Here is a 144,179-nt window from a genome sequence, read left to right as displayed (position 1 = left end):
CTATTTTCCAGGTCAGTTGTTTTTCCAATGAGATATTTCAAATTGTCTTCTATTTTTTTCATTCTTTTGGCTTTGTTTTATAATTTCTTAATTTCTCATATTGTCCTTAGCTTCTCTTTGCTCCATTCTAATTTTTAAGGAATTATTTTTTTCAGTGAGCTTTTGGGCTTCCTTTTCCATTTGGCCAGTTCTGCTTTTTAAGACATTCTCACCATTCTGGAAAGCAATTTGGAACTATGCCCAAAGGGTTATTAAAAAAGTGCATACCCTTTGACCCAGTAATACCACTTTTTGGACTGTTTCCCAAAGAAATCACATAAGTGGGAAAAGGACCCATATGTACAAAAATATTTATAGCAGCTCTTTTTATAGTGGCAAAGAATTGGAAATGAAGGGGCTCAAGCAATTATGGAACTGAATGTTGTAAACTGTAAGTAAATAAATAAATAAAATTCTTAGGACAGCAACAAAAAGAAAAATATATAAATAAGCTCTGTGGATATCAGATTTGAGTGGGGCAGTGGTTTGGGGATGGCATAAATAAATGGCAAAGATATGACAGCAGCTGGGGATCCTTGAAATAAAGAGGTCAAGTAAGGAAAAAAAAAAGACATTCTTCTCCTTGTTGGCTTTTTGGATTTCTTTTTCCATTTTGGGTTAGTCTATTTTGTAAGATGTTATTTTCTTCACTATATTTCTGGTTCTCTTTTAACAAACTGTTAACTAATTTTTCATGATTTTCTTGGGTCACTCATTTCTCTTCCCAATTTTTCCTCTAGTTGTATTATTTGATTTCCGAAATCCTTTTTGAGCTTTCTCATGGCCAGAGACCTGTTCATATTTTTCTTGGAAATTTTGGATATAGGAACTTTGACTTTGTTGTCTTCTTCCAGTTGTATATTTTTATATTCTTTGTCACCAAAAGTAGTATGAGTTTTTTTCAGCTGTTTGCTCATTTTCCCAGACAATTATTTGACTTTTTAACTCTTTGTTAAGGTAGGGCTCTGCTTCTGGTATGGAAGGTGCACTGTCCCAAGTTTCAGGGGTTTTGTGCAGCTGTTTTCAGAGATACTTCCAGGCACCTGTAAGTTTTCAGTTTTTCCAAGGTGGTTTGATCAAAGAGAGGTGTTAACTCCTCCCCTGGCCTGTGCTCTTGCCTGTGAGTGACCAGAAGCATTATTTTCTGCCTTGGAACTGTGAGGAGGATTCCCTCTCCCCTACCACCACAAGCTCTGCCTTGCCAGTGTTCCTCCTCAACCCAGGACCACCACCCATGACTGCAACCCGGATCCAAGCATGGGCAAAGCAAGAGAATCCTGCCTCAGAACCAACAAAGAGATCCCTACAAGCCTCTGATCAGCTACTTGATCTGTCTGTGCCCTGAGAGCTCCGGAAGCAGATACTGCCATCACTGCTACTGCCTTGGGACCAGGATCAGACTGTACTCCTCTCTCACCTAGGTCTTACAGACCTTTCCTACTGATCTTCTGAGTTGTCTTTGGCGTTTGTGGGTTAAGAAGTTTGAAAACCAGCACAGCTGCCAGTGATTCAGCCCCCTGAGGCCTGCTCCAGGCTTGCTGAGGCCAGTCTATGTTGGGGTATTTTGTGCTGGACTATGCTCCTCTCCCAGTCCAGTGCAATAGACCTTACCTAGTGACCTTCTGGTTGTTTTGGACTGGAAATTTGTTTCACTCTGTCATTTTGTGGGTTATGCTGCTCTAGAATTTGTTTAGAGTAATTTTTACAGGTAGTTGGAGGGTTTGGGGGGAGATCTCTAGCAAGTCCTTGCTTTTATTCCACCATCTTGGCTCTGCCCCCATATTTTTTCATATAGTTATAGATAACTTTGATTCATATAAAAACTGCCTGTTCATACTTCTTGATCATTTATTAATTGGAGAATGACTCTTAGTCTGATAAATTTGTCTCAGTTCTCTATATATTTGAGAAATGAGACTTTCATCAGAGAAACTTCCTGCAAAAATTCTCCTCCACCCCCAGTTTCCTGCTTTTATTTTCTTATTTTAGCTGTATTGTTGGTTTATGCAAAACATTTTTAATTTTATATAATCAAAATTGTTCATCTTTCCATGATCCTCTCTATTGCTTGCTTGTCCATGAACTTTCTCCCTGTCAATAGATCTGACAGGTAATTTCTTCTATGTTCCATTAATTTGCTTATGATTGTTGTTGTTCAGTTGTTTTAGTTGGGTCCAAATCTTCCTGACTCCACTTTTTGGAGTTATCTCGGCAAAGATACTAGAGTGGTTTGCCTTTTCTTCTCTAGCTCATTTTACAGATAATGAAACCAAGGCAAACAGGATTAAGTGACTTCCCCAGTCACACAGCTAATAAGTGTCTAAGACTGGATTTGAATTCATGAATGTGAGTCTTCCTGATTCCAGGCCCAGTATTCTATCTACTACATCATCTAGCTGTCCCATTTGCTTATGATATAATTTTTTTTTCTTTTTTGGAGGGGGGAAGGTAGGGCAATTGGGGTTAAGTGACTTGCCCAAGGTCACACGGCTAGTTTTTGTGTATGTGTGTGTGTGTTAAGTGTGTGTGTGTGTTAAGTGCCTGAGGCCAGATTTGAACTCAGGTTCTCCTGACTCCAGGGCCTGTGCTCTATTCACTGCACCACCTAGCTGCCCTATGATATAATTTTTTATGTTCAAATCATGTATAACCACTTTAAGCTTATCTTAGTATATGGTATGAAATACTGGTTGATGCCTAGTTTCTTCCAGACTACTTTCCAGTTTCTTCAGCAGTTTTTGTTGCATAGTGAATTCTTGCCACTTAAAAGCTGGAATTTGGGGATTTATTAAATACTCAGTTACTGTGCTCATTTACTTCTTTATATTGTGTACTTAATCTGTTCCTTTGAGCAACCATTCTGTTTCTTATCCAGTACCAAATTCTTTTGATGATTATGATTTTGTAGTATACTTTGAGATCTGCTACTAGATACCCTTCCTTCACCTTCTCTTTTTTTCATTGAAAAACTTGATATTCTTTTCCTTTTACTCCTCTAGATGAATGTTGTTACTATTTTTTTCTAGTTCCATAAAATAATTTTTTGGTAGTTTGATTGCTATGGCACTACATAAATAATTTAATTTAGTTAGTGTTGTAATTTTTATTATACTGGCTTAGATCATTGCCCAGGGTGTTTTAAACTATTCTTTTGTGTCATGGAGCCCTTTGGTAGTATAATGAAGTCTATGGACCACTTCTCAGAATGTTTGTTGTTTTTTATATTTTTTTATATATGTTATTTATTTATTTTTCATTTTTATCAGAATTTTTACGTATTTTTATGTGTTATTTTTATATATGTTATTTTTTATTTTTAGTTTTTATCAGAATGTTTGTAAATGCATAAACATTTTATATATGTTATTTTTTATTTTCAGTTTTTATCAGAATGTTTTTTAAATGCATAAAATAAAAAAATATGACTACAAAAAAACCCAATTATAATGCAATAAAATCACAACAATTTATATACATTTTAAGTCCATGGACCCTGTAATGCCAAGCAAAGGCAACTTCCCAAGGTTCAAAATACCAGCATAGGTGCTCTCCATTTTATTCAGTGAAAAATTAAGAACAGAGAAGATCAAAATATGACATCATTCAAAATACAGCATTTACTAAGTGTGATTAAATAATCTCCAAGTACTACCTGATTTAATCAAGTACTACCCCACCCCAGGACATTACATTCATTTAATCAATTACAAAGTCCCTCTTCTAAATACTACTCCACCCCTAGGCAGTACATTCATTTAGTCAATCACAAAGCCCATCTTCTCAAATGGAGATTAATTTCCAATCATTAGTAAAGTACAGTCATTTGTTCAATCACAGAGCACAAAAAAGTCAAAAGTTCCCCACCCTTGGATCACAACTGAATCTACCCCAGAGTTATAACAAGCTTAAACACAGCATTTAATACACAAAGAGAGGTCTTTTCTTCATCTTGACCCCAGGCAAGTTCTCAGCAATCTTTGTTCCTGGGGAGACAAAGCTTAGCAAGGCTACAAAATATATTGCCAGTCTCTTCATTAATTCATCCTCTGTCTTCAGAACAGTCCTAGGACCCCTGAAAACATTAGCAAAACCCTCTTCCAGGATTTCTGTAAACATACAACAAGAAAATCCTTCTTCAGGGCTTCTGAACCAACAGCAAGGTTCCAGAACCTCTGCAACAACAGCACTGTCCTTCACCAGTGGACAGAATTCACTCTCTGTCTGCAGAACAGTCTTAGGAGCTCTGAACCAACAGCAAGGTTCCAAAACTTCTGCAACAACAGGACTGTTTTTCACCAGGGGACAAATCTGGCAAAACAACATCAAAACAGACAGACAAAGTACCAGCATAACAGCCATGTCTCCTCAGTCCTTGGCAGCTCTGGGTGGCAACTCTCAAAAGTCCTGGGCAATTCAAAGTGGCCCTCAGCAATCCTCTCAGTCTGTCTCTGCCTCCAAAGGTGCTGCTTCCAAAAAGTTCTTCTGCCTCTCTCTTTTCTTGTGTCTCTCCAAATTTATGTCACCAGCTCCTCCCAGTTCAGCCCTCTCTTTTCACATCAACAAGTTGAAGCAGCAAGCACCCCAAGTGTCCTCAGGGTTTGCTGCCAATACAGGTTCTTGGATCTGCTTTGTTAAAGGAAAGCAACTCAAAATGGGTTGACAAGCTTACTTTAATCAGTCAAATATGTATCATTTACCTAGTTCAGGGGAAAGAGGTCAGCACCCCGAACTTCAGAATATACAGACAGAATTATCAAGACAGAAACAGTTCAAGTAGACAGATTTCAAGCTGTCTGACCATTACATCCATACCCAATCAACATCTGGGTTTCAAAGCTGGGGGGCTCTGGACAATGGCTTCCCAGAATTTCTTCTGACCAAATCACAGAACACTTCTCAAAGTGAGCCCCAAAACAAAGCCTCACATCAGGGCTCATATAGCCTTCTCCTGGCTCAGAGAATGTAACAACTTTATTGACCCACTGACCAATCAAAAAGTATCTACTGAAAAACAAGCCTCCCACCCCTGGCTCCACTTTAGCCTAGGGACAGGGAAGATCTTTAAAATTTACATTCCCATTACACAAGTCCATCCCACAAGTGGGATTAACAAACTCTGGGTTTTAACACAATCAAACCAAAAACCAAGCCAATACAGGGGGATCTTTAAATTACATTACTATTACAGACCCAAGGTAAGATTCCCTACTTTAGGCAAAGAAAAATCATTCTATGAGGAATACAGAGTATAAAAAGATTATCATTTAGTAGCTCATGGATATTCCAGTGACATATTGAGATTTTGTCTTGTTTTTCCCACAGTGGTCTCATTGTAGATTCAAGACAGAACGCTAGATCTGGAATTAGAAGAGCTAGACTTGCATCCTCTCTAGTTAGGTGACTTTAGGTAAGTCTCTTTAACCTAAGCTTCCTTATTGATAAAATAAGGGGATTGTACTGGATGATCTCCCAGGAGCTATTCAGCTCCAAATTCTTTGTTCTTATAACACTCAGATGTTTTTGTTTAGATAATAAATAATATTATATTACCATTGAAAGAGACCATGAAGACCATCTGTTATAAGCACTTTGTTTTACAAATAAGGAAACAGACTTCAGAGAGAGATTAAGTAACTTGTCAAGCTCACAGAGCTAGATCTTGCAATTGTAATACTGGCCTACATTTTATAATGTTTTGTAGTTTTCAAAGCACTTCCCACAAACATTATCTCATTTGAATATCATAGCAATGTGTTATAGCCAGGGAAGACATTATTATCCCCATTTAATTACTGAGGAAACCGTCCCAAAGATTTTGTGTCTTATCTAATGTTACATTGTTAATGAATGGCAGAACTTGGACCAAAATCCAGGCCTCCTGACCCCTGGGGAAGTGTATTTTCTTCTACTTCATATTCTCCCTCCATGATCTAAATAGAGGAATGGATTGGAAGATAGGGAGATGAGAGGGAGAGAGAGAGCAGCTGGAAAGCTATTACAATGTTCTGAGTCAGGTTAGTGGCAATGGGAATGGAAATGAAGAGACAGATGTACGAGACATCACAGAAAGAAGAATCTACGGGATTTGGTTACTAATTAAATGGGGGAAGGGAACAAGAAAAAGAAAAACAAGGTATTGGAGAATGATGGTGCTATTAACAAAAATGTGGAAATTCAGAAAGAGGAGGGTTGGGTGTGTGTGAGGAAGGCAGGGAAGATAATGAATAGCTTCATACATGTTTCATTTGAGGTTTCAGAAGTATATGCTAACAAGGTACCTCCTGTAGGTCATAGGAAATATGTTTCTGCAGCTAAGAGGTTTGGACTGGGAACATAAATCTGTGAAAAATCTGCAATAGACTTTGTTCTCGATTGCATTTTCCTTGGCTGCTCTGTCTCTGTTTTTGGCAAGGATACTAAGCGTTTACAGGCTACAGTGGTTTTTAAGCCCTTTTGGCCTTCTCACTATGGTAACCCTTTTATATTAGTTAAACTTATATAGGAAGTAATAGTTACAGCTGGCATCCATAGCATTTTAAGGTTTAGCAAATTATTTCCATACCTATATTCAGTCTTTCAGTAGTGTCTGACTCTTCATGACCTCATTTGGAGTTTTCTTGGCAGATCCTGGAGTGATTTGCCATTTTCTTCTCCAGTTTATTTTACAGACAAGAAAACTGAGGCAAACCAGGTTAAATGACTTGCCCAGGGTCACACAGCTAGTAAATATGTGAGGCCAAATCTGAACTCAGGTCTTTCTGACTCCAGGTCCAACCCTGTATCCATTTCGACACAACCTGTCTTCCATACATTATCTCCTAATGATTTTCACAACTACTCTGTAATTACAGGTAAGCATGACATGTATTATTATCCTCATTCTATAGATGAGGAAACTGAGACTTGGAAAGTTTAAATGACTTCTCTCTGGCTACAAAACTATAAATATGGAAATTCCCAGGAGAGAAGACCTCAGTTGGGCTTTACTAGACCCCCACCCCACCACCACTCCATGCCGATATTCTCTAAGCAAGAAGACCCCTGCCCTTTAATCACTCTGTACTTCTGATCCTCTTTCCACTCCACAGGAACCCACTCCTATTATCACAGGGCTAGGTGAGTTAGCTAGCTGTCTTCTTATTTGTAGTGTGTGTGTGCAAATTTTGTGAGTGGGGGAGATAAAGGTTGGAGTAGTGGTTAGATCAGAACTCTGAGGAGAAGGGAGAGATAGAATCCCCATAGTCAAAATTTGAAACGGAGGCCTAGCTGGTTGGTCATACCCTTTAGATTGGGTAGCAATAAAGGGGTGAGTTTTTCATTCAGATTTACTCTGTTATTTCAGAAGGTTTCATATTGTGTCATGATATCTTCTTTCCTTGCTGATGTTGATTCTTGCCTCCATACTGAAAGGATAGCATAAAATGTCTAACCCCAAATAAGTGAGGAGATAACCTGGCATAGTCAAGCTATGTTTCAGGGTATGTAAAAAATCTTTTGATTTTCACCAATATAACTTTTTACAAAAAGTCCTTTATGTTATCCTTACCATTTCTCATGTGCTTCAGCTTGCAATGGGCATTAGGCTTCCTAATATTCTTCCTGGGTGAGGCCACTACTCTGTCCTTAGTCACTTGCACTCAAATCTCTCTTCTATATAGTCATTTAAAATCTAAATTGTTGCTTCTCTTCCATCATTCCATTCAATGCACCTATATGAAGAGCTGTCAAACCCCATTAGGCACTGGAACTACAAAGATGTCATATTTTTTGCCCTGAAGGAACTTACAATCTATTTCAAATGGTATAATATGTAAACAAATAAGCATTATGCAAGTTGGAATGTAATGGGGGCAAACAAGAGAGTCAGAAAAAGTGTAGTCACTCAATAAATAAACATTTAGTAAATATCTACTAGATGCCAGGCCCTGTGTTAAGCACTAGGGATTTAAGAAGAAGAAAAAGACAGTCCCTGCCCTCAAGAAGCTCACAATCCAATAAGGGAACAGCAAGCAAACACAGATGTGAAGCAAGCTCTACACAAGGTACGTAATAATTTACAGATGAAAAGCATGAGAATTAAGAGGGATTGGGAAAGTCTTCCTGAAGAACACTGGATTTTTAACTGGGACTTCAAGAAACAAGGGAGTCCACGAGGCAGAGATGAGGAAGGAGAATATTCCAGGCATGGAGAGAGTCAATGAAAATGCCTAGATTCGAGAGATAGAGGGTTTGTTTGAGGAAGAGGAAGGAGATCAGTGTCACTGGATCAAAGAGTACATGTAAAAGAGTAAGGTATAAGAAACTTAGAAAGGTAGGAAGGGGCTAGAGTATGAAGGGCTTTGAATGCCAAACAGGATTTTGTAAGTGATAGGAGCCACTGGAGTTTACTGAGTAGGGAGGAGGAAGGGATGATATGATCAGACCTGTGCTTTAGAAAATTTTACTTTGGGAAGCTGAATAGAGGATGGATCGGAGGGGAGAAAAACTTGAGGCAAGCAGACTCACCAGCTGGGCAGTGTAATGCTTCAAGCATAAAGTGAAAAGGGCCTGCAACAGAGTAGTGGCAATATCTTTTTTTTTTTTTTTTGCTTTTTGGAGGGGGAAGGGCAGGGCAATTGGGGTTAAGTGACTTGCCCAAGGTCACACAGCTAGTAAGTGTTAAGTGTCTCAAATCCAGAGGCTGGATTTGAACTCAGGCCCTCCTGATTCCAGGGCCAATGTTCTACTCACTGCACCACCTAGCCATCCCACTAGTGGCAATATCAGAGGAGAAAAGGGAACACATTTAAGAAATATCGCAAAGGTGAAACTGATAGACCTTGGCAACAATATGGGCTGGAAAAAGTGAGAATAGTGAGGGGCTGATGATGACCCCGAAGTTATGAGCCTGGGGGACTGGGAAGATGGTGACAATTTTGACAGTAATAGGGAAAGTAGGGGAGAATTTTAGCAGAAAGATAACAAAATCAATTTTGGACATGTTGAGCTTAAGATGTCTACTGTCAAATAGGCATGAGCTGGATGAAGATCCAACAAAGGGAACTGAAAAAAAAAATTGGTCTGAGAGGTAGAAGAGAAGCAGGAGAGAATGATGTCCTGAAAACCTAGAAAGAAGACAGTATCAAAGAGAGAATAGTGATGATCAGTATCAAAGGCTCCAGAGAGGTCAAGAAGAATGAGGATGAGAAAAGGCCATTGGATTTGGCAATTAAAAGATCCTTGAAAACTTTGGAGAGAGCAATTTCAGTGGAATGATGAGGTTGGAAGTCTGATTTTAAGGGTTTAAGAAGAGTGAGAAGAAAATGGGGGAAACTATTGCAGAAAGCATTTTCAAGCAGTTCTGTCACAAAGGGTTAAAGAAAGGCTGAAGAAGAAATATAGAACAGTAGTCAAGGAGATGGAAGGATCAAGTGAGAGGTTTTCAAGGGTGAAGGAGGTATGGGCATGTTTATTGGAAAGGAGCCAGTAGACAGAGAGAAATTAAAGATGTAATAGAATGGGGATGACCAAGGGAGCAATCTGTTGGAGGAGATGGGACAGAATGGGGTTAGGTTACTTGTACAGGTAGAGGGCTGATATTTGTAGTAATAAAATTCAAGGAGAAATAGATCACTTCTTCAGTTTGTTGTATTATGTATGATAATTCATATTTATATAACATCTTTAGATTTACAAAGTGTTTTCCTTGTAATAATCTTGTGAAGAAAAGAGTGTCCATTTTTATTATGCTAATTTTGCAGATGAGGAAACTGAGGCTTAGAGAGTGATTTGTCCAAGGCAACATAGCTAATGACTATCAGATCCAAGATAAAAATTCAGGTCTTAGACTGCCTCTGTGTGTGTCATATATTTATGTGTATATATGTGGGTGTTTATGTGCATGTGTATATGTGTATTTTTATATAGTTGTAGGCACATTTAGATATGTATATATGTTTACATATACACATGTGTGTTTCCTATGTGGTGACATACAATACATGCATGTGTACTGTATACATGTGTGCATATGTGTGTACATTTATTCTGTTACTGGAATTGTGTAGCAGCAAGCACCCCAGCATCCCCAGGGTCGCTGCCAACACAGGTTCTTGGATCTGCTTTGTTAAAGGAAAGCAACTCAAAATGGGTTAACAAGCTTACTTTAATCAGTCAAATGTGTATCATTTATCTAGTTCATGGGAAAAAGGTCAGCACCCCGAACTTCAGAGTATACAGACAGAATTATCAAGACAGAGAAACAGATCAAGTAGACATTTTCAAACGGTCCAACCATTACATCCATACCAAATCAACATCTGGGTTTTTCAAAGCCAGGGGGCTCTCAACAACGGCTTCCCAGAGTCTCATCTGATCAAATCAAAGAACACTTCTCAAAGTGAGCCCCAAAACAAAGCCTCAAATCAGGGTTTATATAGCCTTCTCCTGGCTCAGAGAATGTAACAACCTTCTGGACCCACTGGCCAATCAAAAAGTATCTACTGAAAAACAAGCCTCCCACCCCAGGCTCCAGGTGCACTTTAGCCTAGGGGCAGGGAAGATCTTAAAAATTTACATTCCCGTTACAAATTGCTAGAACTATAAGAAGATTTCTTATAATGGTATAAGGCATGGGTCAGCAAACTACATCCCCAAAGGTCAAATCCAGTCTTTAATCTCTTTTCATATAGCCTCTGAACTACCATTCTTAACTCTTGAGCCTACAGGATCCCCATGGACAGTAGTTTGCCTGGCCCTGGTAAAGGTCATCTATTAGCTAATTTAGAAACTTTTAACTTCCTCCACAACTCTTTTTTAAGAGGTCTCTGCTATTTTTTCCCCTACTGAATATTTTAAGCACAACTTTAAAATGATAGAACAGTTTTCAGAGATATTTATGTCCTGGTTTCCTTACATTTCTAACATTAAGAAAAAAAGTAAAGATAATGATTAATGAGTCAAAATTATATCAAGCACCAAAATTTCAATAAATTACAATTCCAGAACAACAATAAAAAAATCAACACTGACACATAAATTCTTTTTCCAATAATTCTACACATTAATATTCCATTTGGAACATTTTTTTCCCCTGAGGTGCTTACCGTTACTATGGCAACTCAATATTGGTTCCACAGTCTCTTGCATCAAGGGCAACACTGATATTGAAAGCTCTACGCAAGCCAGGATTCTAAAACTACACTTAACAATGCAAACATGCAGTTTTAGATGACACTTCTATTGCAAAACTATGATTAAAACCAAATAGTTACTTTAGAACACAGTATTTATGTCATTTGCTGATATATAAATTAATTTATTGATAATTCTTAGCTACCAGGTTTCATTCATGGGAGATTGGGGAGTGGAACCAAATAGTGCCTTCTCAAATTTTTTACTTCAGTGAACTCAGAATAATCTGAAGACTGTTTTCTCAGTTGAGAAAGATCCCTTCTGAATAATTCAGGTTTTTCCCCCTAAAATTTAAGCATTTCTCCTACTAAGAGAAAATGTCCTAGAATGTCCTAGAAGCCATTCATCTGCATCCTCCCTCTTTTCAAGCTTCTACCTTTCGGTTCATGGTCAAGAACTTCACCTCTTACTTTACTAAAGAGATAGATACTATTGGGAGAGATCACCCATTTTCCATTTTTTCCACCCCTAAAAATCTTTGTTGATTTACCCATTATCTCTTTCTTCCCCTTTGCCTCAGAGGAAGAAATGGATCTCTTGTCCAAAACTAACCAAATCTTTCACCAGTACTTTTTTTTGGGGGGTCTTTTATGGAGGGAGGAAAGTAGGGCAATTGGGGTTAAGTTACTTGCCCAAGGTCACACAGCTAGTAAGTACCAAGTGTCTGAGGCTGAATTGGAACTCAGGTCCTCTGGACACCAGGGCCAGTGCTCTATTCACTGCACCACCTAATTGCCCCCAATACTTTTGATCTCATCTCTTTTTGCCTTCTCTGGAGGCTTCCTCCTAGAGTCACACCTTTTATTTCCAGTATCTTTAATCTCTCCCACTTAACTGGTTCCTTTTCTTCTGCCTACTAAAGTACCTGAGCCTCCCTGTTAAACAACAATGGCAGATGAAGCAGCAGCAGTAGCAACAAAATAATCCTTTGCTTGGCTCCACTACTTCTTTTAACTAGCAACCTCTTTCTTCCCTCTTTTTCCTGCCAGTTTTCTTGGACTGGTTTATAACTACAGTAGTCTACAACTCTTCCTCCACTTTCTCTCATCCGTTCTTTCCTTTACGTCATGTAATGTGACTTCTGCCCAGAGGTATGCTGGTCAATGTTTAACAGCTGACTATCCTGAAAAAAAAAATAGAGAGAGGACATACTTTTAAATTTAATCTGAATTATTAACATTCTCTCAATTACTTTCTTAAGTCTAAACAATCAGCAGAACAATAAATCAATTCCTGATTTGTAGCATTTGCCAATTCCTAAGGTTAAAATGTTCACACTGAAAATGTAACAAATGGACTTTCACAAGCTGGTATGAGATGCTTCTGATCCACTTCACTCTACTGAAAATGGTCACCTATGACCACCTAATTGCTGAACACGCAGCTTTTATTCAGTCTTTGTTCTCCTTCACTGCTGTCTACCCTCCTTTTCTTGAAGCTCTATCTATGCTTGACTTTTACATTATGTTATACTGATTCTCCTTATACCTCATACCACTTTATCTGATAATGACTTTCTTATCTTCTTTTGTCTCAGGTTCCCCCCCCCCCCCCAAGGATCATACTTTCTACCTAATTCTTTAATGGTATCATTCATTGGTTGGTTGGCAGTTTTCCTTTGTTCTCAAAGAAGACCAAAATGACATCACTATGTTAGGTGTCCAACTATGGCTGATCAGACCAATATGAGCTTGGAATGTTCTACCACAAGTCAGGCACAAATAATCCGTGTGAACATTTTTGGGTGGATTCTCCAAATTTGCACATCCTGCATTTCCTTTGAGCTATTTGAATTCTGTTTTTCTTCTCTGATGTGGGCAGACCATCTGAGTAGTCCTATGCCATTATCTCCCATGTCATAGAATCAATTCCAAAGTTCTTAAGAGAGACTTTGAAAGTGTCTTTGTATCGCTTCTTCTCACCACCATGTGAGCACTTGCCCTGTGTGAGTTCTCCATAAAATAGTCTTTTTGGCAAGCGTATGTTTTCACCCATATCATTCATTACAGCTACTTCAAATATGCATATGAATCCCATACATTATCTCCAACCATGTCCTCTCTTCTGAACTTCAGTCCTGCATTTCCAACTACCTAAAAGACATTTCCATTTTTTGTTCTGCTGTTAACTCAAACTCATCATGTCTAAAACTGAACTTAATCTTTCCCCACAAACTGAATCACATTTCTGAATGCCTTGTTTCTCTCAATGGGACAACCATTTCCAATACTAAAAATACAGAATCATGGATTTAGACCTGGGAAGGACCATGTGGTCCAAACATATTTGACTCCTTTCTTCTTCTGACCAAGCAGGCAGTAAGTTGTGTTGATTTTTCTTGCAGTGTCTCTTGAATATTTCCCTTCCTTTTCATTCCCTGACTGCCTTTTTTTCATACTGTACTATGATTTTTTCAACCAGATTCTCTGCTTTCAATCTCTCACCATCTTAATTTACTCTGCCAAATTAATTTTCCAAAGACACTTCTTCAGATATGCTACTCAGCTGGCAAAGATCTGATATTTGAGATATGTAGGGAATCAATACAAGTATAGAAAAGTAAAAACCATTCCTCAGTAAATAAATGGTCAAACTATTTGAAATTCTCAAAATAAACCAAAAAAGCAAGCTATCAACAACTATATGAAAAAATGTTCCAAATAACTAATTCAAAGAGAAATGTAAGCTAAAACAATTTATACCCATCAAATTGGCAAAGATAAACAAAAAGGGAAAACGACAATTGTTGGAAAGACCACAGAAAGGCAGGTATACTAATTCACTGTTGGTGGAATTGTGAAGTGATTAAAACATTCTGGAAAATAATTTAGAACTGTACCCCAAAAGTTACTAAATTATACATACCCTTTGTCTCAGCAATATCACAACTAGAGCAAAGACAAGAAAAAAGGAGCCATATGAAAAAAAAAAATCATAGTAGAACAAATCACGGTATATAAATATAATGGAATATTTCTGAACTGTAAGAAATTATGAAAGGACTGGTTTCAGAGAAAACTAGGACCACTTATATGAACTGATACATAATGAAATGAGCAAAATAAGGAGAATTATTTATGCAATGACTACAATATTATAAAGGAAAATAACCTGGAAAGAACTTTGGTCAATCCAAGGACTGGTTTAGACTCCAGAAGAATGATGATGAAGTATGCTTCTATCTCTTGGCAGGTTGTTGGTAGATTAGGTGTAGGGTGAGATACACATTTTCAGAAGGGATAAATATGTGAATTTGTTATGTTTGACTATACTTATTTGTTAAAAGAGGGACTTTTACTTGGTGGGGGAGAGTTGTACATGTATGGGTAGTGATAGTGATGCAAAAAAAGAAGAAAAGAAAAATAAGCATTAATGAAACATTTAGAAAATATACAGAAGAGGGCAGAAGGAAGTTCATAAGGATAGGAAGAACAGGATCAGTTATGTAGAAGGCCAGGAAAGAATCCAGACCCAAGCTTGGCAATCCAAGCCCCAGTTTGTGCTTTGTGTACCTCTTACCCCCTACCCCCAAGCATTCCTTCACTAGCCAGCCTGGAGACCTAACTCAGTATCAGTCACTCACTATTACCATATGGCTTCTTTCATTTCTCTCTCTATCCCTTTAATAATCAATTACCAGATATTTAGAAGAAAATTAACCCCAGTCCTCTCCTAGCATTCTCTCATCCCCACCCATGTATGTTCCAGTCCTGACCATTCTTTCTGCAGTGCCCTATGAAATTTCCATTCCATAGTGAACAAACTCCCTTTCATCCTGGACCTTGCTCTCACACTTCTTGATCTATTAAGTATCACTTGACTTGATAGTTTTGACTTGATAGGCTTGACTCACAGTTATCATCCCAGAATTGGTTATACCTTCTTTCACCTCCTGATACACTAGATCTAGAGGAGGAATCAGAATGCTCCTGTTCTCTGCTGTCACTTCTAAACTCTTCCTTTGCTTCTTTCTCTTACCAACCTTTCATCCTTTGAAGAACACTCGATCAGAAATCTCCACTCAATTCCAATTATAATGGCTGTAGGATATTGAACCCTAGATCATTCTCCCACCTTTTTCAAGGTATTCAGCACCTGGACCACCATCTTCCTTTCCTCCCCAACTCCTACCCTTATATTAAAGGAATTTAATATCTGCCTAGATGCTCCTTCACAAACCCTAACTTTCTACTTCTTTAGCCTCTTTTAAATACAGTTATTTATTCCTTTACTCCATCTCTGAAATAGAGACTAAATCTCAGCATATTCACCAGTGTTCTACTTTCCTAATGAGCAATTCTATCTGACCATAACTTCCTGTCATTCCATCTGTCCTTATGACTCCTTCTTCCTAAACTTATTCTTTGCCCTCATTAAGACCTCTAATCTCTACTCCATATGGTACTTCTCAGGCCATTGTCCTAGCTTCACTTTGTTTATGCTTCCCAACTTCAACTCAGTTGCTAGCCATTTCAATTCTGAATCATCCTCTGCTCTTAATCCCTTGTCCCTTTTTTCTATTGCCTCTCATCTATGACGAAACCTCAATCCTGGATTACTATCACCATCTGCTTTCTCCTCTCTGATGCACAAACTAGCTATTGAACATAACTGAGAGAAGTCCCATAATCATGCTGACTAAACAGACTATGAATCAATGTTATCTAAGCTCAACTGGGCACTGTGTGCAGTGAAGCAGTTATTTTTATTCCTCCCTAATTGATTTCCTCTCTCACTCCTCATAGATGCTATCCTAGATCTTTTCTCTCCTCAAGCTTCCATAAATCCTCTTCTCCCCTCTCTCTCAGATGGGGTCATTGCCTATTTACTAAATGAGGTCATTCTTCTTGAGTTCCATAAGCTCCCATCCTCTTCATCTCAAAACTCCTTGACACATATCCCACTCCTTTTATTCATCCAGTCTCTGACACAGAGGTGGCCCTTCTCCTTGTCAACCCCTGTTCATATGCCCTTGATATCATCCCCTTCCATCTTCTCCAGAAAACTACACCCTCAATTATCTCTTCTCTCAAATGTTCCTCCTCTCCCTTTCAACTGGTTCTTTCTCCATTGCCTTCATATATATCAGTCACCCCCCCCACTCCCATTCTTAAAAAATCTTCATTAGATCTTGCTATCTTCTCAAGTTATTGTTGTATCTCCTTTCATTCCCCCTTCCACATTTTGCAATATGACTTCTGTCCTCATCATTCAACTGAAACTAATCTCTCCCAAGTTTCCAATAATCTCTTTTAAAAAGGTCTTTTTTGTTGTTGTTGTTCTGGATTTAATTAAAATCAATGGATATTTCCTCATACATAGCAGTGCAGAATTAGAGAACTGTTCATGGAACTGCAAATCTCTACTCTGGATAGCTTGCTTTTCCTTTAAGTATGTAAGTTCAACTTTGGCTTTCAAAGCTGTCTTGCTTGTCTGTGATCCCTTTTGTTCTCTGATTGTTTTTTTAAAGATGCATTGATGACCATCTTTTCATTCCTTTTGAAAAATTTCTTTGTGGTTTTTTTTTCACTTTTTTTTAACTTATTTGCTACCATATCCCTCAGCCACCACCCTTCCCTTTTTGGAAAAAAAAAAAAAAGAAAAGCACTGGCAACAACTATGCATCAGGAAGCAAAATAAATCCCCATGTTGTCTGAAAAGGTATGTCTTATTCTTCTTTTACATCTTTTCTTATGAAACAATTGTATTTCAGAACATTCATTGGGGCGGCCAGGTAGCACAGCGAGTAAGAGCTCTGGCTCCAGTGTCAGAACGACCTGGAGATCGAATCCCGGGCTCAGACACTTAGCACCCACCCAGAAACACCTGGCCGTGTAACCTTGAGCAAGTTACTTAACCCCGATTGCTTTAAAAAAAAAAAAAAAGAACATTCATATACTGTCATTTACCCTTCCATTCTCTGCTTCATGGGTATTTCCTTAATTTTCAGTTCTTTGCTACTATGTATGTATTTGTACTAGGCTGTCTTCTCTTCTTCCTCTTTAGAGGTGCTTAATTTGAGGTGCATGAACTTTAAAAAAAATTGGTATTTTATTTTCTCCCAGTTACATTTAAAAAGCAAGTACAGTAACCTTGGAAAAAGCAAAGAGATTGGAAATAGCATTTCAGGACTGGAAGTGGGAAAATATCTCAATTAAAAATCAAAGAGAACATTTCTTTAAAATGGTGAATTTAGGGGGCGGCTAGGTGGTGCAGTGAATAAACTAGCCATGTAACCTTGGTCAAGTTACTTAACCCCAAATGCCCTCCAAAAAAAAAGGCAAAAAAAAAAAAAGAAAAAATGAGGTAATAGTTGTAAAATGCTTGGCCGGCTAGGTGGCACAGTGAGTAAAGCACCAGTCCCAGAGTCAGGAGGACCGGAGTTTGGTTCTGGCCTCAGACACTTAACATCCACACAAAAAAAACTAGCCGTGTAACCTTGGGCAAGTTTCTTAACCCCATTGCCCTCCAAAAGGCCAAAAAAAAAATGAATGAATAAAATAAAAGAAAATGGTGAATTTACCTTGGATTCTTATCTGCATACAATAGTATGGATATTGATATTGATATTAATGTATATATATTTTAAAATTCTTTTCAAATACTAAATAAGTGCTTGTAGAATTGAACATAAACATTTTATTTCTATCACTGTCATTTCTTAGTGACTCCTTCCCATCTTCACCCCAGCAGAATTTTCTCTGGTAACAAATAAGTATTGTCAAGTAAAACAAAGAAGCACATTGGCAATATCTGAAAATGACTCATTCTGCTCTTATAGTTCATTACTATTCTATCAAAAGGCAGGAAGCATATTTCATCTTCAGTTCTGAGTCATGATTGGTCATGGAACTAGTCAGAATTCTGAAGTCTTTTAATAATCTTTTCCTTTACGTTATTATAATCATTATGTAAATTTTTCTCTTAGTTCTGTTTACTTTTTTCTGCATCAGTTCATGTAATTCTTCCCAAGTTTCTCGGAATTCTTCATATTCTTATTTCTTATAGTACAATAATATTCAATTATAGTAATATACTACCATTTATTCAGTCATTACCCTAATCAATGGAACCCACTTTTCTCCTAGTTTTTTTTTCTTCAAAAGATGATGCTATAAATATTTCATATCCGTAAGACCTTTCCCTTTGTCTCTATTTGAAGAAGTGCCTACTAGTAGTATTACTAGTCAAAGGGTATATATATTTAATGACTTTCTAATATAACATATGATTAAAAGAATAGATTTTGCACATTTAGAAAACTGTTGATTATTATAAGATAGCTTGGCTTTATTAAAAAGAGGTCATTCCAGGTTAACTACATTTCCTTTCTTGACAGCCTTACTGAACTAGTACATTAGAGAAATGTTATAGACAAATACTCCTTTTAAAAAAAAAGCTCTCTATAGTCTTTGTCTCTACCTCTTCTTGTCTCCCTTCATTCTTGACCCTTTATAATCTGGTTTCTGATTTTAACACTCAACTGAAACTGATCCCTCCAAAGTTACCAGTAAATTGTCAAATCTGATGGCCTTTCCTCAACTCACATACTTCTCTATCTGACATCACTTACCACCTATTCTTTCTAGATAAACTCACTTCTCTGAATTTTGATAGTACTGCTTTCTCTTGGATTTTGAACCGCCTACCTTTCTGACCAGTTTTTTTTTCTAGTCCTTGATAGTTAATCATTCATATAACATCTCCTAATGGTGGGTGCACCCCCAGGCTCTATCCTAGACCCTCTTCTTTATATTTCTTCACTTGGTGATCTCACCAGCTCTCATGGGTTCAGTGATCATCTCTTTGCAGATGACTTTACAAAAATATGGGTCCCAGCAGTTGTCTTTCTCTGGAGCGTGAGTCATGTAACTCCGCTCATCTTCCAAACATTTCAATCTGAGCATTTCCAAAATGGAGCTCATTACCTTTTTCCCTAAAACTCATCTGTCTTCCAAACTTCTTTATTTGAAACTTCCCTCTGTGATTATTTCCAATTTATCCTGCATATACCTATTTATACTGTCAAACCCTGAAAATAAATGACCAAGGAATCATGGAGGTCATGCAACCTCTGTTAACTCTGAAAAATACTGAAGGGCTCACAGAAGTGTCTGAAGTTGGATTTGAACTCAAGTCCTTCTGACTCCAGGGCAGTTGCTCTATTCATTGTGCCACCTAGCCACCCCTCTTATCATGTTTTTGCACTACAACATTTCACACCTGTCCCCTTCTTGGTAATCAGAAAACCACTAGTCTGGATCAAGTCCTCATTGCCTCTCTCTTGAACTACTGTAATAGCTTTTTAATTGAAAGCTAGAAAGGATGACAAGATGGAGTAAGGTGGTTTGTTTGAGTTTTTGTTTTACTTTTTGTATTTTTAGATGGGGAGATATGGGCATGTTTGTATGCAGCAGGGAAGGAACTAGTAGATAAAAACTAATGACAGGAGAGAGAGTAAGGATAAAAGTTGGGGGCAATTTGATATAAAAAATGGGAGAGGGGGTTCACTTTGAGAAGTGTTGTGTGATTTGACCAGACGAGACTCTGGGCAGCAGTTGAGAGACCTCAGCTTTGAAAAACCCAGATGTTGACATTTCCCTCTCTGGTAACTGACTAGATATGGATGTAAAGGTCAAGACAGTTGGAGGCCTGTCTGATTGATATCTTTTTCTGTTTTCTTGTAACTTCTGCTTTGTATCTTCTGTTTGTATACTCTGAAGTTTGGGGTGCTGACTTTTTCCCCTGAACAAGGTAAATGATATATTTGATTGATTAAAGCAAGATTGTTAACCCATTTTGAGTTGCTTTCCTTTAGAAAAGCAGATCTAGGGAGTCAAGATGGTGGACTAGAAGCATGACCTCTGAGCAGCTCCAGCTTCCACATTCCCCAATGTAAAAAGGGGTCTCTGAACAAACTTTGGAGCTGCAGAACCCACAAAATGACCCAGAGAAGCTAACCTCCCACTGAGGACAGCCTGGCAGGCCAGCAAGAATCAGCCAGTGCAGTTCTCTGGGAGTTGAGACAAGCTCCACACCAGAGGCTTTAGCCCCAGGGCAGGCCTGACCAGCCACCAGCTGGAGGGACTCGATATCAGCAGTAGCTGTGGCCATTTCCAGAATTATCAACACATAGATTTGAAGGACAAAGTGAAAGATCAGTGCAGTCTGGACTTTGGGACCCAGTAAGTGTGTGGCTTTTGCCCCTGGGGTGAGAAGTTGTTGAGATGCCTGGCGCAGCCAGCCAGCACCACGTGGCAGCTTCAGCTCCTGGCCTGCCGAGTATAGGGGGACCAAGCACCAGTCTGAGGGGTAATCGCTCTTGCTTTAACCTGCTTGGATCTGGATTGCAGTATAGGGTCGAGGTCCTGGGGTGTGTGACCAGTTTGCCATGTGGAAGCCTCAGAGAGGGCACCCATCTAATACCTCCGGCAGCTGAGAGAACCCCAGCATTTGGGACGAAAGCTCCCCTGTCTGGTGGCAGAGTCCTCCTGTGCCAAAAAGCCCAGAGGTCAAGTGATTGAGGGGGCAACATGACCAGGCAAAGGAAACAAAGCAAACAGAAGATTCCAACATTAGACTCCTATTTGGGGGACAAAGAGGAGCAAAGCATGGAACGAGAGGAAAACAGTGAAGTCAGAACGCCTGCACCAAAAGCTTCAAAGGAAAATATGAGCTGGTTACAGGCCATAGAGGACTTTAAGAAGCAGATAAGAGAAGTGGAGGAAAAATTGGGAAGAGAAATGAGAACAATGCAAGAAAATTACAAAATGAGAGTCAACAGCCTGACTGAGGAAAATCATACCTTAAAAAACATACTAACTCAAATGGCAAAGGAGACTCAAAAAGGCAATGAGGAGAAGAATGCCTTAAAAAGCCAAATTTGCCAGATGGAAAAAGAATATCAAAAGCTCACTGAGGAGAATCATTGCTTCAGAATTAGATTGGAGCAAATGGAAGCTAATGACTTTATGAGAAATCAAGATGCTGTTAAACAGATCCAAACAAATGAAAGAATAGAAGGCAATGTGAAATATCTCATGGGAAAAACCACTGACCTGGAAAATAGATCCAGGAGAGATCATTTAAAAATTCTTGGACTACCTGAAAGCCATGATCAAAGTAAGAACCTAGAAATCATCCTCGAGGAAGTTCTCAAAGAAAACTGCCCTGATGTTTTAGAACCAGAGGGCAAAATAGAGGTTGAAAGAATCCACCGATCACTTCCTGAAAAAGATCCCCAAAAGAAAACTCCTAGAAATATTATAGCCAGGTTCCAGAATTCCCAGATTAAGGAGAGAATATTACAAGCAGCCAGGAAGAAACAATTTGAATATTGTGGAAACACAATCAGGATAACCCAGGATCTGGCAGCTTCTACACTGAGGGATCAAAGGGCTTGGAATTAGATATTCCAGAGGTCAAAGGAGCTGGGGTTAAAACCAAGAATCACATATCCAGCAAAACTGAGTATCATCTTTCAGGGGAAAATATGGTCATTCAGTGGAATAGAGGACTTTCAAGCATTCTTGATGAAAAAACCAGAGTTGAATAGAAAATTTGACATTCAGATACAAGAAGCAAGAGAAGCATGAGAAGGTAAAAGAAATCATAAGGAACTTATCAATTTGAACTATTAACATTCCTACATAGAAAAACAGTAATTGTAACTGATGAAACTTTTCTCGGTATGAAAATAGCTGAAGGGAACAGAAATATATATATATATATATATATATATATGTCTATATATGAGGGTATATGGGCATATGAATACATATGTGAATGTGTGTATATATGTTTACAGGTATACATAGATAGAGGGCACAGGACCAATTTAACAGGAAGGGATGATACTTAAAAGGTGAAATTAAGAGGTGAGAGAGGAAATAATGAGAGGAGATGGGCAGAGACAGAATGGGGTAAACTATCTCACATAGAAGAGGCAAGGGAAAATGGTTACAATGGAGGGGAAGAATAGGAAGGCAAAAAGGAATCTGTAAACCCTATTCCCATTTGGCTTGGGGAAGGAATGAAATACACACTAAATAGGGTATCTCACCCTATAGGAGAGTAGGGGGAAGGGGATGAGAGAGGGGATGATGGAAGGGAGGGCAGGCTGGGGGGGAGGGAAGTTGGAAGCACCCACTTTTGAAACGGGATGGGATCAAAGTAGAGAATAGAACAAGTGGGAGGTGGGATAGGAGGGAGGGAAATGTAGTCAGTCTTTCACAATATATCTACTATGTTATTGTTTTGCATTAGTTACACATGTACAACCTATACTGAACTGCTTATCTTCCCAGTAAGAGTGGGTGACAAGGGAGGAAGGGAATGAATCTGGAATTCAAAGTTTTAAAATCAAATGTTTAAATGAATGATGTAAATCAGAAAATAAATTTAAAAAAAAAAGATGAAACAGCCTATTAGAACACAAAACTTACATGAACATGTAATGATCACTTTGTTGGGGATAGAAGTCCCCTCCACATTTTTCAGGTTCAGTAAGCCAGATCCAGAATCCCAGATCTAGAGTTAGGAGGGTACCTTAAAGCTTATTTGATCCCAAACTCATTACACTGTTGAGAAGATGAAAGCAAATAAGGGTTAAGTACCTTGATCAGAGTCATCCAGGTAGCTAATGGCAAAGCCCCATGGGATTTGACCCCATGTCTCAACTCCAATTCTAATACTATTTCCCTGGCAACTACCCTAGCTAGAAAGGAGTGATATATGTTTACTCCCTATATTTGTCTAATTGTTTTTATTCATCATATTTAACGTGGATATTTGGAAAGTGAAAAATCATGACCCAATCTATTTACTAAATTATCTGTTTAGTTAAAAATTAAATATGAACACTGAAAAAAAAAAGCAGATCTAAGAACCTGTGTTGGCAGTCACCCTGAGAATGCTGGGGTGTTTGCCGCTACAAAATGGCATCACGAACAGGATCTGCAGAGTAAAAGGAAAGTATGGAGGCTGGGATAATTGTTTGTTTCCCAGTTGTGGTAGCTGTGACTTTGTGGAGCCATGGAGCAGGAGAGAAGAATGGCCTTCATGCTGACCTTGCTGAGCTGAGAGCAGGAATGGTGAGCTGCCTGCATTGGGACTGGAGCAGAATCCAGGAGCACCTGCCTCCTGCAGGAGGAGAAGGAACCCAGGAGTTCCGAATTCAGGCACAGGACAAGATAAGAACTGAGCAGCAAAGCAGGGGCACTGAATGTGTTTTCTTGCTGCATCCTACAGTTTGGGTCCCAGGGGGAGGATGGACTTGTGTCTGTGGTGGGTGGGGTGAAGTGCTATGGACCCCCAAGGACCCCAAACTCTTATTAAACCTGCAAGGGCAGTGTGAGGGGAAGGACACTCCCTTCCCCCCAAGAGAACTTTATTTGGACATTTTCTGTTTTGGATTAAAGAGATGCACCAGAACTTTGTGTTTGTTTAAGGCCCTGTGGCTACTCTGGTAATGACTAGTTACCTCTTGTATCTCGCTAATTCAAATGTAAATTGCCTATGCTTTGGGCATGAAAGATCTGGGGCCTGAATGTTATAGGAATGTAAATTTTTAAGATCTTCCCTGCCCCTAGGTTAAGTGCACCTGGAGCCTTTGGTGGGAGGCTTGTTTTTCAGGAATGCCCACACCTTGGTGCTTTGTGATTGAGCAGTGGGTCAAGAGGGTTGTTACATTCTCTGAGCCAGGAGAAGGCTATATAATCCCTGATGTGAGGTATTGTTTTGGGGCTCACTTTGAGAAGCACTGTGTGATTTGACCAGATGAGACTCTGGGCAGCAGTTGAGAGACCGCTGGCTTTGAAAAACCCAGATGTTGATGCTTCCCTTTCTGGTAACTGACTAGATATGGATGTAATGATCAAGACAGTTGGAGGCCTGTCTGCTTGATATCTTTTTCTGTTTTCTTGTAACTTCTGACTGTATACTCTGAAGTTCGGGGTGCTGACTTTTTCCTCTGAACAAGGTAAATTATATATTTGATTGATTAAAGCAAGATTGTTAGCCCCCTCCCCCCCCCAGATGGGAGAGAATGTGATCAAAGGTCCAAGTAGAGGAGTTTTCCTCTTTATCTGACAGAAGAGGGAAGGATGAAATACTAGGGAAAGATGTCAGAGAGGTGAAATGAAGAGGAGAGAAGAAGTTCTTGGTGAATGGCTTCCATTATTTCACTGAAGCATTAGGTGAGGTCTTCAGCAGAAAAAGTGTGGGGAGTAGTGCTATGGGAGGCTTAAGGAGATATGACACAGTTTGGGATAGTTGTTATGGAGAATAAAATAATGAATTGATTGGGAAAGAGCAGAATTATTGTCTTGCTTCAGTGACACAGTAGTGATTAGATAACAAATTTGTAGTGGACCCAATTAGTATGGTTTCACAATTTCTTTCAGCTCCATTCAACAGCATGTAAACAAGATCAAAGGAAAAAGATAGTAAGTGTAATTCAATATTGGAGTTTGGCAAGGAACAATCAGCAGTAGTACAAGGGAGAAAAGATTTAAGAGTAAAGAATAAATTGATTCGCTAAGGGGTTATGATAGGCCTGACAGGGCAAGAAGTAATCAGAGCAGGGGAAAAGTTCTGTCAAAAAACTGAGGGGTGGGGGAGATGTTCCTCACACACAACACCTCATCTCTCAGCTCTGTCCGTGGTCCCCCAACCTGAAGCCTGGATGTTTTTTCTCCTCACATCTATTTCTTAATTTCCTTGGCCTTCTTCAAGACTCAACTCAAATTGTAGCTTCTACAGGAGGCCTTCCTTTAGTCTCCTTATCTACTAGTGCCTTCCCCTCTAAGTTTACCTTTCATCTACTCTGCATGTATCTTCTATGTACCTAGTTTTTCACATGTTGCCTCCTGCATTAGCAAGTGAGGTCCTTAAGAAGAGAGGTGACCTTTGCCTTTCTCTTTATCCCCAGAACCTAGTACTTAGAACTCAGAACTGGTACTTAATAAATGCTTGTTGATTGATTGATCATGAAAATAGATATTTCCTTCAAAGATAAAGCTTGCAACCCATTTACATCTGTCCATGCTATGAGAATCTTATTCATGTCCTCCCAAATGATTACCACAGGGGATCTTCCAAATGTTCTGGCTACCTTTCTCACAATAATGTAAGGGTACCAATGAAGTATTCTCATCATTCACCTTCATCACTTATGCTTATCAATTGATTCACCCCTCTTTTCTTTCTGCTAATTCCTTTACTTTTGTGACATCCTTTACTTGTGTTCTTCAGATTTCCTCAATAGTTATGTGTTACAGCTTGTTCACATCATCCCTAAACCTATCTATCCATTGTCATTTTTCTGATACTCATCTTTACATCTTTGGAGGTAGTCGTATTTCATGTGGAACTGCCACAGAGTAATATTTGTAAAAATGATAGTATAAAAATATGGACCTTTGTGTTCATAGGAAGACTTGGTGTCAGTAAAAGAGCTTTGCACTTTTCTTAAAACATTCCAGCCCGCTCACCTCTTCCTTTTTAACTCTGGGTCCAACTCATAGTCCATATGTACTTGTCTTGGATACACATATTGTTGGACAGTCTCTTTAAGTTGTCTGTCCCAATGCATGTTGAATTCCCAGCAAAAAAAAAAAAAGTATCCATTTTTCTTTCCTGTGTGGAAGGGCAAACCAAACTCCTTTGAGTGATCACATGTCTTTTCCAGAAACTTCTGCAGTGGCCTAGAGCTTGATAAAATCAATAAAATGTCATCTACAAATAGAAGAATCTGGAGGACCTTACCATCCATAGAAGGTCTCTCCTTGACCATTACAGTGGAGAGTACCTTTGGTGAGCATACATCTCCATGTTTTATGCTTCATCTGATATTTATTATTGGAGAATTAGTAAACAGGGCTAATTCTGTTATATTTCATAAAGCAAGGAATCTTGGATGATCCTGAAGCATGAAAGGGAGACACTTTGCTGTAAAAGAGATTGCAAGAATTTTGTTCTATTAAATCAAATGCTGTTTTGTAATCAGCAAACAATGAGCATAATGGGATCTTATATTTTCTACATCTTTCCATTAATTGTGAGATGATAAAGATGTGGTCTGTTGTTAAACAACACTTACTAAATCCAGCTTGTGTCATGCTAATATCCTCCAAAAGGACAGCCTTGATTTGTGTAGGAGAGTAGGAACACAAATCACTGGTTTTTTGATGTTTTCTTAGTCACCTTTTCCAGTATTAATAGAGACCAAGATTTTTTCCATGCCTTTTGCATATTATTCTCCTTCAGATATCTTGAATATTACTTTTTCAATGACCTCACAATTATATCTCCTCTAGTATGACTCCTCTTTATATAGTTGGCCCAATCTAGTTGCTTTTGTTCTCTTTACTACCATTTCTATGTCTTTTATAAACACCTCAGGAACTGACTTTATATTAGTTTCCAAATGTGATGTTTCCATGAACCTTGATGGAGAAAACAATTTGTCTAAAATGGCTTTGCAATTTTTTTTTATTTTTCTACTGTTTATAGCTCCCCTTCCTTTTTCCTTCTTGGATGACCTTGGGATGACTTTATTTGTTGGATATTTTGCTAAACTCTCTTTAGATTAGTTTTGTCCTCCCTTTTCTTCTCTCTGCTTTGTGAAATGATATTGCTCATCATTATTCATCATTCTTTGTAAGATTTACAAAAGAGTTCACATTCTAACCTGGTGTTGCCTTTAAGCAGCCATCTTTCTCCATTTGGCAAAAAATCAGAAAACTGCTGACTAAGATATTCTGGGCACTTTTTGTCTGCCTGTGGTAATAAATTTGCATTGCACAAAACTTTTAGATGAAATTATTATATTCAGTGTCAGTGTCCCTTTTGACTTTCAATTACAATCAGTTTTGTTATAACGCTTATTTTGAAAACATGAATTTGTTCCAATATGATTGATATTTAGGAATAAATTGAGGATAAGATGAATTTTAATTTTCTTTATGTTCAATTTAATCTACAAGAAACAGCAAGGACGCACAAAGCTGCACCAAGCTTAACCAAGTCATTTAGGAAATACACAAACCACATGTACTCATAGACACCTCAAACATTTACCAGTTTATTTCACATATGTTATCCTACAAGGTTATGTTTTACTGTTACTTTGCATTTGTGAACTTTTCTATATTAAAAAAAACCCCACTCATATAACCATGCAAGTTATTGAACGAGTCCTATAGTTGTGACTGCTAAGGCTGCCCTCTCCCCTAAGCCACTGACATTGCCAGCCTGAGCGCTGTGAGACCTGGGATGCAGCTGAGTGCAGATGTTGCCATTATTTATTATGGTATTTATTTGTTAACCATCTAAAATGGATAAATGTAGAGGACCTCAGGCCAGTGGGACTCTGACCCTGACGGCTGAACAAGCCCTCTGAGGTAAAGAACCTGCTGATGGGCCTGTGTCAAGTCCCCATCCCCCAGGAAAGAGCTCAAACACACAGGGGTGAGGATTATCTCCTCGAGATTAGTGAGATAAGGGGTGGCATATATACCCACAGCCTGGGAATCAAGAAGTGTGCAATGTCCTCAGGGGAAAACAATGAGGGAGGAGCTTCATGGCTCCGTAAAGCTTGTGCCTGGAAGAATAAACATGGCTCTCTACTTTCACCATTCTGGGAGTCCCTTCTCTTTTTACGTACCCACTTGCAACCTCTAGGTAGTGACTCTTTCTCAGCCCTGCTTGGGGCCGGCAGGGCTCTCACACTTTCTCAGCCCTGCTGCGGGATGGCAGGGCTCCCCACAACTGGTGCCCAACATGGGGCCAACACAAGGCACAGAAGCGATAGGCACAGAAACAACAGGCCTAGTGAGGTGTTGCAAGCCCAAGTGGTTCCGCCCAGGAGGTCCCCCTTGAGTAATGCAGGATCCTATGACAAGGTAAGGGGAAGGCTCAGATGAACCACTCTTGGTGCCCCCAAGCAAACAAACACACAAATGGTCATGGAACAATTGCAGATTAAGCAGCCCAGCCGAGAGACATATGAGAAAGTCCTCCTACATATAATGAAGGAAAGAGGACTCCATGGTCATGCAGAATCAGAGAAAAGAATTTTTGGATCTACTAGAGCTCACTTCTCCGTGGCTACCTAGACCCTGAAAAATGGAAAATAGTGGGTGAACAATTAGCAGAATATTACTCCACAGCAGAGCCAGAGGATTTCCCAGCACATGGCTTTCAGTTACATAATGTTCTTAAATTGTGTCTAGTCGAGCCAGATTACTGCTGAGAGGCGTGGAAGTTTGATGCAGGGACTCAGGTGGAGGGAGAGGAGGAATTAAAACGAGAGCGTGGGAATATATAGGGAGAAAAGGGCAGTTACCCAATTAGGGCAGAGAGCCCTGTATGCCGTCTGCCCCCCGACTGTCTCGATGCCCCTCTTATCAGAGCATGCGCACCCTGCTGGGGACATGGCAGAGTGAAAAGAGCGCAGTAGGCTCTCCCACCTTGAGAAAGCTATCCAGAAAATCAGAGAGCAGGGAGCTTGGAGAAAGGAGGATCGAACGTGTTTTAATTGCAGAAAACCAGGTCATTTGCAAGCCCAGTGTAGGCAAAAAGGGAAAGACAAAAAGGAGCCAGTTAGAACGAGGCCCTCTAGGCCTAACACCCTATGCCCAAAGTGTGGGAAAGGTTTTCATTGGTCTTCAGAATGTAGGTTGGGAAACTGCTCACGGAGCTCTCACCCCAGGCCCCATCAACAACAATAGGGAATGGCTGCAGTCTTGAGCAGGCCCCCACGTTTACAGCAGTGGTTCATTCAATAGTAAGTTCCACGGGACAGAGCCACTGGGGATCGCAAGCCTTCCTTCATGTGGTAACTACTCCTATTTTTGCTGATCAGGAAGTCATGGTACCTCAGTTTGGTCACATCATTGTCCCAGTGCAGAGCATACCACCTTTGCTGCCTGGTACCATGAGCATCCTCATAGCACCCCCTGAGGCCGCATTATTCTTCTGCCTTGCTACATCAAGGGCTTAGTGTCCTTGGGTGGTGCTTCTCTCCTGCAGAGCCCAAACAGTCTTTACTTCCTTATCCCATGGCAAAACTCCCCCTCTCCCTTCTTTCTTGCCAGAAAATGAACGAAGTATTTTATTATTTTAAGTTGAAGAGTGTAGGAGCAGTGTCAAGTCAGAATTAGAAAAAAATTCAAGCATGTAGTAAAGAGAGGAGCCGGATAGAAAATTTAAGATAGGAACAAATTATTTGCAGGAAAAGTGTGAACAGAAATTTCAAGATTGTTCAAAGCTTGAAAATCTCTTTTCTCACTCAACTCTGACCATGTTGGGTGCCGACAAGGAGATAGGATGGGGAACTTTTCCCCTCAGATCAAAGAGGGAAAAGGGAGGAGCATTTCACCATTTCTGACCCCTGTGAGAGAAAAATTTTGTGTATTCAGAACACAATTATAAGTCAATTAAATTCATGTGAAGGATAAGAGGTGTCACTCCTGATTTGATGCTGGAGATGGGTCAGAATTTGTTATGCTGCTTGGCATTTGGGCAGATTGGAATATTTTTTGGGGTCTGATAAAAAACAGGAAGTCTTGAGCTCTCTGGTACAGGGGAGAAGGAATACAGAGCCATTTCTGACTTCCTTTTTACTGGAGAATTCAGGGCTCTTGCTTTCAAGGAGGTTTATAGAGAGTGGACGAAAGGTTTTATCGGCTGAAAATGTTTTGCAGAGGTTCATTGAAGCCTCTCATCCCAGATTAGGGCAGTAGAGAAAGTACCAAAGATTAGTGGAGAGTTTCAGTTGCCCTTCCCAATCTGGAAAAAGGGAGGAAGCATACTAAATTTATCAAGGACCCCACTAGCAACAGCCCTGAGGCACCCTAAAACCCACACCTTTAAGCAAACAGATAGACCTCTCCAATTCAAACCCTTAAATCCACAATCAGGCTCTGTAGCTATGAGGAGAGGAGTAAAACCTCTGCACCAGACATTTATACTTTTACCTATAGTTAAAAAGGAGGCTACAGCTAAAACTATTTGGCTTTCACTTATGGAAATTATTACCTAAGTTGCTTTACTGTTTTAATGCTAAAATTTTTCATCAAGAATTAGTTACAACTTTTCCATTGATTTTCTTCATAGAGGTTTGGTGATCTTTTATGATTCTTAAAACTTTTGTTTACTGGGAATTTACTCTTAAAATTTCCTTTCAATCCTTACCGTGTTTCCCTGATAATAAGACCTATCCCGAAAATAAGCCCTTCCCTTACTGTGTAAGATTCCTCTAAAATAAGCCCTCCCCCGAAAATAAGCCCTATTGAGATTGCTACTGTAGTGAAGGTGATCCCCTGCGCTACACGCTACATTACGGTACCCTCTGTATGCACCGTCGCCCCCCCCCGCCGGGTGAAATGCACGCCACGCTCCAAGCTGCATCCAATCAGAGCTGCAGCAGTGAGCGCATCATCCTGTTCTTCCCCAGTGATTTGCTTATTGAATAAAGGTACATTTTTTTGTTCACATTTACCTGTTTATTAAAATTGCTGTCAATGTTCATTAAAATAAGCCCTCCCCTGAAAATAAGCCCTCTGGTGTTTTTCTGTCCAAAAAAAATTTAATAAGACAGTGTCTTATTATCGGGGAAACACGGTAGTATGCTTTTTAGGAGGCCTACTAAAGCCTTCATTTCCACAAAAATTTATAGCTAACATAAAGTGTAACAGATTTTGCTGTTTTGATCTCAATGTATGCTAATTCTGCAATATAAGCAACAGTTAAGTAATGTCTGAACTTATTATAGGTAAAAGACTCAATTTCTGAAGTATCTCTTTCTTCCAAAATGAATATGATTAGAGGATAAACAAACTTTATGAAACAGAGATGTATGCCTACTATTCAGTTGTAAGGTTCTAGTTAGGAAATTCTTTTGTCTACCAGCTTCCTGGAAATACAAGCTACTACATTAATTCTGATAATGATAAAGTTATTAATACTCACTCTACATCTGCTCAAACTGCAACCTTTGATATTGTATCAGACAGCAAATATTTACCGTACATATGCTGATATATTGATACTGCTAAGCTTAAACACGCACAGAATACAGAATTTTTTTAAAAATTACAAACACTAACTTGCAACCTCTGGGTACGTGATTCTTTCTCAGCCCTGCTTGAGGATGGCAGGACTCCCACACTTTCTTAGGCTCCCCACAGATAAAACTATGCTACCATCTGTAGAACCAATGCAACATTTACAGCACACATGATCATGATAAAGACGATGACTATAAGTATTGCACGATGTTCAATCGCAAAATATGCCAAACTCTCCAGATAGAGGACAAAACTGAAACATTTATTTAGATACCAGAAAAACGAATCCCAAAACCAGTAAACCAATTCCATCATATTACCAAAGATATTCAGAAGCCATAATGATGCTAAGAGCCACAGAATCCTTCAGCCTTCCCACAAACCAATACAAAATCAATATTTACTCACAAACCTCTCTGTCTCCTTGCCTGAGCTCCTCTGTCTGCCCACCATCTGGCTAGTTCTCACTACCAGCTTCCTGTGGGTTCTGCTGCACCCTTCAGCAAATTCTCTCCATCACAGGTTCCGTCTGATTATGATCAGCTTATTGGGGGCAGAGCTTACTTTCAAAGCAGGGGAGGTCTTCAAACTCCCCCCTAGGTCTATTAAGGGTCAGGGAAGATCTTCAAATTCCCATTCCCATTACACCATCTTTATAAGGTTCCTTTCTTTTTAAATGTGTCATTGGTGAAGTTTTAAAGTGTTTTTGCTCCATTTTCCCCATACAACTTGTGGTTTTTATTGTGTAATTTTGTCTAACAGTGATTTTTAGGAACACATGTCACTCTATAGCAAAACTGTCTGTGCTTGTTTAAGTAATTAAGGGTTCAATAAATTTAATTCCACACTATCTTTTAAAAATTTTTCATTTTAATGTTTTTTACAAAGTATGATTTTAACTCTGAGAAACTGACAGTTTGACTATACACATAGAACTGACTTGACAATGACTCCTACATCAGTACCAGATCTTTTCCTTTCTCTTAAAATAGAGCAAAATCCATTTCATTCTTTATAGTGTTATTTGGTTTCACCAAAATAGTGTTTGTAATACAGAGATGTGAGGCTTCCATGTAATCTATAGATCTAGGAACAATTTTTTTTCCTGAACCATACTTTCACATTTATTTATACCCATCTTTTCTTTATCTAGACTTTGTATTAAAGTCACCAAGTATCAGAGTATATGATGGTTTGATATGGAAGGCTTTTGTCAAGTTCTTTACAGAATTTCTCTACTACTTCATTCTTGGAAACTGATGTTGGTCCATAAACTAAAATTATTTTCATGGTGGCCTTTTTGCAAATACTTAGGATTGCAATAAGTGAAGACCAAATTTCCCATGAAATAATATTTCTTATCTGGGCATAAAATAAAATCCATTTCACCATTTACGTTCTCTGCCATTCTGCCTTTCCACAGAGTACCCATGAACCATCCTGCCATTTAACTACAACTTTCTTCTTTTGGCTTGATTCACTTATAGACAAGAATATTTAGGGTTGGTATGATTCTAGTAACATGTTTACTCATTGGTCATTGGACTCACATATTTAGAGTACCATCAGTCAAACTGAAGTTTGTTAAGGGTCTAAAAATCAAGGGATTTTTTTCATCTCTTTCTCCCTTTCCTGTCACGCTGCCACTGGTACTGCAGAAACAGAAGGAATTTACATAGTTCTGAGGTTCATTTGAGTTTGTGCTCCAAAGTTTGTCCACCATATCATGATGAGGCATTGGAGTAGGACTTTGTAAAGGGCATAAAAGATAGAATATTAATTGTCACAGGCTGTTGTTAAGTCTGTGCTTGGCTTAAAAAAAATTCAACTGCAGAAGTGAAAGATGGTAAAGTATGACATGACAGTAGTGCACATGAAAAAAATTCAGAGTTTTAAGGTTAATAAAGTTCAAATATGAATCAATAATGAGACAAGAGCAGCGCTAAAAGCTAATGTGATCTTAGACTGCATTAATAGAGTGATAATACCCAGAATGAGAGAAATGATAGTTCTTTTAGTACTCTTCCATGGTCAGACCATACTAGGAGTATTATGTTCATTTCTAAACACTACTTTTTACATTATTATTAAATATCTTTTATTCTTCTAGGTATCGGGTTTTGGTTTTATTTTTTTTTAAGTTTTTATTTGTTTTATTTTTAATTTATAGAATAAAACAACCATTTCTATAACATAATAAAAACTGATTACACATGAAACTGCAAATCTATTATGTATAACTTGCTATTCCTTTTAAACATATAGTAAAGTTGTCATGTGAATTTCTTTTTTCCCCCCCTTGGCTACCATTAGACACAAATATGTAGATAAACATAAAATTGTTCTATAAATTCTTCTATTTATCAGTTCTTTCTCTGGATGCAGATAGTGTCTTCTTTTATATGTCTCCCATAGTTAATTTGAATACATACAATAGTCAAAATGACTTAGTTGCTCAAAGTTGTTCTTTTTTTTAATTTTTTTTTTTTTAAGCAATCAGGGTTAAGTAACTTGCTCAAATTTACACGGCCAGTTATTTCTGGGTGTGGTGCTAAGTATCTGAGCCTGGATTTGATTCCCAGGTCATCCCGACACTGGAGCTGGTGCTCTTACTCACTGAGCCACCTGGCCGCCCCTAAGCAATTGGGGTTAAGTAACTTGCTCAAGGTTACACAGCTAGGTGTTTTTGGGTGGGTGCTAAGTGTCTGAGCCTGGATTCAATCCCTAGGTCATCCAGACACTGGAGCCAGTGTTCTTACTTGCTGTGCTACCTGGACGCCCCTCAAAGTTGTTCTTAAAACTGTATTGATGTTACTGTAAAATCTCTTGGTTCTGCTCATTTTGCTTATCATTATTTCATGTAAGTCAATACATGTTTTTCTAAGATCATCAATGTCATCATACCTTATAATAAGCACAGTAGTATTCCATTATAATCATATACTACAATTTGTGCAGCCATTCCCCAATTGATAGGCATCCCCTCAATTTCCAGTTCTTTGCCACCACAAAGAGAGCTGCAATAGTTTTCCCTAGTTATCTTTTGAAATACCATATTGGACCACATAATCCTTGCAGATTTTATGCTATTTTTGCAAAAAAAGTGGGACATGATCATTATTTGAAGCTTTTTAAAAAATTGTGCTAGTATTACTTGTCTTTTATTTTCCACCAGTCTCACACCAAGTTTTTACTCACTGAAAACTGTCTTTCTGCAGCTCTGTTTCCATGCTGTTCAGCAAACACTATCACTTTCAGCTTGAAGCCCACAGGATAGTTTTTATATTTATGCATAATCAGAAAGAAATGCTTTGTACATTAATGTATCGCTGGCAGACAAACTGTACAGTTTAGCTAGTGTGGGAAGATGCAAGTCTTTTTTTTTAAAAGCAATTGGGGTTAAGTAACTTGCTCAAGGTTACATGGCCAGTTATTTCTGGGTGTGGTGCTAAGTATCAGAGCCTGGATTTGATCCCCCAGGTCATCCTGACACTGGGGCCGGTGCTCTTACTCGCTGAGCCACCTGGTCACCCCTGGAAGATGCAAGTCTTAACCATATCATGTAATGTACGGCAGCTTTGCCTATCCCCCCCCACACACACACACACACTTCCCTTGTGTCTACAGTTCTTCATTGAGTTGAGTGACAATACCATTAGTACCAGGGTGCTCTAAACAAACCATGCAAGTTGGCTTTCATGCCCTGAAAATTCTAGGCTTGAGGCTCACAATGCATGACAGATAAATGTGTATCCATATAGCACTGGTGAATACATTGCTGCTTTTAAGCGGTTTGATGAACAGAATTATACCATGTAACAACTATGTAATGAAAGGTAATAAACTAATTTTTGGAATGAAAAACAAAACAAAACAGGGTGCAATGATTGCATGGTGGTGATGATTATGTGGTGAAATACAGTAGAACTAGAACTGGTATTATTGGGTTAAAGGGTTTAAACTGGGTCAGTTTAATAACTCTTTGGGCATAATTCCAGATTGCTCTCTAAAATGGTTGGATCAATTCACAATTCCACTAACAATGAATTAGTGTCCCAATTTTTACACATCCCCTCCAACATTTATCACTTTCTCCTTCAATTGTTTTTGCCAATCCGATAGGTATAAAATGATATCTCAAGATTGTTTTAATTTGCATTTCTCTAATCAATAATTATTTAGAGCATTTTTTCATATGACTGAAAATTGTGTTGATTTGGGCACTACTTTTTAGAAAGAATGCTGACAAGTTGGAGCACATCTGGTAGAGGGTGTTCAGGATAGTGATAGTACTGGAGACCATGACATAGGAAGATTAGATGAAGGAACTGGGGATGTTTTCCCTGAAGAAAAGAAATCATGAAAGTGACTGTCTCTAGGGGTCAGAAAAAAAGAGTTTAGAGATCAAAGAGATAGTTTTGGGCTTGACATAAATAAAATATCTCTAACAATTATCACCATCCAAAAATGAAATAAAATACAACTATCTCACATGAAGGACTGACTCATGTTAGTAATTAGGTAAATGCCCAGGTGGGGAAAAGACAATTCCTTTAGGAAAGGGACGAGAGATTATTGGAGATAGTCAAGTACAAACTAAAACCCAGATTGGACCAAGTGGGATTTATCACAAGAATGCAGGGATGGCTTAACATAAGAAAAACTAGCATAATTGATTACATCAATAATAAAAGTTTAAAAAACCATATGATTATATCAGTAGATGCAGAAAAAGTTTTTGATAAAGTACTACATATAACAAATATTATAAATACATAAGTATAGATAAAAATGGATTTTTCCTTAAATTGATTTTTTAAAAAGGCATTTATCTAAAACCATCAGCAAGCTTTATTTGTAATGGGGGTAATCATCTTTTAAAAAATTATACTATGCAAAAACAAAACAAAACAAAAAACACTGAAAGGGGCAGATAGGTGGTGCAGTGAATAGAGCACCAGCCCTGGAGTCAGGAGGACCTGGGTTCGAATCCGGCCTCAGATAGTTAACACAAAAAAATTAGCCGTGTGACCTCAGGTGAGTCACTTAACCTCAATTGCCCTCCAACAAGCAAAAAAACAAAAACAAAAAAAATTATACTATGTAATTGGGGTGCTTATTTTATTCCACAAATTAAAAATAAAATAAATTAAAAAAAACAGACTAGGTTGCAATCAGAGTTATTGTTGTTGTTTCAAGAGGGGCTGAAATCAGTGAGATCATTTCAGTATCAAGAGACAAGTTTCAGGGAATTCCAGGGGATTGATTCTCTGGAAGTCTTCAAGTAGAGCTCATCAGAAACATAGAAGAGATTCCTATTTGGGAAGAATAGAAGATTTTGGAAACTGTGATTAATTCCTCTGTGAAGTAATTTATGCTCTAGTGGACAGAGCCAAGATGGCAGAGGAGAAGCAGGAAATGCTGTGACCTCCTCCCACAACCACCTCAAAAAATCAAATGTTAAATATATATATATTACATGCAACTGGGAAATAAGATATATAGGCACTGGGGTATAGAAATCCATCTTGCCCTACTAGAAAGTCAGAGGGGTGATAGGGGAGGATATAAGAGAGAGCAGATTAGGGGAAGGGGTATTCAGTTGGATCACCATTTTGGGGTGGGGGAAAGATGGGGAGAAAATCTGTAACTCAAAATCTTGTGGAAATGAATGTTGAAAACTAAAACAAATTAAAAAGGAAAGAAATAATTTATGCTGTATTTACAACTCATTTAAGCAAAAATCATGGTGTTAAATGGGAGGCTAAGGACTAAGGGCTATAACAAATACTAATAGCAATGACTTTGAATGGCATATAAAATAAATTGTAGGGGCAGCCAGGTAGCACAGCAAGTAAGAGCACTGGCTCGAGTGTTGGGATGACCTGGAGATCGAATCCTGGGCTCAGACACTCAGCACCACACCCAGAAGTAGCTGGCCATGTAGCCTTGAGTAAATTACTTAACCCCTATTGCTTAAAAAAATAAAAATAAAAAAATGAATTGTATACATTCCACCAAAGGGTCAAGAACTATTTATCATAAACTGGTAATTTCACAAGTATCTTTGAGTTTTCAATCATGTATTTTATAGCCCAGTCAACACCTTTATATACTGAGCTTCAGGTCCAACATGATTGAATGTAGAGATGGCCATCATATCATCAACATGTGAAAATATGATTTGCAACATAATGGCGTGCTGGGAGGCAGGAAGACTGAACCAAGTACTTTTCTACCATGAACTTGTTACATGGTCTTGTATGACACTTTCATGGTTTTCTTAATGTTTTGCTCCCCTGAGATCTTTCTCTCTGGTTTGCTAGAGTGTCTGAAACTCTTCCCCAAGCTACTTATCTCTCCACAGTGCCCCCAACTTTGAAATTTTTTTGGTCTTTAGGAATCCTCATTCAAAAGCCTTCAAACAGAAGTGCTAACACCTTAGCAAGGAAGTGATGATCACTGTGTAATCTTGACAGCTGAGAGCAAATCTCTTAAGAATTGTATGCAAGTTTTGAGATAAAGAGGGTCATGATGATGGAGATAGTACATGCATGCATGTGTGTGTTTGTGTATGTTAGAGGTAGCAAAGTAAAACATGACATCAAGATGTTATATTTCACTTGGATTAATCAGTCACTAGAACTTTAAAATTTTCCTTCTTGTTGCAGCTATTTGGTGCTCTGTCTCATGATATGTACATATATGAATGCACATGATAATAGTTAACATTTTTATAGTGCTGCGATAGTATAATTTTATAGGGAGACAATATTCATTGCCTCATTTTATACTCCCCAATAACCTACTAAGGTAGGTCCTTCTACTTGTTAACCTATGATTTCATTTGCTATGGAGATTTGCTCATGAGGAAACTCCCAATACCAAAACAGATTATCAGCACCTACTCTGTAACTTATAATCTTAGGAATATTTCCTAGGAACACTGAGAGGTTAAGTGATCTGTCCATGGTCACACAGCCAGTATGTCTCAGAGATAGTACTTGAATCCAGTTCTCCTTGACTCTCAGGCAGTTTCTCTACCCTTTATATCAAGTAGTCTTTCCCTCTATAGTAGGCACTGCAAGTAATATTATTTCCATTTTATGAAAGAGAAAATAGGGTCAGAGAAGCGAAGTGGTCTGCCTATGATCACACAACTGCTGAGTCAGACAAGACTTTCCCCCTCCTGTAATGCCAAGCAAAGGCAACTTCCCAAGGTTCAAAATACCAGCATATTTGCTCTCCATTTTATTTAGTGACAAATTAAGAACAGAGAAAATAAAAATATAGCATAATTCAAAATACAGCATTCACCAAGTGTAATTCAATCAAGTACTACTCCACCCCTGGACATTACATTCATTTAATCAATCACAAAGTCCCTTTTCTAAATATTACTCCACCCCTAGGCAGTACATTCATTTAGTCAATCACAAAGCCCCTCTTTTCAAATGGAGATTAGTTTCCAATCATTAGTAAAGTACAGTCATTCGTTCAATCACAGAGCACAAAAAAGTCAAAAGTTCCCCAACCTTGGATCACAATTGAATCTATCCCAGAGTTATAACAAGCTTAAACACAGCATTTAATATGCAAAGAGAGGTCTTTTCTTCATCTTGACCCAAGGCAAGTTCTCAGCAATCTTTGTTCCTGGGGAGACAAAGCTTAGCAAGGCCACAAGATATATCGCCAATCTCTTCATTAATTCATCCTCTGTCTGCAGAACAGTCCTAAGACCCCTGAAAACATTAGCAAAACCCTCTTCCAGGATTTCTGTAAACATACAACAAGAAAATCCTTCTTCAGGGCTTCTGAACCAACAGAAAGGTTCCCAGACCCCTGCAACAACAGCACTGTCCTTCACCAGTGGACACAATTCACTCTCTGTCTGCAGAACACTCTCAGGAGCTCTGAACCAACAGTAAGGTTCCAGGACCTCTGCAACAACAGCACTGTCCTTCACCAGTGGACACAATTCACTCTCTGTCTGCAGAACAGTCTCAGGAGCTCTGAACCAACAGCAAGGTTACTGGACCTCTGCAACAACAGGACTGTCTTTCACCAGTGAACAAATCTGGCAAAACAACATCAAAACAAAGTACCAGCATAACAGCCATGTCTCCTCAGTCCTTGGCAGCTCTGGGTGGCAGCTCTCAAAAGTCCTGGGCACTTCAAATTGGCCCTCAGCAATCCTCTCCATCTCTCTCTGCCTCCAAGATGCTACTTCCAAAAAGTTCTTCTGCCTCTCTCTTTTCTTGTGTCTCTCTAAATTTACGTCACCAGCTCCTCCCAGTTCAGCACTCTCTTTTCACATCAACAAGTCCATCCCACAAGTGGAATTCACAAGCTCTGGGTTTTAACATAATCAATCCAAAAACCAAGCCAATACAGGGGGATCTTTAAATTCCATTACTATTACACCTCCCCATCTCCCTTGCCTAAAAAAATTCCAAATTTAACATACATCCACTAAAATGAGCATTTCCATATACACAGTAGGGCAGAAATAGAAAGTCGTACATGAAACAGAATTTCTATTACATACAACTTGCTTTTCTTTTTAAGTATATAACTTGTTACTTCCAGAACTGTTCTGTTTGGGATTCCTTCTGCTTTCTTCTGTGCATCTCAAAAACATGTTTCAATGATCCTCTTTCATTTCTTTTCTTTTTTTTTTGCGAGGGCAATTGGGGTTAAGTGACTTGCCCAAGGTCACACAACTAGGAAGTGTTAAGTGTCTGTGGCCGGATTTGAACTCAGGTCCTCCTGACTTCAGAGCCAGTGCTCTGTTCACTGTACCACCTAGCCACCCCCCTCTTTCATTTCTTTACTCTTTCTTTTTTTTTTTTTGCCTTTTTGGAGGGCAATTGGGGTTAAGTAACTTGCCCAAGGTTACACGGCTAGTTTTTTTGTGTGGGTGTTAAGTGTCTGAGGCCAGAACCTAACTCGGGTCCTCCTGACTCTGGGGCCAGCGCTTTACTCACTGTGCCACCTAGCCACCCCTCTTTACTCTTTCTTTCTTTTTTGATAACCATATCCCTAGTTTTCTTCTTCCTGCCACTTTCTAAGCCCTTGTTAGCAACTAAGAAAGAAAGAAAAACAAAATCTTTGTAACAAATAGAGTTAAGAAAAACAAATCCTGATATTAGTTGTGTTTCAGAACATGTCTCATTCTGCAACTTAAATTCATCATCTCTCTGTTAGGAGGAGGGTGTCATGCTTCATCATTACTACTCTAGAATTATGGTTGGTCATTGAATTGATCAGAGTTATTAAGTCTTTTAAAGCTGTTTTTATTTATGATGTTGTTACTATATACATTGTAGCTCCTTAACATTTCAATCCTTTCTTTCTGCCTTATAGTATTTTTTTAACCTGGAAGATCTGTATATTGGTTATGATATTCCAGAGTGGTTTTTTCCTAAGTTACTTTCAGGAGTTGGCTGGCATTTTTTTTCTATTTTAACTTCTCCTCTAATTTTAATGGATTTGGAATACTTTCTTCAATAATTTCTTAAAACAGGTATCCAGGTTCTTTGGTCATGGCTTTCAGTAAATTAAATTATTCTTAAATTATGCTTCTCAAGCTATTTTTCCAATTAAATTACTTTTGATTATAGAAACTTTACAGGTCCTTTTAATTTTTCAGGCTTTTGATTGTTTTAATACTTCTTGTCTCATGGAGTCAGTGAGTTCAGTTTACTCCATTCTGTTTTTAAGGGAACACACCAAATGGATAAAAATTTTCAATTTCTGTTCTAAGCTATTTGTTCTTCTAATTCCCCTCTGTGAATAGATCTGGTTTCACTTTTTAAAATGCACTGCTTCATTTTTTCCAGTTATTTTTAGAATTTTTGTGATTGTCATTCTTTTCTCTGAAGCTTGACTTTTACTTGATATAGAATTATTTTCTTCTTTAGGATTCACTTTTTGGGCTTCTCTTAATTCAAGGTATTCCTTCATTGTTTTCTTCTTTTTACTCATCTCTCCAGTCTCATCTCTTACAGTAGAACTTTGTGCCAGGGCTATCCTCTGCACCTTGAAACTCTTGGATAGGGCAGGCTCTGGTTGACCATGTTCCTCTGTAGTCTAGATGCTGCTACCAAGATAGTTCTGGATGAGGGGGTGTGGAAAGAGGCCTCATCTGCCACAATTCCTGGCTTCTGATGGTCAAAGGTACAATCCTTTACCCCTTTCTTTCTCTTTCTTCTTACATGACCCCCAATCCAGAGTTGTCTCCATCCCCTGCGCTGATAAGTTGATTGACTCTGACAGGCCCTAATCAGATATTAATGATTGTCCTAGTGCCTGGCTTTATGCAAAATTCACCACGTTTACTTGATTTTTGAGTTGGCTTTGTCTTATCTGTCATTGTCTGCTGTGGCTCTGAGTGTTCTGTGGCACACGCTCATCTGTCCTAGCTCCCATAGTGCTTCTTCCACAAGCTAGAAACAATATTCTGTTTCCAGGCCCCATTTATAGGAGCTCTTGATGCTTCATAACCTCTAGTGTATCTCTGCTCAGTGTTCCCTCCTGCTTCTGATTCATTTACCAAAATTCACTTTACCCTCCACCTTTTCTGAAGGGTCTCTCTCAGAAATGGATGAAGGAGCTTACTGGTATTTTTTTTTGGCCTTCTTTATCATTAGTTCATCTTATGCACTTTCATATATCTTTCAAGGTGTTTATAAGAGAGCTGGGCTCACCTAAGATCTGTTAGGTTCCTATTTCACTAGAAATGCCAATGGATAGCCTTCATCCATTTGGTCTTTCCTCTTGGGATAATCAGGCCAATTCTTTTGAGTAGTTACAGGTCTCTCATAAGAGGTTCACTAATGTTCTGGGATTTGATGCAACCAAGACATTGTCATCCACATACAAGAGCATCTGATGGACCTCCATCCATATAGAAACCCTTTCACCTTAGACCCTACATGGATTTCATTCAGTACCATAGCAATCAACTTTGCCAAGCATATATCTCCCTATTTTATGCCTCATTTATGATCAGAAGGATTTTGAACAAGGTCATCTCTGTTATCCTCAATGGGGGTTCAATGGAGTGTGGAATCAAGATGGCAGAGACAAGGCAGGGCTTGCCTGAACTCTTCTAAATTCCCTCCAAACAACTTTAAATAATGTCTCAAAACACACTCTGGAGTAGCAGAACACACAAAAGGAGGAGGTGAAACAATCTTCCAGCCCAAGACAATTTAAAAGGTTGGCAGGAAAGGTCTGTCACACTAAGGTGAGAGTGGAGCACAGGCTGTACCAGCCCACACCTTGCCCCAGAAAACCAGCAGCAGGCCTTGGGGGCAAGTGAATTGGTGGCAGCAGTGGCTGCTTCTAGAGCTCTCAGCCCACAGATGATAAGGGAATTAGACAACTGGTCAGAAGGATATTATATGGGTCCCTTTGCTGGCCCTGGGTGCAGGACTCTGTTGCATTACCCATACTCAATCTGGGTTGCAGTCCCAGGGTAAGGAGGAGCAGTAGCCCACCAGAGCTTGCAGCCACAGGGGAGTTGGGCCTGGTCACAGTTCCAGGGCAGAAAAGAGTGCTTGTGGTCACTCACAGACCCAAATAGTAAACGCACCACTCCATAGATCATACCACCTTGGAAGAACTGAAAGCTTACAAACCCTCCGAACTAGCTCTGAAAATAAAAGAACAAAAAAACCTGAAGCTGAGGATGATGCCCTCATTGAACTCATCACAGGAGCAGAGTTTGATTTTAATATAAAGCTAAAAGTCAAGAAATAGGTCAGAAAAATGAGCAAACAACAACAGAAAAGATCCTGACCATAGAAAGTGACTATGATAGGAAAGGTAAAAATACAAACTCAGAAGAAGACAACAAAGTCAAAACTGTTACATCCAGAGCCTCAAGGGAAAATGTGAATTGGTCTCAGGCCCAAAAAGAATTCTTGGAAGAACTCAAAAAGTATTTTAAAAATCAAATGAGAAAAGTAAAGAAAAATTGGGGAAAAAAATTTTTTTAAAAGCCAACCATTTGGTAAAGGACACACAAAAAATACTGAAGAAATTAACACTCTAAAAACAGAAGAGGCCAAATGGTAAAAGAGGCACAAAAATCCAATAAAGAGAAGAATACCTCAAAAAGGAGAATTTGACCAAATGGAAAAAAGATGTACAAAAATTCACTGAAGAAAAGAATTCATGAAAAAGTAGAATTGGTGGACAGGATTCTGGGAAGATGGCAGAGTAGATCAGAAAACTTTTGGCTTTCCAAATTTCTTCCACAGAAAAAGACAGAACTTTGCTTCAGAGGGAATGTAGAGCAGCATAAATAAACAAAAGTCAGGGTAAAGCAATTGTTCTCCTAAGACAATTTAAGAAGATCCCAGGAAAGACCTAACCTCCAAGCCAGAGGTTCAACCTGAGTAAAGTACAAACACCTCTAGGCCAACTCTGAGGAATCAACAAACAACAAGCCCTGGGGGCCACTGGGGTTGGGAGGCTGGCTCAGCCTTAGAAATTTTCATCATATGTGGGGGTCTGATGGCTAAATAGGAGAAGATTGAAGGGCCTTCCACTGTTGAGGAATGCCAAGCACAGCTGTGCTGACCAGATGCATCCTGGGTTGGATTGCTGCTGGGGAGGAGAAGGATCTAGCACACATGTGGGGAATGCAGTAGCAAAGGGGCAGGGGCCCTACTGGTTTGGGGCCCTTCCAGGAGAAGAGAGTCCCTGGTTTATCTGTTCCAGGGCAGAGAGGACAGCTATAGTTTGCAGCTACCCAAGGAGCTTCAGTGAGCAAGATCACTTGTGGAGCAGCATGACTTCTTCCAAATTCAGAAAGAAATAGGAGGGCAAGGGGAAAGGATAGGAAGAGAGGATAAAAGAGGAACTCTTGTAGGGGTGGGTAGGTTAAGAAATAGGGAGGCAAGGTAGTGAGTAGAAGTAAAGCAGAGGAATGAGGGGTGATAGGAATAGGATGAGAAGTATAGTGAAGAAAAGTAGCAAGGAGGAAAATATACAAGTAATTATAACTTAAAATGTGAATGGGGAGGGGGTACGGCTAGGTGGTACAGTAAATAGAGCACCAGCCCTGGAGACAGGAGGACCTGAGTTCAAGTCAGACCTCAGACACTTAACACAAAAACTAGCCATGTGATCTTGGACAAGTCACTTAACTCCAACTGCCCTCCAAAAAGCAAAAAAAAAAAAATGTGAATGGGATGAATTTCCTCATAAAATGGAAACTGAAAGCAGATTAAAAATTTGAATTCAACAATATGTTGCTTTTAGGAAGTGCTATAAAAATGAGAGACATACAGAAAGATAAAATAGAGCTCAGGAGTAGAATTTATTATGTAAAAAAAGCAGGGGTATTAATCATGATCTCAGACAAAGTTAAAGCTAAAATAGATTTAATCAAAAGAGAGAAACTATACTATGTGTCATTGGTATTATTCAATATTGTTTTAGACCATTTAAAATAATCAGATAGTATAAATTACCTGAGAGCATGCCTACCAAAACAGACACAGAACTATATGAACATAAACATAAAACACTTTATACACATAAAATCAGATCTAAATAATTGAAGTAACATGTATTGTTCATAGGTAGGTAAAGCCAATATAATTTTTAAAATGACAATTTTATGTAACTAATCTATTTATGTAATGCTATCCCAATTAAATTGCTAAAAAATTATCTTATTGAGTTAGAAAAAATAATAACAGCTCATTTGGAAGAACAAAAGGTCAGAAACTTCTAAGAAACCAGGGGGAGGGAGGGGGATGTAAAGGAAACAGTTTCAGTAGCATCATACTTTAAACCGTATTATGAAATGAGAGCATTGTTAAAGTGTAAAATGGATAATTTTGAGTATTTTAAATTAAAATTTTCTTCTATAAATAAAACCTATGCAGCCAAGAATAGAAAGAATGCAGAAAATTGGGGAAAAAATTTCCATAGACAATCTTGTAGATAAGATGGAATCATGTTAAAATATTGCTGTGGTATAGGAAATAATAAGCTGGTTGATATAGAAAAACATGGAAAGACTTGGACTTATGAAAGAAGATACATCTGCCTTCAGAGAAACAGATGACAATAATATGGTCTTACACATATGAGCATATATATGTGTATATGTTTATAGATGTATATGTATATACATGTGTGTGTATCTCCTTGTTTAAATGTAGCCTTTGGTGGGGGGAGGGGAAGAGGGAAAAATAAAGTAAAAAGTGCACAGCAGAGACCAAAAGGAAACCTATAAGGAAGCAAAGAAAAGCTGGACAGCTTAGAAAATAATGTGTAGTATTTTTTGTGTACGTTTTCTTGAAATGGAAATGTTTTGTTTTGTATTGAATCTTCTCTTATGTTCTGTTGTGTACATGGAAATTTTTTTCTTTTTTTATTTTGTATTTAAGTTTAAAATTAAAAACTTACCCCAAAACAGCAGAATTGGCCAAATGGGAAAGGAAATATAAACACTCATTGAAGAAAATCAGTCTTCAAAAATTAGAAACAGACAACTGGACGCTAATAACTCCACTGGAAATCAAGAAACAATAAAACAAAATAAAAAGACTAAAAAAAAGAAGACTATGTAAAAATATCTCATTGGAAAACAAGTGTCCTGGAAAATAGATCAAAGAGAGAGAATTTAAGAATGATTGCACTACCTGACAGCCATGATAAAAAAAAAAAGAGCATGGACATAATTTTTCAAGAAATTATCAAGGAAAACTGTCCTGATATTCTAGAACCAGAGAGCAAAATAGAAATGGAAAGAATCCACCAATCACCTCCTGAAAGAGTTACCAAAATGAAACTCCCAGGAATGTTATAGCTAAAATCCAGAACTCCCAGGTCAGAAAAAACATTGCAAGCAGCCAGACAGAAACAATTTAAGTATCATGGAATAACATCAGAATAACACAAGATTTAGCAACTTCTACATTAAAGAAACAGAGGGCTTAGACTATGATATTCTGGAAGGCAAAGGAGCTAGGATTACAAATAAGAATCCCGAACCTAGCAAAACTGAGCATAGTCCTTCAAATCAACATTAAATGAAACAGATGACTTTCAAGCATTCTTGATGATCAGAGTGGAATAGAAAATTTGATTTTCAAATAACAAAATTTAAGAAAAGCAAAAAAAAGGTAATAGTAAAGAAAAACAATGAAGAATTCAATAAGGTTAAACTACTTACATTCCTACATGGCAAGGTGATACTTATAACTCCTAAGAACTGTTTTTTTTTATTATTAGAACATTTAGAAGGAGTATACATAGTGTTAAAAGGATTTTTACTGAGCCAGTCTCTAACCTGAGAGTGCTTGGAGTCATACAAAGTAGGTCTAGAGATGGGAATGCCAGTAATCAAGTAGTGTAATTAATCAGCGTCAGAGTCAGGAATGTTCTCTTAGCTCAAGTGAAAGCATAGGTTATATACTTAAATCACAAGTGGGGAAGGAAGGGGGAAGGTGGATTACAAACAATCATTTAGTGGTTCCTTATGAGAAACTCACAAATCCCACAATACAATTCTGGAGTTAAGTCCTGGGGGGTTATGACCACTTCCCCTAGAGTATAGAACCAGAGTTCTGTGATGGGAACAAGTTGTACAATCTTTAATTTGCTTCACTTAAGGTCCAGTGATTGTGAGCGTTGTCAGAGTTTTGATTAATCAGTTTAAGCTGCATTGTGAGCTCTGACTCCTGAGTCAGAGAGGAAGCTCTTGAGAAAACTAAATTATTAGTATATTCATTACACATATGATATCAATTAATATGAAAATTATAAATTCCCTTCTCCTTTCTCAATATACAGAGGTCACAGGGATGAGTTGAATATGATGGGATAGTCTCTAAAAAAAATACAATGAAAGGGTGAGAAAAAAAGAATGTAGTGGAAAAATGATAGAAGGCAGCAAATTTTCTCACATAAAAGAGGCCCAAAAGAGCTTTTACAGTGAAGGGGGGAATGGGAAAAGTAGGCAGGAGCAACTTGAACCTTACCCTCATCAGAATTGGTTCAAAGAGGGAATAACTTGTACACTCAGTTGGGTATAGAAATCTATATTATGCTACAGGAAAGCAGGATTAGAAAATGAAAATTAAAACAACTCTGAGGTACCACCTCTCACCTATTAGATTGGCTAATATGACAAAAAGGGAAACTGACAAATGTCGGAGGGAATATAGGGAAATTGAGACACTAATGCACTGTTGGTGGATTTGTGAATTGACTCAACCATTCTGTACAGCAATTTGGGCCATAAAACGAGGCATCTCCTTTGACTCAGCAAAACCACTACTAGGTCTGTATCTTAAAGAGATAAAAGACAAAAAGGTAAAAGGAACTATATGTACAAAAATATTTATAGTACATCCTTTAGTGTTCACAAATAATTGGAAATTGAGGGGATACCTACCAATTGGGGAGTGACTGTCCAAGTTATCATATATGATTATGATGGAATAATACTATTATGTTATTATAAGAAATGATGAGCAGGAGGCTCTCAGAAAAACCTGGAAAGACTTATGAGAACTGATGCCAAGGGAAGTCAGCAGAATCAGGAGAATATTGTACATAGTAAAAGCAATATTGTAAAATGATCATCTGTGAATGACTTAGTTATTCTCAGCAAAACAATGATCCAAGACAATTCTGAAGGACTTATGATGAAAAATGCTCTCCATCTCCGGAGAAAGAACTGATGGAGTTTGAATGCTGATCAAAGTATATTAAAAAAAAAGAAAAAACAACCCTAGGTGGTGTTATGGGAATGGGAATCTGAAGATCTTCCCTGCCCCTTGGCCCTTTGATAGGCTTCAGTGACTCTGAGAACCTTCCCAGATTTGAAAATATACTCTGCCCCCTAATAGGTGGAATGTGGTCACATGGAGTCTGTGGTGGGAGGCTTGTTTTTCAGGAACGCACACATCTTGTTACTTTGTGATTGGACAGTGGGTCAAGAGGGCTGTGACATTCTCTGATCCAGGAGGCTATATGTACCCTGATGTGAGGTTTTGCTTTGGGGAAGAGTTTGTGTGATTTAACCAGACAACACTCTGGGCAGTCATTGAGCCCCCCAGCTTTGAAAACCCAGATGTTGGTGCTTCCCTCTCTGGTAACTGACTAGGTATGGATGTAATGGTCAGACAGCTGGAAGCCTATCTGCTGAAATGTTTCTCTATCTGCTTGTAATTTCTGTTTGTATTCTCTGAAGTTCAGGGTTCTGACTTTTCCCCCTGAACTAGGTAAATTATATATGTTTGATTGATTAAAGTAAGATTGTTAACCCATTTTGAGTTGCTTTCCTTTAAAAAAGCACATCTAGGAACTTGTGTTGGCAGCCACCCTGGGTATGCTAGGGTGCTTGCTGCTACAGGTGGCACAGTGAATAAAGTACTGGCCCTGGTGTCAGAAGGACCTGAGTTCAAATCAGGACTCAGATACTTAACACAAAAAAAATGACAGAAGTGACCTGGTCAGATCTGTGCATTAGGAAAAATCACTTTGGTGACAGAATGAATGAATAGATTGGAGTGAAGAGAGAATTAAGGCAGGCAGACTCATCAGCAGGTTATTGCAAATATTCCAGGAATGAAGTGATAAGGGCCTCCATCAAAGAAGAGGCAGTGTTAGAAAAGAGAAGGGGACATATTTAAGGGATGCTACAAAGGTAAAACTGACAGGCCATGGCAATATATTGGCTATGAGGGGATGAGAGATAGTGAGGACTCAAGTATGACACCTAGACTGGGAGCCTGGGGAACTGGAAAGATTCTGTTGACCTCAACAGTAATAGGGAAGGTAAGAGTGAGTGGAATTGTGGGATGGGGGACCTGTGGCCCCGAGGTCACATGTGGCCCTCTAGGTCCTCAAGTGCGACTCTTTGACCACATCCAAGCTTCACAGAACAAATCCCCTTAATGAAAGGGCTTGTTCTGTAAAACTTGGTCTCAGTCAAAACACTGTATCCAAGGGTCTAGAAAGTCACATCTGGCCTTGAGGTCCCAGATTCTCCATCCCTGGTAGGCAAAAAGATAATGAGTTTGGTTTTAGAAAGTTGAGATTAAGATGTCTATAGACATTCAATTTGGGATGTCTGAAAGTCAATTAGAGATGTGAGATTGGAGATCAACAGAAAGCTGTTAGGACAAAAGAGGTAGATTTGAGTATCATGAGCACAGATGATGCTGATAAAGTGTGTTTGGCAGATACTGTGTTCAAAGAGAGACTTTAAGGTAACATTTGCTCTACCAAATAAAATTCCTTTTCTTAACTAACAAACAGTGGGCATGATGAGAACTTGTCTTCTCTTTATCTTTCTGTCAGGGCCAGATTTGTGTGTGTATACATACATACATGTATGTATCTTTATATTTGTATATATACATATATAAATATATGTAAATGTTAGCATTACTTGTGATGACAAGGAACTGGAAATAACCTAAATGTCCAATAGTTTGTAAATAAATGAAAAAAAAATGACAAATCATTAAAAAAAATATATTGTGAACTGTATTGCTTCATAAAGCAGCCAGGAGTTCAGGGGTGGGGCATGGCAGAACAAATTTGCAGAAAGCTTGATGTGAGACCCAATTAAGTCAGATCATCCTAAGAGCATATAAAGTCGAAACTGAAAAGATAGTAAGCAGACAAAAAAATGCAAAGAATTTTCAACATTTCTCCAACAAACTGTTTTCTCCATCTGTGACAGTGGAGTCACCATATTTGAACCTAACATCACAGTCCCTAATATGCTTTCTACATGAAGAAGCAGAAATTGCACTGAAAAAAACAAAGATGGGAAATATAACAGAGACAGACCAAGAATACACAAAGAAGTCTGTGCTAGAGATAATACAATTTTGAGTGAACTGACGAATTGATTCTCAATGTGCCTGAAAAAATTAAAGATAATAGATTGACAACCCACCCCAACATAATATTATTCCTCCTGTAACAAGCAATCAAAGACAGCATTGCCCCTGACTGAATGCCTACTTTTCCATCTATATATACATTTTCTGAGATTAATCTATACATATATCAAGGGTATCTTTGGTGAAAATATTTTGTGATATTTTATTTTAGTCACACAATTTACTGAAAGGTTCAAAGAATACAAGATCACATTGTGCTTATTATTTGTTGACTAATTAATAACATTTTATTTGATAGAATGAATTGCATCCTTAAATGTTCTCCTCCAAAAAGATATCTCTCATAGACAGTAAGATCATACAAGATTCTTTGATAGATAATTATGACAGTATTATTCAACAATCCTTTGTTAATTAATATAAAGCAAGGCATAAAACAAGACAAAGTATATTCTCCATAATTGTTCACTAGTGACATGGAGTATGTCCAGTATACAATCCAAATAAAAGAGAGATTTTTCTATAGACTATGAGATCTTCCAATGAATTTTACAAAATGTAAAAGGATTCAGTGTAAATCCACACACAGGAAAAACAGATGGTAAAGAATGCCTGCTTTTCAGACTGTGATGTGTTTTCATAGACATCTGATAGATCTGGTCAAACAGTACAGGCATACTTCATTTTATTGTGCTTCACTTTATTTCACTTCACAGATACTGCATTTTTTATAAGCCGAAAGTCTGTGAAAACCCTGTCAAGTAAGTCTATTGCTGCCATTTTTCCAAAAGCATGTGCTCACAACATGTCTCTGCTACATTTTGATAATTCTCATATTTCAAACTTTTTCATTATTATTACATTTGTTGGGGCAGAGCCAAGATGATAGCATAGAAGCAGGAAAACTCCCTGAGCTCCCCACATAACCACCTCAAATACCTATATAATATGACTCTAGGGGCGGCTAAGTCGCACAGTGAGTAAGAGCGCCGGTCCTGGAGTTGGGAGGACCTGGGATCAGTTCCAGCCTCAGATACTTAACACCCACACAAAAAAAACTGGCCGTGTAACCTTGGGCAAGTTATTTAACCCCAATTGCTTTAAAGAATATATATATATATATATGAGACTCTAAGCAAACTTTAGAGTTGCAGAACACACAAAGTGTCAGAGAGAAACAAATTTTCCACTGCAGGCAGCCCAGCCTGTGGGCAGGAAGGCTCCATCACAGTGTGCTGGGAGCAGAGCCAAGCACGTGAGACCAAGGTTTTAGCCTCAGTGCAGCCCTGACCAGCCCAAGCTGGAGGGACTTCAGAGAATGGATCACCAGCAGCTGTGGTGGCTTCCAGAATTATCAACCCATAAATGCCAAAGGCAAAGTAAAAGATCAATGTGGACTTTGAGAACAGGGGGTCCAAGAGTGCAGTCCAGACTATGCACCTGGAGGGAGAAGCAACTGAGGCTCTATGGCTATGCAGCTGCCACCATGTGGCTGCTTCAGAGCTCCCGGCCTGCAGATTGTAGGGGGACCAAGAGAACATCCTGAGGGGTAATTTCTCTTCCTTTAACCTGCTTGGATCTGGATTGCTGTTGTGGGTGGAGGTCCTGGGGTGTGTGTGACCAGGTGCCAGAGCCTGTGGAGGCATTAGAGAGGGCACCCAACTAATAGCTCCAGCAGCTGTGAAAACCCCAGAGATTTGGGACAAAGCTCTCCTCTCTGGAAGCAGAGTTCTACTGTGGCAAAAAGCTCAAAAGTTAGGTTATTGAGTGGAAACATGAACAAGCAAAGGAAGCAAAGCAAGTACAAGATTCCAACTTTGGATTCCTTTTTTGAAGACAAAAAGGGTCAAAGCATGGAATGTCAGGAAGACAACAAAGTCAGAACTCCTGCACCAGAAGTTTCCAAGAAAAATATGAATTGGTTACAGGCCATAGAGGAACTTAAGAAGGATTTTGAAAACCAAGTAAGAGAAGTGGAGGAAAAATTGGGAAGAGAAATGAGAATGATGCAAGAAAATCATGAAAAGAGAGTCAACAATCTTACTGAAGAAAACAATACCTTAAAAATAGACTAATTCGAATGGCAAAAGAGGCTAAAAAAGCCAATGAGAAGAAGAATGCCTTAAAAAGCCGAATTTTCCTAATGGAAAAAAGAATATCAAAAGCTCACTGAACAGAACAATTCCTTTAGAATTAGACTGTAGAAAATGGAAGCTAGTGACTTTATGAGAAATCTAGATACTATTAAACAGATCCAAACAAATGAGAAAATAGAAGTCAATGTGAAATATCTCATTGGAAAAACCACTGACCTCGAAAATAGATCCAGGAGAGATCATTTAAAAATTATTGGACTACCTGAAAGCCATCATCAAAAAAAGAACCTAGAAATTATCCTTCAAGAAATTCTGAAGGAAAATTGCCCTGATGCTTTAGAACTGGAGGGTAAAATAGAGGTTGAAAGAATCCACCAATCACCTCTTGAAAAAGATCCCCAAAAGAAAACTCCTAGGAATATTATAGCCAAGTTCTGGAATTCCCAGATCAAGGAGAAAATATTATGAGCAGCCAAGAAGAAACAATTTGAATATTGTGGAAACAAAATCAGTATAACAAAAGACCTGGTAGCTTTTAAGTTGAAGGATCGAAAGTCTTGGAATATGATATTCTGGAGGTCAATGGAGCTGGGATTAAAACCAAGAATCACCTACCCAGCAAAACTGAGTATCATGTTTCAGGGAAAAATATGGTCATTCAGTGGAATAGAGGACTTTCAAGCATTCTTGATGAAAAAACCAGAGTTGAATAGAAAATTTGACATTCAAATACAAGAAGGTAAACAGGGAAAAGAAATTATAAGGAACTTATCAAAGTCGAACTATTTACATTCCTACATGGAAAAATGATAATTGTAACTTATAAAACTTTTCTCAGTATGAGGATAGGTGAAGGGAATATAAATGTGTATATACATATATTATGTATACATACATATATATTTCTATATAGGAGCGATGTATGAATACATATGTGAGTGTGTGTATATATGTGGACAGGTGTACATAGAGGACATGGAATCAATTGAATAGGAAGGCATGATACTTAAAAGTTAAAATTGAGAGGTGAGAGAGGAATACAAAGAGAGGAGATGGGGTGAGACAGAATGGGGTAAATTATCTTTATATATGTATTATAGAATAGGCAAGAAGAGGGAAGGGAAAACTGTTACAATGGAGGGGAAGAACAGGAGGGCAAAAGGTAATGGGACAACCTTATTATTGAATTTGGCTTAGAGAGGGAATGACATACACACTATAGGAGAGTAGGGTGGAAGGGGATGAGAGGGGAGATGATGGAGGGGAGGGCAGGTTGGGGGGGAGGGTAGTTAGAAGCACAGGCTTTTGAAAAGAGACAGAGTCAAAGTAGAGAATAGAACAATATAGGGGGGTGGGATAGGATGGAGGGAAATATAATTAGTCTTTCACAATATATCTACTATGGAAATGTTTTGCGTAGCTATACATGTACAACCTATACTGAATTGCTTATCTTCCCAGTAAGGGTGAGTGACAAGGAAGGAAGGGAACAAACCTGTTCAAAGTTTTAAAATTTTAAAAATTTAAAAAATTAAAAAGAATTATAAAATTTTAAGTCAAAGTTTTAAAATCAAATGCTTAAAAATATATTATTATTACTATTTTACATGCAACTGGGAAATAAGATATACAAGCACTGGGGGATGGAGATCCATCTTGCCCTACTGGAAAATCAGAGGGGGGGTTGGAGGAGGATATAGGAGAGAGCAGATTGGGGGAGGAGGTATACAGTGAGATCACTGTTTTGGGGTGATGGGTAGGGGAAAGACAGGGAGAAAATTTGTAACTCAAAATCTTGTGCAAATGAATGATGTAAGCTAAAAATAAACATAAAATTTAATTAAAAAAACGAACAAAAACAAAAACATTTCATATTTTTATAGTGATCTGTGATTAGTGATCTTTGATGTTAGTATTATCGTTTTGGGGTGCTACTAAACTTTCTTGCCTAAGATGCCGAACTTACTTGGTAAATGTTGTGTGTTCTCTAACTGTTCCATCACCCAGCGGTTCTCCCATCTCTCTCCCATTCCTCAGCCCTTCATCTTCTCTGAGACACAACAATATTGAAGAATATCACATAAACTTAGTTGATAATACAGAGCAGGGTTTGAAAGGATTGGCTCCAGTTTTGAAAGAAATTCTATTGTAAGTAAAATGCACACCTAACAGACTACACTATTGTGTAAACATAATTTTTATATGCAATGGGAAACAAAAAAATGTGTGTGACTCACTGTGTTGTGATACTTCCTTTTTATTGCAGTGGTCTGTAATATCTTCACAGCATGGCTGTACAAGTATCTCAAATAGTCGTTGCAGGTGGAAGACGAGCTAGGCCCCAAACTGAATAGCAGGAAGAGAGTTGGTTTGATTGCACTTGTACAGAACGCTCATACAGATGGTTATAAGGACATATATTTAGAGCTGGAAGATGTCTTCTTAAGCATATGTTATCCCTTGTAATAGAATGATGGCGTCAGAAGTTTTTGTAGATATTTGGTAATGCCTTCCCAGAAACACTGCTGGGCTTTTATACTTTTTTGCTCTGTAGTTTTCTTTCTTACATTCAGTTGTCACTTTTTAGCCAGTGTGATTATAATAACCTTCTCACCCTCTATTGTCTCTTGAAACCCAGGATTACTAAGGGAAATCAGGTATCTTATACACAATTCTAATGACTTCAGGCCTGCAGTGACTTCACTGATCTCTCTCTCTCTCTCTCTCTCTCTTTTTTTTTCCTTTTGGAGGGCGATTGGGGCTAAGTAACTTGCCCAAGGTTACACAGCTAGGTTTTGTGTGTGTGTGTGTGTTGAGTGTCTGAGGCCAGAGCCAAACAGGTCCTCCCAGCTCCGGGGCCAGCACTTTACTCACTGATCTCTTAAACAATTAAATATTAAAGTTTCAGAAAAACTGCTTTCTTTACTGCTATGAAGATTTTCCCCACTCCCTTACTTCTTTTACTGATATTTGATGTTCAGGTGGAAGGCTGATTATTGCTTATGTGAAGATGTTCATGCATGTTTGTGTATATGTAGAAGAAGCAGCTAGCAGTCTAGTTAGAGACACATACTTAGGAAATCAGTCTAAAGAGTAGAAAGTTGTAAATATACTCAGGTGAGCCAATGCCTGGTGCATTTTCACTGTCCATAGACTTTAAGTACCTATAATGTCTTTGTTACATTATATCCTTATTGCTGGGGGCAACTAGGTGGAGTGAACACTGTGCTTAGAATCAGGAAGATTTTTCTTCCTGAGTTCAAATCTGCCCTCAGACACTAGCTGGGTGACCCTAGGCAAGTCACTTAACCTTGTTAGCCTCAGTTTTTTCATCTGTAAAATGAGTTAGAGAAGGAAATGGCAAATTAGTATCGTTGCCAAGAAAACTCCAAATAGGGTCACAGAGTTGGACACAGCTGAACAACATCAATCCTTCTTGCTCCACTTGTTACTCTTAATAGATGATGTATTCACATCTTATGTGATATCAAGTTTCAACTCCTTTGAATTTCTGAATATTTAAAGACTTCCAGAGAGGCAGCTTGGCCTAGCAAAATGCCCGAATTGTAATGAAGAAGACCCAAGTTCAGGTACTTCCTGTAACAGTAGCTTCATGATCATGAACACATCACTTCATGTCGCTGAGCCTCCATTTTTTTCTTGGAAAAAATGGGAATAATTAAACATATGGTACCTACCACATAGGGTTGTTGAAAGGATGAAATAATAGTTAATAATACTTAACATTTTTATAATACTTTATTATGTTCCAGGCACTGTGCAAAGCCCTTTATAATTATTATCTCATTTGCTTTTCAAAACAACCCTGAGAGGTAGGTGCTATTATTATATCCATTTTACAGATAAGAGAATTGAGGCAAAAAAGAGATTAAGAAACTTTCTCAGGGTCACGTAGCTAGTAAGTATCTGAAGCTGGATTTGAACTCAGGTCTTCCCTCACTACATGCAGGTCTTCTATCTACTACACCACCTAGCTGCCCCAAATGAGATAATGAATATAAAGCAAGCTACAAATTCTGAAGTGCTGCATAAATGTCAATTATTATTTAACTATCCCTCATATGACTGTCTTTATATATACATATCCTTAGATGTTTTTTAACTTCAATTCTTTAAAAAAATTTTTTTTATCATTTATAGAACATCACATTTCACAAAACAATCTCTTCCCCTCCACCACCCAGAGGGCCATTCCTTATAACAAAGAGGGTAAAAAATAGTTCAGCAAAACAAATTATCATACACCAATCAAGCACAACGTTTTATGCAGAATTTCACATCCATATATAGTTTCCCTACTTCTGCAAAGAAGCAAGGGAGTTTTTGTATCTCTTCCCTCTGGCCAAGCTTGATCATTGTCCTTTTACATCATTCAATTTTGTTTACTTTGTTATTGTTCTTTCTATTTACATGGTTGTAGTCATTATTTATATTGTTTTACTGCTTCTTCTTACCTCACTTTGCATCAGTTCATCTAAGTCTTCCCAAGCTTTTCTGTATTCCTCATAATTATTTTTTTATACAGCACAGTAATACTCCATTATATTAATATACTACAACTTGTTTAACCATACCCCAAATTCTGATGCTCTCAGTTCTTAATAATAGCTTATATCTATATAGCATTTTAAGAATTGCAAAGCAATTTCCCCCTTGCAAACCTATGAGGTAGGCAGCTAGGTGGCTCAGAGCTCCAGGCCTGAAGTCAGAAAAATTCATCCTTCTGAATTCAAATCTAGCTTCTGACACAAGCTGTGTGACCCTGGACAAGTCACTTAACCCTGTTTGCCTCAATTTTCTCATCTGTAAAATGAACTGGAGAAGGAAATGGCAAACCACCCCACTATCTTTAAAAACCCCAAATAGGGTCATGAGAGTTGGATACAATGCCCTCATTTTATAGGTAAGAAAACTAAGATCCTGTAAAATCAAGTGATTTTTCCCATTTTTAGATTTCCAAAAATGTATTATACTTCTCTACTGATTCTATCTTAATTCTTTCTATTATTTTGAAAAAATTCCAGTTACACATAATAACAATTTTTAATATATTTTTTTAAAACTTTGTGTTCCAAATTCTCTTTTTCCCTCCCTTTCTTCTCTCCTCATTGAGGAGGCAAGCAGTTTGATATAGGTTGTATACATACAGTCATGCAAAACCTATTTCCATATCAGTCATGTTGTAAAAGAAAACACAGACCAAAAAAAAAGAGCATTAAAAAAAAGGTTAAAAATAGTAAGCTTCAATATGCACTCAGACTCCATCAATTCTTTCTCTGGAGGTGGATAGTATTTTTCAGCATAAATTCTTCAGAATTGCTTTAGATCCTTGTATTGCTGAGAATGGCTAAGTTATAAACAGTTGATCATTGTACTGTGCATTTCTGCTACTGTGTGCAATGTTCTCTTGGTTCAGTTCATTTCATGTAAGTCTTCCCAGCTTTTCCTGAAAGCATTCTGCTCATCCTTTCTTATAGCAGAATAGTTTTCCATTACAATCGTATACCACAACTAGTTCAGCAATTTCCCAATTGATTGGTATTTCCTCAGTTTCTTATTCTTTGCCACCATAAGAAGAGCTGCTATAAATATTTTTGTACATATATGGTCCCCCCCCCTTTTAAATCTCTTTGGGATACAGACCTAGCAATAGTATTGTTGGGTCAAAGGTTATGCACAGTTTTATAGCCCTTTGGCTATAGTTTCAAATTGCTGTCCAGAATGGTTAAATAAGTTCACAACTCCATCAACAATGCAGCAGTGTCCCAGTTTTCCTATATTCCTTCCAAAATTTGTCATTTTCCTTTTGTCATATTAGTGAATCTGATACTTATGAGGTGGTGCCTCAGAGTTGTTTTAATTTGCATTTCTCTAATCAATAGTGATTTAGAAGATTTTGTTATATGACTATAGATAGCTTTTATCCTTTGACCATTTATCAATTGTGGAGTGACTCATATTCTTCCAAATTTTATTCTTTTATTTATATTTGAGAAATGAGACCTTTATCCAGGAAACTAGTCAATTTCCTCCCTTAATTTTCTGCTTTCCTTTTAATCTTGCTTGTTTGTGCAAAACCTTATAAATTTAACAGACTAAAAATTATGCATTTTGCATCCTGTAATGCTCTCTACCTCTTGTTTGATCATAAATTATTCTCTTTTCCATAGACCTGACAGGTAAATTATTCCATATTCCTCAACTTTGCTTATGGTATCACCCTTTATGTCTAAACCACATACATATTTTGACCTTATCTTGGTGTACAGTGTGAGATGTTGGGCTATACCTAGTTTTTGCAAAACTGTTTTCTATTTTTCCCAGAAATTTTGGTCAAATAGTAAATTATTGTCCCAGAAGATGAGATCTTTTTGTTTATCAAACACTATGTTTATAAAAAAAAGTTTATCAGATAACTATGGTTATTACTTATTGTGACTTGTGTACCTAATCTATCCCAATGATCTATCACTCTATGTCTTAGCCAGTACAAATTATTTTCATGATTATCACTTTGTAATACAGTCGGAGATCTAGTACAGCAAGGTCACCTTCTTTTACCTTTTTTCATTAATTACCTTGATATTCTTGACCATTTCTTCTTCCAAATCAATTCTTTCTGACTCTATAAAATAATTTTTTGGTAGTTTGATTGGGATGGTGCTGAATAAGGGCCATAATTATTTAGGTCAAATTGTCATTTTCATTATATTGGTTTGGCCTACCCATGAGGACTTAACACTTTTCCAATTGTTCAGATATGACTTTGTTTGTGTAAAAAGTGTTTTGTAATTGTGTTCTTATAGTCTTGAGTTTGTCAGCAGGTAGACTCCCAAATATTTTATATTGTCTACTGTTATTTTGAATGGATTTTTTTTTCTATTTCTTGCTGTTGGACATTGTTGTGAACATATAGAAATGCTGATGATTTATGTGGGTTTATTTCATGCAACTTTTAAGACTTGAATTTTGGTCTCTTAATTCCAGTTCTAGCTTATCTCTAATTCCAGGAATTCTCAAACTTTTTGAGTCCCTGTACCCATTGGCTTTCAATAAATCCCTTTACCCTTTGTTCAACATGGATTTGCCATGCATATGCTTAGGAAAACTTTTTAAAATACACAAAGAGTAATAAAATAGAAATTAATTTTCACATAACCTTTATTTGATAAGTGATATTTAGTATGATAAAGATACTAAATTTTTATTTGAATAAGTCAAAGAACTTAATGAGAACTTTGTTTATGTTTCTTGTAAGCCAACAGATTTATTTTCAGTATAGTTTTTGAAAAAAACATATTCACATATCATATTCAGTCTGTTACTTTGTTTTTCCTTTAAATTTGATTAAGAACAGGACTGAGAATCCTGATTCACAGGAAGAAGTTGTTATAAACAGAAGAAAAGTATTATGAGCAAGTTTGGTTGGAATGGGAGAGGTTTCCTCAAGGGTACACTCAAATTTTTCTAACTTCCTTGATTAGCAATTAATTCAGTTTCTGATTATTGCAGAGATCAATATGAATGATCATTGGGTGGCCTTTAATGATTCTTTTGTAGTTCAATATGAAAAGGATTTAATAGCCAAACTCCAGTCTTTTGGTTTTGGTCAATTATTTATTCAACTACCTCATTCAAACGTTTAAGATGCATCATAGGGCTCCTTCCCTTTCTTCCTCTGACCTTGCCTTCTCATTCTCTCTCTAATTTACTTTTTCAAGAAAACTAAAACCATCACTTTTGGAATATTTCAATAGGATAATATGTTATTTATCAAATACTCCCTCAGTTTTTTGACAAGCTTCTCATACTTCAAGTTGGGAACCCTTGCCCCCATACAAAACTGACTCTTGGAATTACTCATATATTAGGGAAGGAGATACATTAGATTTGTCTCCCAACCCTCCAGCTGTTGTTGTTTAGTAGCTTCTGACTCTTTGTGACTGTATTTGGGGCTTTCTTTTTTTGTTTGTTTGTTTTTGTGAGGCAATTGTGGTTAAATGACTCACCCAAGGTCACACAGCTGGTAAGTGTCAAGTGTCTGAGAAAGGATGAACCAAGGTCCTCCTGACTTCAGGGCTGACATTCTATCCACTCCACCACCTAGCTGCCCCCTTTGGGATTCTCTTGACAAAGATACTGGAGTGGTTTGCCATTTCCTTTTCTAATTCATTTTACAGATGAGCAACTGAGGCAAACAGGGTTAAGTGACTTATTCAGGTCAGACAACTAGTAAATGTCTGGGGCCAGATTTTAACTCAGGAAGAATGCTCTATTCATTAAGCCACCTAGCTGTCTACCCTCCAGCTAGTTGATGTAATTATAGAATGGAAGGAACAGTTAAGAGAGACAAAGAAATATTCATATACTAATACTATGTGAAAAGGATTGCCTATTCCCTTGGCAGCCTTTAAAAAGCTAAGTCTGGCATTCCTTTAGACAGTCCAAAGAGTTGAGCAATCCAAGGCATGGAGCATCTTGATATTATGTGACATGTGCCCTCTACCAGAGGGAAGAAGGGAGGGAGGAGAAGAGAGGATTTTCTTTCTTTTATGCCCCCACTCTTCCTTATCAGCAATTAAAGAAACCGAATCAAGCAGGAAGTGGAGATGTCTACTCCTTTGAGAGTTCCAATCACAATTGAAACGAAGTTGAGTCATTGAAGAGTTGAATCCAACAAATTCGATTCGGAAGCAGTTCTGAGAGGAAAGACCTGGGCACAAAGAAGAGTGTTAACTAGGCTCCAAGGGAGACTTCCAGATTGCTCTTCCAGATTGGAGCTGACTTTTAGGGCAAAGCTGATCTAGTGAGCCCTGGTGAGCAATCCACCCAGTCAATAGCCAGTGTCCAAGGAGTAGCATCATGAAGACACTATGCAAAGAGAGAGGAGGTTCCTACATGAGGAATATTGCATAACTATTGTTCTTACTATGCAATTTTAGTCAATGCCTTTGCTGTGAGCTCATTAAGTCTACTAGATGATTATTAATTGTAGGTTCATAAAATATCATTTTGGGTTATCCAGAGTATATTCTAGAACCTTTAAGAGTAGACATACTTCTGTAATCTTACCTACCAATCTGTGAGCATAGAGTAGGAGAGATTTCCTAGAGGGGTTACTACGCATTCACAATATCACATACATTTTGTCTTTTTGTCTTTTCGTTCTCACTGCTTTAGGGAAGGGTTTTTTGTTTGTTTTTGTTTTTGTTGTTGTTGTTGTTGTTTTTAGAGGAGAGGTAATATATCACTTAAAGTACTTTGATTTTTAAAAATTTTGTTGTATTAGTAAATAATTCCTATCTATAATTAGACTGTTTCCTTTAAGGTGAAGAATCTGTAGGTTTTTATCAGGCTCAGAAAAATAACATATTTGCATAAAGTCTGTCTTCCTATAGAACCTCTGATCAAAATGTGCTCATAAAATAGTATGTGTATGTGTGTGTGTGTCTGTGAGCGCATGAGGAGGAATAACACATTTCTTTTAAGAAGTAAAAATATTTTGGGGGCAAAGGACTACATTTTGGGGGTAAACCCTTTGGTTGAAAATAATTACCATATGGTACCTAGGAGACCAATCTGGGGAAACTTAACAGTTTAGTACTTCAAGACATTAGTCCCTAGAATATGCCCTATTTTTATTTATTAATTCTGCTTACAAAGGGATACTCCAGCAGTTGCATTGTATCTATTTTGCCAAGCTTATCTCTAAATTACAGTCTTGTGGGGGAGGGGGAGATCTGATCAGATCAGCCTCTTTGTTTTAACAGGATTGAAAAATAAAGGTCAGTGACTGAAGATAAGGTTGAAACCCTGGATTTGGGGTTATTTTAATGATCACTAAGTCACCTACTCTATTATATTTATCCATTTCATAACATTGTTGGGTTGTTATTTAGAAATAGTCAGCAAATTGCTATTACCTTCCTCTTGAAAAGCAGCTCCTTACAAACCAAGTAGGTGATAATTTTAAATGTTATCACCTGTAATTGAGGGGACTGAACTATGGGTACTCTAAGGAGGCCCCTTTGGTTTTAAAATGATATAGGGGGGGGAGTATTTTAGGAAATGGAAAATCTTTTTAAACATTTGGAAACTGACTAAAATAGTCATAACAGAATACTGTGGTTGGGGGTGGGGAATATACAGTGCCTTAGAAGGACACTTTCAAAATAACCCAAAGCCACCCATCAGTCTGTATGCCTGAGACTACTCTCTTCAAAGGTGGACAAATTGACCTTCAGTGAAGGTGATTTTTTAAATAGAGCCAGAAAACAATTTCCTTCAGATATAAAACTTCCAAATAACTATAGAAACCCCTCCCCCCCAAAAGTCTAAAATAGTTCAAGCATTCAGGGGACCAGAGAAGGATTCGAAGCAATGCTTTACCCCTAACCTTAGATTCCCCCACCTCCCCAAAGCTCCTGTGTCTGTAGTATGCTGGATGCGCATGCTCCACTATTCCTCCTTTAATTCCCCACTCTGGTTGGGTTTTTTTTCACTGTGGCCTTCTCTCCTCGCCTTCCCCTGCCCCTCCCCCTTCGTCCTTTTCAGGCGTGACATCTGGGAAGTGAGGAGGAAGGAGCCTGTAGGGTTAGCGCCCCAGAGCGCTACGGTGGCAGCTTTCTTTTCTCTAGGATGCACTGAGCTGCTAGCGGCTGCCCAGCAGATTGTGAATCAGAAGGGATTCTCAGCTTCTGTTTATTTTCCTGTTGTTGTTTTTATCCCTCCCAGTCGGAGGGAAATGGAAACACTGGCAGACACCTTCACACAGACCTCCTGTCCTCAGTTCTGACACTACAGTTTTTCCCTACTGGTCCCGAAGGCAATAACTTCCAGACTTCAGCAAAGGAGCAGAAAGATCTATTCCTTTCCTCGCCAGAAGAGACAGGTAAAAGCTGTAGCTTCCTGTATTTCCACCTTTTAGACAGAGGAGCTGTCTTGTTCCTATTATCCTCTCATACCTGTGTTTGTTTCTGTGCCAGCCACTCTCTTCCTCTTTTCCTGTCCCCTCCTTCCCCAGCCCCTCCTGTGGGTATTTGGGAGGGCAAGAGAAACCTGGGCTGAAAACAGGTTGACATTTAAATCCTTTGCTTTTCAGTATTAGTGTCTGTGTAAGCTGGGGAAAGGATGAGAAAAAAATCCTTTCATTTATCCCAGGGAAGAGAATCTCTCCTCTACCCTTGTCATTAAAGACTTGACTAGGGCTATCTGAAGACTAAGTTGAATTAAATAATTGGGCAACCATTTTTTTTTTTTCTATGAAACTGGGACTTGGAGGCTGGTGGGGTTGAGGAGGGGGGAGTGTTAGCAACTCTTAACTCCTTCACAGGAGCTCAACAGACACAGATTCTGTTTCTTCTCAGTGGTGAGCAATGACCTGTGGCATCATGAATTTAAAGGCTTCCCTTCCAATTCTCCATCTCTTCACCTGCATCAAAATCTACCTTGGTTCTAGATTTTTTAAAAAAGCAAAACTGCTCAAATATTTTAGTGTCATCTTTTCCTTTTCACTTTCCTCCCCTATCATAAGCAAAGAGTTCAACAGTATGGCTGTTGTCTGCTTTTCTCCAGCATAAAGAAGGCAATATATTATAGCTCTTTCCTGAGCTCTAGTGCTAGATCCATACAGGGATTTCAGTATTTACAATTCATTTTTCTTGCTTGGAGAGGTAGTTAATGGGAGGGGGGAAAAGAGACAAAAGGAGGAAAGAGAAGGAAGGTCAAGGGGAAAGATAAGAAAATCTAAGAGAAGTCGGGAATCAGGATTATATTTTACTTAGGTCCAGGTGAATGGATCTCATTTTATGTCTTATAATCCCAATTAGACCACAGATTCACGTACAAATAAGTATATATGCATTTGCGTCATTTACTCAGTGGCCAGACAAAAATACTGAGAAGAGTCTGTCATCTTCCAATTGTTACTGAGGGTTTAATATCAATTTGGGTTTCAGCTTACATGCTGACCTCGAAGCTATATTTTTATTACCCCCCCATACTTCTCAAATAACATATGTAGGTCCTTACACAGGGATCTCCGTAGCCACAGAAGCAGAACTGGGTAAACTCAATAACAAGCAATTCTAAATAATCAGCACTCCACAGAATAGATCTTTGCCCACTACTCTATTGAAAGGGGTGGGGGGAGATTGTGTGTTAAATGTTATTTATTCTTGGGATTAAAAATTTGGTGGAATTAATTCATTCTTGTCCAGTCATTTTTCTTCCTCAAGCAGGGTTTGCATTACCTCTTCTTATAAGCTTTCATATTTATTTTTGGGAGCACTGGAGAACCCATGTCTGACTTTAAATTCACACTACAAGGTTAGGGATCAGTGGGATAGAGAGGTGGCTAAGATGTTCCTAGCTTCAAATCTAACCCTCTTGTCTTTGGGGATTGAGGCTTCTGTTCCTTTCTGTATTGTGAGAAAAGGCTTTGATGGATGTGTTTCTTGTGTCCATGGTGCTGAAATTATTCTAATTTGTAATCAGTGACTGACTTCATGAGCTACAGCATTTCCTCTCTATTCTCATCACCTTTTGCCACATATATTTCATTTCCATAGTAAATTTTAAAAAATGAATGCTAATATCATGCAGAAACATTCTCTATATGTGTTGATGCACCTATTTCCCGAAGAGATACTTTAAGAAGATGATAAGGTAAATGGTATTGATGTTAGGATTGTGAATAGTCTCTATAATGTAATAAAAATTTTCCCATGTCATATTAGGAAGACTTTTTAGGCTATAAGTTTCATGCTTCCCAGAACATTTTTATAGCACAGTTTAATTTTTATTTTATAACATTTTTTTTCACACTTGTGTTCATGAGCTATGCAAAGTAATTCATTTCATATTCAGCTGTCTCACAGTTTCAGAGCCTATGGATAGAAACGTCTGGTATTACTCTGAACCATCAGGCATTTCTACCAATTTTAACTTAATAAGAAATGAAGATACTAACTTGAAACTGATTTTTATCTCTCTGCATACCACTCCTCCCACCCTGAAAATTCCTAAAGTTGAGCAAAAAATGAAAGATTGATGTAAATTTTGACACAGGGCCAGATAATCTTAGAAAACCAATTACTAAAAAGAAAATTTGGCAATAACAGTAACATAATACTGGTGATTCTAAAACTCATCCCAGGAGCAGCTAGGTGGAAAGTGGAAAGATCACTGGCCCTGGAGTCAAGAGGACCTGAGTTTAAATCCAGCCTTAAATAATTAACGTGAACTAGCTGTGTGATCTGGGCAAGTCACTTAACCCTGATTGTCTTGCCAAAAACCAAAACCAAAACCAAAAAAGATAATCTGTTTATAGCACTATAAAATATTTTATAATAACTTCATTTTAATCTGTTTCCTTTTAATTCTGTTTGTTTATTCCTAAAAACTGCTTAAATGACTTTGTGTGCTCCTTAAAACCAATGTTATTTCAATGAATTCTAATGGACACAAATTTGTCCTCCACATGGAGCAGCATATGCTATTCCATATGAGCCACTCAATTTCATTTAGACCACTGTTGTGTAATATGGTTAATTTTTAAATAAGCAATGAAAACTTTAAGACCTTCCAATGCCTTCTATTTTATCTCATGACCATCAGAACCCTCTTATTTTGGAGTAGAGCTGTTTTCTAGAGTATGTCTTTACTTATTTTTATATTTATTCAAATGAAGCATTACACCAAAATCCATTTTGCAATCAACATGTGATTTCTTGTCATTGTCTTTGAAAAAGAGACCTAAGTGTAGAGTTGGATAAGAATGTGACTATATGGTGAGGGAGGAAGGATTGGGGGATGGATGCTACTGAATCACATGTTTGAGACAACTCTTTTTTGGCAACCATTTATGTGCCAGTAGAATAATAATTTTTCCAAAGTCAGATGTATGAGTTCATAGATGGATTGGTCTGCACATTGAAAATATTTTATTTTATATGGTTGATTTGATTTTCCCCAAATCTAAGAAAGTTGAGCAGCCTTGGGAAAGTATTTAAACTTGATTTTTGAGCATAAGTATTTTAGTTACGAGGGGCAAACCTGATGTAATGGAAAGAAATTTAGGATCAGAAATTTTGGATTTGAGGCCTTGCTCCACCACTTACTAGCCATATGACATAAGCAGGTCATTGTACCTCTCTAAGCCTCAGTTTTCTCCTCTATAATATTTTCTTATGTACTTTATAGCATGCTTGCAGGGAGTGTTTTACAAACCATGAAATCTATATACACATGAGACATTATTACAGAATCTAGTATAAGTATATTTATATGACCATCATTCCATTAATAAAATCAGAACTATTTTCATGCAGTTTGCATGCTGTCTTCCTTGCTTCATCAGTAAATCAATTTCAGTCAGCTTATGGAGTAAGCAAGCATTCAGGATTGGATTTGGGAACCAAAATGGATTAGGCCACTTTGGCCAACCTCTCCATTTTTTCTGGAGAGATAATAAATTTGGTCATCAGAAGTAGTCTATTTTAGGTATTCTGGAAGTAATTAAATCACTGAATCCATAATTTTAGCTTCCTTTTCAAACTATTTTCAGGCTACATAAATAGTATCAAGACCAGAGAAATATTACATTTATAGATATGGCTGCAATATTTTTCAGTACAGTAAATTAAAGTCTATTAGAACTGATGAAATTAATTTTTAGTTTCTCTGATAAAAATGTATTGCTAAATTCCTTGTTGCCTTTTATCTTGGGTAATAACTGCTTTCTTCCACACATCAAAACTTCCAGATAACAACATAGTTATTGGCTGGATTTTAAGGTGACAATTTATTGGGGTTTGCCCATATGATTTGTGGGAATTTGGCCCAAGATATAATGACTAATCTAGTTATTTCCAAGTGACTTCTAATTTAGGTCACCCACTTTTGGGTATTATTATTATTAGTTAGATACTGAAGAGAACTGCAAAGGAAAAGGGATATCTATACACCTTCTAGACATTAATTCCTTCCTTCTATGAGGTTTTTTATTTTATTTATTCTGCTTGACAATGGGAGCATCATTTTTCTTTTCTATCTGAAGCCATGCTGGAATCTGAATTGGATTTTTAAGCTCTCTGAAAAACTGTTCTTCTAGCAAGGTGGCTGGATACTACTAATCTGCTTACTTTTTTCTCCCCTTTTTCATCTGCTACATTTCACCATATACACAGCGATTAATTCCCAGTGCATCATAATCTCATTTTCTTTTTTAAAAGATCACATGTAGGGGCAGCTAGGTGGTGCAGTGAATAGAGTGCTGCCCCTGGAGTCAGGAGGACCTGAATTCAAATCCGACTTCAGACACTTAACACTTGCTAGTTGTGTGACCTCAGGCAAGTCAACCCCAATTTCCCTGCCTTCCCCCCTCCAAAAATAAAAAGATCATATGTAAATGGAAGATAATAGCATGCTTTAACTCTTCCAATTGTGAAGAGATGAAGCTCTTTTAGAATATACTATGAGTCAAGATAGATGAAATGGATTATATAAAAAAAGTTTTTGCACAATCAAAAGCAATGGAAATAGAATAAGAAGGTACAGGTTAGAGAAAGGATAATATTTGCAATGAACATTTTTTCCTAAAAGTCTGATATCCAAAATCTAGAAATAGTTGGTAAAAATTTGTAAGAGTAAGATCCATTTCCCAATATGTAAGTGGTCAAAGAATAGGAACAGGAGGAAGCTGGTGGAACAGTGGATAGATAACTAAGCCTGGAATCTTTCTAATGTCAGGTGCTATATAACTTTTAGTCATTATCACGCTTATTATCTGGCATCTATAATTGTAATAATATACTACAATGGCAGTAAAAATCTTTTTAAAGAAATAGACTTTATTGATTTTCTTTGGCTAAATTATCCTCTGTATCTTCCCCCCCCCCCCCCCTGCCCCAGAGAGTTATCCTTTGTAATAATCTTTTAAAAGAAAAATTTGAAAGAGAAACATATTTAATAAAACAATTAAGTACTTTAAAAATTGTAATTTTGCAATTCACTTTCAATTATTCTACATAATGCCTACAACACATCATAACACAAATATTATATCCCCTAATATTAACTATTCCTGTCTTTTGTCATCTTTTCCAGCTGCTAGCAAAATTTTTACTGTGAGGTAGAAAGGTGAGTTAAATCCTATTTCGATCTAAGATTACAGGATGGAAGATTCCACATATGATTCCACTGGGTTCTCATGAAGAACTCCCACCATCACCACCTCAGATACAGGGTACCTTCTGGGCATTTTGCTTGGCTTGGCTACTCATAGTCTGCTCCTTTCTGTAGCTTAACTCGTCATTGCCAGGGATCCCTCTCTTGCATTCATAGATGGCTCTTTTCTTCACGGCTAGAATCCTATTTCTTGAGTCACCTTGAATGCCACTTTTCAGCATCCATCTGTCTTTAGAGAGGGTATGTCTCTGCTCCGTGCTAGATGTAATGTTTCTTTTCTTTTTTTTTTTTTGCCTTTTGGAGGGCAATTGGGATTAGGTAACTTGCCCAAGGTTACACTGCTAGTTTTGTGTGTGTGTGTGTGTGTGTGTGTGTGTGTGTGTGTGTGTGTGTGTGTTAAGTGTCTGAGGCCAGAACCGAACTTGGGTCCTCCTGACTCCAGGGCTGGTGCTTTACTCACTGCGCCACCTAGCCACCCCAATATTTCTTTTCTTTTAACAGTACTTTTTTCCAATTACTTGTAAAGATAGTTTTCAACATTCACTTTTTTTTGGGGGGGGGGGTGTCTTTATTAATTTGTTTACTTTTAGTTTACAAGATTCATTACCACAATTCCTTGAGTTTCAAATTTTCTCTCCCTCTGCCCCCCCCCCCCGCCATGGCGGCATACAATCAAGTATAGTATCTGCAAATACGTTCATATTAGACATTAGTCAGGTTATAAGGAAGGATTGTAACAGATGGAATGAAGAATAGGAAAGAGGAAACAAAACCAAACAAGTAAACGAAAAAGGGCAAGTACCTTGCTTCAATCTGGGTTCAATCACAGTTCTTTCTCTGGATGTAAACATATCTTTCCATCATGAGTCTTTTGGGTTTGACTTAATGTCTCTGGATTGCTGAGAAGAGTCCAGTTTATCAAAGTTGGTTGTCACACATATGTTGTGTATGTAATTGTGTGCAAATTCCTCCTGGCTCTACTCTTCTCACTCAGCATCAGTTCGTATAAGCCTCTCCAGGTAAATATGAAATCCATCTGCTCCTCATTTCTTATTGCACAATAGAATTCCATAACATGCACACATACCACAACTTGTTCAGCCATTCCCCAATTATGGGCATTCCCTTAATTTCCAATTCTTTGCTACCATAAAAAGAGCTGTTATAAATATTTTTGTACATATGGGTCTTCCTCCCACTTCTATTGATCTCTTTGGGATACAACCCTAGAAGTGGTATTGCTGGGTCAAAGGGTATGAAATTATTTATAGCCCTTTGGGCATAATTCCAGATTGCTTTCCAGAATGGTTGGATCAATTCACAACTCCACCAGCAATGCATTAGTGTTCCAATTTGTCCACATGCTCTCCAGCATTTATCATTTTCCTCTTTTGTCATCTTAGCCAATCTGACTGGTGAGATGTGGTTCCTCAGAATTGTTTTGATTTGCATTTCTCTAATCAATTTAGAGCATTTCTTTTTTTTTTTTTTAAAGCAATTGGGGTTAAGTAACTTGCTCAAGGTTACACGGCCAGTTATTTCTGGGTGTGGTGCTGCGTATCTGAGCCTGGATTTGATCCAGGTCATCCCGACTCTGGAGCCAGTGCACTTACTAGCTGAGCCACCTGGCCACCCCTAAGCAATTGGGATTAAGTAACTTGCTCAAGGTTACACGGCCAGGTGTTTCTGGGTGGGTGCTAAGTGTCTGAGCCTGGGATTCGATCTCCAGGTCTTCTCAACACTGGAGCTGGTGCTCTTACTTGCTGTGCTACCTGGCCGCCCCAATTTAGAGCATTTCTTTATGTGCTTATAGATATCTTTAATTTCTTTCTTTGAAAACTGCCTGTTCATATCCTTTGACCATTTATCAATTGGGGAATGACTTGTATTCTTATAGATTTGGCTCAATTCTCTGTATATTTTAGAAATGAATCCTTTATCAGAGACATAGGTTGTAAAAATTCTTTCCCAATTTCCCACTTCCCTCTTAATCTTAGTTACATTGGCTTTGTTTGTACAGAAGCTTTTCAATTTAATGTAATCAAAATTATCCATTTTGCATTGTATAATGCTCTCTAATTCTTGTTTAGTCATAAAGTCTTTCCCTCTCCACCAATCTGACAGTTAAACTATTCCTTGTTTTCCGAGACTGCTTACAGTATCAACCTTTATACCTAGATCTTGCACCCATTTAGACTTGATTTTGGTATATGGTGTTAGGTAATGGTCTATGCCCAGTTTCTGCCATACTATATTCCAGTTTTCCCAGCAGTTTTTGTCAAATAGTGAGTTCTTATCCCAAAAACTGGGGTCTTTGGGTTTATCAAACAATAGATTACTATAGTCATTGACTATTGAATCTCGTGTGCCTAATCTATTCCATTGATCCACTACTCTATTCCTCAGTCAGTCCCAAGTAGTTTTGATGACTGCTGCTTTATAATACAGATTGAAATCTGGTATAGCTAATTCACCTTCCCTAGCATTTCTTTTCATTAATTCCTTTGATATTCTGGACTGTTTATTCTTCCAAATGAATTTTGTTACTATTTTTTCTAGCTCTATAAAGTAGTTTTTTGGTAAATTGATTGGTATGGCACTAAATATATAATTTAATTTAGGCAAAATTGTCATTTTTATAATATTAGCGTGACCCAGCCATGAGCAATTGATATTTTTCTAATTAGTTAGATCTGACTTAATTTTTGTGAAAAGTGTTTTGTAGTTGTGATCATATAGATCCTGGGTTTGTTTTGGCAGGTAGATTCCCAAATATTTTATAATGTCTACAGTAACTTCAAATGGGATTTCTCTTTGTATCTCTTGCTTCAACATTCACTTTTTGTAAGGTTTTGAGTTCCAATTTTTTTCTCCTTCCTTTCTGGCAAGTAATGTGATATAGGTTATACATGTGCAATTATGTCAAACATATTTCTACATTAGTCATCTTGTGAAAGAAGAATCAGAACAAAAGGGGAAAACCATGAAAAAGAAAATAGTATACTTTGATCTGCATTCAAACTCCATAGTTCTTTCTTTGAGTGTGGATGACATTTTCCATCATGAGTCTTTTGGAATTGTCTTGGATCATTGTATTGCTGAGAAGAGCTAAGTTTATCATAGTTGTAGATGCACTGTTTCTTAAAGAGCAGGTAGCTTCCCTGCAAGATATAATGGTCAGTGGGTGTGAGCACAAAAAAATGAAATTTCTCTCCCTCTTACCACTCTCTGACATAAATAAGTACAGAGGTTTCCTTCATAATATGGCTGCTAGGATAGACTGATCTGAACTGACTAAATGTATTGAATAGCCATAAGACTGCAAGTTAGCTTTTTAAAGGCCTAAAGGTACCTGACCAATTTTTGTTTTGCTGATGATGTCACCTCATTAATTTGATCAGAGAATTATATCCACATTTCATAAAGGAATCAATACTTTATTAACCCATTAAAATCTCATCATTTTGACTAAATCCTGGGAAGGGGAATAGGTAGAATAAATTAATCAAAGACCAACTCCCTTCTTACAAGTGTAACACAGTTTAATTGAATATATCAAAATAAATATAAACATTGCCTATAAAAAGAAAACAAACACTTATATACACTGTAGGGATAAGAAACATGAATCTCAGAGAAGTTGACTTGACTAAGGCCATACAACTAAAAAGATATAACTCATATTAGAACACATGCCTTGGGGCAGCTAGGTGGCACAGTGAATAGAGTGAATAGAGTAGTGGCCCTGGAGTCAGGAGAACACATGCCTTCTCTTTGAAAGTTCTGTGATTTTCTACATTATCCTGTAATGAGGAATTGTAGAAGAAAATGGGAATACTTAGAAATATCAGGAATGGTTAGCCCAGAAAAGAGAAGATATTGGAGACATGGGTAGTTTTCAAATATTTGAAGGGCTTTCATATGAAAAACAAATCTTTGGCCCTAAAGGGCAATTCTAGGAGCAATTGTTAAAGGTCATGGGGAAGTTAATTTCAACTCAACCTAAAGAAATTCCTAACAGAGAGAGATGTTCTCTATAGAATGAGCTACCCCAGGAAGTAGTAGGTTTTCTGCAGTTGGACATCCTCAAATAGAAGCTGAATTATAAGGAATGTTGTAGAGACTGAGTATTCTGGTTTGGATCGGAGGTGTCCCTTCAAATTCTTAGATGCTGCAATTCTGTGTCTAGATTATAACCCACTTTGTCTCACATTCCTATGTAGTTTAGGGTAACTCATTCTTATCTAGGAAAAGCAAATTAGAATCTCGAAGATTAATGAAGGTTGTCAAGTGTGGCAACAGACCAAAAGCCAGATGCTCATTATTTCCTGTACCTCACTGTTTGAGAAGAGGAGGATTATACAAACAGAGCATTGCTATGACTGAAAAAAACAGTGAGAGTCTGAGCCACCAAATATAATAACAATACCCTTGGACCAATTCGGCACAGAATTTGAGATAGTTTGAAATAAGAGCCATTTCTCCCAAAGTAGATAAAGAAAGGAAAAAAGTCACTGACACATTTTTTGTGGGACTTCTGAGTGTTAGAAACATTTTGGAAAGCAGTATAACAGTATACATTAAAAATCACAAAATTGATCATACCTTTCAACCCAGTGATTATATTCCTAGAACTTTATCCCTAAAACCTTTTTGTATCAATGAGTACAAAAATATTCATAGCTTTCCTTTTTGTTAAAGTCAAACCTTGTAGGGATAGCTAAACCACTAGGTAAAAGGATCCGAAAAAGATCTGATTATAATGAGGTTCCATCCATGCCCATCAGATTGATAAAGATGACATAGAAAGAAAGTGACAGTTGTTGGAATCTAGGCACATGATTGATGGAGGTACATAATCGATGAGGCTGTGAATTAGTCCAGCCAATATGGAAAGCAATTTGGAACCACACCTACAAAACCACTAACCTGTGTATACCCTTTGACCCAGTCATGCTATTCCTCTGCCTCAAAGAAATCAAAGAGAAAGGAAAAGTATCTATGAGTACAAAAACATTTATATCAGCTCTTTTTCTTATAATAAAGAACTAGAAACTAAGGGGGTGGCCATCAGTGGGGGAAAGGCTGAACAAATTGTAGAATGTAATAGAACTGTTGTGCTGTAAGGAATGACAGAAGTGGTTTCAAAGGAATCTGAGAAGAGATGACTGAACTGAAGCAGAGTAAAGTGAGAAGAACCAGGAGAGCTATCTATTTATTAACAATATTGTAAAGACATCTCAGAAAGACTTAAAAACTGTGATCAATGCAATGACCAACCAGGACTCCAGAGAACTGATAATGAAGCATTCTACCCACCTTCTGAAAAAGAAGTGACTAACTCAAGTTGCAGATTGACACATAAAATCTTAGACACAGTCAATGAGGAAATTTGTTTTGCATGACTATGCATATTTGTTTAAAAAAAGGGGGGCTTGTTTTTCTTTTTTTCCAGTTGGGATGGGAAAGGTGGGAAGGATTGGGGAAGAAGGTAGAAAAGGAGGAAAGATAAGGGCAAGGTTGCCAAAAGAAAGAAAAGAGGGGCATTAAAGCATTTTTTAAAGTTCACAGAAGAAAACAGAAGGCCAGAAGGAATCACAGATAGAAGAACATCTTTGAAGGTTACATGTTGAATCTAATATATACTTAAAAAGAAAAGCAAACTGTATTTAAGAGAGTCTGACAGTTTCATGTACAATCTTTCTTCTCCTACCCTTCTATATATACAGAACTGTTCATTTTAATTGGTGTTTTTAAAGTTCGGAATTCTTAAAAATTTAGAATATTGTGCATCTTCTAATAAAACAAAATTAAATAGGGATTAATGTAAAGTCTTACATGTGTTCACAAAATCTATTTCACAAATACAAATGAAGGAGAAATAATTAAATAGCATCATAAATTAAATTAAATTGTGTGTTATATGTTATTAAATGATAAATTAAATATCATTTGAAAAAGTTTCTGGGGTTTTAGTGGACTGCAAGCTCAGCCCAAGTCAAACAAAATAAAAACATACAAAAAATCTAGCACTATTTTCAACTATGTTAAGAGAAGAATAACTTTATGTATGCTTTTAAAATTTAGTGGATAGTCCTATTTTCGGGTCAGATCACATCTTGAGAATTTGTGTTCCATTTTGAATGCCACAGTTTAGGGAAGAAATCGATAAGATGGAAAGTGTCCAGAGGAAGAGCACCAGCATGGTAAAGAGCCTTGAAGCCTCTACAATTTTCACTTTGCTGAACTAGAATTGTACACTTGTTGACTAAAATTATATATATATATATATATATATCAGGACAAAGCAAGAAGTGGTAGAACTTCATACCCCAGAACAGTCATTTTCCTTGTTTGTTTATTAATTCATTCACTTTGTTAAAAGCTTTACACAGGATTTTCCCCTTTATATTGGATATGTATTTGTTTTTTATTAATGTTTTACAATAGTTTTTTTAATTAAATAGACCAAAATGTTAGAAGAAAATATTTATTGTATAATAACTGGGGGCTTGAGGTTCAAAAGGCATTTTTAGAGATCATTTAGTTTACTCCCCTGTTTCCACATACTTCTGCATATAAACAATTTTAGGCAAAAAAAAATTGTTCATCTTATTCTTAAGAGGAGACTTTGTAAACTAAAATCTTTTTTTGGTCCTGTTTAAGAGGTTCTCCTTTAATTCATTCTGAATCAATTTAAACCTCTCAAGGAATCAAAAGCACAGAATCTAATTCTCACATTATTCTAAAAGAAGTGTTGGAGTTAATGACTTCTTCATGTGCTCAGTGTTTCAGCCACATGGCAGTCCTAGATTTCAAGGACACATTAATTCTACTAATATTTTAGCCTTGTTTCCTTTTTTTTAAAATTAAATTTTATGTTTATTTTTAGTTTACATCATTCATTTATACAAGATTTTGAGTTACAGTTTTTCTCCCCATCTTTCCCCTACCCACCACCCTAAAAGAGTGATTCCACTGTATAACCCTTCCCCTAATCTGCTCTCTCCTATATCCTCCCTCACCCCCTCTCTGACTTTCCAGTAGGGCAAGATGGATCTCTATGCCCCAGTGCCTGTATATCTTATTTCCCAGTTGCATGTTAAAAAAAAACCATATATATATATATATACATATATATATATATATATATTTTTTTTAAACATTTGATTTTAAAACTTTGAATTCCAGATTCTTTCCCTTCCTCCCTCGCCACCCACCCTTACTGGGAAAATAAGCAATTCAATATATGTTGTACATGTGTAGCTACAAAAACATTTCCATAGTGCATATATTGTGAAAGACTGACTACATTTCCCTCCATCCTATCCTGCCCCACACTTGTTCTATTCTCTACTTTGACACTGTCCCTTTTCAAAAGTGTATGCTTCGGGGCAGTTAGGTGGCACAGTGAGTAGAGCACCGGCCCTGGAGTTAGGAGGACTGGAGTTCAAATCCAGCCTCAGATACTTAACACAAAAACTAGCCATGTGACCTAGGGCAAGTCACTTAACTGCAATTGCCCTCCAAAAAGCAAAAAATAAACAAAAGTGTACACTTCTAACTTCCCTCCCCCCCAACCTGCCCTCCCCTACATCATCCCCCCTCTTATCCCCTTCCTCCTTACTCTCCTGTAGGGTGTGATACCCTATTTAGTGTGTATGTCCTCCCTAAGCCAAATTCAATGAGAATAAAGTTGACCCATTCATTCCCTTTTGCCTTCTTGTTTTCCCCTCCATTGTAGCAGTTTTCCCTTGCCTCTTCTATATGAGATAATTTACCCCATTTTGTCTCTCCCCACCTCCTCTCATTATATTCCTGTCACCTCTCAATTTCACCTTTTAAGTATCATCCCTTCCTATTCAATTGGTCCTATACCCTATGTCTATGTATACCTGTATATATATATATGTATATATATATATATACACACTCACATATACATTCATACGCCCATATACCCTCCTATATGCACATATGTATGTATACATATATATGTACATTTATATTCCCCTCAAATATTTTCATACTGAGAAAAGTTTCATAAGTTACAATTATCATTTTTCCATGTAGGCATGTAAATAGTTCAACTTTGATAAGTTCCTTATGATTTCTTTTCCCTGTTTACCTTCTCATGCTTCTCTTGCTTCTTGTATCTGAATGTCATATTTTCTATTCAAGTTTGGTTTTTTCATCAAGAATGCTTGAAAGTCCTCTATTCCACTGACTGACCATATTTTCCCCTGAAACATGATACTCAGTTTTGCCGGGTAGGTGATTCTTGGTTTTAATCCCAGCTCCTTTGACCTCTGGAATATCATATTCCCAGCCCTTTGATCCTTCAGCGTAGAACCTGCCAGATCCTGTGTTATCCTGATTGTGTTTCCACAATATTCAAATTGTTTCTTCTTGGCTGCTTGTAATATTTTCTCCTTGATCTGGGAACTCCAGAACCTGGCTATAATATTCCTAGGAGTTTTTCTTTTTGTGATCTTTTTCAGGGGGTGATTGGTGAATTCTTTCAACCTCTATTTTGTCCTCTGGTTCTAAAACATCAGGGCAATTTTCCTTCAGAATTTCTTGAAGGATGATTTCTAGGTTCTTTTTTTGATAATAGCTTTCAGGTAGTCCAATAATTTTTAAATAATCTCTCCAGCTCAGTGGTTTTTCCAATGCAATTTTTCACATTGCCTTCTATTTTTTCATTTGTTTGGATTTATTTAATAGTATTTCGATATCTCATAAAGTCACTAGCTTCCATTTGCTCCAGTCTAATTCTGAAGGAATTATTCTGTTCAATGAGCTTTTGAGATTCTTTTTCCATCTGGCAAATTTGGCTTTTTAAGGCATTCTTCTCCTCATTGGCTTTTTGGGCCTCTTTTGCCATTTGAGTTAGTCTATTTTTTAAGGTATTATTTTCTTCAGTCAGGTTGTTGCTTCTCTTTTCATGATTTTCTTGCATCATTCTCATTTCTCTTCCCAATTTTTACTCTACTTCTCTTTTTTGGTTTTCAAAATCCTTCTTAAGTTCCTCTATGGCCTGTAACCAATTCATATTTTTCTTGGAAGCTTCTGGTGCAGGAGTTCTGACTTCGTTTTCTTCTTCCTGTTCCATGCTTTGACCCTTTTTGTCCCCAAGAAAGGAATCCAAAGTTGGATTGCTGTGCTTTCTTTTCTTCTGTTCCTTGCTCATGTTGCCACTCAATTACTTGACTTTTGAGCTTTTTGACACAGTAGAGCTCTGGTTCCAGGGAGGGGAGCTTTGTCCCAAATTGCTGGGGTTTTCTCAGCTGCCGGACCTATTAGTTAGGTGCCCTGTCTGAAGCCTCCATTGTCTCTAGCACCTGGCCACCTACCCCAGGACCTCCACCCTATAGAGCAATCCAGATCCAAGCAGGTTAAAGCAAGAGCAATTACCCCTCAGAATGGTTGCTTAGTTCCCCTACAATCTGCAGGCCAGGAGCTCTGAAGTAGCTATGTGGCTGCGGCCTCCAGGCCTCAGCTGCTTCTCCCTTCGGGGTCAGAGGCCGTGTTGCACTCCTGGACTCCCTGTTCCCACAGAGTCCATACTGACCTCTCACTTTGTCTTTGGCATCTATGAGTTGATAATTCTGGCAACTGCCACAGCTGTTGGTGATCCAGTCTCCCAACATCCCTCTAGCCTTGGATGGTCAAGTTGCCCTAAGGCTAAAACCGAGGGCACAAGTGGGGCTGGGCTCTGCTCCCAGGGCACTGAGATGAACCCTTTCTGTCTGCCGGCCGGTCTGTCTTCAGCGGGAAGTTTGTTTCTCTCTGTCATTTTGTGGGTTCTTTAGCCCTAAAGTTTGTGTAATTTTTTATAGGTATTGAGGTGATTACGGGGGGAGCACAAGGAGTTTTCCTGCTTCTACACTGCTCTCTTGGCTCTGCCCCCCTTGTTTCCTTTTTAATTCTGGATTTTTTTTTAAGCTATCTAATGATTAATATATGCCTTTATTAATAAAGGCTGGACCTTTTAAAAGGGAGTCTCACCATATCTGACCTAGTATTTGTAGCTTTAGAAAAGTACTGCTGCACTGCAGATCTCCCCAGAGATTCCTTTGTAAGTTTGTGTATTTTCTGTGTCTGTTGGGATGAGAGTCTGTATTTAGTTACACCCCAAACCCTGCTGGCAGAAAAAGCCTCTTTAGCAGATGTCAGAATAGGAAACCAGCCATAGCATGTACAACAGTATTTCATAATGGTGATACATAGCAAATTCCCAAATTATTCGTTTTGAATGAATGAATCACCAATCAAATTTTTTTCTGTTTTTTTTTTTTTCTAAATGAGGAAGATGACTTTTCAAGGTTTTTTCCTTGGTTATTGTTTTTTGTTTTTGAGACTGGCTCTCCTTATCACACTAAGGCTAGAAGTGCAGTGGAAGCTCAGGGGCCTGAGGCCACTGCTGAATGACTTGGAAGCTTTGACCTGTTCACTTTACAACCAGAGTTGGGGAGTAACCTTGTACCCCAATCCTGGGGTATCCCTATTTTGGTGTCAACCTTAGTGCAGTTGCTGGATCCACTTCCCATTATTACAGTTAAGAACTATTGAGCTCAAGCCATCCACAGCCATTTTCTAATGCTGTAGCAGGGATTATGGGAATGAGGTACCATGTCCAGCTTTTTTCTTGATTATTAAAAAAAAACTATTAGTATATCTTTTGCATATGTGCATCAATTATAAAGAATTATTCACATGAACAATTTACATTTGAACTACAAAATCACATTCTAAACTTGTTTTAGTGTGACTAAAACACAAACCTCAGGTTAAAACTAGGAAACAAGGGATGTGGTTAGAGTCCATATAGTCAATTGTATGGACTAGTGATAAATTCAATCAGTTTTGGGAATCCTTTATTCGGTCTTCAGGCCAAAAATAAACTTTTTGGGAAATTACTGTGGGTCACTCCCCAAAGCATTAAGTTTGAGGGGATAATCAGATACCTTAACAATTGCTAAAGGGATGGAGGTTAGACATAGTATTTTGTAGAAGAGATCTGATGTTGCTAAACTGCTTCTTGTTACCAGATCAATAGCATATCCCACAAAAGAGTGAGTATAGTAGTAAGAGGATCTTAGGTTTGGAATGGATCTAATACTGTATTACATCTCTGAAGAAACAACAGTTGTTATCAGTAGTCTTTCATTTAAATTTTGGAGAATAGGTGGAAGGAAGAAAGGAAGGAAGAAAGGGAAGAAGGAAAGAAAGAAAAGAAGGAAAGGAAGAAAGGAAATTTGCATTTATTAAGTATCTACTTTGTGCCAGGCACCATGAGAAAGAATATCTCTTTTGATCTTCACAACAATCTTGGAAGGAAGGGTTTTTTTTTTTTATGGTTGAGGAAACAGGCAAACAGAGCTTAAGTGACTTGCTTAGAATCCTACAGCTAGCTACTAACTCAGGTCTTCATGAATCCAGGGCCAATGTGTGCTAATCCATGCCACCACCTTGCTGCCTGTTAGGATTATTTCCTTGATACTGACTTCTGGTCTAAAAATTCAAATTTGGCTTTTTGGGGGCACAGTGTGAGGGCCATCTATTTAAGCAGGATTTTATTTTGAAGAATTGTGGAATATGACTCATGGAGATGAAAACCAGTGAAATTTACATGATCTTTTCCCAATTCCAAGCCTAGTGCTCAATCCATCATGGCATTTAGGTGCCCTAGTTTCAACAGGAAGTGCAGAAAGAACAAAGGTTGCATTTGACTTAGGGACCATCCTCAGGGAAACTGAATTGTTGCCAGCTCTTCACGAAACAGGTGTATTATAGAAGCATATTGATTTTTTTAGGTTATATATTAAAGAGAAATTATTTTCAGTGGGGGTCAGATCACAAGATCTCCATTTCTCAATGGTCTAAAAGGCTGTCAAATGGAAAAGGGAGTAGACTCATTTTGTTTAGAACAAAAAAGAGAGTTCTAATGCATGGATATCTTAGAAAGGCAGATTGCCAGTTCTATAAGGTGGAACTTTCCCCCCAAATAATTAGCTCTGTGTTGGTGGAATGGGCTACTTCAGGCACAGTACTAAATCTCCTCCCTTAGAGGAAAAGGAAGGGGTGAGGGAAGTGAGGAAAAACAGTAAGCATTTATTAAGCACCTACTATATGACAATCACTGTGCTAAGTACTTTAAAACTATTATTTCATTTGACCCTCACAACAACCCTACGAGATAGGGGCTATTATGATCCCCATTTTTTTTTTACAGTTGGGGAAACAGTGGCAGATGTTAAGTGACTTGCCCAGTATCACACAGCTAGAATGTATCTGAGGCTGGAGTTGAACTTAGGTCTTTCTGACTCCAGGCCCAGAAACCCATCCATGGTGCATTTATCTACCCACTTTCTTTTTCTGTTAAGCTGTACTTTCTTTACTGTACTATCATCCACATTCCACAGGACAGTATTTGACTTTTTTTGGGGGGGGCGAAATTTGGTACAGTAGTAAATGTACTCTTGCAAAATGATATTTAGTTGGTGTTTTTATGTTATCTATACTTTTTGATAGATTTCAACACAATTTAATATATGTTTAGAGATTACAGAATTGTGATTGCACTGAGTGATTTTGTTTATAGAACCACTATTTATGAACAGACCCAATACATAGATTTTGGATGAGTAAAATAAGCAAAATGAGGAACTAATTAATTTTACATTACATAATTTAAGAATTTTCAGATTGGAATATATCATGTTATACAATAGCACCAACTAACAAAGTAGGATATAATAAATTACTATGCAAAATGAGAAGTTAGTATGTCATGTTTTGGTAGTTTTCTTCAGACATGGGAGTAATTCTGAATGGTAGACAATAGGTTAGTAGTAGATAAGAGATGGTATAGACTATATTGAATTGCATGTCATCTTGGGGAGAGGAAAAGGGAAGGAGAGGGGGAAATCTAGAATTAAAAATCTTATAAAAGTGAGTGTTGAAAACTAAGAATTAATTAATTAATTAATTCTTAAAAAGAAAGAATGATGCTAGAGATAGGAAAGTACTACAAAAGAAAGTTGACCTGCTAGATGAGAATGACAACTCCTAGGATACAAGTATGATTGGAATATTATAATAACAAACATGTTGAAACCTACCTTCTTCACTAAAAGTTTTTATCTTAGTCAACTATATACAGTGTTCCCAAAGTCTTAGTGCAGTTTTAAGCTTTAATAGTTTAGTTTTGGGGGGTACCCTGCATATATTTTTCCCTCCCAGGAACTCTGCTGGAATGTCAAAAGCAGGATTTGTTGTATAGAGAACTTTGCTGTAGTGAAGTTACTCTAAAAAACTATCCTGATTGCAAGTTTTTATTGACATAACTAAGCTAAATCATACAGTTCATTTTTTTTTTTAAGCAATCGGGGTTAAGTAACTTGCTCCAGGTTATACAGCCAGGTGTTTCTGGGTGGATGCTAAGTGTCTGAGCCTGGGATTCGATCCCCAGGTCATCCTGACACTGGAGCCGGTACTCTTACTCGCTGTGCTACCTGGCCGCCCCTATGGTTCATTTTTTAAAAATGTACTTTTACTCTATTCCATGCTGCCTGAAACTCAGCAGGAGACTTTTAAAATCAAACCAAGGCAGCTCAATTTAGGCACATGCTTTGTGTTGAGAAATGATAGTGTCCCTCTTTGGCACAGCATGAGGACAAGGTTGAGAAACTGGGCGATTTTCCAGCTCCAACTGAAATCAAGTCTTCCTTATGTGATTTCCTAGCTTTTGTCTGTTTTTTTTTCAGGGCTTTTTTTTTTAATAACTACATTCTCATAATGTCAAGCATAGCTACATTCAACTCTAAGTATAGCCAAACAGTAAGTTTTTTTTTTTTTGTTTATGTTGTTAGACCTTGTCTTCACTTCTATGACTAATAGAGAGTTGGTTAAATTTATTGGTTTCTCCCATGGGGTTGCTTCACACAATAATAAAGTTCTGTAGTTGGGAAGGATTTAAAAAATATATTTACACTCCAGTTTCTCCCTTTGTTTCTAAGGGAACTAACTGAGATGTGTAGAGAATATGAAAAGATAAAGCTATCCAATATCAAGCAAGGCACAAAAAAGTGAAATGTATGCTTTCCTAAAGTGTTTTCCAGGGCCAAAGAGAAAAAAAGCTTCTTTATCCACAGGAGAATTCTGTAGATGCCCCTGGTCACAGGTGATACTGTGCTAATAATTGCATCTAGCCAAAGAACTCAACCAAATCTCTTCCCTGAAATCCACCGTCTCTGAAAAATTAATCTAAAATGGGAAAACAAAATGGATAAAAATGTATATAGCTCAGATAATAACATGTAGTTAGGCATCCCCCAAATCAAGATATTATAGCTTTAAAATATATGAAGATGTTTGGTATATCCTGTATATCTTAGACAGACTTTGCAGATAGACAGTGAATTGGTTGCATAATGGAAAAGGAGAAAAATACTGAAATGCACTGCATTTGGCAAACTGTGTAATATTTCTCAAGTTATCCAAGGTTTCTTATTGCCACAAAAGCTTACCTTTTTAACACAGGTGTTCTCCCAGGAATGCAATATGGGTAACAAAAATGTCTCTGAAAATTCAAAATTGCACAATTCAAATAACAATAGAAAGGCCCATGGTAGATGTAAGTACATTATGGCATTTTATCAGTGATACCTTCCGTATAAGAAAGAGTGTAATAAACATCATCAAGGATATGTATGACTAGAAAAGGAGAAAAATTCATCAGATCATTAGAATGATAGAAGACAGATGGATAGCCTTAGTACTGCACTTTTTTTTTGGTTGAATCATTTTTTTGTCATGACCAACTCTTCATTACCGTATTTCCAGTTTTCTTGGCAAAGATAATGGAGTGATTTGTCATTTCCTTCTCTAGCTCATTTGACAAATGAGGAAACTGAGGCAAACAGCATTAAGTGACTTACCTAGGATCACATAGCTAGTAAGTGTCTGAGACCACATTTAGATTCAGGAAGATGAGTCTTCCTCTCTCTAGGACTGGCACTTTATCCACTGTGCCACCTAGGAATCCCAAAATATTAAAACAATGAGAAAGTGGCCTCTCTCACATTGGCTGAATTTTATATGGAACATTTATGGAAAGACATGGATAAGAGTAGTACAGAATCAGAAGGCATGAATATGTTGTGATTAGCACTAGTGTAGAAATTACCCACAACAATGAGGTCATGCTTCCATATAAATATCCAAGTAATATGAGGACAAAGAGTCAGGGGAAAAATGTAAAACCAAAAATCTGTCTTCCTTTCTCAGAATATAGCTCTAAATGATATTCAGTATCTAAATGATAATGATTTTAAGTTCAGGGATGAAAAAGGATACCAGTAGAAATTACATATGTGTATTAAAGACAGACTCAAATCAACAACTACTAGTGGTCTAGTTATATTATGAGCTTTATTACACACAGTATTACATACATGAAGGAGTTTCTATCAACTTTGAATCAATGGAGAGAGAGACAACTGACTTACTTTCTTTAATTATTTTTTTCTGATATAACAGGAAACCGGTCAATAAACTCAATCCTTATAATCCTGAGCAAAGTGCTTAGCTAATGTGATCTCCACATAGATTTCTCTCATGTGAAGGTTGCCAGGCAGGAAAAAAAAATCAAACCAAGGGAAAGTTCTGGTTGATTAATGCTTTTTGAATGCCTCCAGTTCTGACTAAAGAGCCAATTAAAGAGGTTCTTCTTCACCATGAGTTGAAAAGACCAGATCTAGTTATAGAATATCTATATCTGCACCAAAGTACTTGTGAGAATTGTTTTGCAGGTTCATAAGAACTGGGGTTATTGACCAGTTTCCTGTTATACTGATACCTTTGGTTTTTACATAACCTTAAATTTCCAAATAAATCCCACATTTCCCCTCCACAGAGAGCATCACCTTCTAACAAATAATAAAAAAGAGGAAAAAGTTTCTACAAAACTAACACACTGACCAATTTTGAAAGTATACACCCATAACTTTCTACCTCTGCAAGAGATAGAGATAGGTACATTCCCATCTCTCCCTCAGGGTCAAACTTGGTTGTCATAATTACACAGAATTTAATTTCTTTTTGTTTTTGTTATCCTTTCCATTTGCATTGTTGTATTTTGTACGTATATTATTTCCTGGGGTCTGCTTACTTGTCTTTGTACCAATTCATATAAGTCTTCCCATGTTTCTCTGGATTCTTCATATTCATTGTTTATTATAGCACAGTAATGTTCCATTACATTCATGTACCATAACTTTTTTTTATCCAACACATTTTTTCACGTAGAAGTCAAATTCTAAAAGAAACAATAAATTGTTGATTATTAAAAGTGGCTTCATGAGGAAATTACCTATTCTCATGGAGCTGCTGTAGGGTGTCAATTTCCATTACCCAGGCCACAGCCATTTCTCATTGTGTAGTCTCTGTTGCAACTAATATTGTTACTGCTTTCATTGCTAAGAGAGTTACTGCCAATTTTTCTAAATATAGTAGAATTGAGGAGTCTCTAAGAGTTATAGTAGTGAGGGTAATCTCCCTACTCATCTTTCAGAAGATAAAGAAAACAGCCATAACAGATGTTCTTATGAACTTAATTTAGAATGATCATTACTAAATTTACTAACAAGCCTTACTTAGTATATATTATGTGCCAATCACTGTGCTATGTAGGAAATGAGGACACAAAAATATAAATGAAAAAGGTCTCTACCCTCAAAGGAGATTACATTTTCTAAAGGGAGACAGCTTGCACACCTATAAATATATATACAATATGTACTCAACTAATGAAGAAGAACTGTTTAGTGAGGTAGAAATATTAGAACCTTGGAAGAAAATAGCCATGTCATCTTGGAGTTAATAATAGTGAAGGTAGGAAAATAAAGAAATTGCCAGACATATACCTTAGACTTTAGAAAAGCAGATTTCAAAATATCCAGAGAAAAGTTAAACATTATTCATTGAACAAAGAGAATACAATTCCCCTTCCTTTGCTCTTTTTTAAAATACAATTTCTATTGAAATATTTCCCTCATGTTCATCCTCTTCCACCTCCCCAAAAAGGCATCTCTTATAACAAAGGGTTTTTTAAAGAATAAAAAGGAAGAAAAGGAAAACAAATTCAGTAAAACTCATCTATATGAATTAAATAAAAAATTTTTAGCATTATACATAATATTATATACCTGTGGACTGCCTGTTTACGTATCCCAATTCTACTCATCAATAAAATTCTGAATATGTAATGAGTATGGCCAATGCAGTTATGTGGTACATTGGACAGGATTCTGGGACTGGATTCAGGAAGATCTAAGTTCAAATCCAACTACCTATTTTTACTAGCTTTATGACCCTGGACAAGTTACTTAACCTTAATTTGGCTCAATTAACTCATCTGTAAAATGGAGACACAATGAAGAAGGAAATAGCAAACCACTCCATTATCTTTGCCAAGAAAACCCCATGGACAAGTCCATGGAGTCACAAAGAGACAGACACAACTGAATGACTGAACAACTGCAACACTGAGAAAGAAAAGAAAGGGTGAAATAGTTAAAGAAATAGAAATAATTATAGTTGTATAAATAGAAATAGGTAAAGAAATCAATCTAGTTGCATAGCTCCAAAAAGGATTCTCACTGTAATCTGTTAATTGTATCAGTAATCCTAACTACTGTAGAAAGCATAGTGAATGGCCGGCCAGGTGGTGCAGTAAGAGCGCGGCCCCAGAGTCGGGAGACCTGGGATCAAATCCAGGCTCAGATACTTAGCACCACACCCAGAAATAACTGGCCATATAACCTTGAGCAAGTCACTTAACCCCAATTGCTTAAAAAAAAAAAGCATAGTGAAATAGATTGCATTTCATCATTAGTGAATTGAGGTATAGCCAATGCTTGATTAAACAAATAGATTTCAGCACTATTTTGGTTTTTTAGGTTATGAGTTAAAGAATAGATTGTGTATTAATGAGGCAAAGAGGAGATTTAGCATATATATATATTTTATACAAACACACACATATATGTATATCATTTTCATTTTTTGTGATTTTATTTGGTGCTTGCCATGTCCAGTGTTTTCCAAACTTCTTTTTGAAAAGTATACTAGTGATATATGGGCATTGTATTATCTGTAAGTCTCTGGCTGTGTTATTCTTTACTCTTGAATCTTGTTTTTTAATATATCCTTCTTCACCATCCTTCCTTACTCTTATCTTTGCACTGAATCATTTATTAAATAGATATTAACTGGAATGATATTACTGAATTCTTCCCTTATTTCTCTACCTCATTATCTTCTGAAGCAAATGGTGGCACACAGGCTGTGACCATATCCATGGCCTTGTTTTTGCAAAAGTTCATCTTGAAAATTGCAAGATGAGATGACTGTTTCATAACATTTTATATTACTATGAACCAGTAAAATATTTGAATTCTCTCCCTGGGACCACTGGGCCCTGTGCAGTAATGGTGTGGTCCTTGTTGACTCAAAGAATGGGGACTAGCAACCAAGAAAAAGGAAAGAGGCAGATAGAGATAAACTGGTCATAAGGAGAAGTTGCCAATTAAAAAAATTATACATTTTTTGTCTTTATTAATTTGTTTGTTTACTTTTAGTTTACAAGATTCAGTTCCACAATTATGTGAGTTTATAATTTTCTCCCCCTCTCTCTCCTCCCCCCCCACCCCCATAGCAGCATGCAATCAAGTATAGGATCTGTAAATACTTTCACATTAGACATTCGTCAGGTTATAAAGAAGGATTATAACAGATGGAATCAACAATGGGAAAGAGGAAACAAAACCAAACAAGAAAAAGAAATAGAGCAATTAGTTTTCTTCAGTTTTCATTCAAACCCTCTTCTTTTTAGTTCTTTCTCCAAATGCAGACATCTCTCTCCATCATGAGTCTTTTGGAGTTGTCTTATAACCCTGCTTTGCCGAGAAGAGTCCAGTCTATTGGAGTTGGTCGTCACACATACATTGTGTCTGTAATTGTGTACAAATTTCTCCTGGTTCTTCCCTTCTCACTCAGCATCAGTTTGTATAAGTCTCTCCAGGTAAATATGAAGTCCATCTGCTCTTCATTTCTTATAGCACAATAGTATTCCATTACATTCATATACCACAACTTGTTTAGCCATTCCCCAATTGATGGGCATCCCCTTGATTTCCAATTCTTTGCCACCACAAAAAGAGCTGCTATAAACATTTTTGTACATATGGGTCTTCCTCCCACTTCTATTGATCTCTTTGGGATACAACCCTAGAAGTGGTATTGCTGGGTCAAAGGGTATGAAATTATTTATAGCCCTTTGGGCATAGTTCCAGATTGCTCTCCAGAATGGTTGGATCAGTTCGCAACTCCACCAACAATGCATTAGTGTTCCAATTTGTTCACATGCTCTCCAGCATTTATCATTTTCCTCTTTTGTCATCTTAGCAAATCTGACTGGTGAAATGTGGTACCTCAGAGTTGTTTTGATTTGCATTTCTCTAATCAATAGTGATTTAGAGCATTTTTTCATATGTTTATAGATATCTTTAATTTCTTCCTCTGAAAACTGCCTGTTCATATCCTTTAACCATTTATCTATTGGGGAATGACTTGTATTCTTATAGATTTGACTAAATTCTCTGTATATTTTAGAAATGAGGCCTTTATCAGAGACATTGGTTGTAAAAATTCTTTCCCAATTTCCCACCTCCCTCTTAATCTTGGTTACATTGTCTTTGTTTGTACAGAAGCTTTTCAATTTAATGTAATCAAAATTATCCATATTGCATTTTATAATGCTCTCTAATTCTTGTTTGATCATAAACTCTTCCCCTCTCCATAAATCTAACAGGTAAACTATTCCTTGCTTTCCCAGATTGCTTATAGTATCAACTTTTATACCTAGATCATGTACCCATTTAGACTTAATTTTGGTATGAGGTATTAGATAATGGTCTATGCCCAGTTCCTGCCATACTATATTCCAGTTTTCCCAGCACTTATTGTTAAATAGTGAATTCTTATCCCCAAAACTGGGGTCTTTGGGTTTATCAAATAGTAGATTACTATAGTCATTGACTTCTGAGTCTCATGAACCCAATCTGTTCCATTGATCCACTACTCTATTCCTCAGCCAGTGCCAAGTAGCTTTGAAGACTGCTGCTTTATAGTACAGATTAAAATCTGGTATAGCTAGGCCACCTCCCCTAGCATTTCTTTTCATTAATTCCCTTGATATTCTGGACCTTTTGTTCTTCCAAATGAATTTTGTTACTATTTTTCTAGTTCTATAAAGTAATTTTTGGTAAGTTTGGTATGACAATAAGCATGTAATTTAATTTAGGCAAAATTGTCATTTTTATTATATTAGCTTGACCCAGCCATGAGCAATTGATGTTTTTCCAGTTAGTTAGATCTTACTTTATTTGTGTGAAAAGTGTTTGTAGTTGTGTTCATATAGGTCCTGTGTTTGTTTTGGCAGGTAGATTCCCAAATATTTTATGTCTACAGTAACTTGAAATGGGATTTCTCTTTCTATCTCTTGCTGTTGGATGTCGCTAGAAATATATAGGAATTCTGAGGATTTATGTGGGTTTATTTTATATCCTGCAACTTTGCCAAATCTATTTATTGTCTCAAGCACTTTTTTACTTGATTCTCTAGGATTCTCTTAAGTATATCATCATATCATCTGCAAACAGTGATAGCTTAGTCTCTTCTTTGCCTAATCTGATTTCTTTTTCTTCTCTAATTGCTACTGCTAACATTTCTAGTACCAGATTGAATAAGAGGGGCGATAGTGGACATCCTTATCAGATCTTATCAAAATCTTATCAGAAATGCTTCTAGCTCATCTTCATCACATATGATATTTGCTTATGACTTTAAATAGAAGCTACTTATTATTTTCAGGAAGACTCCAATTATTCCTATACTTTCTAGTGTTTTTAATAGGAATGGATGTTGTATTTTGTCAAAAGCCTTTTCTGCATCTATTGAGATAATCATATGGTTTCTACTAGTTTTATTTTTGATATGATCAATTATACTGATGGTTTTCCTAATATTAAACCATCCTTGCATTCCTGAAATAAATCCTACCTGATCAAAGTGTATTATTCTTATGATAAATTGCTGTAGTCTTTTTGCTAATATTTTATTTAACATTTTTGCATCTATATTCATGAGGGAGATTGGTCTATAATTTTCTTTCTGTGTTTTATCTCTTTCTGATTTAGGTATCAGTACCATATTTCAATCATAAAAAGAATTTGGTAGGACTCCACTAATTTTCCCAAACATTTTGTAGAGCATTGGAATCAATTGTTCTTTAAATGTTTAATAAAATTTGGTAGTAAATCCAGCTGGCTCTGGAGATTTTTTCCTAGGGCTGATGACTTGTTCTACCGTGTTTCCCCGATAATAAGACCTATCCCGAAAATAAGCCCTCCCCATTACTGTGTAAGATTCCTCTAAAATAAGCCCTCCCCCGAAAATAAGCCCTATTGAGATTGCTACTGTAGTGAAGGTGATCCCCTGTGCTACACGCTACATTACGGTACCCTCTGTATGCACCGTCCCCCCCCCCGTGAAACGCACGCCGCGCTCCGAGCTGCATCCAATCAGAGCTGCAGCAGTGAGCGCGTCATCCTGTTCTTCCCCAGTGATTTGCTTATTGAATAAAGGTACATTTTTTTGTTCACATTTACCTGTTTATTAAAATTGCTGTCAATGTTCATTAAAATAAGCCCTCCCCTGAAAATAAGCCCTCTGGTGTTTTTCTGTCCAAAAAATTTAATAAGACAGTGTCTTATTATCGGGGAAACACAGTATTTCTTTTTCTGAGATGGGGTTATTTAGGTAATTTACTTCCTCTTCAGTTAATCTGGGCAACTTATATTTTTGTAAATATTTATCCATTTTACTAAGATTGTCAAATTTATGTGCATACAATTTGGCAAAATAATTCCTAATTATTTATTGTTTTAATTTCCTCTTCACTGGAGGTAGATTCACCCTTTTCATTTCTGATATTCATACTTTGGTTTTCTTCTTTCTTTTTTTTATCATATTGACTAAGGGTCTATCAATTTTATTGTTTGTTTTTTTTTTCATAAAACCAGCTCATAGTTTTATTTATTAGTTCAATAGTTTTCTTACATTCAATTTTATTAATCTCTCCTTTGTTTTTCATTATTTCTAATTTAGTATTTAACTAGGGATTTTCAATTTGTTCTTTTTCTAGCTTTTTCAATTGCATGCCCAATTCATTGACCTCCATTTTCTCTAATTTATTCAAGTATGCACTCAAGGATATAAAACTTCTCCTAAGAAATGCCTTTGCTGTCTCATTATTGCATTCTTTTGAATGAAGTTACTGATTGTTTCTATAATTTCTTGTTTGACCCACTCATTCTTTAGGATTAAATTATTTAGTTTTCAATAAGTTTTTAGTCTATCTTTCCATGGCCCTTTATTGCATATGATTTTTATTGCACCATGATCTGACAATGATGCATTTAATATTTCTGCCTTGGATTGTGAGGTTCTTATGCCCTAGTACATGGTCAATTTTTGTGTATGTGCCATGTACCACTGAGGAGAAGGTATATTCCTTTTTATCCCCATTCAGTTTTCTCCAGAGATCTATCATATCTAGCCTCTCTAAAATTCTATTTGCCTCTTTAACTTCTTTCTTGTTTATTTTGAGGTTAGATTTATCAAGTTCAGAGAGGGGTAAATTGAGGTCCCCTACTAGTATAGTTTTGCTATTTATTTCTTCCTCTAATTCCCTTACCTTCTCCTCTAGGAATTTGGATGCTATACCACTTGGTGCATATATGTTAAGTAATGATATTGCTTCATTCTCGATGGTGCCTCTTAGCAGGATATAGTTTTCTTCTTTATCTCTTTTAATTAGATCTATTTTTGCTTTTGATTTATCTGAGATAAGGATTGCTACCCCTGCTTTTTTTACTTTAGCTGAAGCATAATATATTCTACTCCAGCCTTATACCTTTAGCCTGTGCATATCCCTTTGCTTCAAATGTGTTTCTTGTAGACAGCATATTGTAGGATTATGGTTTTTAATCCATTCTGCTATCTGCCTCTGTTTTATGGGAGAGTTCATCCCATTCACATTCACAGTTATGATTACTATCTGTGTCTTTTCATCCATCCTATTCCCTCCCCGTTTATGTTTTTTGTTTCTTCCTTCTCCCTTCCCCTTCTTAAGAGTTTTCCTTTTGATCACCACCTCCCTCAGTATTCCCTTCTTGTGAGCCCCGCTCTTTACCTACCCATTCCCCTTACTACTATTTCCCTCCCTTCTAACCACCTCCTCCTTTTTATCTCCCCTTTACCCCTCTTACTGCTTATAGGACACAATGGATTTTTATGTTATTCCCTCTTTGACCCCAAACCAATGAGAGTAAATTTCATACAGTGCTTCTCTCCCTCCCTCCTTTTCCTGTATTATAATGAGTTTTTGTGTCTTTTCACGTTAGAAATTTAAACTTAACTGATTATGTTGAACTCTGTGAGCCAGAACCGAGAATAAAATTTATATGATGTTCATCTCCCTCACTCTTTCCCCTCTACTATAGTATGTTTTTATGCCTCTTTGTGTGGCATAATTTACCTTTTTCTGTCACATCCTTTCCTTATCTCCCATTACAATCCCTTTGAACCCCTTAATAAGGTTTTTTTAAATCATCAGATTAGTTCATTTATACCCACACCCTCTGTCTATGTATATCCCTTTTAAATGTCATGATAATCATATAAATTTCAATATTGACAGTTATCAGCTTCTCATACAGGGATGTAAACAGTTTGCTCTTATTGAATACCAAGTTATGTGCATTTGTGCATGTGTGTGTGTGTGTGTGTTTTCCTTGTTTACCTTTTTATGTCTTTCTTGAGTCTTATAATTGGAGATCAAATTTTCCATTGAGCTCTAGCTTTTTCATCAGGAAAGTCTGGAAGTTCCTTATTTCATTAAATGACCATCTCCTTGCTTGAAAGATTATGCTCAGTTTTGGCAGGTAGTTGATCCTTGGTTGCAGTCCTAGCTCTTTTGCCTTACAAAATATCAAATTCCAATCCCTGTGATCTTTTAATGTAGAAGCTGCTAGGTCCTGTATAATCCTGACTGTAGTTCCACGATATTTGAATTGTTTCTTTTTGGCTGTTTGCAGTATTTTCTCCTTGACCTTGTAATTCTGGAATTTGGCTACTATATTTCTTGGACTTTTCAATTTGGGATCTCTTTCAGGAGGAGCACGATGAATTATTTCAATAACTATTTTACCCTCTTATTCTAGGACTTCAGTACAGTTTTCTTTGACAATCTCTTGGAGGATGTTGTCCAGGCTGCTTTTTTCATTATGGCTTTCCGGTAGACCAATAATTCTTAGGTTATCTCTCCTGGATCTGTTCTCCAGGTCAGTTATTTTTCCAGTGAGATAGTTTACACTTTCTTCTAATTTTTCAATCTTTATGTTTTGCTTGATTGACTCTTGATGCATCATAGAGTCTTTAGCTTCAATTTGACTGATTCTAATTTTCAGTGAATTATTTTCCTAGGCTAGTTTTTGAAGCTCTTTTTTTAGGGAGATATTTTCTACAGTTAGATTTTGAACCTCCTGTCCCAGTTCACAAATTTTACTTTTTAGGGATTTGTTTTCTTCACTGAGATTTTTTTTCCCCAATTTGGTCACTGTAGATTTAAATTTATCTTCTACATCTCTATTTTGGCTTTTAAAATATTTCTTGGAAAGCTTCTGTACAAACAAAGCCAATGTAACCAAGATTAAGAGGGAAGTGGGAAATTGAGAAAGAATTTTTACAACCAATGTCTCTGATAAAGGCCTCATTTCTTAAATATACAGAGAATTGAGTCAAATCATAAGAATACAAGTCATTCCTCAATTGATAAATGGTCAAAGGATATGAATAGGCAGTTCTCAGAGGAAGAAATTAAAGATATCTATAAGCATATGAAAAAATGCTCTAAATCACTATTGATTAGAGAAATGCAAATCAAAACAACTCTGAGGTACCACATCTCACCAGTCAGATTGGCTAAAATGACAAACGAGGAAAATGATAAATGCTAGAGAGGATGTGAACAAATTGGAACACAAATACATTGCTGGTGGAGTTGTGAACTGATCCAGCTGTTCTAGAGAGCAATCTGAAACTATGCCCAAAGGGCTATAAGTAATTTCATGCCTTTTGACCCAGCAATACCACTTCTAGGGTTGTATCCCAAAGAGATCAATAGAAGCGGGAGGAAGACCCATATGTACAAAAATATTTATAGCAGCTCTTTTTGTGGTGGCAAAGAATTGGAAATCAAGGGAATGCCCATCGATTAGGGAATGGCCAAACAAGTTGTGGCATATGAATGTAATGGAATACTGTTGTGCCATAAGAAACGAAGAGCAGATGGACTTAATATTTACCTGGAGAGACTTATATAAACTGATGCTGAGTGAAAAGAGCAGAACCAGGAAAAATTTGTACACAATCACAGATACAATGTACGTGTGATGACCAACTTTGATAGACCGAACTCTTGTCAGCAATGCAGGTCTATAAGTAAACTCCAAAAGACTCATGATGGAGAGAGATGTCTACATTCAGAGAAAGAACTAGAAAGAACAGAGTTTGAATGCAGATTGAAGCAAATTATCTGCTCTCTTTCTTTTTCTTGTCTGGTTTTATTTCCTCTTTACCATTGTTCATTCCATCCATTATAATCCTTCTTTATAACCTGACCAATATCTAATGTGAAAGTATCTGCAGATCCTGTACTTGATTGTATGCCACTTTGGGCAGGGGGAGGGGGGAAGGATGGAAAGAAAATTTGAAACTCAAAGAACTGGAGAACTGAATCTTGTAAACTCAAAGTAAATGAACAAATAAAGACAAAAAAATAAAATAAAATCTTTCTTGGGGGCAGCTAGGTGGCAGAGTGAATACAGCACCAGCCCTGGAGTCAGGAGGACCTGAGTTCAAATCTGGCCTCAGACACTTAACACTTACTAGTCCTATGACCTTGGGCAAGTCACTTAACCCCAATTGCCCTGCCTTCCCCCTCCAAAAAGCAAACAAAACAAAACAAAACACAAATCTTTCTTGAGCTCCTCCAAGAATACTTTTTGGGCTTGAGACCAGTTTTATATTTCCTTCTGTGGTCTCAGGCATGGATACAGAGTCCATGGTGCCTCCTGAAAGTGATTCTTCTCCTTCACAATAATAGGATTCAATTGTCTTTGGTCTTCCCTTTCCAAGTTGCTTCTGTCCTGTTGTAATTGCTTATTTCCTGATCTTTAAAGTGTATTTCTGCTTCTGGGGTACAGAGGGTCTGACTCACTTCTCAAACTGAGAACTAGGTACCTGGTTGTTGACTTTGTGTGCTGTAGCCTCTGGGTGTCTAGACTGAGGCCAAGGCCAGGACTCTCAGTGTTTCTCCTGAGTTCCCTTGAGGCTCACAGAGCAATCTGTGGGGGAGGGTTGGTCTGGACGCTTCAGATTTCTGCCTCTCTGCCTCTGGACTACAGCTCAGGCAGGTTCAGCAGCTGGCAGACAGCAGAGCTGGTGTCCAAAGATTCCCTTGGTAGTGCTAAGGCCCATCTGGGCTTGTGTTGTTAGTTCTTGCTGGCTCCACTACCCTGGGCTTCTGGATCTCCTGCTAGTCAGCTGAGGTGGGGCTTGTTGGGACCCCTCCCACCCTTCACAACAGACTTCTTACTGCATCAGTTGCACCCTTTCTCAGTGACTGCCAAGCCTGAGGCTATTTCCACTATTTCAGGATTTTACTCTGGTAGGACATTTATCTCTGGGTTTTCTGGGTCAGGGAGGAGGAATCAAAGCAGTTAGGGTTTACTTTGCCATCTTGGCTTCTGGAAATTCAGGTAGATGATTTTTAAACTTCCAGGCTGTGGGCTGATAGCCCCAGGATAAACTGCTGTTGCTGCTTGGGGCCCTGCTCTTTCCCTTACCCAGCTCTGACTGATCCTCCTTTCTGTGGTGAGACAGCTGCAAATCACCTTTGGGGTGGGTGAGTCCACTGCTTGGGGTTCCTTCTCACTCCGATGTATTCTGCTCTCTGGTCTGAGCTGGTACAGCTCCACGTGTTCTGTGCTCCCTCTGCCCAGACCTATGTGGGCACTTTCCTGGGGTGGGAATCTGCCATGCTCTGTCTCCCAATGGATTCTGTCACTCTAAAATCCATTCAGATTAACTTTTTAAAATTTAGTGACTGGATTCATGGAGGAGCTTATAAAAGTTACTGTTTCCATTCCGTTATCTTGGCTCTGCCCCCAAATTATACATTTTTTTAAAACTAAGAAACTTTGGTAGCAAAAGTTTTATAATCTGATAAAAATTTGAGGTAGCTCAGAATAATGAATAAAATATACCAAGAGTCAGAAAGAGCTGACTTCAAATTCTGCCTCCAACACTTGCTAGCTGTGTGATTGCTAGCAAGTCCATTAGCCTTAAACAACCCTCTAAGACTTATTCACTAAGTTATAGACATTTTGGAAAGTCCACAGAAAAAGTTCCCACACCAAGAAAAAAAATCGACAGTCCTAAACATCATTGATGAAACAGACTGAGGATTGAGAAACATTTTTATAAAAGAAATTATTCCTATATTAGAGGAAAATTGTACTATGTGAACTCTAAGTTTCTTCCTAACCTTAAAATTAGAATTCTCACTTCTAGGATTCCCAGCTAGAAAGGAGAAAAGCCCATGGTTTGGAACCTGGGTCCCATTGACACCTTATGGTTTCAGGCAGCTTCCTTACTTTCCCACTTCAGGATTATGTGGTTATAAAAGTCATTAGAAAGAAACCCCACAGCTGATTGGAAACATAAATGTTCTCTCTCCATCAGGATTATTGTTTTGTTGCACTATTGAATACTTAGTAATAAGAATATATCTGTCCATAGTTGGACAGATTCTCATTTTTTCTGACAAGTGGCATGTGCAACTTCCTCTTCTCCCCAGTTGTTAGTGCTTCCCCTATATCTGTATTTAGTTTACTATGCATTTGCTGTGTGTGTACATATATGTAGATGTGTAATTTGTTTCCCAAGTAGAATGAAAATTTTTTAAGGAAAAGACTGTATCTTTTTTATAACCTGATCCTAGCATCCTAGCTTATAGTAGGTGTTCAATAAGTACCAGATGAATTGAATCGACTTCAGTTTTTTTTTTTCCTTTTTTGCGACTGGGTCTCCTTGTTTCACTCATGGAAGTAGATGGCTCCACTAGTGGACCAAATCCCACCATTGATTAGCACCGAAGCTTGGATCTGCCTGGTTTCCAATCCAGGTCATTTTGGTTCTCCTTAGATAGTCTGGTGGCTCCTTGGCCATTTCCAGTACTAGGGCGAGACTGAGTATGGATACCAGATTGAATTTAGCCCAAATGCCCCGCAGAACTTCTGAACTCAAACTCTCCACCAATTTTAGGCTTCCCAATACCAGGAATTACTAGTGAGCGCCACCCTGCCTGGCCTTAGTTCAATTCAATATGTCAAATCACGAGTTTCTTCAAAATAACCAAAAATAAAAACGAACGCTTCTTTGTGTAGAAGAGGTGATCAGTTCTCTGAGTTAAAGGAAATCACAGAAAGAACACCTGTACAAGCATAGGAATTAAACAGCATTATTCACTGAATGTCATAAATAAGGTATGATTAAAAATTGTCACAAAGAAAAATTCAGAGCAGGTTTGGGATTACCAAAATGTTGTCTGGGTCACTCCACCCCCCACCCCAGGTTGATGGGGGCATAACCTCTGATATCTGCTGTCTCCATAACAATAGCTAGCATCAATAAGCCTTAGTTTCACAGAATAACCTAACGCTCTTGATAACAGAAGACTGATCCCTGTCAGTGGGGAAACATGAAGTATCATAGAATTTAAGATGCTCCTGGGGAGCAAGTATAGATATGGGAAGTTCTGGTCCCCTTACAGAGTGTCAGTGGACCATGAAAGATTGCAGACACTGGCCTTAGGAAGGCTCTCAGGATTCCTAAGGGTAAATGAATCTCTATTATTCCCAAATCCCTAAGGCCTGCCTGGGTCTGAGTTGCTCTCTGAAAGCAACTTGAAACTGCTACAAGGCTGCATAATATCATTTAGTCTAATATAATTAATGCTTTAAGTTCCCATTACATGCTCATAATGGTGCTAAAATATTGCCTATCAGTGAGCAATTAGTTAGTCAACAAACATTTATTAAGAACCTATTATGTGCAGTGACAACAAGGTGGCTCAAATAGAGGACTGACCCTGGAATCAGGAGGACCTAAGTTCAAATCCAGTCTCAGACACTTGACACTTACTAGCTGTGTGACCTTGGACAAGTCACTTTACTCCAATTGCCTGGCTTTTCCCCCTCAACAACAAAAAAAGAACCTATTTTGTGCCAAACACTGTGCTAAAAACTGAGGATACAAACAAAGTCAAAAGACCTCAAGGAACTCACAGTCTAATGCAGAAAACAACATGTAAAACAACTACGTACAAACAAGCTATATGCAGGATAAATTGGACCTAATCAAGAGAGGGAAGGAATTAGAATTGCACAGCTTGTTTTTGGTCATTTGCTGAAGTAATGACTTTGTTCATAGTTTCATTGCTCCCCATAGACAGGGTTTGACAGAATCAAGCTGTGAGGGCAAAGATCTAAACATAAAGTCTGGACAATCTTGGGAGGGGGAGGGGGAATCAGAAGTACAGCACTCATTAGAGATGGGGATGCACCCAATGCAATCTTTTATTTATTTATTTATTTTTGCTTTTTGGAGGGCAATTGGGGTTAAGTAATTTGCCCAAGGTCACATGGCTAGTTTGTGTGTGTGTATGTGTGTTAAGTGTCTGAGGCCGGATCTGAACTCAGATCCTCCTGACTCCAAGGGCTAAGGCTCTACTCACTGCGACACCTAGCTGCGCCCCCCCCCCAATGCAATCTTTTAATATGTAGAATAGTTCCCTGTCCTCTCTCCTTGGTATATTTCTTTTACTTCTGTATTACTTGTTCATTTCTGATGCATGTTAAAAGAAAATAAATAACAACTGATATGTTGATGAGCATCTTTGAGAAGCCTAACTACGTGGATGGGGGTATCCGCGTTTTTTCCTATAGTGAGACACATGATCAGAAATCCACTTGTGTGTGGACATACTTTTTTTTTACATTTAGCATGTGTTGGACATAAGAGACATAGATGATCTTAAAAGGTCTATTCCAGCTCTGAGTCTGTTTGTCTTTTTTACCTTTTATTAGCATCTAAACTAATTAGGAATTAGCTAACTTAATTTAGATTTACACTAAAAAGGAATGAAAAAGCCAAAGGATTATTTTATTGCCCCCTGTCATACCCAGGTTGTTGCATTTACAATGAAATCTTCTTCTGACAATAATACATCTTCTGTCATCCTTTACCACCATGTGCTTCAGGGAATCCCTGTTAAGCACTGAGGGCACCTGTATTTCAAGATGTTGATTCACTGGTGAACTAATTCCAGTGTTTTAAAGTGGATACTTAAGTCAGTGGTACAATGTAAACATATACATTTGGAGAGGGTATCTTTTATTTAAGGTGTTTCAAAGTCTGGAAAGAATTTTTCATGGAAGGGAAAATAGAAATGATATGGTTATGCATTATATTTGGCTAATACTGCTGCTGTGTCTCTAGTTGTCAGCCAACTCATTCATCACAGCATGCCAGAACTGATTTTTTTTTAAGTGCATATAGTAAATCTGATGCTCTTCTCTAAATTAGGCACCAACTCTTTTACATTTTGCTCAGTGAATGGCCTGTTAATATTTTACAGTCACTTGATAACTCCATTTCAAAGTCACTCCACAATTCAGTGTAAGGTCTTATATATAATATCTATTTCTTTTTCAGGGATGATTTATGTAACATTTTATTTAGCTCATGGCAACTATCTAAAAAATCTCATCATCTCTAGAGGTGACAGGTTTATTCTTAAATTGTTCTTACGTAACAAATAGAGCTTTACCTAGTTACTTCTAAGTGTAGAGCAAGACTGGATTTCTTAGTCTTGCCTCAAGCAAATAGTCTGTCTTCCACCTGGCTCCCTTTTTTGTCGCTGATGTTCTCACCTTATTCTTTCCTCAATAATGCTCCCTTCCAATTTCCCTTCTACTCCCATTAGAAAAAGCAAACTAGAGCTACTCATTTCCACCTGGCACCTAGCCTTCACCCTCAACTATCCTATCCCTGAGTATGATTGTAGTTCAGTTCATCCTCTCCAAATAAGCCCAACATAGCTCTCCTAACCACTCACCTCAATCTTACTATGTTCCTTCAGTACTAGACTACTCAATTTTCATTAAATCCCATCTTTACTAGAGTCACACATCTCTCTCACTGTTCCTCTCTCATAATCCTAGGCCAACCCAGACAAAGCTCTTCCCAACCCCAACAAGTCCATCTTAGCTCTTATTCCCTTAGACTAATTTTATTTTCTTAGCTCTCTCCCTCAGACTAGTCATACATCTCTTGATGTTGCTGCTGCTGCTGCTGCTACTACTACTACTAATAATTATCCAATTCTATTACCAGCCTAACTCAACCCAATCTAATTTTCAAGACCACAGAGCTTCTCCTCTTTCTTACCTAATTGTAAAGCCAAGAACTAGCAGTTTTCCAGAGGATGGCTGCTGTGGATAGCTCTAAGGTTCTGATCACATAGTATAGTGAACTCTCTATTTATTCAGCAGTAAATTAAAGTGAAACATTCACAGAAACCATAGTACAGCATTCACAATGTTATAACATAACAACTTACCACTAAAGTAACCACATAGTTTTCACCAAAGTGGCCACATAGTTTTAAGCAAAAGATATCATTCAGTAAGTCCTTACTCAAGTAAGCCTCCTTAAGGCATAGAGTATGAAGGTCAAAGTTCTCCACCCCTAGGTCACATTGTCTTAATCTTTGGAGTACAAAGTTCACCCACCCCTAGGCCACAGTAAATCATGGTCTTCTCAGTCAGAACTAAGTACCCAAGGAGAGATCTTTTCATCTTAACTCGAAGTTGGCTCCCAAATTCCTTGGTTCCTCTTCCATGGGTCCAGCTCCTGCCTGAATTTACCCAACTGTCAATTGGTTTCACAGGTAGGCAGCTCTCAGCTCCTCATCCAGTTCCTGGATCACAGTGTCCAGTCCACCTCAAGTCCTTCACACTTTCTGTTTCTGGGAAGACAAAGCTTAACAGAGCCAAAACAACATTTATGCACATTGCCGGCACCATCATCAATTCACTTTCTGCTTGTGAAATCAACACAGACCCACAAACAAAGTCTGAGAACTCAACACAAACTGTCAGTATAGTCTCAGGACCTCTGAAAACCTCCTCCAGGACTTCACAAGTTTTCTTCTTCTCAACTCTGCCACCACAAGTGTTCTCTTCTCAATTCTGCTCTTTCTCAGCTTGGGCTTCTCTTTATATATATATGGTCATTAGCTCCTTCCTGTTCTGCCCCTTCCTGTTGCATCAGCAAGTTCCTCCCACTGTGGGGTTCACAAGTTCTATTTCTTAACAAAGACTTGATATAATCATGGGCAAGGCTCCAAAGAAACTTGAATTGAAACAAGGTGCTGAATAATTAAATAACTGAAACAAGGCACTAAGTACTTCTTTGCTTGCCATTACCCTAATCCAGTCTAGTGGTTCACCACAAATAAGTACCTATAAGTTCAATAAAAGTTTCTACTCCCTCTAGTTCAGCCAGATCTCTAGTAAAAAATGCCCTATCAAAACAATTGGATAAAGCTATACTTAATTCCCCAGTCTAAAGAGCTTTAACCATAAAAGTCTTTCAAGCATGTTAATAATATCATTGCTATTGTTAATAACAACGACACCTTATGTTTTTATAAGCAGTAGAGTTTACAAAGTATTTTATAGTCCTTACTTTATCTAATTTTTATAGAAATCCTGTGAGGTACACAGGACATATATTAATATCCACATTTTTAAATGTTTTCACCACATTTTTTTTTGGTATTTATTTAGTTTTTTATTTTTCCCTAGTTACATGTAAAAACAGTTTTTAACATTTGTTTTTAAAACTTTGAGTTCTAAATTCACTCCCTTCCTCCCTCTTAACCTCCCCCCTGCCACTCCCAATGAGAAGGCAAACAATTCGATATAGGTTATACATGTGTAGTAACACAAAACATATCCTTAATAGTCATGTTGTGAAAGAAAATACTAGCCACATTTTTAAGATAAGGAATCTAAAACCTAGATAAGTCTTCCCTGTCTTTTCCAATGTCACATAGCTAGTAAGGGGAGGATCTGGAGCAAGAATCAGTTGGGTTAAAGTTGAGAATTCTTTTCACTATACCATGGTTATTGATAGATAGATAGATAGATAGATAGATAGATAGATAGATAGATAGATAGATAGATAGATAGATAGATAGATAGATAGATAGATAGATAGATAATTTCTTACCCCTTAACCTATCCAAGGCATTCATCAGCTCAGGTTAGCATATTTACATCTTCTCTAACACCCAGTCAACTTCCACAACTGCAGCCAGACTTTCCAACTTATCCTAAACCCCCCCAGTCTCATTCCACAGCCAAAAGATTAAGCATATCAACTGGCCCTCTGGATTTCTTAGAGCTTAGAGTGAGATGACCACCCATTCCAATCTTACTGCTGCTGTGTACAGGAAACAGTATGCTATCCTTCATGTTTGAAGATAATATGGACATGCTATCAATGCCTGCATGCACTTTGAATTCATTTTCTAGGAATAATGATGAATTTGGATGAATTCATCCACGCTTTTTTTTTTTTTTTGCCAGGTCTTCCTTTTGACCAACAGGATGCATTTTGAAGACCTTGATTAGTCTAAATGGTTCTGGCCATCACAATGAAAACAGGGGAAAGCTAACTGCACTGTAGTCCTACTTGAAGAATAATATATAATAAAATTCTAGAATCCAAACAAGAGTCTGAAATAGCCTCAAGAAGAATAATTTAATAAACTTCACATTTCTCAGAGTAAAATATGTTTTTTTCTACCTTCAGCAAAGAGGAGTTCATGATTAGAGAATATAGTTATATACCAAGCTATTCTTCCCCATAAATTTCAATTTCAAATCAGAAATTAAGATAAGTCACAAATTACAGAATCATATAATTTTAATATAAATTTTATTATGATATCCATTGACAAGTACAGGTATTCAAATGTATCAACAAGAATATAAGAAAAAAATTCAAAATGAAGAAAAATTCTCAAATGACTGTAAATTATTGCATATGTGCCTTTAATTTATTAGTATTTATTGATTGGTATCCTCAACAATAAAAAAGTGGTTGCTGAATTTCGTACAAGATTTCTATTTAGAGCTTCAAGAGACCTTAGAGGTCACTGAGTCCAACCCCTTGATTTTAGACATGAGGAAACTAAGGTCCAGAGAGTTTCAGTGATTTTGCCCAAGGTCTTACAAATGATAAATAGTAAGGCTAGGATTTGAAGCCACCCCCTCTGACTCTAAGTCTAAGACTCTTTCCCCTTCCGTAAACTTCTGCCAGTTCATTTTAATTTAACAAATATTAAGTGCCCTCTATGTGCAAGGTATGTGTTAGGCACTGGAAAAGAAAGACACAAACAAAACTGTCCCTACCCTAAAGGAATTTATTATTTTTTTTCTGGGATATTGCAGAAAACCCACATCAATTAATCAATCATTTAGGATTTATTAAGCACCTACTATATTGCAAGCACTGTGTTTGGGTTTGGGGATACAAATAATCCCCACCATATGAATGAGAGGAGCATAGCTCACTGTATATATAAGAAAATTCAAATAAAGGGATGATCCTGATGTCTACAATGGATTGTGAAACAGCTCAAAATTTCCATATAAGAACTGTTTCTGATAACGTAAGTTAAGGGCTAGCAAAATATGGCTCATGGGTTAAATCTGGCCCACTATCAGTTTTTTTATAGCCTGCAAATTAAGAATAGCATTTCCATTTTTAAATGGTTGAAAATAAATCATCCCCCCAACTCCATCCTCATTAGTAGATCTATATTACAAAAACATACTCAACTATTATTATTATATTTTGAAATTTGCCAATAAAAATTGTGGGAATTAATTTTCTCTGTTTTTAGATGAGTACCTACATAAATATCCTTGACTTTATCTGTTGGCCCCCAAAGCCTGAAATATTACAAAAAAGTTTTCCAACCCCTGCTTTAGGTGTTCTCTTTCTTCCAGTTAATCTGCAGTTTAAAAATAATAATGAAGAAAATTAATAAACAATAAAATAATGTCTTCTCTCCTAGGAAAAATAAGATGAGTCATTCTTAATAAGAAAGAGTAGTTGCTTTAAAAGAGTTTTGTCTACCAGCTTTTTTTTTTACTTAAAATTTTATTGCTCTCTAAGAACAAAAAACAAAACTACAGTCAGTATGTATGTTATTCTTTTAATAACTTTGTTCTGCATCACTTAAGATAATTTGATCATAGTGTTAGAACTGGAAGTCCTTTGAATCCAACCCCCTAATTTTACAGATGAAGAACCTGAGTAGTAGAAAGGTTAGGTAACTTGTACAGTATTAAAAAAGCTGCTGTCTGAATGAAGTAAGATTTGCACTTAGGTCTTCCAGATTCCAAATCCAGTGTTCTATCCACTATATTACCCATCAGCCTCTAGAAGTCTTTTCATATTTATTTTTATTCTTCATATTTTTCATTTGATATACCAAAATATTTCCATACATTGGTTTGATATATCACAATTTATTCAGCCATTCTCCAGTCATCAGACATGCAAGTTTTTTCCAGTGATTTGATATGAAAAACCTTTTGAATGTTTGTGTACATACATCCTTTTTTATAGAAGGAAAAAAGAGAGTGGTACAAAATTAACCATTCCATTTAACCTAGCAATCTCAAAGACCCAGCAGACCTTTGTGACTTTTATTTTATACATATATATGATTCTCCAAAAAGATAAAAAAGCATAGTACAGGATATAGTCCACATGTAGTAGTGAAGTGTTCCCCATTTTACTTGATACAGCTGCATTCTACTCAGATTTATTGAAGTTTGCATACTTCCTACTTCAAGAGATAAAATTCAAGGACTAAACACCTGAGAGGTGGGAGAGAAAGCCCTAGATTGCATGCAGGGACTCTGTCTGCAAACTGAAGAAAAAAAGATCAATACTGTAATGTGTATTGTAGTCACAAGCCTACCGGAACAATTTTAATTAATTAATCATTATTCTAAACCAAGAATTTGTTCCACTTGTAGAGAGAAATGTCCAAACTTGCAGAGTCCCTTTATATCTACCACAAGGCATTTTTGAAGTAACATTAATAGGAATCTTGAAATAAAGTTTCATGATATGATAAAACATAGTAATACAATTCAAGGTAAGGCAGAAGTTAATATTTTTGCTTCATTTAAAAGTACACTTGTCATTTAATCTTCCTGCATGGCATTGGAGAATCAGTTCCCCCTCAAAAAAATTTCAGTCCCCATATGCCCAGTACTCTCAAGGTCTCTCCCCTTATCCTGTCCCCAGGAAACTTTATTCTCTTAGGCATATCTTTATCCCAGTTTTTTTCAGGGTGTTGGGAAGGAGGTGGAACAATCAAGGGCTTTCTGCCTTGGTCCTTGTTACCACCCTAATTATTTGAAGTGAGGAGTCCTTTCCGGGATGATCAGAAAAGGGGGACCAGGACATAGTTCAAAATTGATAAAGACCGATAATTTCTCTTTCAGTTTAATCCAAAGGCCTCAGACTAGGATAATTTTTATATGCTTTCTCAATATTTTTAAAAAGAAAGCAGGGAAGATGTGTCTGTTTCCACTGGTTAATTATAATTTGTATGTTCCTCTTTCCCAGCTATAAAGTTTTGAGTCCCAGGCATCAGAGCATGTACCATTTGTTGATTACAATTTATCTGCTTCCCCCTTCCCAGGCAAAAATTTAAAGCCCAGTCATTAGAGTTTATGGGACTTTCCAATTCTGGTTCTCAGTCTGTGTCATCAGACCGCAGACTGGCCTTTCCTAAAGTTCCACTTTACAAAGTTTCACTTCTTAAAAACTCCTACCCTTCAGTGATCTCCAAGAATTGCTGGGTCTCTAAGAATTCCCTAGTCCCACTACTCGTATTAAATCCTGAATATTTTTTAAGTTTCTTTTAGGTTAGACATCTGGCCTTGTTTGGCATTTAATGATTGCTTTTCCATATATTTTAATTTTTATTATTTTATGGGGAAGAGGATATGTGCAAAATAAGGGGGCACAGCCCTGTTCTTAGGTCAGACCACCAAGTAAGGGAAATTAGATATCTTACCGTGAGATACATTATTTTAAACAGGCTGAAGTAGCCTTCCTGAGTTAAAAAAATAGCTTCTGGGGTTGGCTGACAGTACCACACTTAAAGATAACAGCCTAATAATGCTGTGGGATTTTAGGCTAAATTTTCCTCTGAGGACAAGATGTAGAAGAATCTGGGTCAGAGCAGACCTAGGAAAAAATATAAATAAGGTCTTCCTAGTAGAGCCACAAGGCCCAATTGATCAGACCTCTGTCAACCAGTAAATCTTCCCATAATTTATTTTCCTCCTTGTATTCACCAGTGGAGTTGACTTCTGAAGGCCTGGTTCCACTGCTGACCTTGTGTAGCCCTCTTCTCAAACCAGTATCTTTCAGTTCAGTCTATAGGAGTTAACTGGGGAATAGGGATTAATGAAAGCTCTATCCCTGCCCTCATAAACCCTCCTATAATCTCATAAGAAATCCAACTCCTTCCTTAATGAAAGTCATTTTCCTTTCTCAGTAAAACCTGTGGGATTCACCTGGGGGGAACTGATTTGTAAGCAGTTCTAGTACACCTAAATCCTAATTAGGAATGCAGGATTACTGGACTGATTGGTGGTTCAGAAGTGAGGAAGACTCCTCTTCTAAACCACTTAACCCTGTTTGCCTCAGTTTCCTTATTTGTAAAATGAGCTAGAGAATGAAATTGCAAACCACTTCAGTATCTTTGACAAGGAAAACCCAAATGGGGTCACAAAGAGTCAGACACAATTGAAACAACTGAACAACAACAATGAAGCTAAGGGACTTGTCCCATGGACACACAACTATTAAGTGTTAAGTCCCTGGTTTGAAGCTTTATCCCAAGGCTCTAAGCCAGATGCCCTTTCTACTATACCATGCTACTTCACCATTCCACAAATAACTGGAGAAAGGACATACTGGCTGGAATGATTATGAAGGATAACATAGGCTGAACAGGCAAAGTAGAAATAGAACTGAGACCAGGTGGGCTAATATAGCTGGGGCAGTCAGGTGGTGAAGTGGGGGTGGGGGTGGGGTGGGGAGGGGGGGGGTGGCTAAAGTCAAGAAGACCTGAGTTCAAATCTAGCTTCAGACACTGACTAGCTGTGTGACCCTGGGCAAGTCACTTTAACCCTGTTTGCCTCAACTTCCTCTTCTGTAAAATGAGCCAGAGAAGGAAATGGCAAACCAGTCCAGGATCTTTGCCAAGAAAACCCCAATGGAGTCCTGAAGAATGAGACATGACTGTACAACAACATTCTACAAGTTTGTGAATGCTCAATAGTTTTACTGCAAACTCCTCCAATTTACCTTTCTGCTGTGGGCTCCCTTAATAACTCTCATTCAGTACTAACATTTGCCCAGGTATAAACCTCCTCAACTCTACCCCTATCTCCAATGTGGGTCCATTTCACTGTACCATTTTACAACTCTGCGTTGATGAGTAGACAAGCCAATCCCTTGAACTATATAAGACAGTAGATGCCAGAAATCTCTCCAAATGGAAGTTAATAGCTCTATCTCCTCTGAATTTCACTATTCAAATAAAGCTGAAAAATTCTTCAGGTGAAAAACATGGAAATAAAAAGCATTTATTAAACACCTGGTACTAAATACCAGACACTGTGCTAGGTAGTGGGGATGCAAAGGCAAAAATGAAATCGTTTCTATTCTCAGGGTTCTTGTTATTCGGTCATGTCTCAGTCTTCGTGACTCAATTTGGGGTTTTCTTGGGAAAGATACTGGACTGGTTTGCCATTTCCTTCTCCAGCTCGTTTTACAGATGAGGAAACTAAGGCAAACAGGGTTAAGTGACTTGCCCAAGGTCACACAGCTAGTATGTGTCTGAGGTCAGATTTGAACTCAGGTCTTCCTGATTCTAGACTCAATACTCTTGTTTATATTCCCAATATGGGGATGGTGGACAACAAGTACACAGATAAATAAATTCAAATTATATATAAAGTAATGTGTAGGAGAGGAAGAGCATTAACAATTAGAAGGAAGATAGATCTTTTCCCAGCAGCCTCTGTTCCCTTCACCATCCAGAGCCAATGTGGGTCCCGTTCAGACCAAGACTGTAAAGAAGGCCGAGCAAGTCATCATTGAAAAGTACTACACTCGCCTGGGCAATGACTTCCACACCAACCAGCATTCATGGAAGTAGATTGCCATCATCCCTAGCAAGAAGTTCCAAAACCAGATCGCAGATGTGTTCCTCTGATGAAGCAAATCCGAGGGGCGCTGTGAGAGGTAACTCCATCAAACTGCAGGAAGAAGAAAGAGAAAGGAGAGATAGCTATGTTCCTGAGGTCTCTGCTTTGGATCAGGAAATCATTGAAGTGGACCCTGATACCAAAGAAATGTTGAAACTCCTGGACTTTGGCAGTTTGTCCAACCTGCAAGTTACCCAGCCTACAGTTGGGATGAACTTCAAAACACCAAGAGGAGCTGTTTAATATTTACCTTTGCCTTCTTTCCAATAAACTTGGGAATTCCCCCTCCTCCCCCAAAAAAAACAATTAGAAGGAAGAGAGGAATAGTACAATAGTAAGAGCACTGGACTATATTTGGAGTCAGAGACCTAGCCTTCAAATCTCATCTCTAACGTTTACAACTGGTATTACTTTGGGAAATTTCATTTAATCTTTTTGAGCTTCACTTTTGTCACCTGTAAAAAGAAACAGTTGAATTAGTCTTAACGTTCCTTCCAGCTCTAAAACTATGAACCTGTGATCCCTTGCCATCAGAATTGTTCAAAATCTCTCCTATATGATAGGTCCCCGTCTTTGCTTAACTATCCTCTTTATTCTACAAGGACATTTCCCTTAGGAGGGACACAAAATATGTCCTACCCTAACTTTTTTCCCCCCAGAATTTATTTATTTACTTTTAGTTTTCGACATTCATTTCCACAAGATTTTGAGTTCCAAGTTTTCTCCCCATCTCTTCCCTATCCCCCACCCCAAGATGGCAAACATACTGATTACCCCTTCCCCCAGTCTTCTCTCTGCCTCATATTCAACTCACCCTCTGCCCTCTGTCTATATATATGTGTGTATTTGTATATATGTGATATATATACATATATGTACACACATACATTCATATATACATACATATATATGTGTATTTCCTTCAACTATCCTAACACTGAGAAAAGTCTCATGAGTTACAAATACCATCTTTCCATGTAGGAATGTAAACAGTGGTCTCTCAAAACATTATATCAGCTTTCATCTCAACAAATTACAAGACTGAGTTTCACAAAGAAATATCTTATATATGTAAAAAGGATCCAGAAACATTTATTACATTGCTGACCATGGCTGTTTATAATTTTTTTTCCATATCATCCAGAGATGTGGAGTTGAGAACTCAATATTATGTGAAGCATTCATCAGTCTATCCTGTCTTCAGTTCATGTTTGGACCAAACTGTACAGTCTTTAGATGGATCCTAGTCTGTTTATGCTTCTTTACCCACTGAATCAAAATCAGAGAAGACAAGAATGGGCTCATGACAGATTCATTTTCAGTACTAAATTATATCAAATAAGACTTTGTCTTAAAATGTCTCTAAAGAATCTTAACTCCAGGGGTGCCTAGGTGGCACAGTGAGTAAGAGCGCCGGCCCGGAGTTGGGAGGACCTGGTATCGGTTCTGGCCTCAGATACTTAACACCCAAACACACACACAAAAACTGGCCATGTAACCTTGAGCAAGTTACTTAACCCCAATTGCTTTAAAAAAAAAAAAGAATCTTAACTCCAAACCTAGTACAAGTATTAGGTGAATTAATCACATATCCTGCTGCTAGAGAAGACAAGGAAATGGACATCCTCCCTTATGCTCATAACAATTATATTGTCTATGACTAAGAGTAGCTTATGAGGTAGTTGGACCTGTTGACAGAGGGAGTAGCTCAGCCTCAATAATAAATTAAAACTGTTGTGCTTGGGAGGCATTTAATGCATGATCTTAACTCCAATTATTATTCTTTAAAAATTTTTTATTGATACATTTTGTTTTTATATCTTAATTTCCCATTATCCTTCTTCTCCCCTTCCCCCCATGTCATCCTTTGTTTTACAAAGAATAAAAAAGAAAGACAAAGAAAAAATCATTTCAGCAAAGCTAACCCAATGACTAAATCTTATATTACGTGTAGTGTTCCAAATCCACAGACCCCATTTCCACAAAGAACAAAGAAAGGAGAGAGGTATATTTTCATATTTCTTTTTCAGGAATAAGCTCACTAAATAGCCTAATTTAAACTCATCATGACCAATATAGTCCTTACTAAAATTAGCTTTTTTTTTTTTTTTTTGCTTTTGGGAGGGTCAATTAGGGTTGAGTGACTTGCCCAAGGTCTCATACAGTTAGTAAGTGTTAAAGTGTCTGAGGCTGGATTTGAACTCAGGTCCTCCTGACTCCAGGGCTGGTGCTCTATTCACTGTGCCACCTACTGCCCCCAAAATTAGACTTTCTATAGGAGTCAGACAGAGGCTCTTTTGTGGATAATGTTAACACCTGTCCTAAAAATGTTGTGGCTAAACTGACTCTTCCATTTCTGAAGTGTGAGGGTCTCTACCAAGAACTTACTTGTATAAGTTCTTAAGGATGTCCAAACCTCTCTGCCCATGAAGATCTCTGCTATCAAGGCAGTGCTGAAGGGTGCTGGCCTTCAGTTTGGGTAAAAATCAAGGTCTGACTGAACATAATGAATACAGAAAAGCATGGAAAGACTAACATGAACTGACACAAAGGGAACTAAGAAGAGTCAAGAAACAATATACACAATGACCATAATAATGTAACCAGAAAGAACAACAATCACTAAACAATTGAAAATGAATGTTGCAATATTACAAGAAAAAATTTTGGTCCCAAAAAAGAGATATTGAGAAGGCACTTAGGCTACTCCTTTGCAAAGGTGGTAAAAGGTATGGAACACTATATATTGTCAGATTTTTTCAATATATTAATTGAATTTGCTGGGGGGGCGGTTCCTTCTTTCTATCCCCTTTAAAAAACCCTTCCTTATCATATGAGTTGGTTCCCTAGGATTGGAAGGAATGGAGAGAAGGATACAAGAGGAAATTTAGGGAGATGTAAAAGCAAAAGAAATCAATAAAATGTTATTTAAAAAATAAATACAAGTGTATTAGCAGTCACACTAGCACACAGGGTGGCTGCTAGCACTTGTTCTTTTGATCTGCCTTTTTTTTTTGAGGGGCGATTCTTGCCCAAGACCACATGCTTAGTTTTTTTGTCTGGATTTGAACTCAGGTCCTCCTGACTCCAGGGCCAGTGCTCTATTCCCTGAGCCACCTAGCTGCCCCCTTGGTTTGCTTTTCTAAAGGAAAGACAGCTTTAAAGGTGTTAATGATCTTACTTTAATTAACAGACAGATAAGTACTGATAAGCAGTCCAAGAAAGATTCCAATAGACAGGGCTCCAACTCTCTAAATAGAGTAGTAGATACCTAATCACCAGACCAGGGAGTGCCAACATCTGGGTTCAGGCACAGTTTGTGTGTGGGGGAGTCCTTAACAACATTTACCCAGAGTCTTGTCTAACCACATCACAAAGAAACATTCTTCCCCTGAGTGAGCCCCAAAGTAAAATACCAACCTCCCAGTATATATAGTTTTCAGCTCATAGGCTCAGAGCCAGAAGGCATCACAACCCACATGATTCAGTGCCTAATTGGCTCAGTACTGAAAGATATGAAAGCCTTCCTTCAAGAAAGCCTCCTGGTAAGCAAGTTTTCCCCAAGCAAGAGAGAGAGAGAGAGAGAGGAATGAAAAAGCAATCACACATGCTCTAAGTGTTCGAAGTTCACAGTGAAAATTTCTCACCAAGTACAACCTGGATTTTGGGCTAAACACATCATCCTTTGTTTTTTTAATGGTGTTAATTTCCTTAAAATAGCAAAAATATTTTTCTTCACCAGAAAGACTAATACCCTTATTTATATAATGTAGAAAAACTGTAATATTAGCATGTTCATTTTTAGGTTGTATGAGTTTTTATTGATGGTTGTGGAAACATATGGGTTGATCATAAATCTATGGAGTTTCATTCAGGTTTTGTGTCTGTTTCTCTATCTCTCTTTAAAACTGAATCTCTCTATTTACAGCAGCCACTCTCAGAACAATCATAATACTGGTCATAAAAGAATCTTGAACTTGCTTTGTTTTTCTAGCCAGGACCAGTTCATGTGTGTAAGGAGGGCAGCCTTGTGACCCTACATTACTAGGAGCTTTCTGGCCTTAGTGAGGACACCCCCATCAGTTTTAGCCTTACTGCAATTCAGAACCGCTGAACTCAAGTGATCCACTCCAGAGAAACTCTTGCCAGGGAGCTCAAAGTATAGCTGAAGTAAATGAGTGACCCATTCTATTATGTTCAAAGTAGAGCTGGTAAACAAAAGAAGCATGAGAAAAACTTGTTTAGAGCAAATCTGACAATGCTTTAAACATGTTTTTTTTTTTTTTTTCCTGAGCTAGTGATGTATTTAATTATTGTTGAGGGGTTCCCCTGGTCAAACTGTGGGACAGACTAGGAAGGAGACAGTAATGTTTTAGTCAAATTAATTTTCACTTAGAGTTAAGCCTGGCACTCTGGAGAGAAACTGACTCTAGCACATTATATAATTGAGTGAGTATAATTTAATTAGGAAAAGCAGACACGAATTACTTAATTCATTCAACAAATGTTCATCAAACACTTTGTGCAAGGCACTATGTTAAATGCTGTCGGTGACATAAAGAAAGATAAGATGCCATCCTTACTCTCTTGGAACTGGGCCAGCTAGAAAGACATTTCAGAAGTATTTAGTTCACAAGAAAGCTGGGAAGTGTAGCCACAGAAAACAGTCAAAGGGAGAGAGGCTGAGAACAATGATTCTTTAAAGATACCATCTATAGAACTTGAAACTAAGTTTTGTTGTTGTTGAGGGAAGATAAGGGAACTTACCATAAAGGAAGTCTTTATCTGGCTAAGGTTCCTGTTTGAGCTAGAAGCTGTTCTAATTACTTTGATGTAGTTTTAGAATTTAGATGGATATTTCATAAATGACTTTTATTAAGTGGTACTATAAAGATGCTACTGCTAATTAAAAATTTGCTTCTTTGAGAAAATACTGGCCTACCTGTAGCTCTCATGGTCCAGAAAATTGGAAAATAGAAACTGCCAAAGAGCTTCATCTAGTGGTAAAACTAGTACACTACATGGTTGTTATTTTTTGGTCTAAAAATGTCTAGAACAGAGTTCCCCAACTGGTAGATCTCAAATCTTTATTTAGTAGATGTTTTATTAGAATTAGATTAATATTAATATTAGAATTAGACCCCTTCCTACCTTTCCAGTTTTCTTATACTCTGCACCCCTCTATATACTATGGCATCCAGTGTTCCTAGAATACAAAACTCTATCTCTCAACTTTGAGTATTTTCACTGGGTGTCTCCTATGCCTGAAACACTCTCCCTCCTCTGAGTCTTGGCTTCCCTTGTTTTCTTCAAGTCTCAGCTGAAATCACACCTTCTAGCAGAAACCCTAGTTCTTAATGTTCCTAGTTTTTAGTGCCTTCACTCTGAGACCACTCTCTCTTTATTCTGTAAGTTTCTTGTTTGCACATGGTTATTTACATACTGTCCCTCCCATTAGAATGTAAGCTCCTTGAGGGCAGAGACTGTCTTTTGCCTCTCCTTGTATTCCTAGTGCTCAGCATAGCGTCTGGCACGTAGTGGGTGCTTAATAAATGCCAGCTGACTTACTGACTTAGGAAACTGTGCCAATATGATATATAATTGGTTCAAGATCACTCAATTCACGAAAAAGAGGTTTGGGCTTCAAACCTTAGTCTCCTACTAGGTCATTGTGGGTTTTTTGTTTTTGTTTTCACTGTGCCATGAAACTTTACTGTCAGCACACTTTCTTCCTCTTGCTCAGGGACTTTTACACACAGAACAGCTTCTTCCCACTGATGATTTCCAGGCTTAGGGAAATTAAAACCAGTATTTCCTTACAGAGGGGCTAACTAACCCCATCCTGGAACATAAGCAGAATATGGAATCAAAAGTGAGGGTAATATGTCAAATATACCAATTCCCCTTTAAGTTAACAAAATTAACCCCTTTTCCTTTTCAAGTCCAGGTGAAATTTCTATGGATGAGATTGTTGTAGGGTTGTAATAACTAGCTCCTCTCTAAAGATTCAAAGTATTTCCTCATAACAATTCTATAAGGTACAAGTATTATTATACCCACTTTATAGATTAGGAAATTGAGTATCAGATACTAGTGACTTGTCCAAAGTCAAATAACCAGTAAATATCAGAAATGGAATTAGAACCTGGATGCCTCTTGAATCCAAGTTCATTGGATCCTATTCTTCTCTTATATCATGTTTGTGTAGAATAAAAGACTCATCACTGTGGTTTCCATTTTTGCTCCTGCCTTCCTTCAGTCTTTTACTATCCTATGAAATTCACAATAACATTAGAGAGGATTTCCATTATAGCCCCGAATTTACTTTTTAGATTCTCAAAGCCTTCAAATCACCCATTCCCAAGCAGTCCTGTCACATTAATTTATACAGAGTTAGAAGACCTGAGTTTAAATCCTTGTCTTACAACTTCCTGACTTTGTGATCTTGGTCAAGTCACTCACCTAAACTCTCTGGGTTTCAGGTTCCTCAAATGAAAAAATGAGGCAGTTGATTGGATTAAATGATTAATCCTAAGGGCCCTTCTAGCCCTGAAGGTCTATGATTCTTTGTTGAAGGGGAAAGCAACATGTAAATGACATTACAAGTTTCTGGAGGAATAGCCCTGGGGTTTCTTTACTGGAACTCTAAAAGACAGAAGTTATAGAATGTCAAAGTTGGAAGAAATCTAAGGGATCACCCAATCAAGGCCCCTCATTTTCCAGAAGAGAATCCTGAGATTCAGAGAAGGGAAGCTTCTTGCCTAAGGTCACATAGCTAGTTAGTATCAGAACTCAGGTTAGAATTCAAGTTTCCCAGGTTCTAATCCAATGTCTTATTTTGGCAAACCATACTACTTCGCAGTTATAGTAATAATAAGAATAGCAGTCCAAACCCTACTTAGGTCAATCACTTAAAAACTTTAAAGCATTCACCCAAGTCATTCCCTCTTTTAAACTTTAGCTATCACCATGGAAAACAAATGAAACCAGTCATATCTAGTACTGTCAAAGAGTATTTTTACAGTACTTTTAGAGGTCTTTATTTCATCTTTAATTTACTTTTAATGCAATATTTTTTTTACATCACCAAAATTTTCCCCGGTATTTCTCCCAGATAGTTATTCCACATAATAAGTATTTTTATTTAATTCATTATTTATTTATTTTAAACATTCTTTTCTTTTTAAATTCTAAGTTCCAGATTCTCTCCCTCCCTTTCCCTCACTCTCCCACCCACTAAGAAAGCAAATAATATCAACAATACATGTAAAATCATGCAAAACATATCCTGATATTCATCATTTTGCAATAAATAAAAGAAGCAAAGAGAAAGGGAGAAAATTATGCTTCAATTTGAACTGAGAATTCATCAGTCATCTCTGAAAATGGATAGCATTTTTTCATCATAAATCCTTTGGAACTGTATTGGATCACTGTATTGATCAGAGTAACAAAGTCTTTTACAGTTGATCATCATTACAACATTGCTGTTACCAGGCACAGTGATCTCCCAGTTCCTCTCACTTTACTTTGCATCAATTCATATAGGTCTTGCTTTGTTTTTTTGAAACCACAACCAGTCATTTCTTATGGTATAATAGTACTCCATCACAATCATATGCCATAGCTTGTTCAGCCACTCACCCAATTAATGGGCATCCCTGAAATTTCCAATTCTTTGCCACTACAAAAAGAATTGTTATAAATATTTTTGTACACATACATATATTTCCTTTTTCTTTGATCTCTTTGGGATATAGACCTAGGAGTGGTATTGCTGAGACAAAGTTTTATAGACTTTTGGGCATAGTTCCAAATTATTCTTCAGGATGGCTGAATCAATTCACTACTCAACCAACAATTCATTAGTATACCTATTTTCCTTCAATATCTTCAGCATTTGAGATTTCTGATAGGTCTAAGGTAGTACCTCAGAGGTGTTTTAATTTGCATTTCTCTAATCCATAGTGATTTAGAGTATTTTTTTGGTATGAGTATGGATAGCTTTGATTTCATCTTCTGAAAACTGTCTGTTCATATTCTTTGACCACTTATCAGCTAGAGAATAGCTCTTATTTTTATAAATTTGACTTAATTCTCTATATATTTGAGAAATGAAGCCTTTGTCACAGAAAGCTCTTACAATTTTTTGATATTACTTTACTATCTGTGGTATCTTTTAGCAAAATATACTTTCTCTGATTATTTCTTTTAATTAGTTCTGCTTTTTCTTTTGCTTTGTCTAAGATTTTGATTGCCACCCCTGCAGTTTTTCTGGATAATTTCTTAAAATATAATGTCTGTGCTCTTTTTGCAATCAAGACTTTTTTGGTAGTCCACTAATTCTTAAATTATCTCTTCTTGATCTATTTTCCAGGTCAGTTATTTTTATGATGTGATAGTTCACATTTCCTTTTATTTTTTTAATTTTTGACTTTGTTTTATTGTTTCTTGATGTCTCATGGAACCGTTAGTTTCTAATTGCCCAATTCTAATTTTTAAGAATTATTTTCTTCAGTGAACTTTTATACTTCTTTTTCTATTTGGCCAATTCTGATTTTTAAAGAGGTTTTTTCTTTAGTGAATTTTTTGTGCCTCCTTTTCCATTTGGCTTATTCTACCTTTTAGGGAGGTCTTTTCTTTAGTGAATTTTTGTGTCTCTTATCATTAGACCAATTCTGTTTTTCAAGGCATTATCTTCTTCAGTTTTTTTTGGTGTCTCTTTTACCAAGCTTTTAATTCTCTTTTCATAATTTTCTTGCATCACTCTCCTTCCCCCCCCCCCCCCTTTTCCCCTCTTTTCCTTTTTTCTTTTTTTTTTTTTTTTTTGGTGTCTCTTTTTCCAAGCTTTTATTTTTCTTTTCTTAATTTTCTTGCATCCCTCTCCTTCCCCCCCCCCCCAATTTTCCCTCTATTACTCTTATCTCTTTTTTTGATTCTTCCAGTAATTCTTTTTGGGCTTATGTCCAGTTAGCATTTTCTTAGAGACTTTGGTTGTAGTTGTTTTCCCATCATTTCTTTTGTGTTTGTGTCTTGATCTTCCTTGCCACCATGGTAGCTTTTTATGGTCAAGCTCTTTTTTGTTTGTTTGTTTGTTTTTTGCTCCTTTTTCCAGCCTATTTCTTGACTTTGAACTTTATACTAAAGTTGGGTTCTGCTTACCTCAGGTGGGGAGGCATTGTTCCAAGTCTTAGGCTTTTTCACGCTGCTGTTTTCAGAGCTAATTCTGGGATCTGAAAATTTTTGGTATGTATGTGTGCTCCAGGTAGGCCTCTACCCCAGTGTCACAGACAATGCTAAGTTTTCTTGCAGTTTTCCTGCAGACCTCCTAAGTTTTCTTAGGCCAGAAAAATGTCTCGTCCTGACCTTTTGTTGACTCGGCTGCTCCAAACATTTATTTGGGGATTTATTTTAAAGTTGTTTGGAGGGGAATGCTGAGAAAGTTCAGCTGGTTTGTTGCCTTTAATCTACCATCTTTTCTCTGCCCCATAGCAAGTATTTTTAAAGAAAAAAAAACTCATCAATGCATCAAAAAAAGTCTTTCTACATTATTTTCAATTATATGTTATCATAAAATTTGATTGTGTTATGTATAATTTTATTTCCTCCACTTCTGTACTAATTGGAGACAATGTTTAAGATTCCCAGAGGTCTAAAATGGTATCTTATAGGATGACACTTGATTAATAGCTCTCCTTTATACTTAAGTAAGTCATCCAATACTGAATAAGTTATCTCTTCCAATAGAATAGATCCCCTGCTAGCTGCCAAGACTGATGGGTGGGTAGTAGGAAAGAGAGAAATCCTTTCCTCACTGTGCCAAGAGTTATTCCAGTTTAGGACCTGGATTCTTTCTGCTGGCTCCTGCCTAATTGACTATAGAACTGGCAGCTCAACCTTTTAAGGGCCCTCAAAAGGGGCAAATCTTTGTGGGCCAATGTTCCAATTTAATCAGAGAAAGCTGTTCATACTTGGTAGAAGGGATTACAGAGTGTTAGAACCTTGCTAACAAACTAACACTTCATCATCCATCTCTTTATGTTTTATAACTATATCAGCTAAGCTGGGGGGAGGGGTTATCATATCTGCCCTCCATTATGTGAATAAACATCTCTTCAAGTTGCTTTGGTTCAAATTCATCATCAACAAGCATTTGTTAAGTATTCATTGAGCTAGCTCCCTTAGCTGAGCAAAAATATGATAGTAGGAAAATTCTGTTCAAACAATCCATGGCTATCAACATAAAATGCAATGGCCACAAGAAAAAACCTATACAACTGGACTGAAATTTACTATCTCTCTGACCAAGTAGATATATAACTAATGCTACATCCACCAAAGTCAATAAGGGAGGAATCCAAGAAACCAATAATTACATCTACTTGGAGGTAAAGTTGAATTGCAGAAATATCTTTGAGGGATAATGCACAAGAAGGAAAAAAGGCAACTTGGAAAAGGTAAGAGAATAATAATAACAACTAACATTTATATAGTACTTACTATGTGCCAGGAATTTGACAATTATCATCTCATTTGATCTTTACAACAATCCTGTGAGTTATTATTGTTCCCATTCTACAGATGGGGAAACTGAGGCAGACAGAGGTTAAATGATTTGCCAGCTAGTAAGTATCAGAGGCCAGATTTGAATTTAAGTTTTCCTGACTCTAGGCCCAGCACTCCATTTACTGTGCCATAACTTTGAGCAGGCTTTACTGAGGCAAAACATCATCTCATTTCCTTCCATGACCCAAGATGTGAAATGTTAGTCAACTATTCCTACTAGTGAAAACAGGTCATTAACAAAGCAAAGCAAAGGGCATTATGGAGAGAGAAAACAGCATGAACAAAAGCTATCACAGGCGTGGCAGTACAGGTGACAGTCAAGAAACTGGTCTGACTAGACAGACATTGAACACCAAGGTTCGTGTTGTAGACAAGTAGGAAATAAGGTGGAGTTAGTGTTAGGGCCTTGAAAGCCAGACAGAGAAGTTTGGACTTGACAGAATAGTCAAAGAGGAACCACTGAGCAGGAAGTAGCATGCTAAAAGGTTTCTGTTGTTGTTTTTAAGCAGATGTCATAAAGTGATAATGCAGGACTGCTTGGAGTTGGTGAGAGGCTGGAAGTCAGGGAGACAAGTTAAAAGGCCGTTCAATACTTCAGGCAGGAAATGATGAGGGTCTAGACTAGGATGGTGGCACAGGAAATAGAGAATAAGAAATGATCTGAAAAACATTTCAGAGAAAGAAAGAAACAATAGAACTTGGAAATGGACTGGCTATAGAGGGTGAAGGAGAGGAAATGAATCTATGAAGACTTCCAGAATTTTACTCTGATTGTCTGTGAAAATGATGGCACAGAAACAGAAAATTAGGAAGGGATGCTGGCTTTAGGGAAGAAAGTAAGACACTGAATTCAGTTTTGGACATGTTGAATTTGAAGTGACAGTAGGATTTCCAAATAGCAGTGTCCTTCAGGTAGCCAGAATCATGGGACTAGAGTGTTCCTCGGTGATGTAGATTTGGGACTCAATAGCATAAAGGTAAAATTTGAAACTATAGGAATGAATGATTTCATATTTTTACAGAAGCAGGTAACTATAAAAGAAGAACAAAGGATCAAAGACAGAGCCCTGGGGGAAGTTCAAGTTTGCACAAAGAAGGGAGAATAATCAAAGAAGTCAGAAGTAGGAAAGTGCTATGTCGGGAAGTCAAGCATTTCTAGAAAGTGGGACTTGTCACCTGTCAGATGTTACAGGAAATTCAAGGAGGATAAGGTCTAAGAAAAAGTCATTGGGTTTTTCATGAATGAACCAATCAAAAAGCACTTGTTAATAATTTACTATGTGCAAAGCACTGGGACTACAAGTGGAAAAGAAAGATATTCCCAGGTTTTAAGGAACTCACATTCCAATGGCAAGATATACAGGAGATTGCAGCCTCAAGTCCGGACAGAATGGCCAAAATCCTTAGGATACAACAGCACAGTGGATGATAATGCATCTTCTTTAATGCTATTTCTACTAATAAAACTATATCTGTTTCTGATGTTGTACCAAGAGTGTGGTAAAGACTTCCCTAGCCATCTAGCCTACATTTTCATTGTGAACTTTTACACCTCAGAAATCAGCAAGTGCTACAAATCAGAGCTTGAGTTATTGTTTTGTTGATTGTGTAGACTTAAGAAGGTTAAAAATGCAGATTAAACTTCAACGTGTATGCTTACATTTTTTTTCCCTCTAGAGCCCAGTTTTTTAAACATTCTCTAGCACAAGCCTGTATTGCTCTATTGACTGTGCTTGAGCTCAGCAGGAGCACAGTCCAAGGCACAGAGAATGAATTCATTACCAGCCTGAAGGCCTGGTGACTGTAGGATAATATTCCTCACAATAACTGGCATTTATATAATGCTTTAAAGTTTTCAAAGTGCTTCACATCCACTGTCATATTTGAACTTCACAACTGTCCTGTGTCGAACCATTTGACAGCGCCAAGGATTTTAGTGGGGAGATCTTTTTCTCTTCTACACCTTCACTACCTGAGGCTGCTGAGGAGTCTGGGTTATAGGACCTGAAGAGAAGGGTTGATCTCACAGAGGTCGGGGTAGAAGAAGGTCTAGTGCACTGGGAGGTGCTGCCATTTTCAGAACTCTTGGTGGATAGAGAGATAGCCTTAAAACCAAGGTCTCCCACTTCTTACATGTACTTATTGTGTGACCTGGGGAAAGTGTCCCAGGGTAAAACACTTAACCTCTCAGGGCCCTAGTCAACTCTCTAAGACTATAAATTGCAGAGACGGTACCAGTCCATTTTGATATAGGAAGTTTAATCACTCAGGAGCTCTCTATGTCAGTTAAATCATAGGTCCAGATTCTATCCCTACAGACACTTTCGGCGTCCCTAATAAATGCTTTTAGAATTTGAAGATGAATTCAGTTGTTACTATTAAGACCAAAAACCTAAATAAGACAGCACCTCCTCCTCTGTGGTGCTTTATTCTGGGTCAAAAGGTTAAATTACATTAATATATCCAGTTTTTCAGATTTATCTAGACTTTTCCCCTCTCCTTTCAAATTTCAATTCAATTCAGCAAACAAGTACTTTCTGTGTGACTAGAAGCTTCAGATTCTCCATAATGATATCAGTCTGTCTTCTACCAATTTAGAAAAAAGGAAATTGTTAGTTATCTTAAAAAGAGAAGGCATAACAGGAAAACAGACTACAATGGATTAAGAAAAGAATTGCTGGGTAGAAAGCTTAGACAGCAGGTGTAGACCAAATATTAAGAAGTTTATTTTCAAAAGGAAAGGCAGGAAGAAGACAATAGCTTAAAAAAGGGCTATTAGATCAAATGAATGGTTTGTTTTGTTGTATTTTTTCTTAAAGAGAAGTGAAACCTGCATATATATGAAGAGGGAAGAGAAAAGAGAAAAAAAGCCATCAGAGAGGGAGTATGACAGAGTGAAAAGTATGCTAGATTTAGAGTCAGAGATCCATTGTTTCAATATGAGTTCTAACACAAGCCCTGTGACCTTGGGTGAGTCATTTATTCTCTTTAGGCCTTGATTTCCTCATTTGTAAAATGAAAGGATTTAACTAGTTGAACTCTAAGGACAATTTCAGCTCTAAATCTATCATCCTCTGATAATTTTGTCCTAAAGGAGGTATTCTGTATGGACTCCAGAATAAAGGTAGAAGTGAAAATTGCAGTAAAGAGAAATAAAACCTCTTTATTTGAAATTAGAGGGAGGAGTGAAATGAAGATCTTTGAGGGACACCACAGGGATCTTCTCCATCTATTTTGGTTTTTTTTTTAAAGAGCTCAAATAGATAACAAAAGATAGAGACAGAGGATTAGTTTCTTAAAGAGAGAAAATGTTTGGAATAATGTTACCAGTAATACACTAAGGTGTCAACAAATTATAAATAAGAGAATACTGAGGGTTAGATGAAGCTGGAGAACCTCAATCTTCCTTCAGCCAGGTTTGTATGTCTTTTCTAGTTAATCTTGTCAGTGGAGCAAGAGGAGAGAAAGAAGAAAGTGAGAGTGACCAAATTGGTGTAGTAGGCTTGGCATGAGGGTAGAGTGCTAAAGAGATCAATAATGAATAACTTACTATGGATTTTAGGTTTAGGAGGGAGTCCAGTGTTGACAGAATGAGGCTAATGCACTGAATAAGGTTGAGAGTGCTTGACTGATTAAATATAAAATTGAGGTTAGAAAAATAAGTTTGGTTGGTATGATGAAGGGGCAGAAGAAATATTTGTGATCAAAGACAGAAAGGGAAATGCCAGAATTTCAGAGGCAGAACAATCCCTTAAAATGATGAGACTCACAATTTACTGATTTATATTATTTATGTGATGCTGATATATAGCTAATGTGAAATAAAAGTGGTTTGAAGACTTAAAGTAGGGTGAGAGGCCATGAGATTCAAGGGTTTGAATATGCATCAAAGCAGATATTGAAATTGCTGAGGATTACTTTGGGGCACAGGGTGAAGAAACATGGATTCCCATCCTAATTGCTCCATTTCCTTTAAGAAGGGGAAAACAATTGATAAAAGTTGAACTCTCAACTAGAGAGGGCAGCGAAGGATGTGGTGCCATATATAAAGGGTAGTCTATTCATATTGTAGTGTGGGCTCTATAGGACACAATGGAAAGAGGCAGGGGGGGTTATAGAGGGAAATGGGGGGAAGGTACACTAAGGGTGTGAAAAGAATGAGAGGGTGGAGGCAACAAGAAGATGAGTGTAGTGGATAAAATGGCTGATGAGAAGAATGGGGTAATGAAAGCTTTCAAGGGAAGGTTAGAATGTTGGGGTGGAGAGGGAGCAGAAGGAGTCCTGAGATAACAGGATATGGTTGCTTAAGGAGTATGGGTAACTACAGAGTACTGGATTAGGTTCTCTGAAAAGAATGGGCCGGAATAGTCTGGTTTGGTTAAGGTTTGGGTAAAGTATATGGACAGTCCAAGCCACACTCTAGCGTTCCAAATAGGATTTAAACACTTTTTTTCCTCTCCTGGCTGGATATTCAGAGTAGTTTGGTTTCCTCTGTGTTATTCCCTAGCAGAGTGTCACTGAGCAGAATATATATATAATAATTATTATTATAAAGTTAAATAGATTTCCAGATGAAAAGTTCCCACCCTTTTTTTCTGCTCTTTGGAGGGGAAACCTGAGCAGCAGCTGAAATAATTTGCCGTACGTTTCCTTTTCTCTTCATCTCATACCATTCAGATGTTGCACCTTGATCCCATTCCCTCCCATCTTCTCCACATTACTTCCTCTCTCATCTTCACTCGGCCACTAATCTTCAAAAATCTCCCTTTTTGCTTTCCTTGGTATCCCTACAATTTAGTACAGTGTTTGGCAGACAGCAAACACTTAATAAATGCTTGTTGACTGACTGATGTGAAATTCAATACTAACTCTGCTACTTGTGTGACCTTAGGCAAGTCACTTAATTTTCTGAGCATCATCTTCCTCATTAGTAAATGAAAGGCTGAACACAAAGGTCTTTTCCAACTCTGAATCCTATTGATCTATTTGAGATTAAAAAATAAAATAAAATAAAAGCAATTCCAAATTAGGAACAAAGTATCACTTAGACTAACAGCAGTTTAGAATTTGAATGATTAAGTAGTATTTTAGTTGTAGAACTAGAAGGGAATTCAGAAGCCTTTTGGTCCAACATCAACATCTTAATTTTATAGATGAGAAACCTGAGGCCCACGGTCACACAGTCAGCTTCTAGGGTGGGATTTAAAGGACTAAGGGCCTCAGACTCCTGAGTTAGCATCCTTGTCTTTCCACTCTACCACACTGCTTCCTAGAAGGTCAGTTCTTCCTAGCTTTCTTATAATTAACAACAATCCAGTAAGACAAAATATATATGAATAATAAAAATATATAATGAATAATGGGACACTCCAGATCACATATAAAATACTTCAATGAAATATTCCATAGAAGCTTTCATTGTTTTCAATTGTTCTTCACAAATAGTGCAATTCCATTAAAAAAATTATTTATTAAGTGTTGACTTAGCAGTCAGCTTTCCTCAGCAAATCTAAACATAGTGTGTTTATCCAATTGTCTTGCAAGGACTTTTGGCATTTAGTCTGAGGTCTTTTATTAACTGATTGATTAATTGGTTCTTAAATATTCTTTTTTTTTTTTTAAAGCAATCGGGGTTAAGTAACTTGCTCAAGGTTACATGGCCAGTTATTTCTGGTGTGGTGCTGAGTATCTGAGCCCGGATTTGATCCAGGTCATCCTGACACTGGAGCCAGTGCTCTTACTTGCTGAGCCACCTGGCCGCCCCTAAGCAATTGGGGTTAAGTAACTTGCTCAAGGTTACACGGCCAGGTGTTTCTGGGTGGGTGCTAAGTGTCTGAGCCCGTGATTCAATCTCCAGGTCTTCTCAACACTGGAGCCGGTGCTCTTACTCGCTGTGCTACCTGGCCTCCCGGTTCTTAAATATTCTTATGAGGCACTGTGCTGGGCAATGGGAAAACAAAATATAAAATAAAATGAAACAAAAAGAAAAAGACTCTGGCCTTGACTTTGCTTTTTTTTTTTTTCCTTTTCAGAAGGGGAAGGTAGGGTAATTGGGGTTAAGTGACTTGCCCAAGGTCACATGGCCAGTTTTGTGTTAAGTGTCTGAGGCTGAATTTGAATTCAGGTCCTCCTGACTCCAGGGCCGGTGCTCTTTTCACTTTGCCACCTAGCCACCCCAAAACTTTACATTCTAAAGGAGGGATACAACTTGTATATTTTCCAAATCCATATTCCACATTGCTGCCAAAGCAATATTTCTAGAGCATGGGTCTGATCATGTCACTTTTCTTACCATAATCCAGTGAACTAAGTAGAATCTAAGTCAGGGGGAACTAGTCATGCAAATATTGTTAGTTATTCAATATTCATAGGTGTAAGATTCTTCTATGGATGTCCTAAGTATGATCCTGGTATATGCAATGTTTTCATGAAGTAATGACGGAGTGACTGGGCATTTGGAACTTATAATACAGACATAATGGACCCAACAGCAAAAAGAAAAGGTTTAGTATAATTTGCTGTTTTTAAATTTTTCCTTGCAGGGTGGGTGGGGAGGGGAACTGCATAAAGTAAGATTAGAATTTGGTATAAGTAATATCCAGTAAGGAAATGATTAGATAAGAGTTGAAGGTAGACCAGAATTGCTAATGTAAAGAAAGAAAGATCTAGAGTGATAAAGAAAGACACTATAAGGGACGACTAAAATAGGAGGAGGGAAATGGGTGTCTCATTCCATGGGGTTCATGGTTCTTAAAGGCAAATTTAGCTAGAGACTTTTCTGCAATCCCTACTGCTGCCATTTCACTTACGCTACAAGAGCTATTTCTCCACCAATAAATTGATATGTAGATATCATATTGATTAAATTTTCAACTGAGCAAAAGTATAAATCTATTTTTTTCCTTTTTTTATTCAAATACAGACCCATTTATCTGAAGAAATGGATACTTCTCCCTCCAAAAAATATCCTGTTAAAAAACGTGTGAAAATACACCCCAACACAGTGATGGTACAATATACCTCTCATTACCCCCAACCAGGAGATAGTGGATATGAAGAAATAAACGAAGATTATGGAAGCTTTATGGAGGAAAATCCAAAGAAAGGACTTCTGAGTGAGGTGAAAAGAAAAGGAAGAACTTTTTTTGGGACCATGGATAGTCGAACCCCACCAACTGAAGACCCAAAGGTCAACGAGATTGAACAATTCCAGAGCTTTGCAGAAAGAAATATTTTTCAGTCTAGAAAGACTTGGATAGTATTGTTTGGATCTGCTTTGGCTCATGGATGTGTGGCCCTTATCACTAGACTCGTTTCTGATCGTTCCAAAGTGCCATCTCTAGAATTGATTTTCATTCGATCTGTCTTACAGGTATTTTCGGTGTTGGTTGTGTGTTACTACCAAGAGCCCCCTTTTGGACCCAGAGGATACAGACTGCGGCTCTTTTTCTATGGAGTATGCAACGTCATTTCTATCACCTGTGCTTATACATCTTTCTCAATAGTTCCTCCCAGCAATGGAACCACTATGTGGCGAGCAACAACCACTGTATTTAGTGCTATTTTAGCTTTTTTGCTGGTAGACGAACGAATGGCTTACATTGATATGGCTACGGTTGTCAGCAGTATCTTGGGTGTCTGCCTTGTCATGATCCCCAACATTGCTGATGAAGAAAACTCTTTGCTAAATGCCTGGAAAGAAGCATTTGGGTATACCATGACAGTAATGGCAGGACTGACCACTGCCCTTTCCATGATAGTATACAGGTCCATCAGGGAGAAGATCAGTATGTGGACTGCCTTATTTACTTTTGGTTGGACTGGGACAGTCTGGGGAGTATCCACTATGTTCATTCTTCAAGAACCCATCATCCCATTAGATGGAGAAACTTGGGGATATCTCATTGCCATATGCATCTGTTCTACTGCAGCTTTCCTGGGAGTTTATTATGCATTAGATAAATTCCATCCAGCTCTGGTTAGCACAGTACAACACCTAGAGATTGTGGTGGCTATGATCTTACAGCTTCTAGTGCTACATATTTTCCCCAGTGTCTATGATGTCTTTGGAGGGGCTATCATCATGATTAGTGTTTTTGTCCTTGCTGGTTATAAACTTTATTGGAGAAAGTTAAAAAGGGAGGACTATCAAGAGATACTAGATTCCCCCATTAAATGAGACTCTAGTTCATGTTCTGATTCACATTCCATTATGTGCACTGCCATGATTCATGTATCAATGTTTTTTGTGTTGTATAATGGACAGAGTTCTATATAATATATAGTTGTAAAAAGAGGAAAAATATGCAAATGTAGAAAGATTTATATTAGTCTAACATATTACAAATGCAAATATTAAATATATGAAATACTGTGGACTTTGGTCTTTTAAAAAACACCTATTTATTTAATTAAGAGGTAACTGATAGAAATGCTAGATGTGCTAGCCTTAGTTGTCATTGATTTCTGCACTAATAGAAATTTCCCTTTTTAAGAAAATTTAAGCTTACTGAAATTTACAAATTAGAAAAAGTTAAATGGTATTATGGCATCTTTCATAGCTGTAGTTTGTTTCATACCTGAATCCCTTCATATACACAGTGTACATTCCTGAAAAGCTGGCTGTAAAAAGAGATTCTGATTATAAAGCCTGATTTTCCCACTGATTTATATTATTTAATGCGAAATTGGCAGTGGCAGAGTAGGGAATTGAGGTAGTGTGGTTGGGGTCAGAAAGTAATGGAGAAGGAAGGCTTTTCACTGACTCAACTTTGGTTATTGTAAGTAAAAGTCACAGCAAAAACCTGGTCTTTCCTTTGTTCAGGGTTGCCATGAGCAGTAGAGGTAGGGCATAGATGAGTTTTTGTTCAGACTTTTGAGGAGTGTTCTTTTCCATTTGGCTTCACAGATTTACAAATCTCTCCTGACTACTGCCCTCTTACCTTGCAACAGAAGGAGTGCTCCGAGCTACTGGCAGAGGTGCCAGCAGTGGCAATAGGAAAGGAGTAAATTAATGTGGCATGTTATTGAAAGATTTTCCTCAGGGGAACCAAAAAAGTCTCAAAGGCATATATTAATGTGTCATAACACATTTGTTCTCTACTCTTATTAATTCAGTTAAAACACTGTTCTGTCTATTGGATTTGCATGGATAGGATATATCAATAATAGAAGAAACCTTACAACTAAATTTCAGCTCATAGTTGACTTTTTGAAAATGAAATGAGAATGCAGAGGTGTTCTTTATTCTGCAATAATTAATGGGTTGTCTGACTTGCCATAATAATACTCTATTTCAGATATTTAAATCCTGCTTATTTCAACTTTCAGTTGACAACTGAGTTCACAGAGGTAGAAGGAGGTCATAGAAAACTCACTGAACTGGGAGTCAAGAGAATTGGGAACTTATGACAGCTGTTACTTCTTTGATATGTCACAACCTCTCTGGGACTCAGTTTCTGTATCTGTAAAATGGAGGGGTTGAGGTAGATGATATCCCTTCTCCCCATTCCCCTCCCCCCCCCAGTTTGAAAACTCTGATTCCTTCCTTGGACCTTTAAATAAATAAAAATATAAAAAATCAAACTCAACATTTTTCTGAATGAGGTACATTTAAGACACATTTAACTAATAAATGCTTGGTTGATTTTCTCACCCTTTGGAGTCTAAGTCGGTAGGGAATGGAATGTAAAGGTATGTTGCTTTGAGTACCATTCTTTTAATATTAAAATCTGAATCTGCAAAACATCTGAAGTTTACAAAAGAACTGTTCACTCTATAAAGGGAATCACTAGGCAGATAGGTGGTACAGCGGATAGAGTGCAGAGCCTAGTCAGGAAGATTCAGCTTCCTGATTTTGAATCGGGCAAGTCACTTAACCCTGCTTGCCTCAGTTCCTCATCTGTAAAATGAACTGGAAAAAGAAATGGAAAATCATCCTTTGCTAAGAAAACCCCAAATGGGGTCACGAAGAGTAGGACTCAACTGAAATGACTCAACAACAACAAAGGGATCTACCATTGATTTCTTCTGAATGGACATCTTTACTACTGAAGTTATTTTATGTTCAAAACTGTAATTTATGAACTCTAAAGGGTACATTTATTTAATCATTCAACAAATGTTTATCAAATAGATATCAATTTGACAATACTTATCTGTTTATTTATTGAGCAAAGACACTGGGCGAGGTATTATGAAGTTTACAACCAAGAATAAGAGAAGTGTGGTCCTGTGTTTAAGGTGTGAATAGTCTTATTTGGGAAACAACATATTCATTAAAGTTAAAATAATTTAGAGCTGTTTCAGCATCTTTGTTGGCAGATGGATGAATGGCTTACAACTACTTGGCTACTAGTGTCAGGAGAGGCATCTGTGGTGATTACCTTGTAATGACCCTCAATATTAATGAGAGTTCTCTACAAAGTAAAATTAATAACATAAATGAAGTGCCACATGAATGGTACAGATAATGAGTGCCATTGGAATTTAGAAAGTGAGTGATCAATGTGGACTAGAATAGACTGAGAAGTCTGCATGAAAAGGTGAGGCTAGATGCATGGGGAGAATCTGGATGGGTAGAAAGGAGAAGGAAATGCATTACAGGTTGTGAGAGGAAGAAGTTGCAATGTAAAAGATGTGTTTGAAAGAGAATTAACAAACCAATCTTGCTGGATCATTTTGTTCAAGTGGAAAAGATAAATTTGGAAAGACAGGTGGAGGGCAGATTGTAGAAGGGCTTAAATGTATATTTTCTCAGGCCAGGGTTCTCAGACTAACCCTTTTATTATTTAAGGTACATTATGTTACTCTTTGTCCCATAACTCAGAAGAACATGAATTCTGGTTAACAAACTTTGTGAAATAAAAGACTAGATAACAGTGGTACAAACATATTAAGTGCTATTAATTTACAGGATGGTGATAGGTACTACACCTGTGATTTCATGGTTATCAGGAATGCCCTGGAGAAAGAAACTCCCTCTATTAAGACAGTTGTCACTGGCTCTGATATTTATGGGCTTAGAGAGTCGTCCAGAAACATTGAGAAGTTAAATGACTTAACCAGGGTCACAAATCTGTGTAAGAAGTGAAAATTAATTCCAGGTACTCTGAGGTTTAAATTAATTTTGAAAAGCAGAAGGTTTGGATTTGAGACCATTGCTTTAAACAATGGGGAGCCATTAAGTATTTTTTTTAGTATCATAGTAACACAATGAAAGCCATATTTAGGATGATTAATGTAACATTGATATGGAGGATGGAACAGAGAAACTAGTGATAGCTTTATATAATGGAAAAAACTTGGGACAGAGTCAGAAGACCTGAGTTTGGTCACTGATTTGACGTTAACTAACTGTGACATTTGGCCATTCACAGGCTCTCCGAGCTTTAGCTTTTTCATTTGTGAAATGAAGAGGTCAGAGTACATTATTTCATAGGTTACTTCCAGTTCTATAATTGTGATTGTAAACTAACTAGGATGACTATTAAAATAATTCAGAGGTAAAACAATATAAAAAATACTGAATTTAGAGTCAGAAGATATGGGTTCAAATTCTAGCTCTGCAACTTTGTGTGACATCAAGAAATTTATTTGACTCCTCTAGGTCTCAGGATCCTTAACTATAAAAATGAGAGGGTTGGACTAGATAACGTCTGAGGTCCCTACTGCCTCTAAATCTATGATCTTATACTTCTATGATAAAGTATAAAAAGGAAAGGAAAACTTCAAGGGAAAAGAACTGAACTTAAGACCAAGAGACACATGAATTCCAATTCCCTGTTACTTATGACTAGCTATATACCTTAGGCCAAATCACTTAACCTCTCTGTGTTATAGCCTGATGTGTAGAAAGGGAATAACATTAAGTATATCACCTACTTCATAAGACTATTGTAGGGAAAGCACTTTGTAAACCTTATATAAACTTATATGAATGTGTTATTTATTTTTTTTTTTGAGACATTAGGCAGGAAGAATCACAGTACTTATGTGCTTAGTTGGGTATATGTGACAAGAGAGAGGCTCTAAGTCTTTATGAGAGAAAAAAATGATGGTGCTATTGATAATTTGGGGTGGCATTTTGGGGAAAAATGATAAACTAATATTCAGTTCAATTCAACAAATATTTATTAAGCATATTCCTAACATGTGCAAAACAAGCTTGAGTTTGAGGTGACAGCAAGAAAGCATGTAGTTTAAAGGAGATGTTAGACCTGGAAAGGTCTTTTTGGGATCCATTTACATAGATAATCAAAACAATGAGCATGGCTAAATTCTATGAGATACAACTTATGTAGAGGAGAGAAGGGGACCTATTCCAACCTTATAGAAAGAAGAAAAACAGGAAAGTAGGAGGAGAGTTTCAAAGAGGGGGTAGTTGAAGGATAAACTGGGCATGAGGACTGATCAAAGGTCATTAAATACAACATTTAGGAGATCACTGATGACCTTTGAGAGATTAGTTAGAGCAGAATGCTGAGGGCAAAAGGTAATAATAATTACATCTGAATAGAACTTTCTTAATGACAGTTCTGTGAGGGTTGATAGTTGGAATATTATTATCCCTACTATATGGATGGGGAAACTGAGGCCCTGAGAGATTAAACCCCAAATCGTAGAGGTAACACATGTTAGCAGTAGAATTTGAAAGCAAGTATCTCCTAAATTTAAGTCCAGTATTCTTTCCATTACCTTGGCGGGTTTTGAAATGAATAGATGATGAAGAAATAGAAATAGTAGACAGCCTTTGGAGAAGTATGACAGTAGAAGGAAGATGAGGAAAAGGAGACTAGGAGAGAGGGGCATCTATTTTATAAATGGCAATATATACCTGTTGTATTACACCATATAAAATAAACATTATAGTGTTTTCAAATTTTAAAATATTTACAACTGAAATTGGTACAAAGTCCATTAAAATGTAATATTACAAAACATAGGGTTTAAATTTATCACTGCTAGGCTACTTTCTGTTTCATCCTAGAGTTTTAAGAACCTCAGGGGTGGGAAGGCCTTAGTTTCACAAAGTTTACCCATCCTCATTGTTTTCCTAGACTACTTAGTTACTTCCCTTCATTCCCCCACCCCACATCTCCCTAGCCTCTCCTAGAGAGCCATTCCATATAACAAAGAATTTTTTTTTAAAGAAAGAAGAAATCAGCAAAACTGAACAATACATTCGAAAAGTCTGAAAATATATGCTAGATTCTACACCTGTGGACTTCCTATTTCTTCAAAAGAACTGGAGGAAACATCATGTCTCTTTCTTTGGGACCATGCTTGTTCTTTGTGATTTTGCAACACTAATTTTTGATTATTTGTTGTAGTTCCTGTGTGTATTGTTTTCTTGGCTGTGCTTATTTCATTCTGCATATGTCCATATCTTTCCTTGTTTCTTTGTAGTCACCATATTCCTATTTCTTATGAGATAGTAATAATCCATTATATTTATCTTCTAATAAATTTGTTTAGTCATTTCTCAGGTGATGACTTTGCTTCCAGTTCTTTGAGAAAAAATGATGCAACAAATATTTTGGTGTAAATTGAGACTCCTTCAATTCTAATTGGCTACTGGAACTTGTCACCGGTGGTCACACCCTTAAATTAAAAGGTCAAATATACTGTATAATTCAAAGCAGGGAGAAATCAGGAGGATTTCTTTTCCACCTTCCTAACTCCTAGCTCCTGCCACTTATGGATAGCAATGAACATCATCCCATTTATTCCATAACCTTTTTGCCATTCTCAACCCCTTGATCTCATTTATTCCTCAGATGAAAATACACTGCCAGTCTTGTTGCTTCTACATTTACAATATATGTCCTCTCCTTTGTATTCACAGAATTTTCATCATGGTGTAGGACCATATCACTTTACACCTGGACTACTTCAATAGCTTTCAGGTTAGTCTTCTTGTCTCAAGTATCTCCCCACTCTAGACCCACTCATCTGCTAGGGTAATTTTTCCAAAGTGTAGTTCTGGTTTCCTTCAAGACTGAGCTCAAATTTTACCTTTTGAGGGACTTTCCTGACTTCCCTCCCACCCCCAAACCCCCGCCACTGATGCTTTCCCTTTTCAGGTCATCTTTATCTCTGTTTACATCTTTCACCTACCTAGTTATTTACATGTCTCTCCCATTAGAAAGCATACTCCTTGAGGACATTTTTTCTTTCTTTATGTCCCCAGGACTTAGCATAGTACCTGACACATAGTAAATGCTTAATAAAGGTTTTTTGACTGTCTGATTTCGATTTTAATCAAATAACTTCATCTCCTTGGTCCACAGTTTTCTGCTTTGTAAAATGGGAATGTTAGATTAGCTGGCCTCTGAGGCACCTTCTAAGGTCTAGATTTATGATCCATTGCCTACAACTCTACAAGGGTGAATTGCCTAGCTCGGGAGCTTTTCCTTAGCCCTGGTTCCAACCACTCTGCCTCTTTAAGACAGTTCTTACTTCCTAGCCCAACAGCACTATTTTTGATTGGGGCAGGGGATTCTGTTGTGGTGAGAATACAGAATAGGCTTAAGAGGAATATGAAAAGGGAAAAGAATCAATAAAACATAATTAAGCTTCAGGGGTGAGGGAGAGAATACTCTGAATTGGTCTTTACTCCAGAATAGCTCTATTACTTTCAAGTATTACACATTTCCAGTGAAAGTATTCAATACACAACTCCTTATTTACATTTTTTTCTTTCCCCTTTGCTTTGTCATCCTTTCCCCCCCCCTTTTCTTTGCTTTTCTTGTTTCTCTCTACTGAGGGTCCCGAAGAAGAGATGGGAGCAAAATAAATTAAGAAATAACAAAGGTAAAGATAATTGAAACCAGGCTTTAGCAGGATTAATCTCTTTCATACAGTAGCTTCTATGAGGATTAATGTTGGGAGGAGGAACTACAGGATTTCAAGAGATGCAGGTTTAAATCTTGGTAATTATCAGACAGAGGAAGTAAGATGACTTCCAGCCCTTAGCACAGTGCCCCACACATAGTAAATGCCCGTCAACTTGACTTAGGTTCAGATACCTGGGTAAGTTATTTAACTTCCCCAAGTCTTAAGTGTCTTCACTTACAAAATTAAAGGGATTGAATAAGATGATTTCTAAGGCCCTTCTGGCTCCAAATCCTTTGAACACTTTCCTTTCGTGCTGTACAGTCTCCCAGGCGGGGGTACCCCATTAAATTTGCACACCTGGATCCGAGCCAGGATTAGGGGAGAAGGGAAACAGCAGGCACCGAAGTGAAAAAACCCTGGACCCAGCAGGTGCCAGGAGGCGAAATACCGAAAGGAGACAATGACCAAGTCACTGATGGCTTTTGAACTTGTCAGGTAAATGTCTTGGTTTTGTTCCCCCCACCCCCCGCTTTTTTTTTTCTTTTGTAAGCAAAAAAGGAAGTTGTCGTTTAGGTTGGAGGCAGTAAGAAGTAAATCTCCCTGGACCACAGGCCTTATTGTTTTAGTTCGTGTTTCTTGGTGGTTGTTCTGGTCGACGAGACCGGGGTGAGAATTGAGGGTGCCCCCCTGTCAGGGTTCGAATGAAGATGGGTTGACATTTCCATCCTCGCTTCCTACTGCTTTCACAAAAAGCTCGGCCGTCCGGACCCTCCCAGGGGTCCCAGAACGAGGATGCTGCAGACTTTCTGTCTCGGGGGCTGGGCTGCAGCGGCCGCCCAGCCCGGACACAAGCCGGAAGGGAGGTTGCAATTTAAACCGCCAAGGTCAGTGGTGCAACTACTGGGGAGGAGGGGGATGAGTGCCTAAAGGAACGGTCAGAACCAACTAGGGGACGACGAAACAACGGCTTGCTGTCCTGTCTCGCTTTTCCCTCCTACGGTCACACGGACAACCGCGAGGCAAGGTACAGAGCAAGCGAGTGACATCTGGCCCTCTAAGCCCCAGCCAGCAGCCACCCCTTGGGCTCCCTCCCAGCGCGCGCGCGCGTGCCCGGCGACTTTGATTGACAGATAGCCCCGCCCCTCCCCTCCCGCTCTCTGAGCGCTCCTCGAGTCAGCGTCTTTGAGCCAATCCCATGCGGCCAGGCGGGAGTTTCCTGGGGGAGGGGTAGCGAGCTGGGAAGGAGTAGGAGGAGCCGACCAAACGGATCGGAGCGAGGCTGCCGCGGGAGGGGGCCAGCGGGCACCGTGTGCGCGCCCGTGCGCGCTCTTCTTCCCTCCCTCTCTCCGAGGTGCCCCTCCCCCTCCCTCTCGGGCAGAGCTACGCGGCGGCGCGGAGGCCTCCAGCCCGGTAACGGCCGTTCCCCCTCCCCCATCCCCGCCCTCGGCGGTGGCAGCGGCTTTCTAGTCCTCTCCGGCTCCTCGGCTGAGCGGCGACCGCGGCGGCCCTGCGGGTAAGTGCGGGGCCGGCTCGCGGGCAGGTAGCCCGGCTGCCCTGAAGTTGGCCCGGGTGGGGGGAGGGCAGGGCGAGGGGCCCGGCCCGGCTCCCGGCCAGACGGCAGACGGCCGTTCCCCGCCCCCTGCCGTTCTGGACCTCGTCTTCCCTCCACCTCCCCCCGCCCTATCTGGTCTTGCAGGCCCTCCCTCCCCGCGCACTCCTCCTGGGCCACCCCCTCCCCCCGGCCCAGTGCGACCGTTCATCCATTCGTCTGTCCCTCCCCCCCGGGTCAGTATCGGTCACGCATAGTCCAGGGCGGCCGGCGGTGCCAAGCCCCCGCCCGTCTGGGATCATCCGGGGCTGGAGGCGAGTCAGTCGGTTAGTCAGTCAACAAGCATTTACCAAGGGCTGGCTACCATGCCGCCCGTAATGCAAAGAGTCCAAAACCAAACCAAAACAAAAAAAACCCAGATCCCCCCAAACAGAGACCTCGCTCTCCAGGAGCTTCCTTTCCTACAGGGAAGAGGATATCCAGATTAGGGATCCTTAACCTTTTTTAAGCTTACCCTTTGGGGTCTGGGTTCTAGGACTCCATCTCGGAACAATACTTTTAAATGCATTAAAAACACAGGATTTGCAGAGGAGATCAATTATACGTAAATAGTTATAAATATTTTTGAAACAACTAAATGAACGGACCCCAGATTAAGATCAGTCCTTTTAATCTAGGTACGTACCTCCCAAAGACCAGAGTCTGAAGGCATTCTGAAAAGGGAAGGCTTTAGCAGCTAGAGGATTTATTTAAGAAAGGAGGTTTGATGGGGGAAGATTGTCTACCAGATTTTATTTCTTTTTAAAAGTTCTGTTGTGTATATGTTTTAAAATAAAAAATATAGTATAGTATCCTGAGAAAGCAGGGAAAGGTGAGGATAAATATGATAAGGGAACTCCCTTAAGTTGATTATGGTAGAGGGGAGTTAGGCACCTAGTGGAGACTTGCTCGCGTTTGGGAAATGTAAACCTTCAGAACTGGCTTTGACTTCTCCCCCTCTCCCCAAGACTTTTTTTGTTGTTTGTTTGTTTGGTGGATCCTGGGCCCCCAGTAAAATTATGACTAGTGGAAGGCATATTTCTTTGAAATGGTGCCACAAAACTTCATTGGTGGATGTTGTTTGAGGTGTGTGCTTTTATTTGGTAGTGTAGATTGGGAATGTCTTTTTATAGATGCTTTTGATGCACCTGTTGTGATTTTTGTGTGTCTTTTTATAAAAGTTAACCTTAGTAATAAGACCTTGGTTGTAGACCAAAGTTCAGAGAAATTGGGAAAAATGATGTAGGGCTAAGAACTTCACCAAAGTAGTCCTGAAAGAAACAGCAGGACTTTCAAAAGAATAATTTAAAAGTAATGTGGTTTTTCACTTTTAGCCCTACCTAGACATTAGGTAGCTCTAGATGATCGGGTCCTCTAAAGTTGAAAACAACAAGTTGCAGAGGAAGGAGTGCATTCAGATTTAGAATCTGCCACTTAGTACTTGCTTATCTTTTGGAATTTATTTTGTTTTTTAAGACCTCAGTGTCCTCATTTGGAAAATGAGGGCATTAAACTAGAAAAACTAAGGCCCTTTCCAGCTCTCCGTTTATGATTTGTGACCCTAAAACTAGAAGGCCTTGTAGAAGATAGGAACAATCATATATGAAAACAGTCTCAAGTGGTTTTAGCCTTCTTAATTTATTAATTTCTGATAAATTTAGTATCAAACAACAAACATTTATAAAGTACCTACTTTGTGCCAGGCTCTGTGCTAAGTACCTGTTAATTAATAGTTTATTTTTGTGTCATTTTTAAGCACCTAGAGCTTAATTTAAAAAAATTTTTGCTTTTTGGAGGGCAATCTGGGGTTAAGTGACTTGCCCAAGGTCACGTGCATAGTTTTTGTGTTAAGTGTCTGAGGCCAAATTTGAACTCAGGTCCTTCTGACTCCAGAACTGGTGCTCTATTCACTGTGCCACCTAGCCACCCCAGATCTTTATACACAGTTTACAAAGATCTGGCAGGTGTGGAGATTTCCAGATGTCTCAACCCACAAATGCTGAGAGCAGCAATGGAAGGCCACTGGGGGAATTCTGTGGGAGCAGGGTGACTGGTCAGGCCCCAGCCCTATGGAGGCTGTGGTGGTGGTAGCAGCAGCAGTGGCTACTTCTGAAGCTCTGGACCCACAGACAGTGGGGGATCCAGTGGTAGTGGTTTTGTATGAATGAGGTGTGTAAAGCACACACCTCAAATAACATCCACACCTAGATCTTTATAAACTGTTAACCTTACTGTTTATTATTCTAAAGAGGACCTTGTGTAACTGGTTACCTACTACTACTACTACTACTTCTTCTGTATTTAATGTAATTTTCCAAAGTGTCTGCTGTTAACATGACTGTAGTCCAAAGGTATGGCAATCCACAAGAAAATTTTTGTATTTCTATAGAAGCACTATTAAATATCTCAATAACTCCTAGTGTATAGTAGCTACTCAATATGAGATTAGTTTATTGATAGGAAACTGTTGCAGTTGTTGTTGCAGTTCATCTTGTTCTGTGTTCAGTTGTTGCAGTTGTGTCCAACTCTTTGTGACCCCATTTGGGATTTTCTTGGCAAAGATACTGAAATGCTTGGCCATTTCCTTCTCCAATTCATTTTACAGATGAGAAAACAGAGGCAAACAGGGTTAATTGACTTGCCCAGGGTCATGCAACTAAGTGTGTGACCACTCAGTCTTCCTGACTCCATCCACTGTGTCAACTAACAGCCCCTAGTTTGTTTTGGGCACAGGGTTTTTCTGAAGTTGATTCATGACCAACCTCTGATAGTCTAGCAGCTCTATATTGATGGCTTATACACGTTGAAATATACTTTTTGGACCTCTTTTGCCATTTGGGTTAGTCTTTTTTTTTTTTTTTTTGCCTTTTTGGGGGAGGGCAATTGGAGTTAAGTGACTTGCCCAAGGTCACACGGCTAGTTTTTGTGTTAAGTGTCTGAGGCTGGATTTGAATTCAAGTCCTCCTGGCTTCAGGGCCGGTGCTCTGTTCACTGCATCACCTAGCTGCCCCCAAGGTTAGTCTATTTTTAAGGTGCTATTTTCTATAGTATTTTTTTGGGTCTCCTTTAGCAAGCTCTTGACTCGTTTTTCATCATTTTCTTGCATTGCTCTTATTTTTCTTCCCAATTTTTCCTCTACTTCTCTTGAATTTCAAAATCCTTTTTGAGCTCTTCCACTATCCACTATCTGCAACAAATTCACATTTTTCTTGGAGGCTTTTGATGTAGGACCTTTGACTTTGTTGTCTTCTTGTATGTTTTCATCTTCTTTGTCACCAAAGATTCTATACTCTTTACTTATCTTCCCAGCCAAATAGTTGACTTTGTAACTCCCTGTCAAGGCAGAACTCTGCTTCCAGTGGGGGTGGGGGCGGGGGCGGGGGCGGGGGCGGGTGTAGGTGTGGGTGTACTGTCCCAGACTTCTGGGGTTTTGTATCATCTGCTGGATCCCAGGCTGTCTGTGGGCCCAGAGCTCCAGAAGTAGCCACTGCTGCTGCTTCTGCTGCTGCTACCACCACCACCACCACAGCCTCCATAGGGCTGGGGCCTGACCAGTCACGCTCTCCTTTCACCCTGCTCCCACAGAGTTCCTCCAGTGGCCTTCCATGCTGCTCTCAGCATTTGTGGGTTGAGACATCTGGAAATCTCCACACCTGCCAGTGATTCAGTCCCCGAGACCTGCTCCAGCCCTATCTGTTCCCAGCTCAGTGCAATATACCCTTCCGGTCAGCCTTACGAGCTGTCTTGGGCTGGAGATGTGTTTTCACACTGTCGTTTTGTGAGTTCTGCAGCTTTAGAATTTGTTTAGAGTCCTTTTTCACCAGGTATTTGGAGGGGCTTGGGGGCAAGCTCAAGCAAGGCCCTGCTTTTACTTTACCATCTTGACTGCACCTCTGGGGTAGAAGTATCTTACCTGTTGGTTGAGAACCCTGATTTCCTGACACCAGAGAGGAAGCACTTAATTGATGCTTTATCCATCCATCTACAACTATGTGAATTGCTCATCATTTCTTATAGAAGAGTAGCATTCCATTATATTCATATACTACAACTTGTTCAGCCATTCCCCAATTGATGAGCATCCACTTAATTTTTAATTCTTTGCCACAACAAAAAAAGAGCTGCTATAAATATTTCTGTACATGTGGATCCTTTTCATTTTAGCCAATCTGATAGGTGTGAGGTGGTACCTAAGAATTGTTTTAATTTGCATTTCTCTAATCAATAGTGATTTAGATTATTTTTATATGACTAGATTTAATTTCTTCATCACAAAACTTTATTTATATCCTTTGATCAATTGGGGAATGACTCCCACACAGGTCTTTTGACTCTAACTTAAGTAATCTTTCTATTGTATCATGATATTTCCAATGTTTGTTGTTCTTTCTAATTGCATTGCTGTAGCTATATATTTTGTTTTTCTGGTTCTGATGACTTAATTTTGCATCAGTTCATATTACTATAGTCTAATTATGCTTCTCTGTATTCATAATTTCTTACAGTGATCGATCATAATTTCATGTACCACAGTTTGTTAGTCATTCATTCTTCCTCTGATTGGCATCTTTGTTTCCAGTTCTTTGTTCCTATAAAACATACTGCTATAAATATTTTGTTGTGTATGGAACCTTTCTTTTTATCATTGACTGTATGAAAGGATTTTTGTTCAGGTTTGGGTCGGAGTAGATGGCCTCTGGAGACCCTTTTAACTGTGAGATTCTGTCATTCTATAGAAAATCTTATTATATAGAAATGTATAAAGCAGGGAATAGACTAAATTTCTGCAACACAAATTTCTGGATCCCCTATGCTCTGTGTCACGGTAAACATTCTCACCTTTTTGCTTACTCTTGCATTTTCAGTTGCTATCTCAGCTGTGTTTATGCATCTTCTCATTTCTTCACTCCTGATTACTGTTAGTAAATAAATATATTATACACAGTGCTTGAAAGAAAGCCTATGAACACAGCTAAAAAGTTACTTATTATCCGAACTTTTTGATAGAGTGATTTTGTGATCATTGATAATATTCAGTATCATTCTTTTTCCTCTAAGCTTCTGTGTCAAATGTAGGATAGAGTTCTTGTTTCTTAAAGAATTATTTAAATCTATCTAGAGTTTTTTTTCCCTTTAAAAACATCACTTTTTAGAAGTATGGAAATTCAGTCTTATTTTCCCAAATAAATAAACTGAAACCTAGAGAAGCTCAGTGACTTGGCCAAGGTCAAAGATGTAGAATTGGTGATTAAATCCCAGCCTCCTGACTCCCAGGGTTCAATGCTGCCTCCACTACACTGCTTGACTTCTTTTGTGGTATACATCATAGAATTAAGATCATAGGTCTAGCTCTGGAAGAAACCTCAGAAACCATCTAGTCCAATGCCCCTCATTTTACAGATAAGGTGGCTAAGGCCCAGGGAACTTTAGTCTGTAGGTTAGTACTACAAAGGTAGAAGTAGAATTTGATCCCATGTCTCTTGCACTTTCATGTTAGAGCTTGAAGGGACATTAGAGATCATCTAGGTCAGCCTCCTCTTTTTAGATTGAAGTAGTGTTGTACAGGGGGAAAGGGAGAGAATAAGCATTTGTATAGCACCTACTATGTACCTCACACTTTACAAATGTTATCTTATTTGATCTTCACTATACCTCTGTGGGGTAGGGGCTATTATTATCCCAATTTTACTGTTGAGAAAACTGAGGCTAGAAAAGTTAAGTGATTTGCCTAGGTCCTATATCTAGTAAGTGCCTGAGGCCAGATGACTCAAGTCTTCCTGACTCCAGGCCCCAGTGCTCTGTCTGGAGAACTGGGCTTAAATTCCACCTCCATACACTTACTGTGTGACCTTGGGCAAATCACTTAATAATAATAGAAAACATTTATATGCTATGTCCCAAACACTGTACTAAGTGCTTTTTATCTCTTTTTATGCTTTTTATCTTATTATCTCATTTGATTCTCATGATAACTTTGAGAGGTAGGTGTTAATATTATCTCTGTTTTATAGTTGAGGACACTGAGGCAAACAGGTTAAGTGACTTGCTTAAGGTGCACAGTAAATGTCTGAAGCTGCATTTGAGGTCAGATCTTCCTGACTCCAGGCCCACTTGGCTGTCAACTTCCCCGATTTTCATTTCCTTTTCTGTAAAATGGATGTGCGAATAGTTTCAAGATTTACTTAACAGATTTGTTGTGAAGAAAGTGCTTTATAAACCTTAAGGCACTAATAACTTTAAAGTGTTATATTTGTATCATAGCTATCCAAAAAATGGGTAACTTGTCCAAGATGAGCTGTCTGTCTAAGAAGTGGGACTAGAACATAGGACTTAATAGATTGTCAGAAGAGAGAGAATCTTAGAAATCATCCAGTCTAGTGAGTTATGGGGAAGTGGGACGGGCCCAATCTTGGAGACAGTAGATCAGAGCTTTAGAGCTGGAAGGAACCTTGAAAGGCATCTAGTCCAGACCTTTTATTTAAAGATGAGGAAACTGAGTCCCAGAGAGGTTAACAGCTCAGGGTCATGCAGGAAGCAAGTTAGAGTTCCGTTGAATTCCGTTCCATTCCTGTGAATTCCCTTCTACATGCTTCACCCTATCCCCTATCCAAAGAGTACTGTATTCCAAGTCAGCCTCTCTCCTTTACTTAGTGTGATCTTGACCAGGTCACTTAACCTCTCAGAACTTTAGTCTTCTCATCTGTAAAGTAGGGCAAATATGCCTTTTGCATCTGCCTCACAGTTGTTTTGAAGCTCAAATGAAATATTGCAGAAAGCATTTTGTAAACAGTCAAGCACTAAGAAAATGTTAATATTATTATTAATCCAGTGTTCTTTTTGCTGTTAACATAATGAATATTTTCCATAGATTATTATAGATGCAGATTTCATGCTTAGAAACTATATATGTTTTGAAATTTATTGTAATAGTTTTTCTTGTTTTCTTATTTATTTTGTAGCCACACCTGAAAATAGATGACTTAATTAGCAAAGATTGCTGTGAAGGAAATATTGGGAGTCATTAGGAAGTAAACCACCATCAGAATAATGTTGCATATTGATGGGATATTTTTACTATGAGAAATTTATTAAGGCCACCAGAATTAGAGTTGGGTTAAGGTTTTTTCTTTTTGGACCAGCCCTGTGATTTTATTGGTATAGGGAACTTTCAATAAGGAAACTTCTTTTTATCAGTTTGGACTTGCATCTGCAATTTTGTCCCACTTTATCTCAGGATTCAGGTAGTACTGCAGTCACAGCTAGTAGAAAAATGTTTAGCAGTGAGGTATAGGTGAAGAAACTGATAGCAGGACTCTCATATCAGGGAACGCAAAGTGGGAGTGAGGACAAAGTTATACTGATTGTGTGAGAAAAAATGAGATGAAGTCCCATGTTTCCATATGCAGTATCTGGGTGCAGAACAGACTGAAATAGCTTCTCAGAAATTCTGAGTTACCCTCAGAGGTGTCTGATTGAACTGCAAAAGAAATCACAAATTTATGAATGATAATTTTGACTTTAGAAGCATAGAAAAGGTAAACAAGGATAAGGGACTTGCACTGCCTTAGATGTGAGATAATCAGCTTTTGAATTCTCTGCATGGGAAACCTTTGTGTGGGTCATTTTTATTTCAAAGTACTAAAAGTGTTCTGTTGTTTTCTCAGCACTTGCACCATGTATGAGCAGATAGGGAATACATTTGAAAGTATTAAAGATCTAAAGTGAATAGAGGAAAAGAAAGGAGGAAATCAAGGAAGAAAAAACAACAAATGTTAGTTTATCCTTTGGATATTCAGTAGTGGGTTTTTAAAAACACTATATTATTTATTCCCTATGTAAAAATGAGATTCAAGTAGCATGAGAACAGTGATAATTATAATCCTGGCAGTTCCTTTGCAAAACATTGCCAAGAATAAAGTCTTGTTCCACGTCTTTTTTTTTTTTTTTTTGGAACCATTTTCTGCCCTTGTCTGGCCCTAATGTAGCTTTTTAAGCTATGTATCTTCACCACTCTTGGTCACCTTTCAAACATAGTGGCATTGCCTTTGGCAAGAATTTCAGCAGTAAGAGGGATTTGGGTTTTAAGAATGGATAGGTGGGAGATAATGTAAAATTCTATGTGTTGTATTCAGCTACCTTGTTTTGTTAAGTTTGTGACAAGGTTATATATTTAAGGCATACCACTGTGACACCTACAGATATTAAAACTTTATAATTTCTGACCAACAGCCTATACTTAATGTGTAACATAAAAAAAAAGTATTATATAATGGAGGAGGGTTACAACTTAGCATTTCAGTGTTCATTTCCTCAAAAAAAAAATTTAAAAGAGTGATGGTGCTGTTAACTGATAGGATGGATAGAAGAGAGTGAAAATGTAATTGTGTCATGGTCTGACCAGTATCCATTGCTGACTTGGAAGGCTCAGTGGATAGAGTACTAGATCTGGAGTTAGGAAGATATGAATCCTGTCCCAGATACTGAGGGAATTGAGGAGATTAGGACAGGTGTTTAATTGTGGGAAGTGAGTGAATTATACTGACTCCATCTTGTGATTCAATTTTGGAGCTAACTTTCTATTCAGTTATGGGTATGGTCCAGGGGTGGAGAACCTGCAGCTTCAAGGCCACATGTGACCCTCTAGGTCCTCAAGTGTAGCCCTTTGACTAAATCCAGACTTCACAGTACATATTTGTTCTGTTCCCCACCCCTGGCTCTAGTCCAATTTCTGTCTTGTGAGAAAACTATATTAGATTGTGGGAATTGGGAGAAAGCCTTATTATATTTGAACCTAATCTTGCATGAAGTTGAGACCACCTCTGTTTAGGGCCTCGGTTATGCTGACCAAAAACCCAATCAGACTCAAAAATTGATACAAGCAGTTTTCTCATTATTGTACATCTCAAACAACACATATGTCTTCTGAAAACTGACCCGTATATTGATCAACGACTTATTGTTTCCATGTTCCCTCCATTGTTTACAGATACTTGGGGGAGAGTGGGACACCTTTTTCTGATTTCAGAGAATTGTACTTGTTTGCTGTCCTTCTTCCAACTTGGAAAGTC

General features: G+C 37.9%; 2 protein-coding genes across 4 annotated transcripts in view; both read left to right on the top strand.

The window, feature by feature from the left end:
- Nucleotides 1-62,828: 62,828 nt before the first annotated feature.
- Nucleotides 62,829-128,266, top strand: SLC35G2 (solute carrier family 35 member G2). Of its 2 annotated transcripts, none has more exons than XR_011163549.1 (2): nt 62,829-63,184; nt 102,393-102,839. XR_011163549.1 is itself a non-coding variant. In XM_069063912.1 (2 exons), the coding sequence occupies exon 2, from the start codon at nt 125,626-125,628 to the stop codon at nt 126,862-126,864; it is 1,239 nt and encodes a 412-aa protein (XP_068920013.1). In that variant the 5' UTR covers nt 62,829-63,184; nt 125,608-125,625; the 3' UTR covers nt 126,865-128,266. The 2 variants fall into 2 exon arrangements, 1 of the variants encoding a protein (XP_068920013.1); XM_069063912.1 differs by lacking the exon at nt 102,393-102,839 and adding an exon at nt 125,608-128,266.
- Nucleotides 128,267-134,841: 6,575 nt separating this feature from the next.
- NCK1 (NCK adaptor protein 1) overlaps nt 134,842-144,179 on the top strand; it is a 79,786-nt gene continuing 70,448 nt past the window's right edge. Inside the window, exon 1 of one of the 2 annotated variants that reach the window (XM_069063909.1) lies at nt 134,842-135,036. The gene's annotated coding sequence lies outside the window, so the exon portion shown is untranslated. The remainder of the gene's footprint in view (nt 135,037-144,179) is intronic. The other variant, XM_069063908.1, reaches the window with a different exon arrangement.

This window comes from Petaurus breviceps, unplaced genomic scaffold, assembly GCF_028583685.1.
Source record: "Petaurus breviceps papuanus isolate PSGF00001 unplaced genomic scaffold, PetGlider_PUasm1.0 90604, whole genome shotgun sequence".
NCBI classification, from domain to species: domain Eukaryota; kingdom Metazoa; phylum Chordata; class Mammalia; order Diprotodontia; family Petauridae; genus Petaurus; species Petaurus breviceps.
The sequence above is the reverse complement of the archived record's forward strand: the minus strand, read 5'-3'. Positions and strand labels throughout refer to the sequence as shown.

Bases quoted from the DNA above. Each gene is read 5' to 3' on its own strand.
- SLC35G2 (XM_069063912.1), top strand. From the start codon at position 125,626: ATGGATACTTCTCCCTCCAAAAAATATCCTGTTAAAAAACGTGTGAAA.